The 144,179-nt window shown below is 37.4% G+C and overlaps 2 protein-coding genes across 2 annotated transcripts in view; both read right to left on the bottom strand.

Moving 5' to 3' along the window:
- Nucleotides 1–12,064, bottom strand: part of LOC308635083 (integrator complex subunit 10-like) — a gene marked incomplete at its 3' end in the record, with an annotated part of 12,855 nt that extends 791 nt beyond the window's left edge. The window contains exons 1-10 of the mRNA XM_081269338.1: nt 11,883–12,064; nt 11,313–11,380; nt 9,870–9,973; nt 9,046–9,185; nt 6,931–7,012; nt 6,305–6,445; nt 4,419–4,590; nt 2,662–2,831; nt 1,274–1,407; nt 56–87 (exon numbers count right to left, since the gene is read on the bottom strand). Of these exons, the coding sequence (XP_081125464.1) occupies nt 56–87; nt 1,274–1,407; nt 2,662–2,831; nt 4,419–4,590; nt 6,305–6,445; nt 6,931–7,012; nt 9,046–9,185; nt 9,870–9,973; nt 11,313–11,380; nt 11,883–12,011 (1,172 nt within the window). The 5' untranslated portion in view covers nt 12,012–12,064. The remainder of the gene's footprint in view (nt 1–55; nt 88–1,273; nt 1,408–2,661; nt 2,832–4,418; nt 4,591–6,304; nt 6,446–6,930; nt 7,013–9,045; nt 9,186–9,869; nt 9,974–11,312; nt 11,381–11,882) is intronic.
- A 63,969-nt stretch (nt 12,065–76,033) lies between these two features.
- Nucleotides 76,034–142,633, bottom strand: LOC308634938 (laforin-like). Its single transcript, XM_081269138.1, has 3 exons — nt 142,463–142,633; nt 85,906–86,147; nt 76,034–78,429 (listed from the first exon to the last, which is right to left on the bottom strand). The coding sequence occupies exons 1-3, from the start codon at nt 142,522–142,524 to the stop codon at nt 78,152–78,154; spliced, it is 582 nt and encodes a 193-aa protein (XP_081125264.1). The 5' UTR covers nt 142,525–142,633; the 3' UTR covers nt 76,034–78,151.
- Between the last annotated feature and the right edge of the window lie 1,546 nt (nt 142,634–144,179).

Raw genomic sequence — 144,179 nt, 5'->3', positions numbered from 1 at the left:
GGCATCTGAGAGAACCTGGTAAGAAGAGTTGTCAACTTGGGGCTCATGGTCAGACCTCAAATCATCTGCAGAACTGTTTGTGTATTTCTGAGAGGAAATATAACAAGGGTTATTAACCTATGAGAATTCAGAAGAGTTTTATGTCTTCCTGGCTCCAATCCACCCTTTTACTACAGAGCCTTTAGAGACTTTGAATTAATGGAACCTTAAGCACATTTCTCATCATACCCAGGATCCTCAGAAGCGCTACTCAAGGACTAAGAAATGTGAGTCAAGAAACTGAAAATATGGGAAGAGGAAGGAAAAAAATAGGTGAGGCTCCTGGTTCCCTTTGGGCATTTTGACGACAGCAGGGATTAATAAACTGCCATCTGTGAGACCAACCCTGTTTTGTAAATAAAGTTTTATTGGAACATAACCATGGTGGTTTTTCATGCATTGTCTGTCGATGTTTTTGCACTATAACAACAGAGCTGAAAATATTTATTACCTGACCACTGAGAGAAGTGTGCTGACTCCTGAACTAGGGCCTCTCCACTTTCCTGTACACACTGGCCTTCACTACTGACTGTATTGTAAGAAAGGAAATCGCTGTCCTGCACAGGCTTACCGCCTAGCTGGTTTAGAAGATAGAAAATTCACATTCTCTGGCCTCTTGTGTCTTTGTGCACATGGTCCCCTCTCAACAAAATCTACCTCCCAATTCCAGGTGACAAAATCCTACACCCTTACAGGCAGATTTCAATGCTGCTCCTCCATGAAAGCCTTCCTGCACTGCATCTGAGTTGTTCAGGTTACTCCTACACCTTGGCCCTTGCCCTTCTGAGGCCAGTACCCACTATAGCACCCTGCTCCATGTGCAATGTCATCTTGGCTTTGTTTCGCAAATTAAAATCACGCCATCCAGTCAAAATATAGACAAATAACTTATAACAGGGTTTCTTAACCTTGTCACTATTAATCTTTTGGATTGTCCTTTGAGCTAGAGGATGTTTGACACTATCCCTGGCCTCTACTTGCTAGATGATACCTAATTAACAACCCTTCCCCAACCAGAGCATAGCTGTGACAATTAAAAATGCCTCTAGATATTGCCAAATGTTTCTTGGAAATAAGATTGTCTCCAGTGAGACCCCCCATTTATACTATGATTATACTGTATAATTAAAAGAACAAATAAGCTTTATCAATTGAGTTCTGAAACTATATTTTACAAAATTCATGTCTAGCAAACCATAAACACATACTGTTAATTGTATCTGAAAGGATTTACCATGGGTTTTTCTCTTCCCTCAGCCAGTTTCCTCTTTTTATGTATGTGCTTATTGCGATCAATTTCTACATCACCATACACATTTGATACATCTTCAAGAAGAACCAGGGGAACTTGGCTTGGAGCATTGGGACCTATGGGTGGCGGAAAACACCAAATGTAAAAAACGTAGCAAGAAAAACGATACTTAATATTAGCTGAAGTGTGGCAATCATCACACAAAACAAAGCCCATTAGAATTTATCAGACATTATTACCCTATGTACATGCATGACTATATGATGGTGGGATTCTACATCATATAGTCATGCATGTACATATGTCATACTCCATTTATGTATGCCATATCATGGGCATTCTACTGTCATGTAAAACTAATTAGAACATATTTTAAAAAGTATCATTTCTTAAAATGAATAAACAAACAAAAAACAAAATAAAACTTGTTCACTGTGATCCTGAATAGGTGAACAAACAAGTATACATATGTAGGAAAAAACTAAATGGTTAATAAATGTTCTCTCTCACTGATGAAAGCAAGTGATCACTCCTCTTTGTATTTGTTTTGTTTCTTAACTTTTTTTTTTTTACAATAAGCATGAGTCATAAAATTACTATAAAAAGATAACAAAACTACACATATGGTTATAAACTCCAAACAAAATAAGAACATGAAAAACTATAAGGCAATACACAAAAGTACAATTATTGTGGGTGACTTTACCTTCTTATTTCTATTTTTCAAACTTTCTAGAACTAATTCACATTATTTAACATCTCACTTAAATCTTTGCCTATGGTAATGTCTTTGTAAATTTTTGTAAACTTTATTTTGTAAATTTAATCCACACCATTCAGTCAAAATATGGACAATTAACTTACACCAGGGTTTCTCAACCTTGTCACTATTAACCTTCTGGGCTGTCCTGTGACCTGGAGGATGTTTGGTACCATCCCTGGCCTCTACCTATTGGATGCTAATAGGTAACTGGATGCAACTCCTCCCTACTCAGATGTGGCAATAAATAATGTCTCTAGACATTCCCAAATATCCTCTGGAGGGTAACATTACTCCCAGGGAGATCCACTCTGTTTAAATTCTTTGCTACATCTGCTCTTTTTTCAAAATAGTGACATGTGATTTGTTATTTAGTTTCACAAGTACCACTATAACCCTTGACATAGGAATTTTAAATAAAACATTACATTAAAAACTACCAACTTAAGCCAAACTAAGTCAAAATAAATCACCAGCCACAAAGAGCACAAGTACTACTCTACAGTTTCTAGATCCAAAAACAAAGGTGAAATTAAACAGCTGTGTCCTCCTCACCATCCCTACTAAACAAGTATTTTAGAAAACTCTAAAAAAAAGATGGTAAACCAACCTTGGAAGAGAGATGGCTGTATGCTGTTGACATACTGGAATGCATTCTTGAAGAAGACTAACATAGTAGAATAAACCACTTGGTTTTTATATTTTGCATGTGCTTCATTATCAAAGTTGTTCATGTATCTGCAGAGATCCTTCATTCTATGCAATATGTCACTATAGCTTCTGAAAGACAGAGGATGATAAAATGTATCAGTTATCTGAACTCCTCAGCAAAAGGTCTAAAGAAAGGCTCTGATAGAATCTACATTTACCAAATGCAACTCTTTAAGTTATTTTTTTAATATACATATTTAAGGCATCTGCTATAGGTATATATCAATACATCTGTATAATCTGTCCTGATCAAAGCAGGATAATTTAGTTTCCAACTCCTTTATAACCAAGTGGGTTTGGAGCCTTTGTATTTCTCTCTTCTAGTTATTCATAAAATATATAAGAAGTTGTTGTGGGGATAGGGATAATACTGCTCAGCAGTAAGATACTTGCCCAGCACCCCACCCCACTCAAAAGAAAGAAAGAAAACCTTGCTGTTAACTACTGTGCTTCCACTATTCAGTAGAATACTTATTATTTCTATCTAACTGTGTTTGGGAAGCTGTGATCTAACCTCTTACTATCCTTTTCTTCTACCATTCCTACCTTCTAGTAATCACTGTTATACATTCTAATTGATTTTTCTCAACACCCACATGTGAGAGAATATGTGATATTTGTCTTTTTGTATCTGACTTATTTCACTTAGTCCTCCAATTCTATCCCTTGCCACGAGTGATATCATTCTTCTTTAAAGCTGAATAATCTTCTATGACATATAAATACCACATTTTCTTCATACAAATTTATCTGTTGAGCACCTAGTTAAATTCTACATTTTAGCTATTGTGAATAGTGAAGCAATGAACTTGGACATTGCAGTTGTCTCTGACATGGTCATTTCATTTTCTTAGGATAAAATATCCAGAAATGGAAGAGATGGATCAATGCAGCATTCCTACCTTCAGTCTTCCGGGAGAATCTCCACACTGTTCTCCATAGTGGCTACACTAATTTACATTCCCACCAACAGTGTATAAGACTCCTTTTTCCCCACGTCTTAATGAGAATTTGTTATTTTTTATCTTTTTCATAAGAGCCATTCTAACTGGGGTAATAGATCATTATGGTTTTGATTTGCATTTTCCTGCTGGCTAATGAAGTTCAGCATTTTTTCACAAATTTGTTGTCCATCTGAATTTCTTCTTTTAAGAAGTGTCTTATTCATATTAAAATTACTTTTTGTAGTCTGAAAATGTCTGCTTTTGAATTAGGGCAGCAATCAGACCAAGGTTTCATGACAGACACATGTCAAGTAACTTTTCTTTTCTCTGAACTATCATGGAAAGCTTCAAACTCAATATCTTTTTATGAGTCTATATTTCAACTAGGAGTCATTTAATAAAGTGAAAAACCACACTCTTTGCATAAATATTAAATATTACAAAATCTTCCCCCAAATAAGTATACCTATGCATTATATTAGTTTTAAAAAAGTATTTTTGTGGGCTAGGGCTGTAGCTCAATGGTAGAGTGCTTGCCTAGCATGCATGAAGCTCTGGGTTTGAGCCATGGTATGTGAGGCACTGGGTTCAATCCTCAGCACCACATTAAATAAATAAAGGAATTTAAAAAGAAAAGTAATTTTTTTTAACAAGGATCCCAAGATTACACAATCAAAAAATTTGATAGGCAATTTCAGAAATAAACTATTACCGTCTTCCTTTATCCATCTGCCATTCACATCTCATTCCAACAACATTCAAAATTTTAAACAGCCTCTCCCAAGGGTCCACAATCTGGGATGACTTTTCAGTGAGCCCTTCTATTACATACTTCTGAGAGCTACGTTTGCTAGGTGACATTAAATCAGACGTATCTTGGGCACCTGAGATGTGAGGAAAAAAATAGCCTACAATTAACATCACTACTTACTATTTATGTAATAAATAGTAACTTCATAAAGAAAGGTCTAACTCCTCATTCAAAAGAACAGAGTGCAGAACCCCAACACATCAGTCACCTAATGCATCTTAACGCTTTGGTCAATGATGGACTGCTCACACAACCACAGTCCCACAGGATTAAATGCAGCTGAAAAACTCCTATTACCTAGTGAACATGAGCTAAAGAAGACATAAGAAAAAAGGAAATTGCAAGAGAAGAACCCCCAATAAAATTCACAATGAAAGGTTTAGCAGCTTTTGTAGACCTCAACAAGTTCCCTAACAGGCTTGAAAACATGGGTTCCAATACCCAAAGGGTTTCATTAATGGAGAGAAAAGATCATGGTGTGATTTCTACTTAAAAGGAAATCTCATGGGGGAAAAAAATAAGCAAAGTACCATGGACGTATTTCTGAAAAGAGTGACAACTCCTCGAGAGCTTCCAGCAGGTCCCTCAGAAAGGACTCCAAAATAACACTGGCATCGCTAGTGTAGGAGCTGGCAGCTCCATGTATGCTACTGCCCTAGAAGACCTTCCTGTGGCTCAAGATGTGGACGTACAAAACAGTGATATGGATGATCCTGGCTCTGCTTAGCCATGGCTAGTATGTGTGTGCAGCATAGTAAAAAAAAATTGGGGAGGAGGTACCAGGTATTGGAATTCAGGGACACTCAACCACTAAGCCACACCCCCAGCCCTACTTTTTATTTTATTTAGAGACAGGGTCTCACCAAGTTGCTTAGTGCCTCACCATTGCTGAGGGTGCCTTTTCCTCCTGCCTTATCCTCCTGAGTTGCTAGGATTACAGGTGTGCACCACCTGGTGTAGCAAAATTTTTTTTAATTAATAGAAAAAAGTTTATAAAGATGAAAAACAGGGGTCTGGAACGTGGCTCAATAGTAGAGACCTTCTGGGTTTAATCCCCAGTACTACACACACACACACACACACACACACACACACATGAAAAAATCTTTAGTAAACTAACGTTAATTTATTACTTCAGTAATACATTTTTATAAATTTATAAATTTTTATAAGTTTAGTGTAGCCTAAGTGTTCAGTGTTATAAAGTCTACAGTAGCGTACAGTCCTGTCCCAGGACCTTCTCTACATTTAGATCTATTTAGACAAATATTTCCCATTGTGCTACACTGGCCTGCAGTATTCAGTGCGGTAACACAACGCACAGGGTTAGCACCCAGAAGCAACAGGCTCAACTCTACAGCCTAGATGTGTCACAGGCTGTGCCCGCCTAGGTTCATGCACATACACTCTCTGATGTCTGCATCATGAAATCTCCTAACAACACATTTCTCAGAAGGCATTCCCATCACTAAGCAATACATGACTGTGTATGTGAATCTCAACTGGCCTCTGGTCTAAGAAGAAAGTGAATTTTGAGCTGTGGTACCTATAAGAGTTAAGTGCATTAATGTTACAGGTCAGCAACTAGAATGTTTTGATCAAGGGATACAAATGGTTCTTGAAATAGCTCATCTCTAATGTAATACTTTGTTTTCTTGATAACATCCTTTAGAAAAACTGTCAAAACTATATGCATTCAGAGGACAGGAATCGAATTGATAAGGGATTTCTGAAGTTGCAATGTTACTAAATCTATCTAAATAAAATTGCAGGATAGTCCCACTTACCTTGATGCTGATTTTCTATTTGAGTAGACCTAGTGACATAGTTGATATAAAATTCAGCTGCTTTGTTCAAGTATTTATATAATAAATTGGCAGGCAACTGAACATCATGATTGTTAATTATTAGAGGAAGGACATCACAAACTGTGGAAGGGGAAAAATAAGAAAAATATGATCAAGTTGTCTACCCTAGGGTTCTGGCAATAACAAAAATCCACATTAGAGCTCATTTAATGTAGCATCTAAAACATACAGGAAAAACCCTTATGGCACACTTTTTTAAAAAATCGCCATGCAAAGGGATACTAGTGAAAGGACGCAGTGAAAAAATGCCCAAGCAGATCCAAAATTGTGGGAAAAGGTCCAACACTCACACTGGGTGGTGTGAGTGGACTCAGATAGCTATGATCTTGCTTCTCACTTACATGTAAGGCTGCACATATTCTTTCAGAAGTTCAAATATTACAAACTAAAAGTCTAAAAGTTGTTTAAAATGCTTTCTGGATTGAAAAAAAAAACTTAAGACTTAAATTTAATAATACAAAGAGTTCCTCTGCATTCCACAAATGACCTATCCCACCATACTCTACTCACCCCAAGGAAGTAACACAAAATACAATATTTCTTACCAAACAATTCTCTAAAGCAGTTAACAGGAGATTCTTGTTCTTCGATAGTTTCAGCTTCTAAAAGTACCTCCCCAAGGCCAAACTGTTTCAAAATAAAATTAACCATTTAAATGTGTGCAGTTTAAGATGTCAGAATTACATGAACAAATAGTATGGGGGTTGGGGATATAGCACAGTCAGAAGAGTGCTTTCCTCACATGCACAAGGCCCTGGATTCAATCCCCAGCACCACAAAGAAAAAAAAAAGTATGTATTTTATTACACAGTTTATATAGTTAAACTTCCTGATGCATTTGCAATACAACCCAGAAGGCCAAGTTAATCTGATTATTTCACCACTCTGGTCTCAGTTATTCCCCACTAAACTAGCAAAATTAAAATGTTAACAGAATGTTTAAAGAAACTTTAGGGAAGCATTGGAACTGGAGTTAGAATAATACAGATAGATTTTGTTTTTGCACTGGGAATTGAACACAAGAGTGCTCTACCACTGAATTACATCCCCACTCTTTTTTATTTTCAAGATGGTCTCATTAAGTTACTAAGGGTCTTGCTAAGTTGCCAATGTTGGCCTCAAACTTGGGATCCATCTGTCTCCATGCCTGGCTAGATGAACAGATTATCTAAGAAATGTGGAAACTAACTTTATTCTCTATATCCAAATACATGAGAAGGACAAAAATCATCATTTTCAAGAGTTTGGCGGAGCAGCCAGTCATTCAGAATGGGCAAGATTAGACAGAAATGTCTGAGTTTTAAGGCCATCTTTCCATCACCGCTGCACAAGTATAGTAGAGTCCTTTATCAAAATCCACCAAGATCTTTGCATTGTCTTTCTTGCAACCACACTGGAATGCTCTATGGTAGAAGTGGAATAATGCAAAATATTAAACTACACAGAAGGTTAAAAGTTAGAGTCATGATCAGGGAGTAGAATGGTTTGAATAGTATCCCCCAAACTCATATCCACCCGCAGCCTCAGAATATGACCTTATATAGTCAGGTATCACCTACTGATGGGATATGGCCTGAGAGGTGCATCATTAGGCAAATTCATCACTGTGTGAACATCACGGATTGTACTTATACAACTTAAGATGGCTATATAGTCACTAGGTGGTATAATCTTATGGACCACTGTTATATATGCAGTCCATTACTGATCAAAATATCATTATGGGGTGCATGGTTATATGTTTTACCTTTAAAGAAAATAGTGTCTTTTGTAATTATAATGAATTAAGATGTGGTCATACTGATCATATAGGCAAGAACTCCAGTGACTGGTGTTCTTATGAGAAAGACACAGAAGAGCAGGGAAAGCCCACATGACAATGGAGGCAGAAATGAGAGTGATGCAACTGCTAGCTGAGGCATAAGAAAGATCTCTGAAACCATCAGAAGTAAGGAATCTTCCCTGGAATCTTTAGGGCGAACATGACCCATTAACATCTTGCTTTTGGACTTCCAGGTTCCAGAATTGTGGGAGAATTTCTGAGTTTTAAGACACCCCACTTCTACTTTATAATGGCAGCCCTAGAAACAAATATAAGGAAGTATACAAAGGTTAACCAGCGGCAGAAACCAGAAAGATGGCATTGGAAGGACAAACCAATAGAGTTTGAATGACCAGAATGAAGGGTTTGAATCCTGATTACTCACAGGCTGTGGGAAGTTACTGAAATATTTAAGATTTGGTTTCTTCAGGAAATCCTAGCACTTAACCAATGCCTCCAATAGCACTCAATAATTATCACAGATGTGGCAAGAATAGGGCAGAAACACATGAAAAACATCTCCGTTAAGACCAGGAATTATGGCTCTCATTTAAATTCAAACACTGTAAATATTATAAGTAAATACTACTGTCAGAATGTGGTGTCTATTTCCTTACACTGATAAGACAACTCCTAAAAATGTGTAATTAATGTTTGCCAACAGTGATGGCCTTTTAGCTTTACTTACAAAGAAACTCTTGATTTAAGTCTACCTTATCCAGAGCTCCTGGGATTCTCTGCGTTAGTATAATACACAGGGTAGCTCCTAAATATACTGATTTATCTGTCAATAATCAGTTCTATTTTCTCTTAAGAAACAGGAAAGAATCAGTCTTACCCCATGTTGCACTACTGTTTCAGGGAAGCGCCTCAAAAGAAGGAGCAACATTTCTGATCGTTCCAACGTGTTGAAGCACTGTTCCGTAACCTTTAGTAACATTTCACACTGGACCCGACCAGGAAGGGTTTCAAATAAACCTGGGTACAACAAATTTACCTTTAAAATGTTTTCCAGAGAGAAAATACTGAGGCAAAATATGTTAAGTAAGGCAATTTCTTGTACTGAACAATAGCCAATCACTGTGGTCAGGTTTCACTTACAACCTGGTAGGCTTTGGAACTCCACAGTATTTAGAACAAGAGGTTTACTGAAATATGATAAAACATTTGGAGGCTTTACTGAATCTAGAGCACAAGAATGGTATGTATGGACAGTCACAACAGTGCTTGTTGCAGGTTGAGACAAAGAATATGCACTTGTTTCAGTTAAAATGACCTCAACACCTACTTTATATTTTATCTTGAATTTGAAATCTTTGATTGGCTATAGTAATACGGAATTTTTTTTTTTTTAATTTCAAGTTATGAAAAGTTCCTCTCTTGTTTTGCATAGGTCTACAAATACTTTCTGGTCACTGTAAAATGTGTTAAAAATATAAATTTCCTTGTCTCACTTATAGCTCCACATACTTTAGGAAAACTTAAAGGGATCTAAAAATATTCAAGGGACTGAGTGTCATTACAGACTTTAGTTGCCAAAAGTAAAACATATGTGTTTTATACCAATACCACAGATGTGACTTTCTAGTGAAATGCCTACATATGATTTGGTATTCCATAAATGATAACTTATACAATATTAAAATATTACTCCATTCTTACTTCTTAAAAATTGGGTTTGTTTATCCTGTGAATCATTCCTTAATGCTGATGTAATAATGCTGATTTCTCTCCATACCACCGGCTGGTCTGGGAAACTCACAAACCTGTTTTTAAAATATGTACATTAAATTAAAATGTCAGATTTTATACAGTATCCAAAAAATAAGTAAGAATATTAACTTTACATTTTTCTTTATTTGAAGTGAATACTTAGATATGGCAAAACAAACCAAAATAAAGACATAAAAATTAAAACTGGTTTAGAAAAATGAGAGTACTCACAAAAGTCTTTAGAAGTTTTTACAAATGAAAAGACAAGCACCTCTAACATATACAGAACTAAAAATATCAACAAGACTAAAACAAACTATCTAAAAAGGGAAAAAATAGGCAAGGACAAATCAGAGACTATAAATTGCAAAAAAAAAAAGAGCTGAAATAATACTCAACTTTACCAGTAATATGAGTAGCATAAGATTTTTTAAAAAATAGTACGACAGAATTCTTTCCTATCATACTAGCAAGAATGAAAAAGCAATTAATAAGTCAGGAGTGGTGACACATGACTATAATCCCAGCTACTCACAAGGCTAACACAGGAGAATCACTTGAGCCCAAGAGTTTGAGATCAGCTTGGACAACATAGTGAAACTCCATCTCAAAAAAAAAAAAAGAGGAAGAAGACAGAAAACAAGAGAGAAAGAAAGATTAATAATATCCACTGTTGGCAAGGATGTGGGAAAACTGGCACTTTTATACATCCGTGGAAATAAAAACTGGGATAGTCCTTTTGGAGAGCAATTTGGTAATGGATTAAAATTTTAAATATACATGCCTTCTAACTATGGAAATATGTCCTAGAATCCTCTTCCGATGAATACGAAATTACTGATATTCTGAACAAAATTTCAAATAACTTGAAACTATCTAAATGTCTAAGAAGAAAGGAGTGGTTATGAGATGCTCTACAGGCACAAAAAACAACAAAGAGAATCCTGACATACTGTCATAGAAAGGGCTCCATCCATAATGCAAGAAGAAAGCGAGCTGCAGAATTTGGATAGTTTAACCTCACTTTTGTAGCCTCTCCCTCCTCAAACATTTATATGTATTATGTCTAGGTGTATAGATACACATACAAAACTTAACTCTGGTTGAGTTTAGGAGAGACTTCACTTTTTATTCTCAATCACTTAAGTTTTGTTTGAACTTTTGCAATGAACATGTTTATTATATATTATTTATAATTTATCCCCAAAATAAATTAGTGGCTAAAAGTTTTTTAACACGAATAAAATGACTTCTCTGCAGAAGGCATGTCAGCAATAGGAAAAAACTCCTAAGTAAGCTCTGGGTACCAGCGATGCAGACGAACTTTTAAGATCTTCCCCAACTCCCACTTCACACACTGAAACAAAAGCTCAGTAAGTGATGCCCACTCACATTTCGTACAGCAGCCTCCCGGCGGTGGCAGTCCTCTCGGCATTCCGCTCGATCGTGTACATCTCATACTGCATCACACAGCAGGCCCCGTCACCACCCAGGGCCGGGGCAGGTTCTACATCACCTCCAGCCTCCCTGGTGGGCCTTCACGGAGTCCCCTCCGGGGCAAGGGAGGGCCCGAGAGCAAAGCATCACCTGGTGACACGGGACCACACTTGTGGCAGCCCTGCCCAGAGCTGAGCAGCGTGACCCTGCGCTCACTTCCACCCGTCCAGCTCCCAGGTCTCACTGGGATAACATTTCAAAAGTAAGGGACGCTGAGCAAATGGCTGCCGCTGGGATGAATGAATGGGAGAGTGGCCTTCCCCGGGCGAAACCGAACTGTGCAGCCTCAGAGCCACACCACGCCGCCCCGCGACCCAACCAGCGCGACCTCCAGTGGGCTCCGCCGCGGAGGGGTGTGGACGGAGCGGCGCGCTGAGCGGGAGGTGGGGAGGAGTGCGACGGGCGGGGCGGCCGGGCGCGGAGCTCACACCTCCACGCGAGCGGCCGCGCGGGCCCAGACCTCACCTGGATGTTAAAGTCGGCGGGGTAGAGGCTGCGGGCAGTGATCAGCCACGCCTTGGCGGCCCACAGGTCCTGCAGCACCAGCTCCCGAGCTCGCTGCACCAGGAACTCGCTGTCACTCTGGGCCGACATGACCCAGGAGCAAGCGAGCCGTCAGCCTAACACCGCCGACCTTCCGGCCCGGAGACTTGGCTACTGCCGCCGCCGCCGCCGCGGGGAGCCACTGCGCATGTCCGGAGACGCAGGGAGGCGCGCTGAGTGGAGCGGGAGAGGGAGCGTGTTCCGGGCTTTGCGAGCAGCCGCCTGAGGTCGGCTCTCCAGGACGGCCAGGTTTACTCTCCCATGAAACTGGAGGCTGGTCACCGACTCTGCAGGGTTACCTCCAAAATATGGAGAAGTGGATATCATTCTTGAGGATTCCAGCTTGACCCTGGTCCAGTCAGGGAGCATGCGCGGGAGCCAGGCCGCAACTTGGAGCTACTTGGCTCTGGGCTTCCTCCGCGTTTCTTCCGCGGTCATCGGCAGGAGTCGAGGGGACCAGCAGACAAGGGATGGGAGGTGACTAGTTGTCCTCTGAGGCCTAAAATCCGGGGATTAGACTGGGAAGAAGTCTGAGAGGAAACGCGGGGGGTGTTCGGAGAGGCGGGAAGGAGCGGGACTACGCGGGAGCTTCTCAGCCCAAGCCGGTGCTGCAGCCTCCCCGGATCCCGGAGCCGTGAGTTATTTTCCCGGCTTAGCCGTGCAGAAGTCTGGGGCTCGACTGGGTGGGGTGAGGAACGTTGGGAGCGTTTGGTCTGGTGCTTCTTTATCTTTCCTAAATCCATCCACGTTTTGAGACTTTTTTCACCGATTCACCCATGCATTTATTGAACAGCTGACATTTGGAAAGTGTTTTTTCTTGGGTGCTTGTGAGAGCTACGAAGATGATCAAGGGAAAAGTAGCGACACGGTTTAAATTATCTTCTCTAGCCGGAATTCCAACCAAGATTTACAGGTTGCTTTTACTAATTTAGAAAACAAAACAAGACCAAAAAACTCTTGACTTCACATGAGTCTGCAAATGTGAACATTTGTGTCTGTCTGCTTTACTTTTGAGTCACCATGGATTTCAGGAACTGCAGGTCGGGTCCATAAATGTCTTGTGGTGAGCTGAAATCACTCCCTGGCAACAGCAACTTCCTTATCACCTGCCTGATGGATCTTGAGATAGTGATCAATAGACGTTATTTAAACAGGGCTGCTGGAACTGGGTATTTCTGGTCCCTTTTGTCTGTGCAATCTGGAAGTTTATTTCCCTATCCCTGAAGATAGGGCTGGAAACAGCCCTTTGTCTTCCAAGTATAGCTGTACTGATTAAAGTTCCTTTCCTGTTTTCCACCATTACTTTTTCTGTTTGGTTTTTGGAGTGGCCTGACATGATTAGTTGGGAACCCAAGAGGCAGATTTCTGGCCTGTGACCCCTGGAACAAAATCAATGTCACTTTCACCAAACCTTTACATTTGAGAGAAGGAAAAATACTAATTTATGTGCTCTGATGAGAAAGCAGTATTCATTTGGTGAATAGGAAGAATGTGCCCAAAAAGTGAGTTCTGAATATTAGATTTTTGATCCAAGTTTCATGTGCAAAATTGCATCAACTTCTGTTGCCACTGACTGCCATGTAAAACCAAGAGATAAAGAATTCCAAACTGATTTAATAGAAAATGGAAATTGCAGTGTACTTACATGAAAAAAATAAATATTTTAAATAAATATGAATATATTACTATTTATTGTAATATGTAAAGTATCTATTTACTAATTCCAGTAATTTACAAATAAATAATTCTGTTTGTGGTGAATTAGTATATAGTTTTAGATATAAGTATCAAAAAGTGCAGACATAGAAGAGCATATATCATGTCTAAGCTCTTTAGTTTTGCTATTGTTTAAGACTTATGAATTGTTTTTTCTTTTTCTTTTTTTGGTACTGGGAATTGAACCCAGGAGTGCTCTACCACTGAGCTAGATCTCCGCAAACTCGACCCTTCTTTTTTTTTTTTTTTGGAGACAAGAGTCTCACTAAATTGCTGAGACTGGCCTCTAACTTGTGATCCTGCCTTAACCTCCCAAATTGTTGGGATTATAGGTGTGAGCCACCCAACCAGTGAAGTTATGGAAATTTCTAAGACTTCCCCCTTTATCATATTTTTTAAAAAACTTGATTCTGTTTCATTAGTATCCTCAATGATGGCAAAGTTTGGCTAAGTTTTCTGCATTAACCTCATCCTGTCACTATGAACCCATTGTAGTATTAGCACTCCAGGAAGCTTTGTGGTTCTAAGCATGCTGTTTATTTTCCCTCTTGATGCCAGGAACACCCTAAATGTGTGATTTGTAGGCCACTCAATGTGGATTTGATTCCACTCAACAATCAAATATTTTTGGCTTTGTAGAATGGGAGAAGGTAGAAAACTGAATTTAAACAGCAGTCAGGATATTTTTACTTTAGAAAGTGTAGGTCATACAAACAGATTGTAGCTTAAATATGTTTTCATTATTTCACTGGTTTTAATATATAAGGTATGTTATGCTTTGGATAGGAGATGTCCCCCCAAAGCTCCTGTGTTAATGCAGGAGGTGAAGTAATTAGATTGTGAGATCTGTAACCTAATCAATGAATTGAGCCATTTGAGGAGATTAATTATTTGAATACATTACTGGTGGGTAACTGTAGGAAGGTGAGGTGGGTCTGGAGAAAGTAGGTCACTAGAGGTGTACCCTTAGGATTTATGTTTTATCCTGGCTCATGGGTGTCCCCCTCACCTCCCATCCTGTCAGCAGTGAGGTGAACAGCCTTCTTCTGCAGGGCCCTGCTGCTATGATGTCCCACCTCACTTAGGCCCAGAGTGATGGAGTCAGCCAACTATGGACTGGACCTCTGAAACTGTGAGCCAAAATGAATTTCTTCTCTAAGTTGTTTTTGTGAGACAGTTTGGTCATGGTTATGAAAAGCCAACCAACAAAAAGTGTCACATCAGAATTTTCAAATGGCAGAAATGACTGATGTGGGTCATTGAACTTTCAGGTTTTCATCTTAAAATTGAAGAAACAAAAACAAAGCTGTACACTTGTTCCTGGATCTTCTATTAAATATACATTGTAAATGAACAATTTTAATTTAGGGGATAAATCAGGGAACTCTGGATGTATTTAGATTTTTTGCCAGAAAACAGTAAGATTTGTGGCTATTTTTTAGCCAGCTTCTTAATTTATTGTGGCCTCCAGCTAAACATTTCTCCTGAGTTCATGTTGGCATCTCACAGTACAGAAGGGTGGTCCCCCACACAGGAAGTCCACTTCTTCTGGCTTGTTCCGTTGTGTCTTGAAGCCTCCTGTCAGAATCTGGGCACCTAACTCAAGTTCTCTGTGAACTCTATGTTATGGTTTGGATCTGGAACGTACCCTAAAAGCTCACATGTTGAAGGTTTGGTTCCCAATGCAACAATGTTCAGAGATAGGGCTTGGGAAAAGTGATCGGATCATGAGGCTCTGACGTCATCAGTGGATTAATCCATTATGGATTTATAATTTGAATAGACTGTTGGGAGGTGGTAGAAACTATAGAAGATGGAACCTAGTGAAAGAAGTAGGTCCTTGGAAGTATCCCTTTGGAGACTATATCACATCCCCAGGCCCTTCCACTACTCCACCCCTAGCTTCCCAGTGACAACCAGGGAGCAGCTCTGCTTGCTGTATCGACTCTTCAAAATATCATTCTAGATCCTTCTTGGGTGTTGAGACTGGCTTGAAATTTCTGCTTTAATAAATACTTGTGGGGAGGTGAGTATAACATACATTGTACACACTGATGCTGTAAGAGATTCAAAATTTGAGTATCAATTTAGGCTTTCAACAACTATTCCAAGCCATTGTCATTGCTGAACCTGGAGCAGATGACCTTGGCTTTTACTAGAAAGGTTGAAGCTATCAAGCCTTAATTTTGGAGACTATTTTGTTAGATATTAGGTATTCCCAAAAAGCTCATGTATAAGAATGCAGGATTTTTCCAGAGGTGAGAAGATTAGATTATGATTTGTGATATAATCAGTGGGTTAATCCACTGATAGGAATTAATTCTAATTTTGAAGACAAAAAAAGATTCCTTTCATTCAAAGCCAAAATCCTCACCTGAGCTCAGAATCTCATACTCAAAGACTCTGCCTTATCTGTTGATCCCACATCTATAGCTTCAATCCATCTTCCTGGTTTCTTCTAATAGTTGATGTGTTTTATTGGGTTGCTGTAGTTTCCCATGGATTACAGTAGATGCTGTGTGCTACGGTTTGAATGTGCTCCCCCCAAATTATGCATTGGAGACCTAATCTCTAATGCAACTATTTGGGGCTGTAGGTATTTAGGTCATAAGCACTCTCATTAATGGATTCATGCTGATCTGGAGAGTATGACCTCCTACTGATGAGGGGGATAGACAGATGGAAGTGGTGGGGATGTGAGATTATAGGAATAATTCTATAAAATGGGCACACTGTGCTGACCCCCACATGCTTTCTTTTCCAAGAAGCAGTTTACCTGCAGCCCTGCCTGCCCTAAGTGGACAGGATATGTTACATTCCTCAGCAAACTATCTGTTATCTACAGAAGAAATGTAGGCCCAAAATAATGTCTATAAGAGGAACTCAAGTTTCCCTGAAGGGGGAGACTCTTCTGCCCCTTTTCATAGACCTGTGATAAGGATAATTCATACTAACAATAAAACCTCTAAGACTGAGTGGTTAAGAATCCAATTAGAATTGGTCAGCATGGGTCAAATATTAATATAATTCCAGAAGTAAATAAGACCTATCATTTTTTAATATTTATTTTTTAGTTGTAGTTGGACACAATATCTTTATTTTATTTATTTATTTTAGGTGGTGCTGAGGATCAAACCCAGCACCTTGCACGTGCTAGGCGAGTGCTCTACCACTGAGCCACAATCCTAGCCCCAAGACCTAACGTTTATGTCAGCACTTAGCATTCTATACCATAGGACCTTCGTTGAGTGATTTTGGGGCAATGAGAAAGGTTTCCGATTCCCTTATTATGTGTTTTACATTCAGTAGTTAATTCAGCCATTGCATTCAACAGGGCTTGTAATGCACACTGCTGTCCCGAAATGTAACTCCAGTCCATGGTGAGAATTAGGATTCAAACTGAGATAGGTGCTTTTAATCCATTTGGCAAATGATCCCTAGGCTGCTTTGGAATATGCAGATGAGCTGAGGAATTGAAAGAGGAGAAACAAAAGGTAATATTCCTAGAGGCAGATAAACGCATGGCCATTTGAAATCACCAGCATCAGTCAGGAAATACTTATTGGATATCAGGGGAGTTGGCCATTTGAAATCACCAGCATCAGTCAGGAAATACTTATTGGATATCAGGGGAGTTGAACATGGCACCCAGTCAAGGTGAAAAGCAGCGGACTAATGTTAGCTGTGCTCTCCGGACCTGCAGGAGTGTCCTCCTGCTTCAGGATCCCAGAAACTGACTTTCAGGGTGGACTGTGATGCTCTGCTTTGCCATTGTGGGCCTCTTTGCATTTGCATTTGGTTCAGCTAATGTTATTCAGAGGCCCAGTAAGAGGGGTTCCCAGGTGCCTGGGGAGAACTGAATCACTCAGTCTTACAGCACTGACCATGTTTTAGGATCTCTGCAGACATTGAGGAAGTGCCTCCTCTCCCTATTTTAAGAGTCCACTTAAGAGAGTAGACTGTATTAAGCATCCCAAAAGTCATATGTAACTCTTAACTGGGTGTCAGGCCTTTCTTCCATTAATTGCTAGTGGTTGCAAACATCAACAAGACAGATATTTAGGCTGGCACTTCCTCTGAAGGTGGCCTGCCTCCTCCCTTGAATGTATATTCCTTACTTTACCCCCCAAAACACCTCAATTACTATAGTATGCACCCTCCCTTGAATGGGTATCTGCTTTCTTCAATGAATATTAGTCTGAAAAAAAGAGTATATATCCCCAAGAATACTGTTAGAGAGTTTGAGTGACATGTGCAGACTAGTAAGGGGACAATTGAGACTCACACCTGGGTCTTTCTCACTCCGAGGGTGGTGCTTCCTGCTAGTCTGCCAGCTGAGAATAAAAGTGCCCCTAAGGAGATAAAGGGCTGCCAGGTCTGCTAGACACAACTGTTTCTTCTAAATAAGGGCTCATTATCACTCCTAGTTCAACTACCCTTAATGTAATTAACCATCAATTTGAATGTTTCAGTCTCTCTTTAAATTATCTTTATTTTTTTTATTGGTTGTTCAAAACCTTACAAAGCTCTTAACATATCATATTTCATGCATTAGCTACAAGTGAGTTATGAACTCCCATTTTTACCCCAAATACAGATTGCAGAATCACATAGGAAAGGTAGCAGAATACAACAGTTACTAGTATCGCATTATGTAAAAATGTGGATGTGTAAATTATCTTTATTACTTCTCCAAAAGTTGACTCTTAACTCATTGGCAGGGTGTCACAATTGCCCTTTAACTTCTCAGGGATCAGCGACATCATCCAGGCTCTCTGGTCAGTTTCTGGGGTGGGCTGGTGCGCCCCGCACCCAGGCAAGGTCACTGTCTAATTCCTCGAGGATCCCGATGTGCGCCCTCCTATTTACACACACTTATCTTGTATTTCTAGTGTTTTCCCCTTTCTTCTGAGTCATATTGATTTTTGTCTTCATTAATTCTTCCCATCACTGCCAATTTTTCCCTTTTGTGTTCAACATCTTTTTTTAAAGTACCCTTCGATAGGTTCATTCTAGATGTGTTGATTTCTCACTCTTAATTTATTTCTTGTTACTTTTCTTTTACTTACGAGCCTTATTGCATCCTGGGCAACGTGCCTTGCACCCACACTCCTGCGGTTGCATTGTTCCTTCTCGGGTGAGATTCTTCTTGCTCTTTTCTCAGCCTTTCATCTCCAGATCTCTTCCAGGCTGTTTGTGTATGGGGTTGGGGTGTGGACAGAGCCCAGGCCTGCACGGGCTCTGGGAACACCATCGGCATCGTTACCGGGGCGATTGCCAGATCATTCTCTTTCCACCTGTCCCAGCCTCCTGCCAGCACCAAGCAAGACATTTCCCTGGGCCTGCAAGTCAGCCGGGAAAGAGAGCACAGAGCCCCCAGCATCAGGGACCCCTGAGTGGCCCCGGCCCCCAGTGTTTCATCATGGAGTTACAGGTAGTTAGCGAGCTGTGGTGTTCATTGCTGGGCTGGGAACCAGGCATCCAAAGGCTGGTTCACCCCTGTACTCCCCCTTCCAGGTGAATACATCATCATCCATGCTGACAGCCAAGGAGAGTGCGCTCTGCGAGGTTAAGGATCTTGCACAGATCATAAGCATCAGTGGGATTCCACCCCTTGTCGGAGTGACTCCAAAACCTATTCTCTATCAAGTGAATTGGGTACTTGAGTATTTTTACATCTTTGTTTATTCAGTTGAACTGTCTCCTTCGGGTCTTAATTAGCGGGTGTCTTAGGTATTCCCTCCTGTCCTACCTTAATACTATTACATCATGCTCCCTAGAGTTACTCATTTTCCCCTCCTAGATTCTTGAACAACTCCAGTACTGGTTTCCTTTGTTCATTGTATTAAAATCCAGCAACTGGTGAATCCTGTTTCCCAGCTTCCTGCCACAGCAAAACAGGCTACATTAATTATACTGCTGGGCTCCAACAATCTAATAATATCAGAATCAAGGTTATTGATTATTTTTCTTCTAATGAATTAAGGTTGGGCTGCTTATAGAACTTTAGCACGGCCCCAGTTCTTTTCATTGTATCAAAACCAGATTTCTACTCTTAAACTCGTGACTTGTCTACACAAGATACTGTGCTGCTGCTTATGCCAGCATATTATTAATCCCCAGCTGCCCATGTTGGGATGAGACATTCATCCATTTGGATATGCCTTAATTTCATAAGGTACTGATAATTTTTCATCTGCAATACAACATTTTACATTAGATGTCAGAGTCACTTTGTGTTCTGTAATTCTGGTTTAGAACAAGTTCTGACTGGGTGAATATCAAAATATTGATATTTTGAGGAGTTGAGGGCTTTCTTATTTTATTTTATTTTATTTTATTTATTTATTTTTTTAGAGAAACAGGGAGAATTTTTTATATTTATTTTTTAGTTTTCGGCGGACACAACATCTTTGTTTGTATGTGGTGCTGAGGATCGAACCCAGGCCGCACGCATGCCAGGCAAGCGTGCTACCGCTTGAGCCACATCCCCAGCCCTTATTTTTATTTTTTTATTGGTTGTTCAAAACATTACAAAGCTCTTGACATATCATATTTCATACATTCGATTCAAGTGGGTTATGAACTCCCATTTTTACCCCAAATACAGATTGCAGAATCACATCGGTTACACATCCACATTTTCACATACTGCCATATTAGTGACTGTTGTATTCTGCTACCTTTCCTATCCTCTACTATCCCCCCTCCCCTCCCCTCCCATCTTCTCTTTCTACCCCATCTACTGTAATTCATTTCTCTCCTTGTTTTTTTTTTTTTCCCATTCCCCTCACAACCGAGTTGAGGGCTTTCTTTCAGTTTTATTTTTTTCTCATGAGGAAAGCAATTATTATTAATTATGGAAAATGTAGAAAATATAGAAATATATGAGGATTAAATAATAGTTACCTTCTTCTGGAATTATAGTGATATCTACCATTAGCTATTTTGGCATATTTCTTTAAATCTTGTCTGTGTGTCAGTGTGTGTGTGTGTGTGTGTATGTGTGTTTGTGTATGTGTGTGAGTGTGTTTTATATACCTGAGATTCTAACACGTTTAACAAAGATCATAATAAGTTCTTCATTATTAAAAAAACACTTCTTTGGGCTGGGGATGTGGCTCAAGCGGTAACCCACTCGCCTGGCATGCGCGGGGGTGCTGGGTTTGATCCTCAGCACCACATAAAAATAAAATAAAGATGTTGTGTCCACCGAAAACTAAAAAATAAATATTAAAAAATTCTCTCTCTCTCCCTCTCTCTCTCTCTCTCACTCTTTAAAAAATTCTTTATAAGCATAATTTTCATGGTATTTTAGTATTTTATAATATGCATATGCCATAACTTGCTAGTCATTTCTCAGCGTTAGGCTTTAAGTGGTTTTTAGCTCTATGAATAATGACTCCATGCACTTCTTAGTGTATATAAATATATGTATTTGTCCACATTAATGTTTGTTGTGTTTAGATTGATTCCTTGAAGTAAAATTACTAGGTCATAAAGTAAGACCACTTTGAAAGGTACTTGATATGTAATATGTGCCAAATTATTAGTGACTGAGCCAATTTCCATTTCAGCCAGCAATGGTTTGGAACCTGGGTTCAATACCCGCGAAAGCTTTTGCATGTTAACATGGCTCATTTGATCAGCAAAATCAAATACATTGCTCCAATTTGCAATATTACCAGTGAAGTTACATATTTTTAATATGTATTAAATTTTTTGTTGCTTTAAAAAAATTCTTTGACTTTTTTTATCTGTTGAAATTATGTATCTTTCTTTCAGCTTAAAAGGGATCTTAATATATTAAGGACGTTAACATTTTGTCTATTACATTTGTTGAAAGTATTTTTTCATTTTTTTTGTTTTTTTTAAGAGAGAGAAAGAGAGAATTTTTAAATATTTCTTTTTAGTTTTCGGTGGTCACAATATCTTTTATTTGTATGTGGTGCTGAGGATTGAACCCAGCACTCCGTGCATGCTAGGCGAGCACGCTACCGCTTGAGCCACATCCCCAGCCCTGTTTTTGTTTATTTAAGATTATTTTTTCATAGGTGATTGACTAAATTTTATTTAGAATTTTAATTTACTGTACAATCTACAGCTTATAATATATTACAAATGTTTACTACATTTCATATAGTATAAGTTTACAATATAAAAATCATTACTTAATTTATTTTTATTTTGAGAAGTCAATTACGTCTTGAGACTGTGTGTCTGTGATTCCTGCCATAGTTTAAAAAAGGTTTTCCTCATACAGAAAGAAATAATTTAATTAAGATAATTTAATCATATTATCTTCTAGCTCCTCCAATGGAATTTTTAAGCTCTAGGATTTACTTGGACTTTAATTTGGAGTATATTTTGTGAAGAAACCCCAATTTGGCTGTCCTCTTTAGATAATCGGTGACCCAGCCATCTTACAGAATCAGCCCCGTGTCTCCACAGACTTTTATCAATGTTCCTCACGTATTCATGTCTTAACATATCGTAGGGTCGGATTCTATGCTATTTTTTATTGTTTTTTTTGTTTACCTGAGAATGACACTCAATTATTATAGCTTTATCATATCTTTTGTCTGTTGGAGAGATCATGTTATGCCTTTGACAATTATTTCCCAGAATGTAGTTATTTTAATCTTTCTAATTTTCTTTATATAAATCAGAATTGTTTGCCAAATTCTTTATCCCCTATGTCCCCTGGCCTCCTTCTCCTGCCCTAGAACAAAACCAAAAATAAATAAATAAATAAATAAATGAATGAATGAATAAATAAATAAATAAATAAATAAAAAGGGATACAGACATCATTGGGATTTCTATTGGAATTCTGTAAATCCAATAAGATGATTTAGGCAGAATTAAACTTGATTTTAGTGCCTGTCTTTCAAGGCACTTTCCTTTTGAGCAGAAGCTTTTCGGTTTTCTGTATTTTAATACTTTTTATTTGGTTGGACGACCGGCATGCATTGCTTTTGGGGGCAGCAGGATTTGGCATGCAGAGCTGTGCAGATTACCACAGGCAGGACCCAGGTGGCCGTCAAATGTCCCTCAAGCTAAGAATGGTTTTTACAGTTTACATTTCATCTAAATAAACAGATGAGAAAGATGCGATGGAAACCTTACGCAGCCCACAGTGCCTAGCGTATTTAATCCTCTGGCCCTTTTCAGAAAAGGTTGGTGAGAGCACTGTGCCCTAAAGCTCTGGCACAGGTGCAAGGGCCTTTGCAGGTCACAGGTTAGTTAGGAAACATGGCTTTTCTTCCCTTTCTACACATTCTCTAGGAAGCTTTTGTTTGTTGAATGCATTTAAGGCCATGTTATGTGAGGATGTAAGTGAATACCTGCAGGTTGTGTTTCTTTCTACATTTGTTTTCTCCCGAATATTTCAAAATATGTTTTCATGTTTAAAAAAAGAGCCTCAAGTGTGTGTTGTACATGAAAAATGTAGATCATTTTGGAGGCTCATGTCCACTCCTATGAAGGTCTCACTTTGATGACCTGTCACATGCTGCAGGGCCAGTGTGGTCAGCAGTCGTCCAGGCAGAATTATTTGAAGGACTCCAAAAGTAGCCTCCTCCCACATCTACATGATGCTCCAAAAACAGACCAGTATTGTTCCTAGACATTTTCTTAACTAGACTGAGGCATTTCTCAACCTAATCTGGTTTATTATCTGACTAGCATCCTGTTTTCAAGGGAGGAAGCCCAGACTCCCAGGATGGGAGTCTGTAGGGTATGGGAATGTGAGGTGGAGAGGCTTCTGGGATCTTGAAGGAGCTTGAAGACTTCTGCAAGGGTTGGAAAAGAGAGAAGGTTCATAGGCCTCCATTACCGATGACACAGGTAGATTCCACATTTTGGGGACACAAGAGAGACGAGCCAGAAAGTAATTCTGCTCTGTGTTCCAACAGCCTGGGCCCTTACAGGGTGGGTCCAAACTCTAATGCATTTTGTGAGGTTTTCTGTGCTTTGGAAAATATGATTGCTCAGGTATCAAATCCAGTCTTTGGGGTAATCTGAGAGGAAAAAAAATAACCAAAGTTTAAACCTTGAGCTCATAAATTTACTTGCTGAAATATGGAAGGTGTTTGCTAGATGTTTCAGGATCTTTTTTTTCCCCCCTAAGTATAGAATTATTCAAGAGGAGTGAAAGGCCTTGCAGAGTTTGGTTAATAGAATTTACAGCAGGCAAGTCAGGCAAAGACCAAATTTCATGGGAAAACTTCTAAAGCAAAGTTGTTGGAAATTTAAATTGGATTTGAAGGTGACAGATCAACTACTGAGAAATGCTACAGTGTCTCGCTGTTAAATTCTGTGGGAATCTGCTTAGAACCGATATTGTTTTTCTGATGCAGTGGGATACTGATTTTGAATTTTGAGTTCAAGTATGTACATTTTTCAGATGTAATCATTTTACCCAAGTAAATGAAAATATGGCGGTGTAAGGGACTCAGAGCGATCACGTTGTGTCTGGGCCCAGTTTGATGTTCAGTCAAGAACATTCTATTAACTGAACTCCAAGGAGTCTTGGGAGAATTTCCTGCTTAGGAAAAGTATAGTTCCAGGAATCAAGGAGAAAACAATAAGATTAAAAATTTGGGAGATTGACATGTGTGGGATCATATGCTTTAAATTTCTTTAAAGACATTTTCCATCCACATGTATTATACATAAATGTCTGTATGCGTAAATATTTCATAAAGTAAGCTAGATATGTTAATGTTCCCTATTACACTTCGCCATAGCTGGCAGGGGCTATAGGATGAGAGGTGAGATGTTAATGCTGAGAAGCCATCTGTTCACTAAATATCACTGCTGGAAGTTAAAGACCTTGTGATTCTTGATCATTTCCACCCGCGGTGCATGGAACATGGGAAGCTCTCGTCAGGGGGTAGGATGATTTAGTGAGTCCTGTGCATGGGCAGAGTTAGACCTCAGGAGTGTCTAAGATGCATACTCTAATAAATACCTCAAGTCCTTGCCAGGCAGGATTTCATTCCTTCCCAAGTCACTAGAACATATTCCTGCATGTTTATGAAGAATTGTACCCGAACCCTCTCAGAAAGTGGTATCTAGATAATTTTCAAAGACCACTTAGGTCTCGGTGCCCTATGAGCTAATGTGATCTCTTGTCCATCCTTATGTATTTAGCTTTCAGCACTGTGCCTTGCACATTATGGAGACTCAGTAAACACTTGTGGAGGGAATGAATGGGCTGTACACTGAGCATTTTAAGATTGTGACCTTAGTTCCCAGATTTAGCCACAGTAAAATAATAAAAATAACAGGGACTGACATCCATTAATTGGTGTTAGTACAACGTACTAAATCAGAATACAAAAAGGGCTGGGGATGCGGCTCAGTGATTGAGTGCCCCTGATTGAGTTCAATCCCTGGTCCCCACCCACCCCTCCAAAAAAAGAACTTTTTTTCACACTTTCATTTAATCTTTTCCACATCATGTGAGTAACATGCTGGTCACCATATGCTGGCTTATACTGTGTTGCTATGGTCACCCCAGTGTTTGGGTGGCTTCACCCGGCAGAGCAAAGTCCACTGTAGTCAGGGCAAAGTGACTTGAGGTGCTACAAGCTTCTTTGGTCTCAGGATGACTCTTCCATCTCAACCCGAGGCTGCTAAGATAGAGGATGGAGCTTCACGCAAGGACAGTTTATTGCCCAGACCTGTAGGGAACACAATTTACACCTGCTTCTGCTTCATTGATCAGAACTAGACATATACCCCATGTCAGGTCCCTGAGAAGCACTGTCTTCAATGTGCTGGGGAGAGGGAAGGAAAACCAAAAATTAGTGGATAACAATAATGGCTGCTGTGGGTTCATTGTACAGTGACCCATTTTATAGATGATTGAACTGAGGCTCAGAGACAAAAGGTTCCTTATCCAAACTTACACAATGAATATATGGATAAGTAAGGTCCGGAACTTAGATTTGTCTGTTTCCAAAGCTCATGCTCTTCACAAAGCATGAAGATTTCTTAAGGAGATTGATTTCCTTCTTAAGAAAACTTGACCTTAAGGAGGGGGAGAATAATAAAAGTATTGGGTTGGGGTTTGGGAACCTGGTTTATAGAACCGATTCCATCCCTGGCTCACTTATACACGTAGCCGAGCTATATTTCAGGGCTTGTGTCCCCACGTGGGAATAATTACTATCATGGTGGTATAAAGTAATGCTTATAATGGCACTGCAAGAGGCCTCAAGTTCATATAAAAGATGACAGTGTTAATGCTGACATCGATTCTGAGTTGACCTTGTGCGGGTTTTTCACAGCGTCAAGATTCTTGTAAGAAAGTTTCCTCTCATATAATAAGTAGACCCCTTTAAATTATCTTGGCTCATTTTGCTGTTTTCCACGCAGGAGCCAGTGCTACACACATTGCCATTGAAAGCTTCCCTCTTCATTAGACTGCAGTGGCGTTAAGTCTCGAGTAGATTTATTAGCACTCACCTTCTGTTTTCCCTTCCCCTTGTGTTTCATCATATTAAAAGAAATATTCCTTAAAGTCAGCATCCCCAAGAGAATTTCTAGACAATCCAAGAAGATGTATCCCTGAAATTGAGGAAACTCTTTAACATTTTGCCATTTGCTTACAGTGACATGGAACAGGTCAGAGCGGTTGAATGCTGTCTGCAGCCTCATTAAGCAGAGCCGTCCTCATCCCCTGCAGATGGGGGAGAGAGGGAAGCCTTTCTGTCAAATGTGTTAAATCACCAGCCCCAGCTTCCTGTGTCTCAGCACTTGGTGTGAGACTGTACTTCTCAGGATTTTTTGAGCATCTCTAGAGCTCCATATTTTATGAGCACGTCTCTTCCCAGGTCTGGTCTAGCTGCCATCCTTCCTGCAGGAACCAGGGAACCGTGCCCGCTGGGGTGCCCTGATTTTGGGTTGGTTCTGTCTCCACATTGGTTCAAGTGCAATGTAACAGATTTTAACAATCCTTTGGCTTCTCCCTGGCAGCAGTTAATAGAGCAGTGAATGATAGGATCATGATCTTATGATCATTTCTTATGATCATTTCTAATGATAAGATTAGACAAGAATAAGCTTTTAAAAATAATTAAACAATAAAAAAGAATTTAAAACATCATTGGCATATCTTTCTCAGACCCCCGTCTCATAGACATGCTGATTCCTCATTGTTTAAGAACAACCCTTCTGAACCCAGGGCAAGCATGCTGTGTTCCCTCCTCCTGTCCCTTTTGGATATAAAGCCTGTTATTGTTGATTGTTCTGCAGTTGGGTCACTGGAAAAATGAATTTTCTAAAGTTTTGGCACAGAAAAATATAGTTATTTCCCTAAAATAACTATAGTATCTTATGGAGATATAAAAAAATTGTTTTATCTTCTAAATACCAGTGCTATGGCTTCATACAATTAATGTGACTGATGCAATTCAGAAAATGTTTTATTAAAAATATTCTGGGGACTGGGATTGTGGCTCAGCAGTAGAGCGCTCGCCTAGCACAGGCAGGACCTGGGTTTGATCCTCAGTACCACATCAAAAATAAATAAATAAAGGCATTGTGTTTAAAAAATTTTTTTAAATAAAAATTTAAAAATTCTGAATATTTTACTAAAAATATTTAATGAAGTCAACAGCTAATAGATTTCTTATTAAAGGCAAACTTACAAATAAATATATTTTTACTTTCCATTTTAATTTCTAATATAATAACTAAAATAAATACAATTTATATTAGTAAAAGACCTCAATGATTTTTAAGACTGAAAGAAGCTCTGAAACTAAAGCGTTTGATAACATCTGTAAAAAGTTCAACATCAGTTCAGGTCAAGTTTAGCTGCCAAGTGAATTCTAAAATCACTTTTGGTATTCAAAAGGTTTGGATGTAACAATTAAAGATGTGGGCTCTTTAGGCAAATTAATAGTAGGACATTGCCTAATATTTAGTTTAAAACAAAGTCATAACAAATCCCATCAGTACGTACAAATATAATGCACCAATTTTTTAAAAAATGGAAAAAAAAGTCCCAAACTTTGTAATCTTGTGTTTAGAGGGCTTTCATACATTGCAAATTTAAGTGCCTGCAGGGCAACACAGATAATTAATTTTGTGACACAGAGCAGGAAGGGACAGGTGAAACCATGTGAGGGGTGGGCCATTTTTTGAAACCTGACATTTAAGAGAAATTAGACACTAGATAGAGTGTTATGTAAAATCTCCTGATTACATTTAAAATGTAAATGAAAGGTGTTTTTACACAAACAAAGCACTTGGCGAATCTAATCAAATCTGTGGTTCTTGTCCATATCAAGACACAGAGAATCTAGGTATTGCCTGACCTTTCGAGTGTTGCCTAGATGCTCCACTCATCCCCTCTGCAGAGCTTGAAGAGGGAGAAGTGTTGGCTAGATTTCAGAAGCAAAGGTATGGGGTAGCTGTGCCATTGATGCTGCTAATAATGCCTGCTTAGCTCTAGAACCACACATTTAAAAACAGCTTAGCAAATATTTTTAGTTTCCCACAGATATCATTTTGAAGTAATCACTTTGAGTTTTATCTTCATTTATTAGTTATGGAAATATAAGAAAATCATTTTACTTTCCAACCATCAGTGCTATTGCTTCACACAATTGATTTTAGTTGATACAATTCAGAAACGGTTTTACTAAAAATATTCTGAAGACCACAGATCATAGATGGAAAAATCATTCATATATTATTGTTGTTCTTTTCTAGGTCCATGCTAGGTAGAGAAATACTAGCTTCTTTCTTCGTTATGTATAAGTATTCAGTAATAATTCAACTTACCAATCTATACATTTGCCATCTTGAAATTTGAAGTATTTATTATTGCATGTAGTATTATTTTTGTTTGTTAAAAATGCAGGTTGACTGTGGAAACTTTGGAAAGTATAAAAATATGATATAATAAAAATCATCAGGAATTTCCATTTGGAGATAACCAGGGTTAAAATTTAAACATAAGTAGAGTTTTATGTAAATAGTTATATGAAATGAATATTTGTGTTAGTATTCTTCAAATACATACAAAAATATACAAATAACAAAAGTACAGCAATATTTTAATTTTTATATGTCTCCTACAGTATTTTATTAATGGACATTTTCATATATTTGATTTTGAATGACATTTCTAATTTTATTGACATTCAGCACTGTGATAAAGCAAGGAGACACTGCAGCAGAGTCTGTCCTGGTAAGGACACACAAATGGTAGCTATTATTATAAATGACAGCTATGGGTCAGGCAAGCCCGAACAACTGACCCATGCTTTTTCATCACACTCCCTAACCACATATCTGCTCTCCTTTGTGTGGCTGTTAAGTTACTGAATACATGTGAACCACTTCCCAGCTCGAGCATTGTTTGAGAGGACAATGGTTACCATGAGACTAATTAAAGTCTGTATGCTAGACAGTGTCTTTAAGTTTCTCCATGCAGAAACCTGTTTGTCATTTAAATGTTACAAATTCTACTAGGGCCTAAAATTTTACAGTTCTGTGGGAGCTTTTGGTATTGCTAAGGTGAGATATTACAAATATAAAATAAAAGCAAATAACAGTATTGACTATCATAGATAGAGATATGATGAAAGAAGAAAAATAAACAAAAAATGTTTTTTTAAATTTTTTCATTGTGTACTTAAACAAACCTAACCCTCTTGAATCAGAGTTTAGGGTTAGGACATGCTTTAGATTCTTGCAAAAATGCCCTCCTATAATTCACCCTCACCAGAGTGAGCACAACACTCTGTAGTAACTAAATTAATAATTACATGTCAACATAAAAAAAAAACAACAGAAAAATGGGTGATACAGAAAAATAGCATATCCTAATCATCCCTTATTCAGTGTTGGTGAAAATCTGTATAGAAAGCTTCAGTACTGCTTAGGTGCTTCTTTTCCTTTCCATGGTTACATTCCTCAGCTCTAATCCATCAAACATCCCTTTAAAAAGATGGCTGGAAGTCAAATGGAAGAGCATGGAGCTGGAAGATCTTTAGTATGCACCAGCTAGAGGAATCATGTACTCTTGCATCTTTAATAAAATCCCTGTTACAGAACTCACATCACTTATTTTCAGCAGTATATCATTAGTGATAAATTTGAAATAATTGTCCTTTTTTTCCAAAACTAATTGTTGTTCAAAACCACAATTCCTTTTGATAACCAGAATGATTTCTAAAAGTCTCAGAAGGACCTCCTTAATATTCTTTATTGTTATATTATTGCCTGAATTTGTGATTTAGGCAAGGACTAAGGTGACAGGATGTCACTGATCATTAGCATTACATGTATCCATTTATACCTGGAAAGAAGCAGATACCATCTTAGAAATGGGATATGCCCATAAACTGCATATTCCTTGAAAATATTTTAACATTTGCCTTTAGATGCAATTAATCAATTTGAGAAATATCTAATAAACTTCATTTTTCCTTATTATATATAATTTTGTATGTTAGATTTATCCTTAATATCATACTGCTGCACAATTTTTATTCTTCCAAAATAAAACTAGATTGGTGCCAAATCAGCGTCATTTTATGCCCAAACCCCTTCTGTTGTTATTCTCCAGAATCATTTTTAAACTATGATTCAAAATTGTCAAACATTAAGAAATAGCATGACAAATTGACATCTTAAGTGATATTCTATATTTTGACTTTGAATTTAGATATAAGACCTGCGATGTTCCAGGACTGACACTCCAGTAAGCCAATACCGATAGATGTCTTTGGAGGCTATGAGAAGCCTCTCTCTTCTTGCAGGTCCCACTGCCTCTTTTTTTCACCACCTCTAAGCCAAGGTCCAAAATTGGAGGTAAGGGAATCTTTTAAGACACAAAATTTAGGTGCTCTCACTCTCAGTGTAACGTGAACACCTTCTTAAACTTTGCTCGCTTGCCTAGGCTTCATTCTGGTCCTCCTAGCAGTCCATCTGGAATAAAGCTGAGAAGGACCTTATTTATGTGCAAATATATTCTCTAACTGATATAATATAGGAAGTTGTTAGCATCCACTACATGAAACTAGCATAACAGGTTAGAACCAACCCCACAAAAAGAGTTTTTAGCAATGTGAACCCTGAAAAGGGGTTTTTAGCAATGAGGACACTGGACAGATAAGTTTTAAGGAATAGATGGATTTGAAAGAAATCTCAGTAGATAGAGTGGGGCAGAGGTGGGTGCAGTCCCAAGAAAGGAGAAAGTCAACCAATCTCTGAAAAATCACACAAATTCTGACCAAAGAGTTTTTACTGTGTAGATAGATAGATACACACACACACACACACACACACACACACACACACACACACACCTACTTTAATCTTTAGTAATTTAATATGTTCACTTACCAAATTAATGACTTCGGCATTCATTAAAATTTTGTTTTAGCAGTAGCTGAAAGCAACAACAATAGAAATTATTTTTATGATTTACAATTAATTATTTTCTTACCTTAGAGTTGTTTAAACCTGTGATCTTTCTTCTCTCTACTAAGAATTCTTTAATGAACTTAAGAAATGAAAATATATAAAAATGTATATATAATTGAACAGTAAATTAGGAGCATTTTATATATACTCATGTATAATATATAAACTATATAAATACATAATATATACATACACATACACATATACATAGATATGCATGGGTATATGTGTATATGTGCACATGCACATTAAAGGAAAAAAACCTTATAAAAAATAATACTTACAAAGTTTATTTGATCATTGAAATATTCATGAATCAGGGAGCCCCTGAACCAAAAATGGTTCAGAGAGCTCCAAACAGCAGCACAAGTAGAAAATTTTTATAGATTGAACCCAGAAGCCAAGTGAAGAAATCATCTCATTGGTGATAGTGAGGTGTTTGTTTAATTTGGGCATGGAGTGTGATAATGTATCTGCCTTTTGCAGAGCATGCATGGTCTGATCAATTGGCTGCCTGTAACTATTTGAAGTTGGGCATAACATGGTTATTCGTTACAAAACATAGAAAGCTAAGTGGGTTTCAGATTGTTAATTTACTCAGCTAGGTTGAAGTTTGTTACAAAGAAACTCCAAATATGGAGACAGCTCAGGATAAAAGCCTCCTATTTATTTCCTATTTATTTAATTTTATATATATGTAAATGCACACCCCCAAGCTGTGTGTGTGCGCCCATGCCCATGTGTGTGTGTTTGGAAGAGGTTTTGAGGGGACCTTAAAAGTTCTGTAGGAGACAAAAAAAAAATCTAACAAAAGAATCAGGGCCTCCATCCACTTGGGAGGTGGCCCAGCTAACCTTAGCTCTTGGAAGCTCATTTCTGTATTTGCACCCCTGCTCTCTACTATGGGCCTTAAGCAGCTTTCAGTCCTGTCCTCTGCCAGTGAGCACCTCTGTCTGGAGAGATGCTTATGCAGCACTGATGAAGGTGAAGCTTGCAGGTGACTTTGTTGTCTTTTTCCTTCTCTGTCTAGTCTGAATTTTGTCCCACAGCCTCACACATGCTTCATGGATTGTGTCCTCTTTCTCAGCTTAGCATCCTCAGACTGACAATCATTTCCATAGAATGCTCATTTATGGTCCCCAAAAGTAAGGCCCAGGGTTTTTGCGCTTACCTGCTGTTTGACTCTGCCTTCAATATGTCACATTCCCAGCACTCAGCACTAACAACTGGTGCTCCTGGCAGCATGACTTCCTGTGGTGTGCAGGTGCAAATGAGAGATCACAGCAGGGCACACTAGCAGCTGCCACCTCATCTGTCCTCACAGATGAGGTGGCTATTTATGAAGCAATGGGAAGGCAATCCCTTAGGTAAGAAAAAAACATGAACTAAACTTTAGATTCCAAGTAGAACTCTGGAAAACCATAATCTTAAAACCTGTGCCTGGTCCTCCACTCTCACCTCTCCAGTCTACCTACCAACCTCCTTGCCAAGCCTAGACCAAGAAGATGCACGGGGCTCTATACTTTGTTCTCTAACCTGGATAGAAGCCAGGACCCAAGAAGAAACGTACTAGGTGAGAATGAGAGCACCACTTTCCCTGGAAAGATCTGGACCCTCTGAGACTCACAAAGACCTGGAAGAAGGGTGGAATCACTGCGCTTTCCATCTTCCTGGCCTTTGAGGAGCAGTGGAAGAACAGGACAGTGAGCTGAGCCCTCTGTTAGCAAGGAGAGCAGCATTAATCGTGGCACCTAAGGAAACAAATCAGGAAGAGAGACAAGCCACAGGTCATTGCTGCTGAAGATATGAGCCCCTTCAAACATCCATGTGCCTGACAAGGAAATGTACTCACCTAAGGAAATGTCTGAGTCAGTGAACTCTATTTCCAGGTAAGAATAGAAGTTCCTTAAAGTGTTGAAAAACATGCATGAGTGAATGAATGAATGCATGCTATAGTAATTCCAAAACCTAAGGCTATCCTCTCTTAAGTGGATGAGTTTTACAAATATCTGCATCGTCCATCACCAAGAAACACACTAGTAGTGCAATACAAAAGATAATCATTAGAAATTGGGAGGCTCCAGTGTCAGTCCTAAATTTGCCTTAACTCAATCATATTAGGCAAACCTCTTCACATCTTTACCAATTTTCAAATTGAAAATTTTTGACTAAATAAGCTGTGAGCTTCTTCTGTTACTATCATCCTGTGACATTCCTTTCTGAAGAGTTATTTTGTTTAAAATTTAGAAAGCTGAGCACCTCTATATACAGCTTATTCAGATGCATCATTTTCACAAACCACATATTAGTTGGAAATTCCTTTAATACACTGCTCCCAGGCTGGTCTCTCATCCATATAATGCTCCTAACACTTTATTTAGGGTGAGAGAAAAAGTCACAATTGTCTACTGAGTAGTGATCCCTCTGAGGACTATGCCAACTTCTTTCCTGAGCATTAACCAGTGAAGTTTATTGAAGGTGAGATGTTTTCCTGTAGCACGAGATTAAGAGAACAAAAAAAAAAAAAAAAAAAAAAAGAATTACCAATACCCTAAAGATCAAAGAACATCTGAAAGGTACTGAAGGCCACTTTCAAAATGTTACTAAATCTTTGTTTTTAACAGGGGTCAAAAGAAATTTCTGAAGTTTTACTTTTTTAAAAGATAGGCTACCTGGCTACCTTGAGGTTTCCACTAAAGGATTTAGGCTGTTGCCTGGCAACAACCCCAAAGGCAAGAGTAGCTTATGGCCTAGAGAAATCCAGTAAATTAGGAAAGAAAATTGCCTGGTGCTTGTGTCACAGTCACTTCTGGTTTAGTAATTCTATAAAAGGACAGTGAAAATCCAATACACTGAGTGTATTTTCTTATTTAGAAATCACAAAATAAGTTGACTTTGGTAAAGGAGAAATATGCTTGGTAGTCTTCCCTAAAACCCATCATTCATGAGTTAACTACAATTGTGCAGCATTTGGTTTCCCAGTAATCAGGCAAAGAAAGGGCAGGATGCAGAACCTCAATGGCTCTTTCACAGTATCCCTTCCTTGCAAGTTCATTGAACACTGTGATGACCTCAGAGCTCACTCTCTCAGGGGATGGATGGATTTTATTTTTTTAACCATCCTATTTTTGAAGTTCTAGTAGAATGGTCTTCCTTAAGAACTTAAATTTTCTCTAGATAACTTTCAACACAGTTCCTCGCTCATTCATGCATTTTACCCTATCTTAACCGGTTAGCTAACACTCACATTGGCATAGACAAACCCCAAATTTTGTTTTAACAAAGTTTGGGTGCCCTAAACAACAAAGGTTTAGCTGTTGCTCAGGTGAAGTCCAGGGCAGGTTGAGCATCTTGGAATGACACCATCTGGAACCATGGCAAGATGGAAGAAACTTGGTGAGGCAGACTGGCTCTCATTGCCTCCATCCATGAGCAGCTCTAACATACCTGCTTCTAGCTCACTGGCAAGAACTAGCCACACAGTCCCAACTTAACTTCAGGGTATTCCAGAAAGTGTAGGGAAATGCATTGAATTTAGGGGATGCTGTGTCTGCCGTATCCTAAGCAAACACGCTGACTAAAGAATGGTACAAGTACTAAGATTTGATAGATCAGATTGATATTGAATACTGAAACCAGATCATGCGAAAGGACTAAGGAACTTCTCTGATTATGCAGAGGCCACTGGTCAGTCTCCCAGCATCTGCCATCTGGCCTTGCTCTGTCTCTGAGTAGTGCCCAAAATATGATGGGCAGCAGAGCACTTGTATACCCCTTATTATTCCTTATTTCTTTTTCCAGTACAAACTGAGTGTTTGATGGATCTATGGTACACAGTCCAGATATTATCCTTGTTGTTGACTAGAAGCATAGCATCTTTACATCTCCAAACTTAGAGATCAACAATTTGACAGCATGAAGGAAGGATGTCATGAAGTTAATGTCACTTATGTTAATGAAAATTGAGTTAATTAAAGGTGTTATTATAGCTCTAAAATAAGTATACCTGTTCCATATTTCAGATATTCCCAAGAGGCTCAGCGATACCTTGGAAATGGATGTCAGATTTCTCCAACAGACAAAAGATCTTGTTTTGTTAACCACATTTCAAATGGAAAACTGAGACACAGAAAGACTGATATGTGTTTGCCTGACTTGTCAATGGCAAAGCCAGAACAAGAACCCAGAATCTGAGGCTTCCAATCCAGGGCAAAGTGCATGGTGAAGAGAATGCCCAGTACCAGATCCCACTCTCCTCTGCACTCTTTTCAAATGTTAGCATGTCAACCTGACTCTGCAAGGAAGAAGAAGATAGGCAGCCACGCCTACTCTAACAAAGGCACCTGTGGTGTTACCACCAGGCAAATAATAGGCAAGGGCAAGGGCACATTTAAATCACACAGAAATTAGGGGTACGATGAGGACCATGAGGACCCACTGATGGAATAATTGCTCCCCTAAAAATGGTGTGCAAGTGGCTCTGATTTGCTGGTGCCCTGACTATGAATGAGTCAATACTGGAGGTGTCACTGCCACTAATATAGAAGGGAAGGAGGTGGCCCCAGAATGGCATTTTCAAAACCAAATAAGAGATGAATTATTGAAATGCTGTGCAGAGAAATTTACACCTCTTTAAAAGAGAAAGAAAAATTCAAAGTAGCACTAGAGCATGAACTCTTCCCTGAATTCTGCAAGGTGGGAGTAGTCCATGCACAGTTTTTGTAATAACAGACTAGACAAGTATTTTTTAAAGTCCTTGTTAAGGCACCATGATTTTTGCAAACGTTTTACTCTTTGGTACTTGAATCCCTCTTGCTAGCCTCTGGGCAGTCTATGTTGTGGAGTATCATCATTGAGGGACCAATGCATTCATGAGAGCACTTTCAAGGGACCTCACTGCCCCTGTCCCCAGTATACTATCCTGTGGCAGAATCAAACATCAAATTATGGAAAACTCTTGATGAAAATGGTAAATTCACAAGGCCTTATTGGGGATGGAAATGTTCTGTAGAAAAACACCAATGGCAATTGGACGGAGCTCTTTAGTCTCAAAATTTCAGGACCAGAAAGAAAAGCAGTCTCATTTATCCCAATTTGAAAGTATAATATTCAAATGCATTGTTTAAAAGCCCCCTTGGATTTACATTATCCATGTTTCTATGCAGAGTAATAACTGTTTATATTTGGTAGAGTTCTTACACTTATACAGCTGGTCCCTGGTTTATAATGGTTCAAAACTCAATTTTTCAACTTTACAATGGTGTGAAAGTCATTCAGTAGAAACCATACTTACAGTTTTGAATTTTTGTCTTTTCCCAGGCTAGTGGTATCTGGAATGTTTTTCAATGTCTGGCGGCAGCTCCCAGTCTACCAGGGGACCACAAAGGAAACAACCAAGAATCTACATACTCTACTGTATGGCTAAGTTTTGACCGTCCATCAATAGGTTAGGTGTATTCAAAACACTTTCAGCTTATGATATTTTCTATTTATGATGGCTTTATCGGGATGCAATCTAATCATAAATTTAGGAACACTTGAGATAGGAATGTCCTAAAATAGTCTTTCTTAGTCTTTATAAACTTTTCTCTCTTTGATAATCATAAAAGTTCAGAGCCTTCTTTTAAAGTTATTTTAAAAATCTAAGAAAAGTAATGATCATAACAAGAAAATAAATGAAAAGCAGGACATAGACCCACTTTATTTTTAAACCATAACCATCATCCGACATTACAAAGAATTTCATACACTCCTACTCCACCCCTCCCTCTCTCTTTCACCCTACAATTCCAGTTCAGGAAGATGGCCCAGGCTGGTTAAAACTACAATTCTAGAACTCTCCAAGCAATGCTGGATTCATCCTGATGATCAAGGATTTCTGGGAAATGCTGCCCTCTGCTGTTCTGCAATTCCTTTGTGTTTCCTTATCCAAATAACCGAAATCTGGGGTTGAGTCTGGGATCACATTTCAGGAGCTCACAATTTCCTCATCGGGACCTAACAGCAACTGGGACCAGTTTACTCTGATGTAAGTAATATTCCAAAATACAGATTTTACTGTTTGAAAACTAAGGAACAGGAATAAGTAACTCTAAAAAAAAACTCATTGAATTATAATTGACATATAATTAACAGCACACATTAAAAGTGGTCAGGGTAATAGGTTTTGATAATAGGTAAACTCCATGAAACCATCACCCCAATTGAGCTAGCAAATACATCCATTACCCCCACAAGCTTCCTCATTTCTCTTTATGCTCTCTCCCTCCTGCTCCTTGTCCCCAGCTTTAGGCAATAACTACTCTGATTTCCATTTGCATTTTCTAGAGTTTAATACAAATGGAATTCATCATGGATTACATACTTTGGAAGGGGTGTTTGGCTACATTCACTGAGCATGATTTTTCTAAGTTGTTAACCCATATTTTGTTCTATTGGTGAAGTAGAATTCCATTGTATGGATGTGCCATAGTTTATCCATTCACCTGTTGATGGACATTTGGATTATATCCAGTTTGATGCTATTTCTTTTCTTTTCTTTTTCTTTTTCTTTTTTTTTTTTGTAATTGTAGATGGAGAACATGGTGTATTGTATTTGTTTATTTTTGTGGTGCTAAGGATTGAACCCACTGCCTCACCGTGCTAGGCAAGTGCTCTACCACTGAGCTATAGCCCCAGCCCTTATTACTGAGTGTTGAGTTTTCTCTATGCATTTTAGGTAGAAGTTCTTTCTCACATACATCTTATCTTATTATGTGACTTGTCTTTTCATTCTCTTAATAGTGTGTTTCAAAGAGCATAGTTTTAAATTTTGATGAATTCTGACTTCTTTTTACGATGAATCATGCATTTAGTTTTGTATCTAAGCAATCAGTTTACATCAACATTACAAAGATTTTCTCCTATATTTTCTTCTAGGAATTTTATACTTTTAGGATTTACTCTTTGGTCTATTACTTATTTAAAGTTAATTCCTTGTATAGTGTAATATACAGATCATTGAAATTTTGTTTTTCCCTTTACCTAGAGATAGCCAATTGTTCCAGCACCACTTTTTGAAAAGATTAGATTTTCTCCACTGAATTTACATTTGTATCTTGTTGAAAATTGGTTGTCATTCTATGTCTAGGTCTATAGTCTCTCTAGATTCACTAGTCCAATTTTTCTATGTAGTCCAACACTACATTGTCTTGATAACTAACTTTAATAAACACTCATGTTGAGTTATCCTAGTTTTCCAAATTTGTTCTTGTTTTTCAAAACTATTCTGGCTCTTCTACACCTTTTGCATTTCCATATGAATTTTGGAACCACATTACCAATTTCTACAAACAAATAATAAATGATATGTTGAGATTTTTTAAAGAGAATAGCTTGAGTCTATAAACCAATATGAAGAAAGTTGATATTTTGATGATCTTGACATTTCTAGTCACAAAATTCAGTGTATCACTGCATTATTGTACTTTCTCCCAACAGTTTTATAATTTTCAGGTACAGGCTTTGTATGTGTCAGATATATTCATCATTATTTAATTTTTTGATGCTGTCAGTGAGATATTTTCTAATTTTAATTTTCAATTGTTCATTCTAGTGAAGACAAATATAATTTAGTTTTGTATATTGATTTTGTATTCTATAATCTTGCTATATTTACTTTGTTACTTCTTGAGGCACCTTTTGGTAGAAACCATCAGATAGTCCACAGAGATGACCATGTTGTCTACAAATATCAAACTTTTACTTCTTCCTTTCCAGTCTATATTTTCCTCAAGTGTTTTATTTTAAATATTTACTTTATTGCACTAAAACTTTCAGTACAATGATAATAAAAATGGTGAAAGTAGATATTCTTTTTTTGTTCCTAAGTACAAATGGAAGGCATTCCATTTTTCAGCAGAAGGTATGAAGGCCTAGGTTTTTGTAATTGCTCTATCTCAGATTGAGGAGTTCTTTTTCTATTCCAAATGTGCTGAGAGTTTTTATCATAAATGGATGTCAAATTTTGTTAAATACATATTCTTCATCATTGAAATAATCATATCAGTTTACTTTTTGTTTGCTAATATAAAATTACCTTGCCTTCTGAATGTTGAATGAAACTGGAATAAACCCTACCTGGTCATGATTTTTTATTTATTTTATATATTGTTTTATGCAATTTGTTAAAATTTTGATTAGAGATTTTGCATCTATGTTCATGAGGAATACTGGACTATAGTTTTATTTTTTCTTGTTTTGTGTCTGGTTTGTTATCCAGCATTTGGCAATGGTGGATTTTACAGAATGAGTTGAAAAGTATTCTTTCCTTTTTCTTTTGCAAAATATCCCAGGAATGAGAATTATTTCTTAAATTTTTTTGTAGAAAACAATGCTAAAGTCATCTGGTCCTGGAACTTTCTTCCTGGGAAAATTTTTACCTGTTAAAATTAACTTTGTTAATTGAGAACTCTTTAAATTCTTTTTGTATGAGCTTCGTTAGTCTGCTTCTTTTAAGTTCTCTCCATTTTATTTAGGTTGACAACTTTGTTGCCATAAGTTGTTCATATAGTTCTTTCTTATCTTTGTAAGGTGCGTAGAATTCCTAGCTGTGGCATTACTCTCATGCAAGCTCTGGATTATTTGTTTCTTCCTTTTATGTTGATTCCATTGATCTCTAAGAAACAATTTTGATTTCATTGATTTTTTGCTTTGAATTTCTGTTTTCTATTACATTGATTTCCACTTTGTTACAATTATTTCCTTTTTTTCTGTTCAATTGCCTCTTATTTTTCTATTTTCTCAGGGTGGAAGTAGAGGATATACATAAATATATCTGTATATCATATATATATATATATGTGTGTGTATATATATATATATATATATATGTATATATGTATTATATAATATCTGACATATGATAGATTTCCTCTTATATATATTTCGTTATATTTATACCTAAGTGTCTCAGTCCTTTGCATATTCATGGCATTGTATTTAAAATTCAAATTCTACCTGTGTATTATTGGAATATAGGAAAATGATTGACTTTTATATAGTAATCTTGTATTCTTCTACCTGACTATAATTGCTTATTGTTTCCATGAACTTTTGTTGATTTCTTCAGATTCTCTGCAAAGACAGTTGTTATCTGCAAGAAAGGCAGTTTTATTTTTTCTTTCCAATTGTTATATTTTTATATCCTTTTTTTATTTTATCTCCTTAGCTAGGAGATAAATCCCAAAGCAGTGGTGAGGAGAATAACCTTGCCTTGTTTCCGATCATAGTGGGAAAACTTCCAATTTTTCATCATTAAGTATGATGTTAGCTGTAGGTTTTTCTTTATTAAGTTGATGTTTCCTTCTATTTCTAGTTTACTGAGAGTTTTATCATAAAAAAGTGTCAGTTTGGGGGGGGGTTTGCATCTATTGATATAGTCATGTGATTTTTCTTCTTTAGTCAGTTAATAGTCTGTATTAATTGATTTTCAAATGTCAAATCATTTTTACATACTATATATGCCCGGGATATGTCTCATTTGGTCATGTTATATAATTCTTGTTATGCATTGTTAAATTTGATTTGCAAATATTTTTGAGGATTTTTGCGTCTATGTTCATGAGATAGCAAACAGTAGTTTTTTGTTTTTCTTGAAACATTTTTATCTGATTTGGATTTCAAGGTAATACTGGCCTCATAGAATAAGCTTAAAATCATCCCCTGAGACTCTATATTCTAAAAATATTGTACAGAAGTGGTATAATTCTATATGCATGCTTGGCATAATTCACCAGTTAATCTATGTGGGCCTCATGCCTTCTGTTTGAGGTTATTAATTATCTATTCCATTTCTTTAATAGACATAAGCTTAATCATATTGACAATTTCCTTTTTTGTGAGTTTTGACAGTTTGTGTCTTTCAAGAAATTTGTCCATTTCATCTAGGATAAACATTTTTGGGCTTAGAATTATACATAATATTCTTTTTTTATTCTTTTAATGTCTGTGAAATCATGATAATCTTTCATTTCTGATATTAGCATTTTTTGTCTTTGCCCCTTTTATTAATTAATCTAACTAGAGATGTCTCAATTTTATTTATTTCTTTTTTAATCTTTTGATTTTGTTGGTTTTTTCACATTGATTTATATTTTCCATTTATTAATTTATGCTATTATTATTATTATTTATTTCTTCTTTTAACTTTGAATTTCATGCTATTTTCTTTCTAGTTTCCTAATCTGTAAACTTAGACTGTTGACTTTTGATGTTACTTCTTTTCTAATAAATGTGTGCAATGTTTTAAATTTCCATAGAACCACTGCTTTTGCTACATCCCACACATTTCTGTAAGTTCTGTTTTCATTTTCATTTAGTTCAAAATATTTTTAAATTCCTCCTGCGATTTCCTTGTTGATTCATGTTATTTAGAAACATGTGTAGTCTCCAAGTATCTTTCTGATATTGATTTCTAGTTTCATTCCATTATAGTCTGACAATAATAGACTTATAACGATTCTTATTCTTTTAAATTTGCTAAGGCATACTTTATTGTCCAGAATGTAAACTGTCTTGGTGAATATTCCTTATGAGCTCAAGAATAATGTGTATACTGCTATTCTTGGATAAAATAGTCTATAGTTGTCAACTAAGTCCAATTAATTGGTGATGCTGTCGAGTTCAGCTCTGTCATAACTGATTTTCTGCCTACTGGATCCATCCATTTCTGATAGACAGAGGAGTGTTAAAGTCTCCAAATATAATACTGATTTATTTGTTTGTTTGCAATTCTATCAGCTTTGGCCTCATGTGTTTTGATGCTTTGTTTTTAACTGGGTATTAGTCAAGGTTTTCAAAGAGACAAACTGGAGATAGATGGATAGGAGGTGATTTATTGGGAGATTGGCCCATATTATTATAGAGGCTGAGGAGTCACACAGTAGGTTGTATCTGTAGGCTGAGGAAACAGGGAAGCTGATAGCACACCTCAGATTGCTTTATTTCTCTCTGCATTTCATTTTAGATTGTTCTATTGATACATATTCAAGTATATTCACATTCACTAGTCTTTTCTTTTGCATGTATAATCCCATTAATGGTATTTTTCATCTCACACATTATAATTTTCATCTCTAGAAGCCCAGCTTGAGTCTTTTTGTCTTCCTTCCCCCTATTTACATTTTTAAATAAGTGAAACACATCTATAATAAGCCTTTCAAAAGTTTTTGTTTCCTAAATTTAATATTAATGGGTCCTTTTTGGTTAGTTGGTTTTTCTACTCATCATGGGCTAGATTTTCCTGTTTCTTTGATAATATTCAGTTTCAAGATCTGATAGTTTTCAATTTTCTCCAAGATATTTTAAATTTTATCTTGTTGAGTGGTGATTTATTTTATATTTGGTATCTATGAGTATCTTTGAGTTTTGTTTTGGTACACAAAGTTTCTTGGAAGTAGTATGATGTTTTAATGTGCTGTGTTTAAATATATCAAGCAGGTTCAGAGCAGCCTTTAGTCTAATTTTGCCTTGCTGCTGATGCAAGGTCCTTCTATGTACTGACTCAATTTTCCATGAATTATTAGGTTTTCCAGTCTGATTAGTAGGAACAAGCTCTAATTCATGATTGGAAATTTTCACATCTAGTCTTTTAAGTCTCTGTGCAGCTGTTGCCCCTCCGGTCCTCCATTCCATAACCTCTAGTCACTTTGGCCAACCTCAGCTCCATCTCTCCAACCCTTCTGGGCTTCCCCTGGGTTCTGTTTCCTGGCCCACAGCCTGGAAACTCTGGGGCAATCACTAGGGCTCAAGTCATTTGTTTCTCATCACCCAGGGATCATTGTCCTCCACTGTCTTATTATAGTGTTTTGAAACCATTTTTTCATATATTTGTCTAGTGTTTTGCTTATGTAATACAGGAGGGTAAATCTTTCTCTTTATCTTCACAGTCCTATTTTTAAAATAATGTTAAAGTCCTTTATGATCATTACATCAGCAGCCTTATTTTTTCTATTTGTCTGAGATATGTTTTGGTGCTAAAATGTGGCCTTGCCCTCAGGAAGAGGCGAGTAAGAAGCATGCAGGTGTAACAGCAGGGTGCTGCCAATATCACAATATCCTTTAGAACTGCTTGGGCTTTGATGTCATATTGACTCCCTGCATCACTGAGTCCATAGCAGAGGTGTCTACATTTTGAGCACCATGAAGATGAAAGAAAGAACAGCAAATGCCACTATATTTGAAGGAAAAGTGATAAAGTAAGTTACACAAGATGCATACTTAAACTATGTTTTATTTAGAACTTTATATAACATGTAAGTATTTATGTCTGCCCCAGAAAGATCTTTCCTATTCAGTTAGTAGTAATAATTTCTGAGCACCCTCTGAAATCCTAACATTCTCCAAAAAGGTAACTTTGAAAATTAACATAATAGGTATTGTTCCAGATACTCCCAATCCAAAGAAATGCATACTGCTTACTGTACTCAAAACTACAAAGGAATTCTGTCGGTCCTTACTGCTAGTCTTCTTGCAGGAATAATGGATAATCAATCCTCATCTTCTATAGTGTAGTTCCTAACCAGATAGTAGTGCTACCAAAAACCTCCTGACTGCCAAATCTGATTACACTTATTGGTTCTTTTTTTGCTTGTTTGCTCAATTCCTTTTATGTATGACCTCTGTGAAGTATTTGAAATTCTTGAAAACTCTCGTCTTCTTGAAATGCTCTTATTCCAATTATTGCCTCTCTGGTTCACTCTTCTATCTCACCTAGACCACTGCAATAGCCAGGTAACTATGGAAGGCATGTGGCAACTGGTAATAGCATAATACAGCAGAACACAGACATGGGCAAATCAGAAATGACTCATTAGAGAGAAATATTCCTATCTTGATGTGTTGTTCTTATGATTAATGAGAAAAGTAAACCTGAACCATGTTCCCATTTTGTGCTCATTCTACTCAATAAAGAACTGTGTTGCACATTGCTCAGAATATATGAATTACTAATATGCCTTGAAGTGTTATTGCTCATTCAGGGAGAGGAAGAGTGATTGCCTGATGTTTACTTTCACACGCACACTTTATAATCCACAACAGAGGACAAAATATTGAGAAACAAGTTGCACAAGAGTGAAAAATATCCCAGGCCCAGACTGCTGTGTTTATTCTCCTGCTGTGATCCATTAGTAAACAGCTGTTCCTTGACTTCTGAAGATAAGAATTCTCTTAGTACAGCAAGTTGGAGAGAGAAGGGACTCATTTTTTTTTTTTCTGAACAGGTGAAGCTATAGCCAGAACATGATTTATGATTCCTTTCAATGTTTCACACAAATTTGACACCCAATTCGTGTATAATTTTCATTACTGAACAGAATTCTCACTTAATACAACTTTTTTTTTAATCAAACCCAGTAGGGGGAAAAAGTAAGAAGCTGAGTAAAAGGATCCTTTAGTGAGGTACAAAATATTTTAGATTACAAAATATTTAAAACTTTGAAGTACATACTACTTTTCTTTTATAAATCCATCCTATTCTCTAGAACACAATTTCTCAAGAGATTTGGAAATGAAAATTTCATGTTGGTGAAAATTTCGTCTTGGTAAAAATCTCATGAACAAAATGTCTGAATCGATATGTTGTACATGCAGCAAGTCAGAGGGCACTGTGCTCGGAAAACCACCCACAAGTCTAGCAGTTATGTATTGTCTTTCGATACTGAGGACATGCATATCAATTGTTGACAATGAATACCAAAACACTCGGTATAGTTTTCTTGATAAGCCATAATGAATTACACGGGTGACTGGGATGACTGGGATGCTTTATAATGTTTTTTCATTGCCAAAGACAATTTTTAGACCTAAATGAGTATGATATTGATATGTTTATCTTCTGGAAAAACTATAATCTCACAGTTTATTATTCTTTAATATTAGAAAGAACCTAATAGAATCCATGAGTATTGTGGGGAAATAAATTAGTTTTACTTTAGAGGACTATTTATTCTTCACTTAACAAGAATGGACAAATCATGCCATTCGTGGATTAATTACTTGGATAATAGAATTAAAAAGTCTTCATGTGGAACATGTTTAACTTGGAGAATTGAGGCATTATTTTCAGCAATGTCCTTCAGGAGACTTCATTCCAATTTTCATTGCTAATCCTAAAGTTAACTCCAAGTTGATTGAAATTTGAGAAAAGTGTTAAGGAGCATTGAAAAGTATGCACATTTCCAAAAAAGCACATTAATTAGCACTGATTGTTCTATGCTGTTTTTTGTTTGTTTTATACAGTCACAAACACTTCCATTTTTTCAATTTAAAAAAAATTATCATTCTTCACTCATTTGTTCAAACAATTTTTTTGCCAATTCAAAAAATATTTATAGATATATACTATGAGTTATCTTAGATTCCCTGTTGTAGTTCCAATAATTTTGGCATGTTTTACAAGTAATATATTGACAGTAATATTAAAAGGACAAATTTCTGTCTTTTCCTTCTTCAGTAAGTGAGAGCACATGTATTTTAATCACAGTGACTCGCCATTTAGCATATTCACCTGAGTGAGAAGAAAACAGTGTAATTATGTCTACTACTCATTAATTTCCAAGGACACTTGAGTGTTCCTTTACCTGTCTCAATGTATCAAGTAGGAGGAGAAGCATTGCTTGGAAAGATACAAAGATAGTAACTCCTCCTGAGAGGATTCTGCCCCTCTGCCTTCTTCCAGAACTCTGAACTCTCTTTTTTTATTTTTGTTATTTTTAGATATACATGACAGTAGAGTATATTTTGATATATTATACATACATGGAGTACAACTTATTCTAATTAGGATCCCATTCTTATGGTTGTACACGATGTGGAGTTTCACTAGTCGTGTATTCATATGTGAACACTGGAAAGTTATATCTGATCCATTCCACTGTCTTTCCTATTCCCATCCCCTCTTCCTTCTCTTCATTCCCCTTTGTCTAATCCAATGAACTTCTTTTCTTCTGTTTCTCCCCCAACACATACTTATTGTGTGTTAGCATCCACATATCCGAGAAAACATTCAGCCTTTTTTTTTTTTTTTTTAGGATTGGCTTGTTTCACTTAGCATGATAAACTCCAGTTCCATCTGTTTATCAGCAAATGCCATAATTTCATTCTTATATATGGCTGAGTAATATTCCATTGTGTATATATACTACATTTTCTTTATCCATTCATCTGTTGAAGGGCATCTAGGTTGGTTCCATAGCTTAGCTATTGTGAATTAAGCTGCTATATAAATATTGATGTGGCTGCATCAGTGTAATATACTGATTTTAAGTTCTTTGGGTATATGCTGAGGAGTGGGATAACTGGGTCAAATGGTTCCATCCCAAGTTTTCTGAGGAATCTCTTTACTTTTTTCCATAGTGGTTGCACCAATTTGTAGTCCCACCAGCAATGGATGAGTGTACCTTTTCTCCCACATCTTCACCAACATTTATTGTTATGTTTTTCTTGATACTTGCCATTCTGACTGGAGTGAGATGAAATCTCAGTGTAGTTTTAATTTGCATTTATCTAATTGCTAGAGATGTTGAACGTTATTTCACATATTTGTTGACCATTCATATTTCTTTATCTATGAAGTGATATTCAAACTATTTTTAGCTCTTTTTACATGCCAGTAATAGTGTAAGATATTAAAAATTAAATGATGACTACAATATAGCCTATGACTTAGACTTTGTAGTCTACAAGCTTCAGTTATCAATATAAAAGGGAAAAACAGAGATGAAGGAAGACTGAAGAAAAACATGCAGTGACAAAGGAATCATATCCATCAGGATACAGAATTTTTTTAATATTTATTTTTTAGTTTTCGGCGAACACAACATCTTTGTTTGTATGTGGTGCTGAGGATCGAACCTGGGCCGCACGCATGCCAGGCGAGCGCGCTACCGCTTGAGCCACATCCCCAGCCCCATGGATACAGAAATTTGACTCAGTGTTTCTATTTGCTATTAGTTAAGTACTAAAGGGATGGAACAGTATTCTAAGAGGCCCAGAATTGGCACAAGATCAAAAGAAGCTGGTATCTTTAGGCTGAAAAAAAAGCAGAAAATAAGAGAACTAATGACTAGAGAGACCCTATTCTTAACCAAGTCTGGGATCTAGACCTCCTCAAATAGATTTGTCTATGACAGACTTTGCCCTAAGGCTGTATCTATACATTTTAAATTTGACTTAAGGGTTTCTCCATTCTTAGCAAACTTTAACCTAACTCGATGCATAAACAGATTGTAACCTACTTTTGTACCAAGTAGCTGAGTCTCAGCCAGTCATGAGCAACCAAATGTTCAAACCATGATCAACAAAGAAGTCAAACTGAGCTGTAACCTACCCAGCTACCTCTGTTCCTGGCCTCACTTTTCTGTATGTCACTTCTGTTCCTCTGACTATAAAGTTCATGTGATGGAGGGGGGCATTCTGAATGATTGGAGGTCTGGACTGCCACCCAAGTCTAGAACTGCAAGTGAAGATAGTTAAGAGATGAGAAAGTAGGATGGTTATAATTTTGTCTTTAGCCATAGAAAAAGCCAAAGGTGCTGGATACCCGGGTAGTCTAGGGATGGTTCACAGAAGCAGGCAAAGGGGGTACATTGATTATAGCTACTTGGAAGTGGTTGCTGGTGAGGAAAGTATGACCTGGGGTACACCTGGACAGAGCATTTCATTATTTCACTTTTCCCTTACAAATGTGCTGATTCTTGTAAAACAATGGGGACATTATTTATAAAATACAAATTTTGTTAGAGAAATGGGAGCTGAGCACCTTTGCAAGGGAGATGTGCACAGTGCACAGGAGACAGTGAAGGGTGATCTGAAGTGGCAATTGGAGGACTTTATAAAAGATGTGTTTGATGGGGATTTACTAAGGACAAGACAATGCCCTTATAAATCTTAAATAAGGAATAAAAATAAAAGAAGGATGATGTAACAGGAATGATGGTACAAGTAGAATTGGATTGCATGCAAAAGCTAGGGAAGGGTCAGCATGCCACCTAATGATTGACCAAAAGAGGATCACCTGTGTGGATAAAATCACTAATATCTGGGTTACTCAGCACATACATGGTCACAACACATTTCAAATTTTGTTCCAGATATCCATGACCTGATCATCTTTCCTCTTCTACACCCTTCTGCCATGTTGTTCTGCCTCACCTCAGACCCAGAGCAATGAAACTGGCCCACCATGAACTAAACCTCTGACACTATGAGCCAAAGTAAAGTTCACTGTTAAATTAACAATTGAACAACTTATTTGTTCAAAATTATATTGTTCTTGTTGGGGATTTTGGTCACAGTGAGAAAAAGCTGACTAATATACATGCCTTCAGATTTCTTTATCCTTTTAGATTAAATTGCAAAATCATTTAATTAAGCCCTCAGAAAAGAGTTTTATATTGATTTCTTTTAAATTGGATTTCAATTTAGAGAGAATCAATGGCTTTAAATATGTACTCTTGACAGCCTACAGAAGAAGAAAAAATCTCTGCCAGCTACTCCTCCAACATAGAATTAATAGCCAGAATACATAAAAAGACTCAGAAAAGCTTAACACCAAAAAAAAAAAAACCTCCAAACAACCTAATCAATAAGTGGGAAAGCCAGCTGAATAGATGCTTCTCAAGAAGTACAAACGGTCAAGAATTATATGGAAAAAAAATGTTCAACATCTTTTACCAGCGGGGCAATGCAAATCAAAATTACACTGAGACTTACCTCATCCCAGTCAGAAAAGGTATCACCAAGATCACAAATAACAATAAATGCTGATGAAAGTGTGAAAAAAAAAAACATGACTTTTATACATTGTTGGTGGGAAAGTAAAGTAGTACAGCCACTATGGAAATCAGAATGTTTCCTCAAAAGACTGAAAATAGCTCTACCATATAATTCAGCATTCTCACTCCTATGTACATATACCAAGAAAGCAAAGGCAGCATACTATTGAGATACCTACACACCCATTATGGCCTAATTCACAATAGTCAAGTCATGGAATCAACATACGTACCTGTCAATAGATGAACAGATAAAGAAACTGCGGTATATTACAGAATGGAGTACGTTTTGGTCATAAAGAAGAATAAAACCACCACTTCGACAGGGTTCTAAAATAATGGTAATAAATACAAAATATCTCAAAGAGCTGCAAGGCACAGACTCAATTTGAGGAGATAATCTTGGGGAATAACACCAAAGACAACACAGGAGAGCAGAACAATGACACTGAAAGAATTTGAAGCCACTGTCATGTGCAGAAAAATATATGGTACTAGGGATAATAATATTAAGTGAAATTAGACCCAGAAAGACAAGTATCACGTTTTTTTCCCCTCATATGTGAAACCTAGGAGAAAATTAAAGACAGTATGAAATAACAGGAAAACTATTAGAGAAAAGGAAGGGGGCTTGAAAAGGGAGAGTAGAGACTAAATGAGGAAGATAGATATAATCAAAAATGTTATTTGCATGTACAAATCTGCCACAATGAAACCATTTAAATATCATTAAAATGCACTAATAAAAATACATTCTTTCTATATATTATGTCTCTTTATTTGTTCAAATATATAAAATGTAATATGTGCATCTTAGGTAATTTTATTTCACAGTTTTGTTGCTTTTTTAAAATAAGAAACATTTAAATTTTTACTTGCTAGTCACTTATTATTCTCAGTAGAAAATGAATCTATTTGTTTATTCATATTGATTTTAAAACCAATCACATTTCAATTCATTATTTTCCAGAGATTTGTTTAAACTAGTTATATTATGGGATATAAAAAATGATTTTTACAGAGGTTTTTATACCTTTTCTTCTTGTTTTCTTATCTTTAATGCCTGGACTAGCACTCCCAGAACAATGTGGCGATAACAGTTATAATCCTGTCCATCCTCCACAGCATTCTAAAGATCACACTTGTGAATAGCAACACTGGCTGCTGTTACCTGGTTTTTCCTGGGATAGTGTAAAACTGGACATTAACAAGAGAAAACTAACTCAAATAATAACAACACTGAAAACTGAAAATTACCAGACAACAAATAATTTTGTTTAAAAGTCAAAGAAATAATGTTCCCAGACTCTAAGTATCATATTGGTAAGAGATGTTGTGATTCATGAAATATGCTTATTAATGTTTATGAAATATGAATTTCACGAAACATATTCATGAAATATGTTTATTAATATATATTGACAAATAAGTTTTCTCCTTTGATAACTTTTTAATTATTAAATTTCCTGATAGCATATTCTGGCATGATTGGGGATTATGCAATTTGTGATTTAATAGCCCTTTTATATATTGCTAAATAAAATTTCCTGATCTTTTTTTAGAATCTGAATCTACATCCACAAGTAAAACAAAATTGGTCCACAGGATTTGCATATGTGTGTATGTGTGCCCACACTTTCCATTTTAGTATTATTGCTTTATAGAAAGCTTTCCAATTCTTTTTATAAAATAGTTCCAATGATGCAAAAATATCCATCTCTTCAAAGTTCCTAGAACTCCATGTAATGTAAGCCTATAGTGTATTTTTAAAAATGTGTGTGTTGGAGGATTAGTTTTAAACATATTTCTTTCTTTTCAAGGTCACTTTTTTCTTCACCAATTTTTTATAATTTCAATTTTACTAAGAAAATCATATTTCCTTAAAATTTTCAAATGTATTTGCATAATATGTGTACAATATTCTCACTTCTTAAAAAATTCTCTTCTTGCTCTGTGCCCTACATGTTCTGTTTATTTTTATAATTGTTTTTATTAGAGTAATATAACAATAGTTCTTTGCTTCAGGTAGTACTATTTCCTTTCAGAGAGCTTTAGCAAAAGTATAGGAGCATTTAGATTTCTCACAATGATCAGGAGGTACTATTAACATTAGATTTTCAGTCATTTGTTGTGCATGAATGTGTCTCATGAAAAGATGTATTACCACCCAATATGCCAATAGTGACCCTGTGGGGAAACACTGCACTACATGCAGTATACCGCAAACGCAACAACGACCTCCAAACCTCACCCATCACCTCTCCCACAAGCACTCACTCTCTACTGTTTTGGCCATTGCTTTTAAGACTTCTTTCCATATCCATATTTCTAAACAATATACACCTAATGCACAGTCAACAATGTTAGACTTCTTATTGATCATTCCCTTAGATTAAACTTCTTAAGATTTCCTTGTCCCATTTTCCTAATATTTATATAACAAGTTTTGTAATGTATTTGAATATTTGTGTTATTATAACTAGGTGGATATATTTATACTAAAGTATATATTACAATTTTATTTCCCTGCTAGTTCATCATTTGGTTCTTTTGCAGTTATACTGAAGACCCTCTTTCATTGCTTTCTTTTATTTAAATCTATGGATGGGACCCTATGCTCTCTAATTTTATAAAAGAACATCTCATAACATAATTTTCTAATCTGTCACACTGATAATTTATTAATTCTGTTGCTGATCAAGAGACACATACCCCCACCTCTCCTGTATCTGTCTGACCTCCTGATGCCATTTGTACTTGATTCTCTCTCTTCAACAAGCTGTCACCTCAGAGCTTCTCTTGGTTTCTTCTGTGTTGTGTCTCTGTTTCTGGAATCTATGTCTTCCTCATTCTTGGTTTATTCACCTGTTTCGATGAAGAACATTCTTCAATAGGTTCCCAAGAAATATTTCTCAAATTTACAGAGCCTGAAAATATCTTATTCTACACTTGCATTGATTATTAGTTTAGCTGGGCATAGAATTATTTTCCCAGTAGAAGACTGGCTGCCCATTGTTTTCCAGATTCCACTATTGATTTGAAGATATGATTCTTAGTTTAGAACCTTCGTACATGACCTGTTTATTTTGTTCTTTGATAGATTTTAAGTTCTCCTAAAATGTCAAAATATTAAGATATCATGATTAAATCTCAATATGGTTCTTTTTAATTTCTTATGCTGTATGCCCAGTAGATTTGTTTCAACCTAGAAATTTATCTCTCTCTGTTTGGGAGATTTTTCCCAGGACAATACCCCAGCATATGCCTTCTCAATAAGACCAGGCATCTTTCCATGGAAAGCTTCCCTTATCCCCAGGAGGTGGAGTACTCTGACAGAAGTCTATCAATACCACCTAGACCTTTGTGGCTGCATGCTTTCCAGTAGGCTCTGAATCTCATCCATGGCTGGGAGCAAGGATGATGGGATTTGTTCCTTTCTTGGATGCTGTGCCTCAGAGATAGAAGTAGGCGCTATTTTCTATGTTTGTTATTACTATATTCGTTAGAATTTTTTTATTCCTTATTGTAACTAATGCTTCTGTATATTGAACTTCCCCTGTTTGTATTGCTGCACAGGATTTCTGTCTTATGATTGACCTCTGATTAATTAAAGACGTGATATGACTTCATATCTCATATCTGTGAATCTATGTTGACTACATCTCTCAAATTATACTACACCTGTTTTTCTCCTTTTTATGTATGTATGTGTGTCTTTTTGGTCAGGTGTTCTGTGGGACTCTTCTAAATATATAAATAAGGTGACAGTGGTAATGGTAGTGCAGTGGGATTTTAATGTTCAAACAGAATTGAATGAATTCAATCAAGGAACAATATTGGGAATCCACTCCTATGGAAGAGCTAACATTATGTCTTAAAAGATGGCCAGATGATGTGAGTGAGTGAGTGAGTGAGTTTGTGGTGTGTGTGTGTGTGTGTGTGTGTGTGTGTGTGTGTGTATGAGTGAGAGAGAGAGAGAGAAAGCAAAATGCTTTAGAATACTTCCTGTTCCCCTGGCCTCCATTAATTGGCAATCTTTAAAGCATAATATCAACTTACGGGCACCCTTTTTAAGAAAAATAATACAACATTTAAAATAAAAAATAATTTACAAAAAAATTATTTAGAATGGGAAAAGAAATCACCATAAATTTCAAATTTGCAAAAAATTGACAAATTTCTAATAACACAAAGTCTAGAAAAATAACAATTTTTGGCTAAATGATTTCTATTTTTTGGTTAAATGATTTCTAGTCACATACATATAATGTTTTCTTTTCCACATGTTAGATGAATTCTCTTTGTTCGTGTGAACATAATTATTTTATAATATTTATTAGGAACATAAGAAGGTGTTTTAGTCTTAACACTAATAGAATTCATTAATATTTCTTATTTCTTTATAATAAGGATATGTAGATTATGTCATATCACCTAAAAATGTGCTTGCTATTTGTAGTTCTACTATAGATTTGTGCCTTCTTATGAAATAATATTAATAAATTCTAGTATAAAGTTTCCATTAAAATATAAAGATATTTGGTACATTGATAATTTTATATACCACATTATAAAATATGCACCTAACCAGGGAGAACTTTCCTTTTGGTTTGCTATCAATGACAACCAAATCACTTGTCTACAATATCACAGATGGATAACTGGAAGGATATAACCCAGAATAGTCTCTTCCTTTCAAAATACTTATTTCATTTGTAATTGTACATTTTATTTGATTAATTAATTGACATCTATTTCCCAAAAGACTAACAATCCTGTGTTCAAGAATTATGTCTATTTTAGTTACCAGTACTTACCACCTGGCAAGTAGTAGGTGCACAATAAATGTTATTTGAAGAAAAATAAAAGCATTTATTAAATGAATCATTTCTCTTTTATATTTTTATCTCATCATTATCATCATATTTAATACATTCTATTGAAATTTTCTGGGTATCCATCCATAAACCTTATTAGATCATAAGCTCCAAAAAGGCTGGCATTCTTTCTCAATTATCTGAATAATCAGCTAATGTTTGTTGAATTTATCTATAGCATGAACTTGGAATTGGTACATCTAACATGCATCTCAGATGGTTTACTTCACTTCTGTGAGTTTTTTGGTTTGGGGTTTTTTTTAATCTATCAAGTGAAAGATAACTAGAGATAACTTTGGTAAGGATACCTTCCAGGAAAAAAAAAAACATTGAAAGTTATGTGATTCTAAACACAAAATACATTTTCCTACCTCAAAACACTTAACACTATTTTCTACAGTTTAAATGGGAATGAGAACCTTCAGGGTAAATTTAAACATGTGGGGAGACATTTCATTAAAATACATAGGAAGGAAATTTGTTGACTATTTTATTTTTACCCAATAGAATTAGAAGCAATAAAATTGTCTATTCATGGAAGCCAAATTGGGTAACCATAAAAAGTTTATGCTCTTTTGGGGCCATAATAAAAATCCCAAAAATGCATGTGTGCATTTTAAAAAAAGTATTATGTTAAGAAATAAAATAGTCTGTATACCCTGGGAATTTGACATTGTTGTTATGCCTACTGAATAATATTACCCAATACAAAGATTTGGTGCCTTCCTGTAGAAATTTACTATCATACTGAAGAAAAATATTTTAGACAGTTGGGCACAATGGACCATTTAAGATTACTCATTTTGACCAACTTTGATTTCTGGTAAAGAATCTGTACATACTTGAATGATTCTGTCTTAACTTTCAGCTAACTCTTACAGATGTAAATTTTATATTGAATCTGCAAGATACAATTACCAGAAGCTCTAATCCAGACACAAGTGATTATCTTCAAATACTCTAATACAGTTTTTCCCATGAAGAAGCCTTCCCTCATTCGGTTGTATTGTAATTTTCAAATTAAATAATTAACAACTATAGTTCACTGAAAATTGTACAGCATTCAGTGCTCTAGAGCCCAAGAATAATTTTACAAGTCAAATAATTTATAAGGACATTTCAAAGGAACAGAAGAGAAAAAGAATGTAATTTGAGTAGATGTTATATTTCTCCTCATACCCTCATGCAAAAAAAACTGTCCCTTAGCTATTGAAGTTGTCAGAATCAACATTAAGTCTCTTGTGTCAAACCCTAACAAAAGTCAATTAAATTTGATGACTAAGTGATTCCAAAACAGACCTCTAATATCAATAGCAGAAATGACTACATATACATACATATATGTGCACATATACATATCTGATTAATATTTGTCATTAATTATCTCTTTAGACTTGGGCAAGATTTTCCATGCAGTTCAGTGTCAATACTTTGGAAATGATAATGGAACTCACTTTGCAGGGTTGTTGTGAGGTTTAAATAATCTATGAAGTACTTGCATAGTGCCTGGTACATTGTAAGAACTTTGTACATGCTGTTAAAATTTCAAATTGTGCACATATTTGACTGAAATATTTCTGTTGCTTAATTAAAAAAAAAGTCAATCAAGCCAGAGGAAAGAAGGAGAGACTCTCATGCGCAGGTGCCTACGATAAGAACTATTGCAAAGACACAAGGGCTGTAACCCAACCTTTTGCTGAGGACTTTTCAAACTGCAGCAGGCCATATGAGTCACAAGGACAGTGAGAAGAAGCACAAGGTCGCTTCCCTGATACACTGCCTCCACTAATGAACTGATATTGACTCCCTAAAACCAATGTCCTCTTTGTTTCAAAACAAATTACAGGTACTTCTCTCTCTTTTTTTTTCCCTTAATAGTCTCCCATGACCCCAGCCTTACTGGGTATGTCCTGAGTCCCCCAAGGCACTATGTCACACATTGAAATGCTTCTGCGTATTTCTGAATACACTCATTATCAGGAAAAATGATAACATCAGAGAACTCTGTTGTTATAGACATTGACATGTCAACATTATTTCTTTTTGGAAAAACAGAATAAAGTATATTACCTCTACCTCCTTACAATTTCATCTTCAGGGATACAGCAATTGTTAAACATAAGTACATAAATGGTTTGAGGAAAAGATCTAAGTTTGAAAAACACTAACGAGGAAAACTGGCATCTAAAGATCGACTCACCTGTACTAACGGAGGACTGAACATTTCTCCACTTGAAATTCATTCTTCAGAGCTTTTCTTGGTATGGAAGCAGTTCTCTCTTTTGGTTTCTAACTTTGGGGAGAGCACTAATAGAGCAAACTCTTATAATCCAATCCTGTTCCACCTAGAACTCACAATATGGTCAATTGTCCAATCATGAAAATAAGTCACAAGCAAGAAGAAACATCAGTTAGATTAAGAGGAGTGGACAGAGGATCTGTAACTTAGAAGAGCAGGCCTGAGGGTCTAAGGGTTAGTGGGTGGGAATTACCTCTTACATTCAGGTTTTGTTGGTTACCATCACTGGAGGTGGAGAGAGTACAGGAAAAAATAAAGAAGTATAATAGTTGCTAAATGGGACAGCAAGATAGTGGCACAAATTTAATTTATGATTTTGATAGAAAAAGATTGTATATTTTATGGTTTACTTATTTTAGAAAAGTTATTCCCAAAAGTCAGAAAATGGTTTTCAGTGCCAATTTGTACTTTACTTACTTCTGAGAAACAAACAGCTCAGAATGTCCACAAACAGCAGCAAAACATATGAATACATAATGTTCTGCTAAGTACTATATAAATGCATTCATTGATGAGTCCTCTCAAAATCTGTGAACTCTGAACACACACACACACACACACACACACACACACACACACCAAAAAAAAAAAAAAACCCTCAACAGAGTGCCCTGTACAGAATTCTTTGGTAAACTGATACAAACATGGATATGCTATCAAACAGAAACAGAGGGTTTTAAAGATGGCAGAATAGAAAAGTTCCCTTTCCTGGCTGCTACATGACATGAAACCAAGAAAGCGGACAGACAGCTTCTCAGCACAGTAGGTGAACAAAAAAAAGGGGGAAGACTTTACTGGAATTTAATACTGGACATTCAAAGCAGAAAGGGGACTTGGGAATTTGGATATAATAAAATAAGGAAGAAATCCCCAGCATCACAGATGCTTCTGCAGCCAGAAACACCAGAGTGGTCAGCTTCCACAAAAGTGGAGGGATAAGGGAATTTTAAAAAACCTGCATTTTTAGGAGGACTGAGGCATGTCTGGGTATGAAGAGTTTAGAGATCAAAGACACTGCCCTTCTAAACTGAAAGGTGTACTGTACAATATACTTTTGAAGGATGAGTCCCATCTTTCCTGGCTGCATGCAGAGGACAGAGGAAGGAACTATTTTGCAGTTGCAGTGGGGGTGGGGGGCAGCAGCTGAGGGAGCTAATTCCTGGAACACTTGAGATTAGCCTGAAATAAAGGCCTGAAAAACCTACACTGTACAACATAGAGTGTACCTAAGTGACCAGGAGAAAATAAAAAATGGAGAGAATTTTAGGTAGGGAACAACTAGTCATGGAAACCAACCTGGGTTTCTATCATCCAATCTGGCTGCTTGAAGGATCAGCTGGGAGAGAGGTATCTAGCTGGGAATTTGAAAGAGTGGAGGCAGGAGAGATTGAGTTTGGAGACTGAACCCGAGATCAGGAAATGTGGGGTCTGCAGATGATGTATGGGACTAAGAATTGGCTCCTCTACCAAGATTTATTGGGATAGAGGAAGGCTTAAACATATCAAAAAAAATGCAAAATATTTTCAATGAAATAATATCAGAAAATTTCCCAAAACTAAAAAATGAAATGGAAAATCAAATACAGGAGGCTTACAGGGCCTCAAATATACAAAATTAAAACAGACTCACACCCAAGGCACATTATGTAAAAGTGCTTAACATAAAGAACAAGGATAAAATTTTAAAGGCTGCCAGAGAAAAATGACAGGTAACATTAAGATAAAAAACTATCTAGATCTACACTGATTTCTCAATCCAGACCCTCAAAGCTAGAATGTCTTGAAATAATATATACCAATCTCTGAAATAAAATGGATGCCAGCCAAAAATACTGTGCCCAGCAAAATTAAGCTTCAGAATTGACAATGAAATAAAAACTTTCCATGATAAATAAAATAATTCACAACTAGATCAACAAAATATTTCATGGAGAATAAATGAAAAATAAAAATAAAAACCAGCAAAGAGAGGAACTATACTCAAAACATAGTCAATCAAAGGAGAAACTAATTCAAAATAAAAACCAGAAATAAATCAAAATGATAAGAAATAAAAATTATATCTCAATAACTAAATTAAATGTAAATGGCCTAAACTCATCAATCAAAAGACACAGACTGGAAATTTTTTTTTTTTTTTTTTTAAAAAGACCCCCCCAAAAAATGCTGTTTCCAAGAGTCTCGCCTCATAGGCAAAGACATCTACAGATTGAAGGCAAAGGATGGGGAAAAAAAAATCACTCACACGGAGCTCATAAATAAGTAAGGGTTTCTCTCCTCATATCAGATCAAGTGGACTTCAAGCCACAGTGAATCAGAAGTGACAAAAAAGGACACTTCATACTGCTTAAGGGAAACATACATCAACAAGATAATATAATCATAAATCTTTATGCCCAAAACAGTGGAGCATCTACGAACATCAAACAAACCCTCTTAATTTCAAGAATCAAATAGAACACAACACAATAATACTGGGTGATCTTAACATAACTCTGTCACCACTGGATAGATCCTCCAAAGAAAAATGAAAGAAAGTAGCTATAGAACTAAAAAGTACGATTAATAATTTAGATTTAACAGAAATTTATAGAATATTTCATCTATTGATGATTGAATATACACCTTCTTCTCAGCAGCACATGGATCCTTCTCTAAAATAGAAAATATTTTAGGCCACAAAGCAACTCTTAGTTAATACAAAAAATAGGGATAATACCTTGCATACTATCAGATCATAATTGAATGAAGTTAGAAATTAAAAAATAAAATGAAAGATAGAAATTACTCTAACACCTGGAGACTAAATGAATATGCTATTAAATGACCAATGAACAGCAGACAAAATCAGAGGCAAAAATTAGAAATTACTTAGAGGTAAAAGAGAATAGTGATAAAACAAATCAAAAATCTCTGGAACACTCTGAAGTCAGTTCTAAAAGGAAAGTTCATTGCATTGAGCTCATTCATTAAAAGAATAGAAAGTAAACAAATAAGTAACCTATATATCAAAACAATAGAAAAAGAAGAATAAAACAACACCAAAAGCAGTAGAAAATAGAAAATAATTAAAGTCAGAGCTGAAATCAATGAAATTGAAACAAAAAACTTTGAAAAAATTGATGAAATGAAAAAGTTAGTTCTTTGAAAATATATAGATAATTTATAAACCCTTAGCCAAGCTAATGAAGAGAAAGAGAGAAAAAAAACTCAAATTACTAGAATTTGCAATGAAAAAGCAAATGTCACAATGAAAACTTCTGAAATACAGACAATAATCAGAAACTATTTAAAAATTTATATTCTAGTGAAATAGAAAACCTTGAAGATATCAACAAGTTTGTAGACACATATGATGTACCCAAATTGAATCAGGAGGACATAAAAAATCTATACAGATCAATTTTAAATAATGAAATTGAAGACACCATCAAAACCTACCAACCAAGAAAAGCCCAGGACCAGAAGGATACACAGCTGAGTTCTGTAAGATCTTCAAAGAAGAAATAATACCAATACTCCTTAAATTATTCCATGAAATAGAAAAAGAGGGTATACTTCCAAACTCATTATATGAAGCTAGTATCACCATGACATCCAAACCAGACAAAGACGCATCAAGGAAAGAAAACTTCGGACAATATCAAACATAGATGCAAAAATTCTTAATAAAATGCTGGCAAATCACATACAAAAACATATTAAAAATATAGTGCACCACAATCAAGTGGGGTTCATCCTAGTGATGTAAGTTTGGTTCAACATATGGATATCAATAAATATAATTCATCACATCAATAGATTTAAAAATAAGAATTGCATGATTATCTTTATGGATGCAGAAAAAAAGCATTAGGCAAAATACAGTATCCATTCATGTTCAAAAAGAAAAAAAACTAGGGATAGTAGGAAGATACCTCAACATTGTAAAAGCTATATATGCTAAACCCAAGGCAAACATTATTCTAAATGGGAAAAAATTAAAAGCATTCCCTCTAAAGTCTGGAACAAGACAGAGATGCCCTCTTTCACCACTTCTAATCAACATAGTCAGGGAATCTCTAGCCAAATAAATTAGAAGAAAGAAATTAAAGGGATATGAATAGGAAAAGGAGAAATCAAACTATTCCTATTTGGCAATGACATAATTCTATATTTAGAAAACCAAAAAAGCTCCACCAGAAAACTTCAAGAACTCATAAATGAATTCAGCAAAGTATCAAGATATAAAATTAACACCCATAAATCAACTGCATTCTTATACATTAGTGATGAATTACCTGAAAGAGAAATTTTTTAAAAAATTAACCCATTCACAATAATATCAAAGAAAATAAAATATTTGGGAATCAATCTAACAAAAAAGGTGAAAAACTTCTATATTGAAAACTACAGAATACCGAAGAAAAAAAGTAAAGAAGACCTTAGAAATATCTCCTATGCTCTTGCAGAGACAGAATTAATATTGTCAAAATGGCCATATTACAAAAAGTGTTATGTTGTTTAAAGCAATTCCTATTAAAACTCTAATGATTTTCTTCATAGAAATAGATAAAGCAGTCATGAAATTCATTTGGAAAAATAAGAGGTCCAGAATAGCCAAAGCAATCCTAAGTGAGAAAAGTGAAGCCTGTGACATCACAATACCGGACCTTAAATTATACTACAGAGCTATAATTACAAAAAGCAGCATGGTATTGGCAACAAAACAGACAAGATCAATGGTACAGAATCAAAGACACAGAGACAAACCCACATAAACAGTTACTTTATACTAGACAAAGGCAATTATCAAGAATACAACTAACAATAAATGTTGGTGAGGATGTGGGGGAAAGATAGCCTCTTCAAAAATGGAGCTGGGAAAACTATAAATCCATATATACCAAAATGAAATTAAACTTCTCTCTCTCACCCTGCACAAAACTCAACTCAAAGTGGATTAAGAACCAAGGTATTAGGCCTTGCACCTACTAGAAGAAAAAGTAAGCCTAAATCTCCATCATGTCATCTTAGTAACCAAATTCCTCAATAAGACCTCTAAAGCACAAGAAGTAAAATCAAGAATAGTAAATTGGATGGTACCAAGATAAAAAAGTTTTTCTCAGCAAAGGAAACAATCAAGAATGTGAAGAGAGCCTACAGAATGGGAGAAAATATTTGCCATCTGCACTTCAAATAGAGCATTAATCTCCAGGACATATAAAGAACTTAACACCAAAAAAAAAACCCAATCAATAAATGGGCAAAGTAACTGAGGAGACACTTCATAGAAGAAGAAATACAATTGGTTACCAAATACATTTTTAAAAATTCAACATCTCTAGCAATTAGACAAATTCAAATTAAAACCACACTGAGATTTCATCTCACTCCAGTCAGAATGGCAATTATCAAGAATACAACTAACAATAAATGTTGGTGAAGATGTGGGGAAAAGGTACACTCATACATTGCTGGTGGGACTGCAAATTGGTACAACAGCTGTGGAAAGCAATATAGAGATTCCTCAGAAAACTGAGGATAGAACCACCATTTGACCCAGTTATCCCACTCCTCCCATATACCCAAAGGACTCAAAACCAGCATACTATAGTGACATGGCCACATCAATATTTATAGTGGCTCAATTCACAATAGCTAAGCTATGGAACAAACCTAGGTGCCCTTCAACAGATGAATGGATAAAGAAAATGTGGTACATATACACAATGTAATATTATTCAGCCATAAAAAAGAATGAAATTATTTCATTTGCCAGTAAAGGGGTGGAACTGGAGACTATCATGCTAAATAAAATAACAGTCCCCCAAAAAACAAAGGCCTAATGTTTTCTCTGACATGCAGATGCTAACACACAATGGAAGGGAGGAAGAATAGAAGTTCATTGGATTAGACAAAAGGAAATGAAGGGAAGGGAAGGGGTGGGAATAGGAAAGACAATAGAATGAATTGGACATAACTTTCCTATATTCATGTATATATGAATACATGACCAGTCATATACAACCACAGGAATGGGAAGTTATACTCCATGTATGTATAATATGTCAAAATACATCCTACTGTCATGTGTAACTAAAAAGAACAAATAAAAGTTTATTTAAATCCAAATAGGATATTTTGCTGGAATAGCGGTAGGAGCATCTGGGAATCCCATATGAACTCAGTTAAGTTCAGATCCCCTCTGGTTACCCCAGAAAGGCTTCATGAAAGAGCAAAAACTTTGATGGCAGTTTAATGACAGGAGTTTTGTTGATTAATTTTGTTAAAATCAACTAAAATGGCACCCATTCCTGGACAACCCCTGAGCAGCAAGCCAGTTAGCCTTAATCTGCTTGATTTATACACGTAAGTGAAGGTTAACTTGAACTAATTCTTGTAAATGCTGATGTTAGAGAAAAATGAAACCTAAGGGTAACAAACTGGAAGCCATCAACTAACCTGTAGTTACATAACTAGACACTTTCTAGCAACATAGACAAATAAGACAGTATATAACTATAACCAGATATCTTCTTTGTTTTACTTCTGGTTTTACCCTCACAATATCCTTCCCTTTGTGCTACCTCAATGGAGCCTATGAAGCTGTTGGTTTGGAGCTACCCAAATAAAATCCTAAAAAAATTATTATGCCTCAGTTTACCTTTCAGTGGCTTGAAAGAGAAATAAATCAAGGCTCATCGGGCTGTTTTCTTAAAGGCTTGACTGTGGACACAAGTGACCATCATTTGTATTTGGGACAGGTTTCTCTAACATGACTGAAGATCAAGAACAAAAAAGCAGAAACCAAGGACAGAGCTTAGGGCTTGTTCCTTCAGGCTCTGAGGTACAGGATGTGGCTCTCAGGACGTGGCTCTCATGAGACATTGCACAGCTTTGAGGGCAAATAATAATAAAGGCGCTGGGAAGAACTTTAAGGAGCAAATGGGTGGTGAAGTAAATAATATGGAGTCCAGTAAAACTGGGAGAGATATGAGGGGAAAAGAGGAAGTTCAGTGAAAAAAAATCCATGTATAGAATGAAGATTACAGAGGAGGTAAAAATGACACTCACTTGTGGTTTAAAGTGGCTGTCAGAAGATGACAGGGCAGCTCTGGTTGACAGGAGAGCAGGGCAGAGGACCTGGATCAGAGGCATACCACCGCTCCTCTCATCCTCAGTGCCCTGGGGTCTCCATCCCAGCTAGTTCTATAAACAGGGTTATGTCGTACACCGACCGGGAGAGCCTAAAAGGAACAGTACACTTGTACCTTGAAGCCCTGCTCTCAGGGGAGGTCAGCACTCACAGCACTGGCCCTCTGCTGCTCCCTTTTGTCCTTTATGTTTGGTCCCTCCTGATTGCCCAGAGGTGAGTCACCTGGACAGTTGTTTCTAAGTGCAGAGGGAGTCCATGCATAGGACTCAAACACAGTGTGTTGTGTACACACATTCAAGTACAGCATGGCATAAACACCTTCACAAGCTAGAAATTAAACTTCGTGAATTCTTTCCTTCAGGCCCTTTTCATATTTTGTTTTTGTAAAATAAACTTTTCTTTCTGCACTTCATTCGTTGTATGGAAAAGTTCTTACATCTGTTTTACACATATTATCTCAGAAACTGTTCAAGATCTTGATAAATGGGAAGAAATGTTCATATTTCCTTCTTCGTTCCCTCTTCTCAGCACAATCATATCAACACATCTTTACAAAACAGACAGTGAAAATAAGTGCTGCTTTGGGGGCCCATTTAAGTTTGATGTACTCTCAGAGAGTCATAAGGAGTACTGAGTAGACAGAATTGCAAGTGTGTAGTGTGGAAAATAATAAAGCAAAGAGTTAATCTCAGAATGAGCACCTAAGAGCAAGCTCCCAACATTGAATTTTGTGCATCCACTTTCGTACAAACAATAAATATGTAATTAACACAGATATCTAATTGCCATAATCTGACAGGCTCCAAATTACTTAAAAGGGAAGACGTTAAATATCAGTGGAAATGGGGAGAGAAATACTCAGGAGATCATTTGATAAATATGATCATAAGCACAAATGTGATTTTCTTTAATGTACTTGGTTAGGACATTATCTTAGCAAATGGTAAAAGGAATCAAATTTTTCCATGAGAGAGAGAGATTGTTAATTAGTAAAATCTTGGCACATCTAATAGGCTTGCCTTACCTACATAGTGCTCTGGATCAATTCATTTGATCTGATTCCATGCTTAGCTCAAAGTTAAAATAAAAAATAAACAAGGGAACAAATGGTAACTAGCCAATATACCCACTATAACTTGGTCCATAGAATTAAGTCAGCCAGTGAACCAGAATCAGTCTAGGAATGATCAAATTTAAATTTGTTTTATTATCACCAGATTGGATTTTCATCAGATTTGTTTTTTAAGGAATTATTTTCACATAGAATTCTGAATGAAAATGTTACATGGAAACCTCCTGAAGATAATGATTTGTACTCAATCAACACAGTTATGTCGACAGCAAATGGTTTTAGGGACTGATTATTGTGACTGTCTCTTGGGTTCTGTAGGTGGTGACCCTCTTTCTCTTAAAGTTCTTATTGGGCAAGATATGACTCGTTCCATTTGGCTCCAGATAAATTACTTCACGATTGCCTACACATGCAACGTGAACCCCTGCACAGATAGAGAAGGACTGCCCTATTCTGACTGTACATTTTCTTTATCTTCTCCAACATGATCAAGAGCCATCAGAGCATTCTGTTTTCTCTTAGAACACTGAAGACTTTTGTACTCTTTTTCAATGTGCCTAAGATGGGTTGGTAAATGCTAATACGTAGTTTTAATGTTCAGGCCAGTGAAGAGGGAGGAAGTTGATATTAATCAATAATTTTTAAAGTTGATATTAATCAATAACTAGAAGTATAGACGGTTAACTTTGGAAGAGATCTAGTAAGTCACGTGAAGAAATCTTTCATTCACTAATCGATCTTTAGTATATTTTCTGAAGAGAAAACTTTCAACTTCAGATTTAAATATATTTACTGGTAGGAATCTTTTTATATCACAAAGCAATGTATTTTATTATTTCCCATTTCTACCTAGAAAGTTCCTTTTTTAAAAAATAGTTTACAGCTACTAACTCATAGCCACAAATCTTAATTCTGTTCTCTGGTGCAAGGTAATTGCCTTACTTATATACCAGTCCATCAAAATATTTAAAGAATATTATTGCTTTCATAGTCTTATTTTCTCCATGCCATTCTATGTATTTTGATACTTGCACCCATTTAAAAAAGCCTATAGTGAGTACCTAGTAAAAGCCTTCCACAGTACATGGAAGGTACTAGGTATTTTCACAATTGGTCAGAAGATGAAATTACTAGGACAGAAAGAGCTCTGGGTTTTGATTTCTCTACCTATATTTCTGAAAACATCAGAAATATCTTTGGAGCACTAATTTAATATCAATATTCTCCTCAAACTTGTTGAACAGATTGAATGTGATTTATTGGATAGTACCCAGAACTGAAGTTTGTGCTGTATTTTTTGTGATCAAATTATGTGTGTAATAAATGAGTTTATCATTTTACTAGTCTTTTTAGCAGCAACAGCAAGTGGCTTGCTCATTTAAATGCCCTAGATTTTTCTCACTTGAGCTATTACTAAGCCCAGTTTCCTCCTTTTTTATTTTTTCAAAATATTTTATAACCTTTCTATAATGAGCTGTGAATGGGAAAATTGATTCATAATGAAAATGTAGATTTAGTTTATATATCCTCCATTGCTGTCCTTAAAAGCAATTGGTAATTGAAAATTATGTCATAAGTCAAAGAGTTCTCTTTGGTCTGAAAAAAACAGGCTACTGAGGGATAAAATATATTTTAGTGAGAACATTTATTTTTGTGAAAGTAATTGCTGGGGGAAAAATTGGCAAACACCTCAAAGTAAACTAAGACATTTGCTTATTAAGACTTTAAAATCATCATGCAAATAGACTTATTTTGATTCATGTCAGTTATTATTCTTCATGTAGATCCAAAGTATTTAAATACCTAAATAATTAAATAATTTTTCTTCACACAGCTCCAATAACTACTCGCCCTTGATTTTACACATGGATCTTTTACCCAGTTGCTTTGCATATATAATGACCTAACAACTTCCAAAGAGTGCCTCTTCCATTTTGTAATTGTTTAAATTAGCTTTTTCACTGTTGCAACTAAAAGAACTAACCAGCACAGTTGTAAAGGAGGAAGTTTGTTTGAGGGCTCTGTTTCAGAGGTCTTAGTCCCTAGAAGTCTAGCTCCATTCCTCGAGGCTTGAGTTGAGGCAGAACATCAGGGCGTATGAATGTGGCAGAGGGAAGCAGCTCACGTGATGATAAGAAAGCAGGGAGACAGCTCCACTTGCCAGTGCCACAATGCCACACCTCCTCCAGCCACACCCCACCTGCCTTCAGGTACCACTCTGTTAATCCCTATCAGGGGATTAATTCACTAATTGGGTTAAGGCTCTCACAACCCAATCATTTCTCCTTTGAACCTTCTTGTTTTGTCCCACAGTGAGCTTTTGGGGGAGGGGGGCACCTCACATGCAAACCATAACAGTAATCATCAACCTAATGTAGTAATAATACTCCAAAATTTCCTACATGTTCAGGAATAGAAATCTTTTCAAGTAATGAATTACCAAATTTCTTTACCTTGGAGGAAACAATATAATATTAAATCTTGGTGTTAACTTCAAGAAGGAGTTCTCCCAAGATAGTCCTAATTAATACTATCAAGTCTGCAATTTTCTCTGTTAGAAATAATTCCATTCTTCACACATCAAAAATGTGACTGGTCACTAGGTGTTCTGACTCTTTTGGCTGAGTTTTATTTATGACTTTCCAAAACCTGCCCATGTTTACGTATCACAACAGAATCAATCGAAGGAGATCAGGTGGGTCACATCTGGTTATTTGTTCTTTTGATTTTAAGATAAATTATGGAGAAAGTATGATGAGGTAAACTGAGTTAGTCAGAAGAAGAAAAGGGATACACATCCCTCTACCTGTAAAGTCTCTAGTCAGGATGAAACTTGGGACGGTGGCCTGAATTCTAGCTCTTCCTTGCTAATTGCATCTTTCAATCAAATCAACACACAGGTCTGAGGCCATTCTGCACCTCTGAAACAGGTTACTGATATTTGTGTCTATACAGCAAAGGATAAAGAACGATTCTATTTTTAGATCATCTGCATGAAAATATGGAATTTTATCCTAAAACATATACCGACGTCCCATGACATTCCACTTTCTCAACATTTATCCCAACAATATGTTATGTCAGCCTCTGTTGTACAAGTTCTTCAACACGGCAATATTTTAGGCACATAATTATTTATCTTTTTATTTCAAAAGGGATCAAATATAATATTTTATATCTAGTCATATGACAGAATGGAAATAAAATTTAAAATAAGTAAGAAATATGAGTTAAAGGAGTAAAATGAGTCAAAACATAAGGGAGAACAAGAAGTAAAGTCAGTTCAAGAAATATGTACTCAAAATCTTAATTATTATGAAGAGCAGGAAAACAATTATTTCTAAGCTTTATAATCACATAAAGTATTCCTTTATTGCTCAAGAATTACAGCTGTGCTTTATTCTTAGCCAAAAGGAAATATCATCCATGAAATCACTCACTGAGAGAATATTGTGTGATATAATATAATCCACAATATATTTATAACACATTGACCATTCTTTTCTAAAGGACATCAGTATTAGCCTGTGATGGCAAGCTAAAAAGGGATTAAGTAAACGCAATTTTCAGAAGAAGATCTGTTGAAAATGTAATGAAACAGTTTATAGGACCATGGTTATGTTGACATCTGATTCTTGCCATGAAAATATCATTAAATGCAGATTGTATATTCCAAAAGAAATAGTTATTAAAAGGCTTTAAACAAAAAGAGAATAAACAGAAGGGATTTGATAGTACTTCCATTGAATAAATTACTCCAAACATGGAAAAAACACCCACTAGGTCTGAGCACAGAATCAAAAAAAAAAAAAAAACGTACTTGGCAAACACCAGAGAATGTGCCAAAGTCTGTGTTTACTAAGCATTCTTAAAATTCCTTCCTATTGGGGTCACATGTAGTGTATCAGAGTGCAGCACCTTAAGATGGATCCTGTGAAAATGCCTGGAGGGATCAACTCTCCAGGTGAGTGTCATCATGAGGCATTGCCTGATAGACCAGGTCATAAAGTGCCTGCTATGTCCCATTAAGGACTTCTTACTTTTTGCTGAGAACAAGTAGGAGTCATTGAGGAGTACTGAGCAAGGAAGAGATAGTACCATGTTTGAAATTCAGGAGGGTTTCTCTGTAGCTGTATAACCAGTGGTCCAGAGAGGGAAAAAAGAGCAATAGGAAGATAAGTCAGGAAGCTTTTTCAAAATCTCTCTTTATTAAAGTGATATTTTACTTCCTGTATTTTCTCTCTGATTTCACTCCTTACATTGTACCTTCCCTTGCTGATCAGGTTAGCCATGAACATTCTAAACTCCTTCTCTGACATTTCTCCTACTGTGGTGTTTGTCAACGGATTCTGTTATTGGAGTATTGCCGCAGTCTGGCTGGGCACAATTCAGGAGCCACTTGTCAAAAGAAACTAACTTTATTTTTAGAACTACAAATGCCAAAACAAAACAACTCCTCAGGAAAAAACCCTCAGAGCCCAACTGCCACCACCGGCTTCCCACAAGCCTCTCACCCACACAAGCCTCACCACCTCCCACAATCCTCCTGCTCTTGAGGCCGATTGGCTGGGTCGCGTGGGCGGAGCCAAAGAAGTCCCCCAATGAGCAGCTCCATGGTCTGAAAGGGCAGGGAAACAGCCCAATGAACATCACCGCAGAGGAGCCAATCAGCTAGATGTTGCTGGGGCCGCTGTGAGCCAATCATCAGCCGGCAGCTGGAAGTTTGCTGGCAGCTGGAAGTTTGCTAGGGCCCCTTCAGCTGTGGCTCTCAACAGAGTATCCTGGTTTGTTTGGGGTGATTTGTTCCCTTGCTTTTTCATGTTGTTTGTGCGTCTACCCGTCTAACACTATGGATCTGAAGCAGCAGACTCTGTAGACTTATAGTGTCCCTGAAGGTGTCTAGCGCCTCACCAAATTTGGGGGAGACAAATAATAACAACCAATGCAAATAATATACAGCATTAAAACAAATAGTTCCTACTATGACGTCTACAATGTTAATTGTCACAATAAACAGAAATTATATGATCAATTGCCTATAATAAACAGGGTTTACTATTTCAAGTGAACAGGGAGAGAACAGAAATGATATAGGGTGAGATGATTATGAGGGAGGAGGAGGGAAGACAGAAGTAAAAACTTAAAGGAAGAATGAATGAGGGAACAGTAATGATTGGCTCTTAGTGGAAGAAAAGAGAGAAAGAGAATTAAGGGAAACAGATGAGAGAAAAATTTAGATATAAGTAAATATTTTAAAAATTAAAAATAAAAGAATAAAAAACAAAACTGAAATATACTATTCAAATATCCAATTCCCAAAAAAAACGGATCCATGAAAAAAACAACTGGCTTCCAAAATGTTAGAAATGACAAAAACAATCCCCACAAATACGAATATGTATAAGTGTCCATGAGCCATTAAGATCATAATTGAACAGAAATTAGAAAAAGAGAGAAAAAAAATCTCAATGAAAAGTAAGAGAATTGTTTCTATTGGAGGTCAAAAGATTCTCAGCTTCTCTTCTGAGCATTGCTGGGTGAGCTGTCTGGAGCGTGATGTTTGCTCCACTCTCAGGGTGGGGTTGCTGTAGGAGTGAGAGAGAGAATCCTGCAGGGAGAATGCCTGAGGTGGGGTTGAAGCATAGGTAGGCTCCAGGGAGTTCCCTGATCTGGAAATTTTAAATCAGCACCTCCAGGGCCCAGCAATTCCTGGTCCATGCTAGAAGACTGCACCCCAGCATCTCCCCTGGGTTCCACTCTTGTGAAGGAGAAACCAATTCTTAGTCCACTGTGTCACCTGCAGACCCCACATTTCCTGGTCTCAGGTTCAGTCTCCAAACTTAATCTCTCCTTCTCCCACCCTTTTGAACTCCCAGCCAGGTATCTCTCTCCCAGCAGGTCCTACCAGCGGCCAGATTGGAGGGGGAAGGGTAGAGCCAGGTGGGTTTCCAAAGCAAGTTCTCCCCTGTGTAAACATCTTTCTGTTTGATTTTCTCCTGGTCACTGAGGCACACTCTATGTCGTGCAGTGTGGGTTTGCCAAACCTGTATTTTGGGCCAGACTCAGCTTTACCAGGAATTAGCTCCCTCAGCTGCTGGCCCCCACACACTGGCTGCAAAATGGTTCCTTCCTCTGTCCTCTGCAAGCAGCAGGGAGAGATTCAGCTTCTTTCCTGCACAAGGATATTGTGCAATGTGCCTTTCGGTTTAGTAGGGCAGTGTCTTTGATTTCTAAACTCTCCATACCCAGACATGCCTCAGGCCTAGTCAGGAAACTTTAGTAGAGGAGAGACAACATAGGTAAGAGGTATTTAGGTGTAATTGAAAGGACTTACAGAGGAGTGAGGAGGATGATAAACACAAGGCAGGTGGCAAAAATAACATTCAAGTTTCATTCAGGTTTCCAACTGGGGCAACTAGGGAGGGAGAAAGGTTGCCACTGCGTGACCAACAGAAAAAGTGTGAGAGGTTTGACCAAAAGAAGAGAACTTTAGTTTGTTGGGTATTGAGGTTGGGAGATGGCCTGAGAGCTGTTCAGGGGAAAATTTTTTTTTTCTTTTGATATATGAGCCTGGCACTCAGAAAAGAAATTAGAATGAGGATTGAGATTTGGATGTCATTGGTATAGATGATGATTGAGAAAATTCTGGTTTAAAATGGCAACCACACCATTCCTCCTGACATATGAATAAAAATGATGATATAAAACTTGAAGATAGAAATTCACCTGCAATGATGAAGAGATGGTAAAGAAGGATTACCAGCAGAAAAGATATTTCAGCATGATTGTGTTTTTGGAAATAACATGATAGATGAACACTATCATATATGGCTCAGCATATCTCACGAGAGATACAGGACTGCAGGGGAGCTGGGCATTAATGCACTCACTGAAACCTTGAGAAATACCGGGTTAAATTTCTCAGTAATGATGGAAACTGGAAGTGAGAAACGAGGCAGGGTGGTAATTGTAGGTCCAGCAATGAAGATTTGGTCCCCACCAACATTTTCTTCACCTTCCCTAACAACTTAAGAAAAAAGATCCTGAGCTCAGTGGCGCACACCTGTGATCCCACTCATTCCAAAGGCTGAGGCAGGAGGATTACAAGCTCTAGGGCAGCCTGAGCTAAGAGCAACACCCTGTGTCAGAAATAAACAAAATAAAAAATGCTGGGGATGTAGCTCAGGGGCACAGTACCTGCCTAGCATGCACAAGACCCTCTGTTTGATCTCAAGTATCATTAAAAAAAATAGGATCACAAAAAGAAAAAGAGAAAATAAATGACAAATGTGAAAAACTAAGTCATAATTATAATTGCAATAATGTCAATATGAAGAAGGTGTAAAAGCCAGTGGACATACAGTCACTATTATTTTTGTTATGAGGGAGAAGCTATAATAATCACAAATAAAAGCAAGAAACCAAGAAATCAAAATAGTTTTTTCTAAATAAAAACTAAATAAATGCAAACAAGTTGAAATGTAACAGAAGTTACTTCTATGTTTTTGTAGTAGCCATCTATCACGTGAGGTGATCTATTACTGTGATTTTAATTTGCACTTCCTTGGTGATTAATGGTGTGGAGCATTTTCTTGTACACCTGTTGGCTATTCATACGTCTTTAGAGATGTCTTTACAGGTTGTTTGTCCATTTTTAATTGAGTTATTTGTCTTTTTGCTTCTGATTTGAGTTCCTTATATATTTTGGATATCAATCCCTTATTAGACATAGTCTTCACAAATATTTTTTTCTACTCTGCAAGTTGACTTTTTTTCTTTTAGCTGTGAAAAGGCTTTTTAGTTTGATGCTTGTTTCTGTCTGTGTTGTTTGTAATTTCAGTATCCAAAAAATCGTAACTGAAACCAGTGTCAGGGAGCTTTTTCTTTTGCTTTCTTCTCGTTTTATGGTTTCAGACTTTATGCTTCAGTCCTTAATCCACTTTGGTTTTCAAGGAAAGCAATATTTTTCACTGACCTAAGTCTTTCCTTTAATAATATTGGTATATTACCTAATATAATTACAGTACAGGAATTCATCTTCTTTTATTTGAACAGTTCCAATTTTCCATCTCTCTTTGACTACTTTTCAGTAGTACTCTTTTACAAAATAAACCTATGAAAATTGGAAATATCCCATTCTACTTGCTCCTTTATTTCAAATTACCACTCCTTCCAATCTGCCTGGTTTTCTTTCCCAGTGTCCATGACTTTAAGTAGTTTTCTATAACATATGTTGAAGTCATAACCTCATTACTTCAGAATGGGACCATGCTTGAACATAAGTCATTGCAGATGTAATCAATTAAGATGATGTCATATTGGAAAAGAGAAACATAATCAGGTGTGACTTGTCAGTATCATTATAAAAACCAGAAAAGGACACAGACTCCTACACAGGGAGAACTCTGAAGATGAAGACCACAGTGATGTTTCTGCAGATCAAGAAATGCCAAAGATGGCTGGAAATGAAAGAGGCAAGAAACAGGTCCCCTCCCACAGTTCTCAGAAGGACCCAGCCCTGCTGACACTGTGAACTTCTAGACTCTAGAACTTTCAGAGGATAAATTTCTGTTTTTAAGCCATTATGTCTGTAGTGCACTATTACTCCTGACCTAGAGAACTAATATATTTTAAATGCTCAGTGTTTATAAAAGTGGTTGATTAGAAACTTAAACCACCAAACCAGGAGTGAAACTGTCTTATTTGCCTGGGAGTAATTTCACATTCTCTCTATATCTCTAGTTTTCTTATCTATAAAATAAGAATAATAATATCTCACAACATTGTTGGAGGGGTTAAATAAGCTTACATATGTAAAATCATATATAAATGTATATATGATCACATATATACCCACATATGTATATAGATTGAGAGAAAGATGGAAAACAATACCTTTAACGTTGTATGTTCTCAGTAGCTATTAGCTATTCTTGTGCTTCACTCATTGAACTACATGCTATACACCAGGCTCTGCTATGGACACTACAGGTACATCACCAATCAAAACATAAATATCTCACTCTATGAGGTTTATTTTGTAGTGACAGGATGCAGACAATGAAATGAATAAGCAAAATATGTATTATGTTGGCCAATGTTAAGTCCTGTGAAGAGAAATAAAGCAGAGACTATGTATAGGAAGGAACAGACAGTTTTTAATAGGGTAAATTAGGGAAGTAGCATTGAGGGAGTAAGCTTTGGGCTTCCTGGAAAAAGAGCATTACAGGCTTTATCAACAAATTGCCTAACACAAGATACTTTATAAATAAAAGGGATTTAATTAGCTCTCAGTTTGGGAAGCTGAAAGTTCAAGATCAAACAGTTCCCCAGGTTTAGCCTCTGGTGAGGACACCTTTGACTATGTCACAACATGGTGGAAAAAGAGAAATGATTTTTTTCCCTAGAGGCCAAGTGCATGGGTTGGACCCACCTTAGAGCACACTTCCATGAAAACTAACCTGGGTCCCACAAGAGCTTCCTTAGTCCTTTCTGAAGAGATCTCTCAAGTTACTAACTTCCTCCTGCTAGGCCCCGCCTCTTCAAGTTCCACTCGACAACTTCATATCAGGGACCAGGCTTCCAACACATGAACAAAAGCACAGCACAGGCAGAAATAACTGCAAGCACAAGTGCCCTGAGATCAAAGCCTGCAATGTTCAAAGGACATCAAGAAGCCCTGCATGGGTGGAGAAGAATGGATGACATGGAAGGCAATAGATGAGTCCCAAAGGGTAATATGGTAGCAGACTGCATATGTCCTTGAAAGGCTTTGGCCTCTGCCCTGAGTGACATGGGAGGTCTCTGGAGGTTTTGAGCACAAGAGTGACATGGTCTGGGGTACATTTTTACAGGACCATCCCTGCCATTGTGTGGTTATAGATTTGATAGTAATAGGAACTAGAAGAGAAGGAAGAACAAGAACAGAAATCCTAGGTCGGAATCTACTTCTGGAATCCAGTTTTCTGATCATGATGACTCTAACTAGTTATTTGATACAGGAGGAAAAGCATAGAGACTATAGATATAACAGGCTCTCCTGATGGATTAAATGAGGTATTTGAAAGAAGGAGAGGAGTCATGGATGACTCCAAGGATTAAGACCTACTATGGTTTGAGTGTGTTCCACAAAAGTTCAAGTGTTGTGACCTTAATTCCTCAATGCATCAGAATTGGGGAGGGGGGCATGGTGGGATTTGGTAAGAGATGTTTGGGTCATCGGGATAAAGCCCTCATGGGTGGGGTAATGCCTCTTTTGTAGGAATTGGTTAAACTGTCATGGAAGTTTGGCCCCCTTCCCCCTCTTTCACATGTTCTGCTTGCCCTTCTGCTTTCTGCCATGCATTGAAGCAGCCTGAGGCCCTCACCAGAAGCCAATCCAATTCTAGAACCATAGTGTTAGACTTCCCAGTCTGTGCAATCATGAGACAAAATAAACTTCCTTTCTTTATGGATTACCAAGTCTAATCTCAAGTGTTCTGTTATAGCAACAACAAAAAGAAGAAGAATAGACTAAGACAATAACTGAGCAACTGGAAATACATTTTCATCAACTGAATTGGGGAAGACTTTTGGAATAATGGCTTAGGGAAGGAAACAACAAAGTTGTACTATTGTTGCTCCTCTTTCTTTTACTATATTATAGTCATTCTTGCTACAAGGAGAGGTAGCATCCTCAGTTGTTGTTTTTTTTTCCTTTATTCTTAGCTCTGTCACCCATCAGATTTTCTTTCATCTCCTGCAAAGTAATAAACCTCCATACACCCACACTCCATGGCCAACACTACATCTAGTTGGTCCTTCTTTCAAATACCCTCTTTCTCTGGAGTACAATTTTTTTGCTACAGAAAACTGAGTTAATATCTCTGGGCCTTCTGCTCTTCTGTAAAATAATTACATTATCCAGTGATGGTTTATAAATCTTTAAGATAATTTCAGTTTTAACTTCTAATCTGACTCCATGTTTAGCTATTCGGTGTTTTTCTTTTCACCTGTGGCAAGTTTTCACTTCTTTTCTAACACATTTGCAAATCTCTCCTTCCATTACCTCCTTATCATTTTCAAAATCCTAACCACATTTTTAAATCATTATTTCTTAGGCCCAACCAAGTGGTTTTCACCTACACCTTAATGTTGGCCAGAAGAGAATGTGTATTCTTTCAGATTTCTTTGTCTATAAAATAAAACAAGGATAATGTTAAAAGTCTGAAAGAAGACAACCCTACTTGGATATTTCTTTACCATAATACAATTTTCTTTGAGAAGTCTGTGATTGAAGTTTGCTGGCCTGGGGTGTAACTCAGTGGTAGGATGAGTGCTTAATATGTGGAAGGCCCTGGGTTCAATCCCCAGCACCCTCCCCCACAAAATTTAGTTAATGCCAATGACAAGCAGCTAAGGACACCATATGTGATATGATTTTTGTCAGACCCATTCTTACAAGTTTTCATCACTTCTTTGTGGTGGCCCTGCTGTTGACTTCCTCTATCAATTGCCAATTTTGCTAGGTTAATGACAGAATAAGGACAACAAAGAAAGAACAATTTAGCTCAGCTCACTGCCCCCTTTAAAAAATAAAAAAAAAAACCTAGTTGATTTCTCTAGATTCCAGACTAAGTTAATGACATTAAAACAATTCCAGAGACAAAGGTCTTTTTCTAATGCTTTTATTTAACCAAAAATCCTGGTGATTTCAAAATATATTAGACATTCCATTCACTGAGGACAAAAGAGGTTATTCTAAAACATTCTGTAATAGTCTTAAACTGGTTTTACCAGAGCAAAAAAAGGAAAAAAGGAAGAAATCTATCCCAAAAGGCCATTATAAATTAGAAATTATACAGCTGTATTTCTTAGGCATTAAGGAAATTTACTCACACACACACACACACCACTTATGTATATTAGTTAAAAATATTCCATTTTTAAGATTAAATTTTATATAACACATATGACTATAAATGGGTTCCTGGATACAATGACTATTTCTAACTATTTTTAGCAAGAGAACTGAACTTCCCACCATCCAGTGCTGGTTTATAAATTGAATTTTGTAAATCTGTCAGAAAAAAAAAAATGTTTCCTATCTAGCCTCCTCTGCCCAAAGCAAATATCAAAATGTCACCTCCCATGCAGTGTCATAAGACATCTCCCCCTCTTCTGAGCTCTACTGGAACTCACCCTGGGTCCTTCTTATCCCCTTTTATACCTCCTGAATGAGAATCTCTCTTATCTAACAATACATGTTTGTGGAAGAAAGAAGAAACAGAAAAATAAATAAGCATTATAGTTTAAGTTTTTAAAGCGTGAACTGTGAGTCAAACAAATCTAGTTTTGTCTCTCACTCCATTTACTCTGCATGTGGCAACTGACACTGATTTAACCTCTCTTAGCTTTTGCTTCTTCATTTAAATAATGGAGAAAATGAAGCCTCCCTCATGCTGTACTATGAAGGTGCAACTGAATAAAATGATAGACACACCACATACAGGCACTCAATTGAAAGGTGTTTCTCTTCCTGTATTCTTACCTCACGAGCACAACTCAATTTTGTATTATGGTTGGTTGAACACAGGTCAATGTCTAGGGTGTTGAACGCAGGTCTATTTCCAAGGTGTACACTTTTGAAGGCAAAATCTTGCTCATCTTTGTTTCCTGTAGAACTTAGTGGAATGAATTGTGTGTTCTGGAGGCACAGTAACTGTGTGTTGCACTAACCTGGTGGTTGAGCCAGGATCAGACTCAAGCTGTGAAACAATGACCTAAAGATTTTGGCTCTTCGGGCTTTTTTTTGGTAATACAGTTCCTCTCATATAGTTCTGTTTTGTGATACAGTTCCTGAGCTATGGCTTAAGTCTTGAGACAGCCCACTATGTCTTAAATTAGGTTGTACAAAATAGAAATACTTACCTAAATTCTTTAGTAATTGATTAGAACACTGTTGCATTTCTCCCTGTAGAAATTTCTGCAGGGGATCAACCTTATTCTGAGAGGAACAAAACTGAAGTCACTACTCTATGATGGAAAAAAAAATTGGATGGAAAATAGCACTGAGTCACATAAACATGAGCTACAAACTCCAGCTCCTCCCTGACTGGTTGTGAGACTTTAGGAAAATGCTTTAAAACTCAACTAAAACAAATAGAGAGCTTTGTCTACCTTGGTTATCACATGGGGTCTTCAGGTACATAGGGAAGGAGATGCCTAGGAATACACTATACCACTACAAAACAGGACACAAAAACCAAGAAAATCACTGCTTTCTGTCTATATGAGATCTTCTTTTGTCATAGTTCAGTTTCGACTCTTATTCCCTCCTTTGGTAAATGACCATAATGTTAGTTCAATTCAGTAGAAAAGCTGTGTGTGTGTATGCAGGTGTAAACACACGCATATAATAGTCTAGTGATGAGATCCACATAACCTTCGATCTTTAATTTTGCATGTCAAAGAATCACAATGCAAGGAGAAATTGCCCTTACAGATCTATGCTACAGCCCATGCAGTACCTGTGAAGCAAAGGGCCCTTCTGCCCTCAGGCAGCCAGGACTGCATGCATTCTTTTTGTGTCTGATGCTAGAACAACATTGCACAACCCAGCTGCTTTCTGCCTTTCTCTTGTGTCAATCACAGCTTCCTTTGTAAAGTACAGCCCAAGGCCTGATGGAAAGCCACTCCCAGCAGCCCAGTAGCAGCTTGGAGGAGGAGCACACACCACAGTCCTCCCAGTTCGAGTGGGGCTTTTGTTTCTAGGTCATTTTACTAACATCACTTCAGGAATCCTAAGAAAACTGGGAAGAAGGGGCAGCAGCTTGGCCAGCTACAGACTACACACCGAAGAATGAATCTTCCCAAATTTCTGGAAAAAGTCCTCTTGTGCCCCGGCCAAGGCGTCTTCATCAATGAACACCGCTGGCCTCTTGGCCATGACAAAGTACTGCACCTTCCTCAGATTCCAGCCCAGCACGTACTGGAGCCAGCCGCAGACCGCGGCGGTGGAGCGGCCCACCCCTGCGTTGCAGTGAACATACACGGTGTGTCCATTCTCCAGAAGTGCGTGCAGGAGACACACTGCCTGCGGTAGCATCTGCACTCGGCCTGATGGAGAGAGCACAGCACACACAAGTGAACATGAGACCTCTGTATGTCACTGTTACCTCCTCCAGCACACCACCACGTCACAGGGCCAGGCAGAGTGAGGCACGGCCATGAGCACTGGCTCTGCTTCGAAGGCAGAGGTGAGATGAGCTTAGAGGCCGATGACCAAGTGGAAAGAGCATTCCAGAGATACCTGGTGGGTCCCTTTGACCTTCACTGAATGTCACTGCTCCTCTGAGTGGCTTTACCATCAATGCAAATTTCCCTCCAAAGAAAAGTTAACTGTCATCCATGGTCAAAATAGATATTTACATCTCTTACCAGGGCTCACAGAGATTGGTCAGTGGTTTTGGAAGATTTCAAAGAAAACATGTTATATTCTGTCACCTGAATTTCATTTAACATAAAATGTTCTTCCATATAAATGTAAAACACAGAACTGGTCCACATTGGTTAAAGAATCAATCTTTTTCATTAATTAGACAGATGAAACCTGAACTAGAATTTCATGTTAATTTTCACTTGTCAAATGGAATGGCTAACTTATAATTGATATATGTGGAATAACCAATCATTTACTTCACCATGATGCAGTGAATACTAAAACTGATTCAATTTCTATGTTATTGGGCAATTATGATTATAGCTATTACCACTTTATGCTGGCTATTTCAATTATTAGGTTATCCAAATGTCTTCTCCTTCTGAGAGAAGATGTCCTATGCCCTGCTGAGTGCTGAGAGACTCCCTCCTCTTATCCTGCAGAGGCGCCCCCTAAAACCATCCAAGGAGTTACTGGATGCTTTCTGCTCACAGCTTCCCACTAGAGAGATTTTAATAGTGAGTTGAAGTTTTTTAGTAAATGAAATCGAGAAAAAACAAAGAAACTATACAGAGCCCAGATTATAGATGGATACTTATACCTCCGTGTTCTCTAGGTGCTCTCTGTCCTCCACAGAAGGACACAATGGCCCCAGAAGGATCCTCTCAGTATCACACCGAGGAACCCTGCCGCCTACATTTTTCCATCCCACTGAATGACTGAAGTTGCGGTAAGCCCCTCCCTCACCTGCTGATCTCACCTGCTGACCTACCCCAAGATCTAGAATCCCCAGGAAATGCAGTCAAGTGAATTTAGCCCTCCCTCTTTAGATGCCCTCTTGAAACACAAGTGCCCTGAAGGTGCTAACACAACACAATGGAATTGGACGGACACACACACACACACACACACACACACACACACACACACACCCCGCCCTCCCCTTGAAGGTCCTCTCAGTCACCTGTCTACCTCAGCTTCACACCCACCACACTGAGACAGGAGTGGGAGACTCTGCAGAGAAGCCAGGATAACAGTCTAGCCTAGCCACCATGTTCTGTGAGTCTCCCTAATGAAGAGATTCAAAGCTACAGGCACCAGCCAGCAGTTTAGAATGAGTCTGAAAGGAATATGTTGGTGCCTTAGGCCTCATCACTCTCTCCTTAGGGCCTGTTGCCCTGACATATGCTCTATCTTGATCCCAGTGTCTAAACTGAGCCATGGATTTTAACTCATGAAATGCTGCAGGCCTGGTTTCAGGTGTTCTGAGGTGGAGCTGGGCGGGGCTGCCATAGTTCCTTGTGGTCCCCTCCCAGAGGTACTAAATGTCCTGGAGATGCAGCAAGGTGTGGAGAGCATCTGATGAGCCAGTGAGGCGCCTCACTGCGGTCTTAGGGAAAGCACTGTGTGGTGGATTCACCATCTGAGTCAGGGGATCAGAGGTGGCAAAGCCTCCTAGGTTAGTTTGGTTGATCTTGCTGAGACGTGTGTCCTGCTTAACTGCAGGGCTTGTGTCCTACTCAGGGTTGGAAGGAGGTTTGCTCTAAGAAATTCTGGATGGGTGGGAATGGAGTCCCACTTGTAGTTCCTGCTCCCGATACCACTAGCATCAGGTGACAAGTTCTTTGCTAAGGCTGCTTCTCCAGACACTATGTTCTTTGGCAGGAAATAAAAAAGAATGTTGTTAGTTTTTGTTTTTGTTTTGTTTTGTCAATTGCCCAATCTATAAATAGACTACAGTGGCCATTTGCAGTAGAAGGTGCTGAACCCAGGAGTCCAGCCCCAGTGCTCAGCTTGCATGGCACCAGTGTGGCCAGCCTGCCAAACCAAGTCTTCAACAGACCCAGCCAGGATCTCTTCCCTCCGTCTGCTCAGAGGTTCCCCCAAGGACAGGTCTGCTCCAAAGAGCCCAATTGATGTAATACCGTCCCCTTCCTTTTTATCTGTAAAAGGTTTTATCAAGAAGCATGTGCTCTGTTCACAAGTTAAAAAGGGATACATGTTAGTTTGAGGCTCTCTCATGTCAGACACATCCTTCTGAGGGGTGTGTGTCAGCTGCCATGTGCACCAAAGGTGCCCAGCTTCACAGGGGCTTCACCAACATGGGGTAACAGTCACTGGAAGCCTTCTTCCAGAATCACTGAAAAATCCCACTTAAGATCTGTCAAATATTTAAGTAACAAATATAAGTCACTGGAAGCGGCTCAGAGAAGTAGCCAGTGCAGAGTGCTCTCCCATCCTAACCTGGCCTCAGCCAGAGCCCTACTTCAGTTTGACCTTTAGAGACTGCACCCTGCCCTGACTAATTATAGATAATACATACTGAGCCCTTTTTACCTGGCAAGCATTCTGCACTAAATATTCTGCATGATACTGCTCATTTATAACCACCTCTTACCAACTATGAGGCCACTTCCATTTCTATTCCTAATTTTTAAATGAAGGAACAGAGTCACAGAAGGTTGCCCTAAGTTATTCCCTAAGTGGCCACTCCAGCCAAGACAGTTCAGAGCCTCTGATCTTAACTGAGGTCCTTCTCTAACTGACCTGGTTTCTGATACTTTCCTCCCCCCCATCTTGTGAGTCTGAATTCCCACCCTACTTACCCAGTCATGATGCTGTTCTTATCCCATTGAAGAGCAGCATCCTCCATGGGATGTAGCACCTCTGCCCCACCCTAGAGAAACTCTCTGCACCCAAGCCCATCTCCCTGCTTGAAAACCCATCCAAGGGAGCCCAGAGTAATACAAAACCCACCATGGAACAAAAAGAAGATGGATAAGATCAGGGCTCACCATAATATACCCTAAACAATTTAGAGTTGATATCAGTCAGAGTCAATAAATTTTAAGTTTCCTATATATAATCTCCATGCAGAACTTAATCTGATAAGGAGTTTCCATTCTTAAAGACAGTAATACCTCATGATAAGGCAAAATTCCAGATCTTTTCATTTAAAATGTTTCATATTTTAAGTGTTGGCAACAAAGTTGAAAAACTGTAAACCCTATGTAGGTCAAACAAAACACACTACCATCTGTGTTTCTCACTTTGGAATTTAAAATGAGCCTTGGGTCTCAGTAGATGCTCAATAAACATTCATTAAACCATGAACAAAAATGAAACAACAGAAGAAGACAGAAGTACCTATTTGATCTGAGACAGAGCTAGACCCTTCTCTCCCAACTGTAACCTACACCTGCTCCAGACTAACCCAATCCTAAAATGATTAAAATAGCATCCTGAGAGCACCACTGAGTGAGGCAAGGTTGTGAGAATGAGAAGAGAGAGAGAATTTGGGCAGGTAATGTGGAGCAGCCTGGGGCATTAGGGTCTGAGATAAGGGAGGGTCTCAAACCCCAAAGGCATGCTTTACCTGAGGTTGACCTGAAGAGTTTATTCATGGCACACTGTTCAGCCTTCCTCAGTCACACAAACACACACATTTCCTTTCTTACTCCAGAGGCAGACACATAAAATGTCATTATTATATTGTGCACATCTTCTTTTCCACCTTTGGATTATAAGGTTCAGCTCGTCTAGAACATTCTTTGGTAGAAACTTACAACTAGGCACTAATCATATAATCCCAACTTGTTGACTTTCAAAGCCCTTTATTCTATTGTTACCCTCCAGTAAGGCAAAAATTACTATTCCCCTTTCCCAATGCAGGAACTAACCTGCCAGTATCACAAGCCACAAAGAGGTCTGGGGCTGGCGGCCAGATGTTCTGGCTCCAAAGTCAGCATCTTCCCACAACGGCAGAGCCGAATGCAGTCTGCTGAGTGAAAAGAACTCAGGCTGGAAGAAATAACAGGGGGGTTGCTGAGGACTCCGGGAGGCACGTTAACTCATCTGGGAGGCAAGGGAAGACCATTTGTCATACGCAGCACTGAAGGAACAGAGGTCAAGACTCAACCTGAATCCTTTCTATGTGAGGGACATTTTAATGAGTAAATTTGGTTTGTTTTGTACAAGTGGGTGCTGGATGCGGGGGGTGGGGGGAATTTTCATTTCTCAAGTGAAAGACAAAAACTACATTTTAAAAAATATGAAAAAGAGGGGCTGGGGATGTGGCTCGGGCGGTAGCGCGCTCGCCTCACATGCGTGCGGCCCGGGTTTGATCCTCAGCACCACATAAAAAAAAATTCTCTCTCTCTCTCTCTCTCCTCTCTCACTCTCTCTTTAAAAAAAATATGAAAAAGAAATCTAAACGACCCCTCCACATATGACAAAGTATACCAGAGTAAGATCAATAGCACCATTGATTGTAACAGGTCTGTGACAACCAGTAGTGACAGGACAGCCTAACAGCCTGTCTCCCTTCTCAGACTTTATCTGACAGCATTGTGCTGTGGTGCAAAATGCTTCCAAGTGGATCTTTTCTCTAGAGTTCTAAAAATATTCAGCTGGACTAATCTATACTTTCATTGTGCTAATATTGTGAAGCCACATAGATTAATCTACTGGTAAAACGTTTCCCGGTGCTCAGGAATGGTTGTTAACTCTTTGATTTACTCCTCCAGGTTTCAGGTTTAGTGAACCAAAGAAACTCTTTTTTTTTTTTAAGTCTTAGAGTTTCACCTGTTTCCAATGGGAGGTCTCATTTTGCTGCCACCCACTGCCTCTGTGTGAAAGATGGTCACGGCTGCACCAGATCTAGTGACCCAATGACCCCAAAAAAGATTTGAGTACAACAAAAATGTGTGCTTATGGATTGTTTTCCCTCAGGCTTCTGCAGACCTCCAAAATATCAAGCAAATTACCTCCTAGCAGCATGGCCTTCACATGATCAGTGCATAGGAGGGAATGGAGGCTCTGCATAGTGTTAGCTCAACTTTTCCCAGTCTGTCCCCCCACCGTGTTGCTCAGCAGGTAACAATATTATCAGGTCAGAATCAAAGAAACTTAAATTAAAATGCTCCATGGGAACTAGTCATACTACCCTAACAATTTTCTCTGCTTTGAAATCAGAGAAACAAATTGGGCAGGGCAAGGATCACCTATATTCAACCAACGCTCTTCTATGTAAATGAAGTTTCTTTTTTGATATGTTTTTCTTCCTTAAGAAAGGGCCAAACTTTCAAGACTAAATCAGGCTCCCTTGGATCAGATTACTAAGGGGAAAAAAACAAACTGTCAATAATGCTCCACACCTTCAGAAACAAAAATCACACTCCAACCTCAGTGATAGTTCAATTCAGACACAGACCCACAAGGAGGCCCAGTTTGGCCACGTGCACAACCTGAGGTCGATACAGGATCAAGGTGGCCAGGGAGATAGGTTTTCCCACCTTGCATACCATTGACATTGGGGGAGATAAGCTACCTTCCCTACAGGTCATGGCTGTGCATAACAACAGTTGGTCATGAGTGTCAGAGACTAAACTAGTTGGTCCATAGGATCTGCAAGAGTATTTGTGAGAACACAGAGAGAAGCTTTGTAGTCTGGTTTTTGGAGCAATGTTCTGAGTCAGGTTGCCAGCCTTGAAATCCAGGCTGTGCCTCTTTCTAGTTCTATGGCCTGACCAGGTTACTTAACTTTTTGTACCTGTCTCTTCCTCTGCAAAATGGAGATGACAACATCTAACCAGAGTCCTGTTAAAGCATTAAATGAGTTAATGTATGCAAATTTTTCAGTATTGTGTTTGATGCCTAATGTGCATTGTAGGGAAGAGGGCTGATGATGGAAACACTTCCTGGTTTCCTGTCTAGGCAGCCCTGCCTTTCTTCTTTCCTTCAGAACAATGGGTCCCTAAATTCCCTTAGCCCATGCCATCTCCACAGCTCTCTGCTGCCCCCTGCTGACAGGATGCTGATACTATCAGCTACTTTGTTCTCTCGGCTACAGGTGCCTGGGCTCCTTTGCAACAATTACTTCATTCTCCAACCAGGCTGAGAGATATAGATCATTCCTTTAAAATCCCTTGCTTATGAACCTTGCTGATCTCCCCTAGCCTGCCCTTTCTCCAGCCATACCTGCCTGTCTAGGTCATGCCTACTCCAAATGCCATGACATTCACAAAGCCTCCCTGTGCTCCTTCACAGAATGGGCTGCTGCAAAGCCATAGTCCTCCAGAGCATGTACCTCATTCCTCTCACATCCACCTCCGTCTGCACTACACTCTGAACTTGTCTTACTGCCTCTTGCCATTCAGTCCAAATCATGCCTTATTTGTCTCTGGTTCCTTGGCCGCACCCTAGCCACACACAATTCCTTTTTCACAAAGACCTGCTCAGCAAGCACCTGTGCAATCAATAAAGACTCCTATCAACACCCTGGCTCCGCTGTGTTATCTCTCACACTCTCTCCATTTCACTCACCCCCTCACAGACCCCCCAGCTTCACCTTCAGTCCATTCTCCCAACTATAATCAAAGAGCACTTCTGGAGAAAAAAAAATGAATCTTGGCATTTCCCAGCTTCCCAACCATTCATCTGCTTGTCACTGCTTTGGGACAGTATAAAGTCCTTACTGTGGCCCAAATCCTGGTAGAGGTCTTCCCTCCTTCTCACATTTGCAGCCCCATTAGTCTTCCAGTTCCCTCAACACTCCACGCCCTCTCCTGCCACAGGGATTCTAATTGGCCCCTCTGCCTGGGAGTCTCTCTGCCACTCACTCTTCCTCCAGTCTACCCTCAGACCTTAGCTCAGACATCACTTCCTGAGAAACCTTCCTGGATTATCTGTCGCTCTCACAGTATTATCTATGTATCTTCCTAACAAAGGAATTCATATTTTTAATTTTTTATTTTTACTTACTAATGTACAACATCCCTATAGGACTATAACCTTCACAAAGACAGGAGTTGTACCTGCCTTTCTTTCTATGTCATGTTCCCAGCAACCAGCATAATGTCACACACATAGTAGATACACAATGAATATATATTTAATAAATAAGCAAATTTAAAAAGCCAAGTTAAACAGAATCTTAGCCAAAGCACCAAAAGATACACATTAAATATATTAAATCTGAAACCTTATATTTATACATTTATACCATTATATTTATACATTTATACCATTATAAATATAAACCTTATATTTATACATTTATACCATTCATATTTAAGACATTCAATTATAGACACAAGGACAGACAGACTGAGACACATTCAACAAGAAGCTAGAGCAGCTCTTCTGATCCTTACCTTCAGTGCTCATGTCTGGTGTTGGCATCCAGATGTAGACCAAACCTTCTTCCTTATACAGTTTAATCATAGTGTCTGGACTCATGGGTTCGGGGTAGCGGTTACAGCCGGAGGAATTCTGGACAATATCCCATTCCGTCTGGAAATTCATGACAGCCGTGATCCCCAACTCATGCTTCAGTTTGATGGTTACGTGTTCCACTTGGCGGGGGCAACTACCCAGCCAGATATTTGGTAAAATTCTAATGAGAACATATGAGGTCAACTGTCACTATTGTTCTGATTTGAGTTCTAAGTAACTGCATAAAACACATACTATTAAAAAGCAATTAACCTCTTAATCTGGCACAAGAGAAACTGGATTTTTAAGGATTTGAGATAAATATTATTATTATTATTATAAGGTAAGGAGTACTGATATAACTGTAGGGAAAAAAACAAATAATTCAATTAACAAGAATGTCAGGAAATGGGCATTAGCAAACCAAATCTAACAATATATTAAAATAAGCTCATCAAGTCGTATTTATTCCATGAATGCATAAAGTGCACAAATCCATTAAAACATTTCAAATGACAGCAAATTAAAGGTGAAAATTTCTATAATTGCCTCAATAAATTCTGAAAAACATTTGCTAAAAGCATTCATTCCTGTTTAAATCCCAATATAAAATTCTTTCTCTTTATTTATTTTTTATTTATATATCACAGCAAAATGCATTACAGTTCTTATTACACATATAGATCATAATTTTTCATATCTCTAGTTGTATACAAAGTATATTCATACCAATTTGTGTCTCCACACATGTACTTTGGATAATAATGTCCTTCATATTCCACCATCATTTCTAACCCCGTGCCCTCTCCCTTCCTCTCCAACCCCTCTGCCCTATCTAGAGTTCATCTAACTTGAAATCCATATGTAACAAAATGAAATTAATCCCTATCACTCACCATGCACAAAACTCAACTCAAAATGGATCAAGGACTTAGGAATAAAACCAGAGACCCTGCATCTAATAGAATAAAAAGTAGACCCTAATCTCCATCATATGAGATTAGGCCCCAACTTCCTTAATAAGACTCCTTTGGTGCAAGAATTAAAATCAATAATCAATAAATGGGACAGACTCAAACTAAAAAGTTTCTTCGCAGCAAAGGAAACCACCTGTGAAGTGAATAGAGAGCCTGCATCTTGGGAGAAAATCTTTACCCCTCACACATCATATAGAGTGCTAATCTCTAGGGTATATAAAGAACTCAAAAGGCTAAACACCAAAAAAAACCCAAATAATCCAATCAATAAATGGGCCAAGGACCTGAACAGACACTTCTCAGAAGAGGATATACAATCAATCAACAAATATATGAAAAAATGTTCTGGGGATGTGGCTCAAGCGGTAGCGCGTTCTTCTGGCATGCACTCGGCGCTATGTTCAATCCTCAGCACCACATACAAACAAAGATGTTGTGTCCACCGAAAAATAAAAGATAAATATTAAAAAATTCTCTCTCTCTCTCTCTCTTTAAAAAAAAGTTCATCATTGGTAGCAATTAGAGAAATGCAAATCAAAATCAAAACCACTCTAAGATTTCATTTCACCCCAGTAAACCCCTATATAAAATTCTTATAGTTTAGGACATTTCAAATATGCTAAACACCAGAAACTAACAAAAGACAAATTTCTTTCAAATAAAATCAAAATTAACTCCATCAGCACCCAACATTGGACTATTTCATTAAATGCTGAGAAAAGGTAGTATTACCATGAGCAAAAACAAGAAGATAATATCATTTTTTTTTCAAGTATTATCCTATACCTGAAAATCCTTAAGCCTGGATGCCACACTCAGTTTCTGAATTGGTAGGTCTGATTTGAGACTCCAACAAGTTCCCAGGTGATGCTAACACTGCCAGTTCAGGAGCTACACCTGGAGAACCACCTCCCTAGGTGATCCAACTACAAAAGATATGTGAGGTATTTAACTTATTCAGGTTAAAACACCTGGGAGAGGGAAAATGTACAAAAATCAAGTAGCTTTTCTTCGTATGAAAAATAGCCAGGAAGAAATGGGGTAGGGGCAGTTCTGATTTAAAAATAATAACAATGCATTTAACCAAAAAGAACAATGAAATCTATTGGAGAACATTTAAAAAACACAAAATAGGGGCTGGGGTTGTGGCTCAGTGGTAGAGCACTCGCTTAGCATGTGTGAGGCCCTGGATTTGATCCTCAGCACCACATAAAAATAAATAAACAAAATAAAGGAACTGTGTACAACTAAAAAAATACATATTAAAAAATAAATAAATAAAAAATACAAAGTAGAGAATTACTACACTCTTTAATTGAAAGATTTAATATCATAAAGTTTAAAAATCACAAAAATGTATTTTAATAAATTAATTCATAAATTTAATGCATATCATTTATTGCATGTAATACATATCATCTTGTTTATTCATTGTTTCACATGTACACATTCTGTCCAGAACCAATGGTTAGGTCCTGTATATCAAATTTTACTTGAATCATGTTGTCAGGAACTCAAGGCAATCAGACAATAGTTATCAGATAACACGGGTACATATGATTGATGCTCACCAGTATTCCCAGACATTCCTTTTCAAGTATTGAGGACCAAACTTCCTCTCTGCCTCAAGTTACACACAAACATGTGACTTGCTCTTTTCAATAAACTATGAGCTGAAGTGATGTGCCACTTCCTGTGTAAGACAGTTGGGATGGTTCTCCACACTCTTTCACTGCTGTAATGATATGTGAGTGCGTGTGGACACTGAGCTATTGAAAGTCTGTAGCTACCTGGATCATCAAACTACTGCAGGAGGACAGCTTCCCTAGAGAGTTAATGGCATCTTGTGTTAAGCCATTTAACCTTGTTTGTTACACAGCATGATTTGTCTTGTTCTAACAAATACAATGCCTGAATAATTTATTTCTTGAAATTCTTAATATGCAGGAAAGAAATTGAGCAGAAGGATTATTCAGGTAGTTCCTTCATACTGACTTTAGAGTTGTGATTCTTGACTGGGGCAAAATTTTGCTCTATAAACATTTGGTGATAATTATGGAGACAGTTTGGATCATCACACTGGGTGATGTTATATGTACCTACTAGATTAAGACCTGGGATGTTGATAAAATCCTACAGTGTGTGGGTCAGGCCCCAACAATAACAAACTATCTAATTCAAAATGTCAGTAAACCAAAGTATGTAAACTTGATATGGGAAAATAAGATAGTGTGGAGCTCCCAACAATTTCTCAAGAGAGAAGGAATCTGACCTGAGAGTCTGTGACTCATCAGTTGTGCTGTTCTGACAGTAATATGACAGCTCAGGTCATATTTTAAAATATGTATACAATGTATACAAGAGAGGGTCTAGAGAGTAAAACAAAAGCCTAATATTAGATACTAAACAGCACTATAATGTTTTTATAAACACAGCCAGAAAACAGTTCCAATGCTGATTCTCACATGACATTTTCAATGGAAAACCTGTCTGATGTCAAGCCAAGGTATTTGTCATCTCTAAGATTTTGGTGTGCTCATCTTTAGAAAGAGTCTAAGAATAACTAATACCTAGGAGTTTTGTAAAGACTAAATATAGGGCTGGGGATGTGGCTCAAGCGGTAGCACGCTCGCCTGGCATGCGTGCGGCCCGGGTTCGATCCTCAGCACCACATACCAACAAAGATGTTGTGTCCGCCGAGAACTAAAAAAAATAAATATTAAAAAATTCTCTCTCTCTCTCTCTCTCTCCTCTCTCACTCTCTTTAAAAAAAGAAGAAATATAGTTATATATGCATATATAATTATAATATATAATATATTTGGATAGAACTGACCATCATGAATGCACAAGCAACACAATTGGAGTTTATGTGAGTTTACAATAATCTACTGGTTTGGGTCATTTACTTTGTATTGTATTATACTGACCCTTTGGGTAACTTTCCATTGTTGTCTATATTCTCCATTCGAAGGCTGCAAGGTATAGAACACTCCCTACTTTTTTAATGTATGGAATCTAACTTGTTTGGGTTTTTTTGCCCTTTTCCTTTGGGTTGTTGTTGTTGTTGATGATGTCAACATGAGAAGCCACCTGGCTAATCTTTGATTGTGCATATTACTCATCCTCAGGGAAATTATAAGATCTAGCACTACTTTCCAAAGCCTCATCCTTATTGTCCTACAGAAGACAATTTCCCGTTTTTTTTTTCTTTTTAAAATTTCCTTGTGAAAATCCTTATTGCAGATTACTGTGGTAAAAATAAAGGAATAAAAGAAAAAAGAAACGCAGGAAAGACGTAATGGTGTTAGAAAGAGGGCATGGGATCCCGAGGCCTTTTCACCTTATTACTGACCCCAAAGAATTCTCAGATACTCCTTTGGACTCAGTGAACTGAAAACCCACAAGCAAGAACATTTATAGAGTGTCCAAGATCTGTGACTGACCAGGATATTGTTATCTGAGTATTTAGTCTTCTCGGAGTAGAAACTTCGAGTGAAAACAGGACTTGCCTCTATCTATATGGTCCGTCTCTCCTTCCATTATCCCTTAAAGATTACTTCTCCAGGAATCTGCTGAATGCCAGTGGGGTGGGGATTTGGGGCTCCAGATGTATACTTTGAGGTTTAACTGAGCATACTAAAGTCTCCTATGCTGGAATAAAGAAAAATGGGCGCCTCAGTTAGCCAAGCAATATAACCTATTGAACAGTAATGGGTGTTTTGCTGGAAAAAATCTTAAAGGGAATTGGTAAGATGTTAAAAGTGAATGTTCATGACAGGCAAGCTCAATTCCAAATGTTATTCAAGGGTTCTCTTGAATGTTGTACTCTTGGAGTGGGTAGCCCTTAATATTTAACTAGTCAATGAATGTAAAAATAAAGTGGCAGGGTGATTTATCACATAAGATTTACATAAAAGCTAAAGAATAATTTATAAAGATACACAAAGGATAAATTGGGACAGCCGAGTCTTTAAAGTAAGAAACCATAATCCCGAATCAGAGTCAGCACATAGAATCAGTCACAAGTTGATGCTAAAAGAGGTATTATTCTGCCACCTTGTTCTACCCTGGTCTTGAAATGTTTTGTTTTGTTTTGTTTTGTTTTGTTTTTTTGCTTATTTGTTTGGTTGTTGTTTGTTTGTTTAATGATAGAGAAACTTAGAACAATTCAAACTTGGTGCCTTAACACATGAACTTCCCACATGCCGTTTCTGACGGAAATAGAGCCTTGGAATATACAACCACATATTCTCGTCACAAAAAGTCTCCAGTTTCTGTGTCAGGTCTTTCCAGATTTTTCGTAACATAGTTGACTTTTCCTCCACATTTACTAGAATTCAGACCATACTTAACAAATATAAAGTGATTTCCTAAAATAAAATGCAATGAACCTAGGAGACAGATAACTAAAGACAGACCCCAAAAAACACTCTATTCAAGAAAGGAGAGTTAAGTTAATAAAGGGAATTGTACTGAACTACTACACGGAACATGGAGATAACAACGGAGCTTGTGAGAAACTCACAAATCAGTGGATTCTGCTTAACAGACAGCTGAAGTGCCCTTTCTGTGCATCCTATTTAAGTTTGTTCTCTACTGGAAGGGACTATATTTCTAGTTGTATGATACGCTAGAGGTAACAGGATGTATGATGTACTTTCTAAACAGTAATTAATTTTTACTTATCCATTGAAAAGAGAATAATTTAACACCACTGAAAAACCATTTTTACTTATTTCATCTTCTTCTGGATGTCAGCAGTACTTTAAACAATTTTTAATATCAGGATTTTTAAGGTAAAAAAAGCTTGTTGAAATATGAGATTTAGGGAATAAAAATTCTGTTAAAGTAGTTTTAATGCAAGACACACCAAAATTCAAAGATGTAATAAAGGAATAAAAGTTATAGCTTACAATTTTATTGCAAATTATATTATAAAACCTCCAGAGAAGTATTTTATGGATAATTTGCCATAGATTATGAGTTATATCAGAGATTTCTGGCTGCTATACTATAGATTATTTGGAAAAGTCTGAGAACCACTGCACCAAATGGATAATGACACTGTCAATCCAGACACAAGTTTCCAAACCTGGCTTTACATTCAGGTCACACAAGGTACTTGTATAAAAGCATCTATTAACGGGATCCATCCAAGAGATATTGTTAAAGGAGCTCTGTAGTGAGGTCTGTGATTCTGTGGATTGTTTGTCTTTTAGGTTAATTTGTTTGTTTGTTGTTTTTAGAAATAAACCAGTTTACCTATAGAGACAGATTTCAGGACCATTAGCCTGGCAGGTCCCAAAAAGCCTGTCAGAGAAGCTTAGTATATGGACATCAGTACCTTTTAAAAGCAGTAAAGATCTGGAGATGAGAGGAAATGGACTTGCTTAGCTCTACACATGTGCATATGAAGTGAGGTCCACTCCTTTCTCCAAAAATAGTTTCAAGGCTGCAAATGATTCCTAGAGAGTAAGGAATGGGAACCTGTTTTGAGAAAGTTCTAAGAGAGAAAATGTGTATCCATGTGTTGAACTCATGTCTTCTAAAAAGTCAACACTAAATCTACCTGTGAACCATGAGAAATATTTAATGTAGTTACATGTATTCAGAATATACTTCTGGGGGGGCTGGAGTTTTATCTCAGTGGTAGAGCACTTGCCTGGCACACGTGAGGCACTGGATTTGATCCTAAGCACCACATAAAAATAAATAAATAAAATGAAGGTATTGTGTCCATCTACAAAAAAAAAATAATAAAGAATAAACTTTTGGCCATGCACAGTGGTGCACGCCTGTCATCCCAGCATCTTGGGAGGCTGAGGCAGAAGGATTGCGAGTTCAAAGCCAGCCTCTGCAAAAGTGAGGTGCTAAGCAACTTCAGTAAGACCCCAGCTTTAAATAAAATCCAAAATAAGGCTGGGGATGTGACTCAGTGGTAGAGTGTCCCTGAGTTCAATTCCCAGTACCATAACAAAGCATAAACTTTTGTAGAACAAATATATAAGCTTGAATTTTTACTATGTCTGCGGTGATTCAACCAATCTAGACTGAAGTAAAAATCCATCTTAGTAATATTAAAACTAAGCTAAGGACCAGGGGAAAGAAATGGATGGCTGACATTGTGGAACCTTACTTTCCTGAACTGCAAATCAAAATCAATTTAATTCATTTGAGTGAATCCTGATTTGTGGTTGCAGGTAGTCACATCACAATACTACACCGTTTGCCTCACCTGTCAGGCAGAGGCCTGTGGTACCACAGCTACTGAAGCATATGAATCAGAGCTGCTTGCTCCACCTCAGCCATCAGTCAAAGGAGGACTCACTGGCAATAATGAGGACATCAGACAGAATGAGCAACCAAGCACTTGGCAAAAAACACTGCAGGGTATTGACAGGAGGAGCTGGTGTGGAAACGGCAAGAGATACCAGGAGACAAGTCCATTACATGGACTCTGCTTCAGAGGTGCCATCACTAATGACCATGAGAAGTGGCAGAATAACCTTTTCCTAAAGGTGAAAATTAGCATTCTCGTGTGTCCATAGGAGACAGGACTGATGAAACCAATGCACGAACATAGGCTTTTGTTTACTTATCACACCAAGGGACCACGGTTTTTTAAAACGGATAAATTTAAAGCACAGTTCCTAATTTGGATCATTGTGCTACATTTACCTTACTTAATATTTTATTATGAGCAATTAAATATAAAATTAAAATGTGAACTGGCTGTTAAATAATGAATAAAGAAAAAGTCTATCAGTCCTATAATTTAGATCCCATTAGTAGGAAAGCAAAAGAAAAATTAAAATCAACCTCTAGTAAACTCCAAGCTTCATTAGCACACATTAGATAGCGCCTTCTGCTAAAAATGTGTCCTCTTAACATCAAGGGTTAAGTTGTTAATGTTAAATGGTTTTACCCCAAAAGGGTGCTTCTACCAGGCTATGGTTAAGGCTGATTAACTGCTCCAAGACAAATTCCAATTTAGAGAGTTATACTAATTAGCTTCTTTTTTTTAAAGAGAGAGAGAATTTTTTAATATTTATTTTTCAGTTTTTGGTGGACCCAACATCTTTATTTTATTTTTTATGTGGTGCGAAGGATCGAACCCAGCACCCATGCCAGGAGAGCGTGTTACTGCTTGAACCACATCCCCAGCCCAACTAATTAGCTTCTTTATTAAAACATAGCTCTATTATAGTGGTAGACTACGGTGTATATAAAGCACACACTAATTTCTATAAATGCAGTTACTTTATATCATTTTTAGATATGCTATGTAGTTTGTAGCCAAATGAAATAAACAATTTTTGACATACTGTTCTTTTATTTTCTATATTATTAAATATCATGTAATTAAATTAATCATGAAGCCCTCTTATGGTTTGCATCTCCCAAAATTCATGCGTTGAAAACTGACTCCCGGCTCTGCAGGGTATAGACTTATTTAAAGGTAGGGTCTCTATGGAAGTAATCAAGTCAAACTGAGGTCATCAGGACATCCTAAGATGAAAGTTGTCCATTTGGATAAAGACACTGAGGGAGGATAATGTGAAGACATCAGGGAGAAGACAACTGCAAGGAGAGGGGCCTGGAACAGATTCTTCTCTCACAGCCTCAGAAACCTCAGCTCTGCAGAAACCTGGGTCCCAGAATCCAGAAATGTGAAACAAAATATTTCTACCATGTGGGCCAACCATTTAGCCACTCTGTTATGACAGTCCAAGCAGACTAGTAGGTTTAAACATCCAGGCTTTAAAAAGCACCCAACCAGACTCTTTTGGGATGAGTAGATCAGGTGTACTGGAAGCATTCTAACAGATATTCTTCACCATTTTTGTTGATGCCTGTAATTCTACAAATACCATTACCATTTGATTGTGGTGCCCCAACTGTTCTCTTAGTCACAATGGTACCCTCCTTCTATCCTTCATTCATGTCCTTCAACCTGTCCCCGATCACCTCCCATGTGGTTGAAGCCCTAACCCATTCAGGCTTCCTTCTTGATCTCATGACTCAATTCTCAAGTCCCCTGGTTTTCAGTTTTAATAAATGGACTATAGTGTAGACTGAGCCCCTTACATGGGATTTCAGAGAATGGGCCTCAATTGAGACATCATCTGAAATGTAAATAAAAGGAATTTCCCATCCCAAATTCATAGCTGAGAGTTAGGCTCCTAACTTTGTAAGCCTCTTGAGTCCAAAGAGGTCTTCTTATTTTCAAGTAGTTGTTGCCCTGGAATTTTATTTATATGTCACACTAAGAAGTTATGGTGGTAAAGAGGACCACTAGCACACTTTGTTTGCTTAAGGTCAACTACAGGTGATACAAATATTGAGACAAATAACTAGGCCTGCAGCCTCAACTGGTAACCTTGATGTTTTTTGATCCCATTAACATATCCTTTTGGTATGTTATTTTGTTTCTAGAACTGAGCATTCCTTAAAAGAGTAAAATGCCATCTTTTAAAATTTTTTCACATAATGAACTTGGAAGGGTTCATTTAAAATCAATCACTTGCATAATGAATTTGGAACCACAAGAGATCCAAGAAGTAATAAAAGATTCAACTTATGAATTTTCATATTTGTCCTAAAGTCATCCTGCCCGTTCAACAAACATGGAGCGATGCCTGCTTCTTGCCAGGTGCTCAGCCATTGGTGGCGAGCAAGACAATCCTCCCCCAAGCCCACATCATTTGAGGAGGATGAGGAAAAATACACAAAATGTACAAAATCTATAGAGTTCATTGGTAACATGTTAGGGTCTGTAAACAAGTCAAGATGGCACCTGGCATTTTGCCAGAGGGAGTGGTTTGTGAAGTAATGCCAGCAAGCCATTAAGTGTGGAGATTCCTTATTGGTTGACTGCTGTATCTAGTTTATGTTAATTAAGATAAGCTGTGTGGAATGTATATATACCGCTCCCGCCCTAAAATAAATGGCTCCCACTCTTGCTGTATCAATCTAAACAAGTTGCTCATCACCCCCCACCCCCCATCCCCACCCCCCATCCCCACCCCCCATCCCCACCCCCCCCACCCCCCCAACCCCTATGCCCCCCCCCCCCCCCCCCCCGGTATTTTGCTGCAGCCGGACTGTGGCAGATATTTTGCTGCAGCTGGACTGCGGCAGTAACATGCTCTTGAGGGCAACAGCAGAAGGGTAAAGAAGAGAACCAGGTGGAGGCAATATTTCAATTAGAAAGGTCCTCTCTGAAAAGGTGACATTATAACTGAGTTTGGACATAGGAAAAGGAGCAAGATAGGCAAAGTCCTTATGGTGAGAGAATCAGGAATACTTCAGGAACTGAAAAAAAAACAAACCTAGAGACATGGAGCAAGACAAATGATGAAGAATGTGGGATCAGACAGATTAAAATGTCTACCACCTTAGGGACATGCTAGGAAATCCGCATACTAATATAAAATCGCTGAAAAAATTTTAAGAAGACAGTGACATGGACTTTAAAATTTAGAGTTTTAAAAGGAGACTCCAGTATTATGTGGAAAATGGATTAGGCAGGAGATGCAGTAGAAATTACAGAGAAAGAGGTACAGGTTTGGAGGGGATGAATACAGTGAGGGTGCAATGCAAATAGAGAGGAGTGGACACTTTCAAGGTGGACACCATGGGTAGTGTCCACTCCTCTCTATTTGCACCCTCACTATATTCATCCCCTCCAAACCTTGTACCTGCACGTTAACTGTGCAATGTCCAAGGGAGAGGGAAAAGTCAAAAGCAATTCCGCATCTACTGATGTGACACTATAATATACATTTTCCAGCCAGGTTCACATTCAAGAAAGCCAATATCTGTTTCTCTACTACGTATCTTTACAAAATTTAGACTCATTCTACATTGTATTTACTGGGCATCTTGCTAATGGCATCCATATGCCCCAAAGCAGGATGATATCAAGGTATTTTAAACTTCCTTTCCTTTCCATCAGTCTTTATTTCTATTAGTGAAATATTAATAAGGTGGAATTTTATTAATGTAAGAGCTTTGTATGTGGGATGTGTAGCTCATCAATTAAATTTAACTCATATCAAGGAAATACCTACTATAGACAAAATGGTACACAATTAAAGAGATTTATTTACTTAATCAAGTCACTAAAGAGACATTTTAAAAATTAATTCTTTAGATCTATGGATCTTTAAATCAACTGTAGAACAAAAATGAATTTAGAAACTGAAACAGTTGGAAAATGGAAAAAAAAATCACGATTTTTCTTCTCTGTAAAAAATGCTAATGTCTTCTTCATTGCAGCTAATTATCTGATTCAGTGAAATATAAAAAATGCCTGGTGTAAAGATTCTATTAAATATTTTGAGCAACAGACTTTTTCATTATAATTTTCTAGAAATAAATATGATTATTGTTCATTTAGACCACTGCTTCTCAAATATTAATGTGCAGACAAATTGGGGAACACATTACCATGCAGATACTGATTCGGCAAACCTAAGTGGAAGCCTGAGATTCTGCATTTTCACAAGTTTCTATGTAATAGAAGTGCTGCTGGCCTGTGAACCACACTTTGAAGAGCAACAACTATTCTAATAATTTACTCTAGATTAGGCTATTAATATGTGTCATAGTGGTTTGATACCATTCAAAATGCTCAGGTACAGTGGGGAAGTCAATGAAACGGGATCCTGCTTCTACAGCAAACAAAGAGACAAGCATCACATCTCCATTGTTGATACTAATATTACAGGTCTAATATTAATCATGCAGAAGCTGTTTTTAAAAATTCTACAATTGCAGGAAAATTTTTAAATTCTTTAGTCCTCTTTCTTGATTCCTTAGTGAAGAATCTGCTAGAAACAAAATGGTTGTGTTTATATAATGACTTTCCTTGGTTGTAAAATATTTCTCTTTTCTCCTTATTTATGGTACACACTGGCATTTTGATATGGACCTAAAATTCCCTTTTGTGTTGTATAAAATATTCAGTTTAAGATTTTTTTATAAGTGGATGTTGAAAATTGGGGAAACTACACATAATGCTTGAAATTTATGGGGCACCAAGGAATGTATATGGTTGGGAACTCTGATGCAATTAGTGGTGCTGTGGTCAGGGACGTCAGAAAGTGGGTAAGTTTCCAGAAAAACAAACAATAATGTGTCCTCCCCCCTATGAAATGTGAATAGTTATGATGGCAGAAACAGAGGAGAGATAACTAAGAATACTATAATCCTGGGACTGACAAAGTCCCCCAGGGAGCTTTGCTTCTGCCATTCAGCCTGGAGTCAGGGTACACAGGGTACCTCCATGGTGTCCAGAGAGAAGTCACAGTGTGACTACGGCTTTCAAGGACGTACAAAATCAAAAGGTTATCCAGCAAGCTAAGGGTCCACAAATAAGGCAAAAAAGATCAAGCTATCAGTGAAACTTGATTTATGTTATTCCTAACAAGAAAAGGTCTTTAAGAAGCAGTTAAACATAGAGTCTAATAAAATTCCCTTTGGAAAATTAAGCACTAACCATACCCAAACTAAAAATCATCATTTTTAAATTGGTAAGCCTCAAATAACCCTACTTACCCTGAGGGTGCATTCAGTTACATGGTGCTCCTATCAGCAGTTAATTCATCCTAGCAAGAACTTCAGGATAGTTTTATTTAAGATCATATATTCTGCTGAGCACACTTAGTTTCTGTTCAGTGAAGTGCTTAATTGATAAAAAGTAGCCTCAAATTTTTGTCAACTAAAATCATCTGGGACATTGTCATTTTCACCTCATTTTATCCAAGTGCTTGTTTTCAAGATTTTTGAGGAAATTCATTCTGCATTCACAACTGGATTCAAATGTGTAAAGATAACATGTAAGTTAGAAGAGTTTGGATCTCAAATTTTGAAATACATCTGATATCTAAATCTGTCCACTGAACCATATAAACTATTTTAGGTCCCTATTAAGAAATTTCTCAGCAAGACATGGTGGCTCACGCCTGTAATTCCAAGTACTTGGAAGGCTGAGGCAGGAGGATTGTGTGTTCAAGGGTGGCCTCAGCAACAAAGAGAGACCTTGTCTCAAAATTAAATAAAAAGCGCTGAGGATGTAGCTCAGTGGAAGATTGCTTGTCCTACATGTTCAGAGCTGTAGGTTCAATTCCCAGCATCACCAGAAAAAAAAAAAAAAAAAAAAGGAAAAGAAAAGAATGAACGAAAATCAGAACATACCAGCCAGAGACCCATCACCTTACCAAGTCCCTCCTGGCATGATTGCCATTTCACAGGGACAGTTTAATGCACACTTTCTTTCTATTTCTATTCCAAATTACATTAGGAGGTGGTTTATATACATCCTATTACCATTTCTATTTCCCCCTGCATACTCCTAGTTTATTTTTACTTTCATAAACTCTGTGTTCCTCTATGCCTTCTAAGTGTGAGTGTTCCTCAGAGTTCCAAGCTCTCTTTCTTTACATATCACTAGATGATCACTGATGTACATGGCTTTAGCTGCCATCTACATGTTGGTGAGTTCCAAATCTATTGCCTTCTGCTCAGATCTCAACTGTATGGGAATTCTTCACTGCATGTCCCATAAGGATCAACTGAATTCATCTCACCACCTTCCACTCTTTGCTCCCTACCCACAAATGGAATTCTCCTCTATTGTTCCTGATCTCCATGAATTGTGCCACCAGCAACCCAGGCACCAGAGCCAGGAAACTTGACTTGGCTCCTCCCTCCTCCCTCCTCCCTCCCCATAGTCATGAACCTAGTCAAACAAGCCAATCTCCAAACTAGTTGTAGGCTCTTTCCTACAGTGATCTTTCTAAAACATAAATCATGGGATTCCACTACATAAATACTGAAGTGATTTTTCCCATTTTTCGACCTAACCCTTGGACCCTTTGGAATCTCTAACTCCACATTACCAAATAAACCCCACCATTCAGTTTAGGGGGGGATATTTTTAATTTTCCAAAAGTTCTACACACTCTGTTTTCCCACTTCTTCTGCTTCTGACTCTTGGCATGCATTTGCACTGCTTATGTATCCGATTAAGTCTGTGATCTTTCCTGATCCCCCAGTGGCTCCTTCTTTGTTTTCCCATGGCATCTCATATCAACTGCACCTATCTTTGTTAAACTTAGCAAGTTTAAACTTAGCACCTACCTTTGACAAAAGTATGTTCAAACAATCATACATCTTTAGTTCAGGCTCCTGCCTCTGCTCTGAACTGCTGGTTTTCCTGAGCATTTCTGCCTTTAAAGTGCTCCCTGAAAAGAAGAGCCCCTTATTCACCACCATCTCCCCAGAACTTAACATTGTACCAACTATAGAGTTAAAAGCAAATAAGTGATTAAAGGAATAAAAGAATGAGTGATCCACTGCAGAAATGGCTTTACTAGCTCATAATATTTTAGCTCATCCATTCAACTACCATCCACTAACTGCACTTCTATGACTTCAGCAAATTTTGGTGAAGACAATTTCAACTGTGTTATCTCAAGGATAATTGCGTTAAATTATTGGTTGAGTTTAGCTTTAAAAAAAATAACAATTTTATCTGCAGACAAATGTGAAAGCTGTTTTTAAACTCAACATGTTTCCTTTTTTGCCTTAACTGCCAGAAAACTTACAGATGAATCTAGTGTGCAATACTAGTAATTAGACTGTCTCAAGTCCCTGGTAATTTTTATTCTATTTTTTCTCATAGGTAGATGATCTCTTTCTATCCTAAGTTATTCTACACATGATTGCTTTTCCAAAGTCTTCTATTTTAAATAATTATATATTTGTAAGTAGGTGGAGAATGGTGGCAAACCTAATTCTTCAAAATACTTGTTTCTTCCATCTTCATCCCTCCCAGCATGACGGCTACATAAAAGGAAAAAAACCACCTCTATCTGAGCCATACAGATTCATAGAATCCTGGACTCTTGGTCAGTTTGGTTCTGCAGCTCTGCAGGTCAATCCAAAGGTCTCACTCATGTGAAACTGATTGAATATTATAGCTGTTAGTACAGTTCGTCTGCAATTATCAAGTTCTGTTCGTAGTTGAAATGTGGCCACATCTTTATTGATTATATCCTGTGTATCATAAACATCAGTTAGGTTTCCTGCCAGGTGTATTTTAAATCTGAGCTGTTAATGCAGGTAGACACTCTAGGCAGACAAAATCAAATGACATTGCAAAGGAGTGCTTCACAGCCCTGGCCACACAGTAGGATCTTGGAGTTTCCTTTTGAAATCTTCTACCAGATCCTCAATGAATGAGAATTTCTCAGATAGTGGGGTGGTGGCAGCATCACTTATTCTAAGTACATTGAGGCTTAAGAATTACTGATTTAGAGCCTGGGAAAAAGGTCAGAGCTGAAGATAGAAAGGCAGCTTGATAGGGGATTGCCTAACAGAATGTTAAAATTCTACCTTTTAAAAATCAAACTCTATATTTGTTCCATTAAAATGAAATTGGTTATAGAAATATACATTTAAAAGGAGAAATTAGAGGTGATTATTCATTTTTAAAAGAATTTTATGTGGGCTGGGGATGTGGCTCAAGCGGTAGCGCGCTCGCCTGGCATGCATGCAGCCCGGGTTCGATCCTCAGCACCACATACAAAGATGTTGTGTCCGCCCAAAAACTAAAAAAAATAAATAATAAATATTTTTAAAAATCCTTTCTCTCTCTCTCTCTCAAAAAAAAAAAAAAAGAATTTTATGTGTTTCTGAAGGATAAATTGAAGCATTTCATTAAGTCCTCGGTAGCGGCAGTGATTAAGTAATCTATAGAATAATCTCAGTTGTCAATGATGCCCATTACCTTAGCAAAGTCACTTGAGCCTCCTGGGTTCTTATTTCGAATGTGCATACAGAGATAACTGGACTGAAATAGTAACCTTCCCAGCTCTTGCAGAATGACATGCAGATGGTATGTGGAGGTGGGAGGTGGCTGAGAGCAACAACTTGGAGCCAGGATGCCTAAATTGGAATCCCAGCTCCACTGGCTCTGTCACCTTGGGCAGGCTACTTAACCTCTCAGTGCCCAGGATTCCTCTACTAGAAATGGAATCAGTATGTTGTGTGCCTCAGAGGGTTGAAAAAGTATGTCACCTTCGAGGCCTATTTTATGAATGGGCTTTTCTATTTCATCTAGTTAGTTGCCTGAAGGAAGAAAGGGAACAATCACTAAATACAGGGTGCAAAGAGCAAGACACTGTCGGGGTGGGGGGCTCTTGATGATTCAGGACCAACAGTGAGCACTGCAGAAGAGCCACTGGTGGGGAAGAAATAGAGATCAACAAGAGAAACAGCTGAGCTGAAGGTCTTAACCCTGGTTAAAAGATGTTTTCATGTGAGGGGAATAATCTATGCACCCTCTCAAAAACATTCACTTTCCTTTATGATTACTATTATTAATCAAGCACGATCCTTGAAAATGTTCTTGCTAAGCTATTTGATCCTTATAGGATTGGTGTTCTCCTAATTTTATAGAGGAATAAACCAAGGCATGCAGAGTTTAAGCATGTTCCCCATATCTATTCAGTGTTTGCACTTGTAATCAAACCTCAATTTATCAGTCTCAGACGTACCACTGTGCCTCAACTGAAATTATCCAATTCTAGAATTCCTCCCAAATTCTAAATACAGAGAAGAATTACATAAAATTCTGTTGATGAGGATTTCATAGGCTGGACAGTGGTTTATCATCAGGCAAATCTTTACTATTTCTACCCATACTAATCATCTATTGCTCTCTGCAAGTCTAGCTCTTGGGTGGGGTGGGGGGAATGCAGGAAGGAGAGGCAAGGTGAAGTAAGGAATCGGCCAGCATCCTGCAAAGACAGCAGCCCTATGAAATTTATCTCACCAAGAAAGATAAAGTAGGGGATTCATTCAATGTGAATAGAAACACAGGAAGCTATTGAAGAATAGACAGAAATGCACTATTTGAAAATGGCAGCTGCAAACCTTATCTCTTATATTCCAATGCTAGTCAGCTTTTCTTAGCCAAATGTAAATTAGAAGAAATATAATTTAGTGTTTGGAAAATATGCCTAATTTACCACCAAAGCTATACAATTTGTCTTGAAGTAAGGAATTCTACATCAGCTCTTTAAAATGATGGTGATTAAGTAGACTACAATGTACTCCCAGTGTTCCTTTCCTTTCATTATTTGTGGCACCCTGATGAAAAGTAATTATGCTGTGGCAAATTTTCCTTAGATGTAATTTGGACCACTTATCTGAGATTCTCAGAAGGGAGCTGACTTGACGACTGAAAGAGAACACCTGCTTCGATCAATGTAAAGGAAGCTCTTCCTGAGAGCCTCTTCCTCTGCAGGCAGTGCACAGCATTTCTGTAACCTGAAATACTGAATGAGCTACCAGTGAACTGCCTTCTCTAGCCAGCATTTTCATGCAATAGAAATCTGGAGTTAAATGGTGTATTTCTTTATATTTGCAAAAGGAAAGTAGAAAAAAATATGTCAGGAATATGAAATGGCCAAAAAAGAATACTGAGATATACTGATATCCAGCCCTAGTGACCAACACATCTTCAATATAAAGGCCCCTCAGCAACTTGGGTACTTAAAAAAACAACTTCATTAATTTGGGACTTGGCTCTTTTGTTAAATAGTTGGTCAAAGTGGATCTGCAGGACATGTTGTATATTTTATTGTTTCCAATACCTGTTTATGTATGTGAAACTCTATCTATCCTTTTCTTCTTGATATTAAAAGTAGGCAAGTGGATGATCTGTAAAGAGAGGGAAGTCCCAATGCCTCATTAAAACACTAAATGATTCCGTCTTCTGACTGGGACCTGGGAAGCTGCACTTTTAAGACATTATTTGTTCCTTTTATGATCTATAAAGAGGCAGTACAACCATTATGTGACTTTTCCTTCAAGTTTTTACAAATATCAAAAAGCACTTTCACAAATATAACCTTTCCACCTCACTACAGTCCTGAGATAAGCATTAGCATCAAAGTTCTAAAATACAATTTAGATGGATGTACTGAAAATCAGTTAATGCACCTCCAAAAAGCTTGTCTTTCTTTTGCCTATCTTTGCCACCTTTTCTGTTTGCCTTTAATGGGAATCTAATTTTCTCATGGAAACTAGTGAAGGGAACTGCTAGCAACAAGTTGTTTTTGATTATTTATTCTTAGGACACAGCAAGACTTTAGCATCCTACTGAAAAAAAAATATATTAATATTTAAAACACTGACTATATGCACTTTCAAAACACACTTTATTGAAATGTAATGTCCAGCTACTCTAAGATTTCATCTCATTCCAGTCAGAATGTCAATTATCAAGAATAGAAGCAATAATAAATGTTGGCAAGGATTTGGGGGGAAAAAGTACACTCATACATTGCTGGTAACCATTATGGAAAGCAGTATGAAGATTCCTCAGAAAACTTGGAATGGAACCACCATTTGACCCTGCTATCCCACTGCTCTATTTATACCCAAAGGACTTAAAATCAGCATACTACAGTGACACAGCCACATCAATGTTTATAGCAGCTCAACTCACAGTAGCTAAACTGTGGAACCAACCTCCATGTTCTTCAACAGGTGAATGGATAAAGAAAATGTGGTATATATACACAATGGAATATTATTCAGCTTTAAAGAAGAAAGAAATTATGGCATTTGCCAGTAAATGGATGGAGCTGGGAGAATGTGCTAAATGAAATAAGTCAATCCCAAAAAACCAAAGGCCTAATGTTTTCTCTGATATGTGGATGCTAATTCACAATGAGGGGGAGGGGCTAGGGTAGACTAGAGTTACTTTGGACTAGGTAGACGGAAGTGAAGAGAGGGAAGGAGGCATAGGAGTAGGAAGGCTAGTAGAATGAATCTGACATTATTACCCTATGTACCTGTATGCCCCTTTCTCATTATTTCGGATTACCACTATCCTGGCTTACAATGGCACAGATTAGCTTTGCCCAGTTTCCTAGGCACAGGAAATTCTATTATCTTGATTAATCAACAAGTAGAAATGGAGGCATGGAGAAATGGGAAAAGCCATGTAATGTCATGCACCTCCTGAAGAGCAAAGTCTAGACTTTCCATCTAGTGTGCTTCCACGGGATGTCTGCGGCCTCGAAGTGCCTTTCTAATAACCAGTGGAGATGGGAATCTGTATGACAAGGCGACCTCTTTTGCATTCAAGTTCCTTCTGACTGCTTTAATCATAAGGATTAAAAGATCTTCTCCTTCAAAGTCATTATTCATACCAGACCTTTGATATTGTTCCCACTGACCTCTAGCAGCTCGCCATTTAGGAAAGAAGATTAAGCACAGGAAAAGAAAGTAAGAGGAGAGATATATGATAATCACGTCATTAGCCAATGTTCTCTGCTTAGGCCATCACACTCAGCTGCCATTGGCTCTGTGTTAATCAGCTTTCTCCAGAGAAAAAGAATTAATAGTGTGTGTGTGTGTGTGTGTGTGTGTGTGTGTGTGTGTTAGGAAAAGAGACATTGGCTCATTGATTAGAGACTGGCAAGTCCAAATCTGCAGGGTAGACCAGCTGGCTAAAGACTCAGGGAGGAGCTGACGATGCAGTCAGGTCCAAAGGCAGTTAGAGGGCAGAATTCCCTCTTATTCCAGAGAAGTCAGTCTTTTCTCTTCAGGTCTACACAAATTACAGAGGGCAATCTGCTTGACTCAAAAGTCAACTGATTTAAATATTAATATTATCTAAAATTTACTGCTGTACTTTGGGTATGGTTTGTCTCCCACAGGTCCATGTGTTGGAGGCTTGGTTCCTAGTGATGCAGTGTGGAAGCTGATGGAAATTTTAAGAAGTGGGGCTATCCAGGAACAGTGGCACATACCCATAATCCCAGCAGCTCGGAAGGCTGAGACAGAAGGATGGTGAGTTCAAAGCCAGACTCAGCAAAAGTGAGGCACTAAGCAACTCAGTGAGAGCCTGTCTCTAAATAAAACACAAAATTGGGCTGAGGATGTGGTTCAGCGGTCAAGTGCCCCTGAGTTCAATCCCTGGTGTGAAGAAGAAGGAGAAGAAGAAGTAGTAGTAAGAGTAGTAGTAGTAGTAGTAGTAGTAGTAATAGTAGTAGTGATGGGGCTTTTGGGGAGGTGTTTAGGTCACTGGGGGCACTGGTCTTGGAAAATATTAATATAGTCCCCTTGGCCTCAGTAGTTCTTTTAAGAGAGTTGTTATAAAAGTCTGATTCTGGCCCATGCAGCCTCTCTCTGACTTTTCAAATGGAGATGAGAACCTGCCCACCTCCTATACGCATTCCCACCATTGCTATTCACCTCAGGTAACAGTCAAGTGGGGGGCCCTTCCAGAACTTGTGGCTCTTTGGGCTTCCACTTCTCAAACTATGTGCTAAATCTACTTCTCTTCTCCCTATAGTTAGCTTATCTCAGGTCTTTCATTATGGTAGTAAAAAAAACTAACTAATACAAATGTCTTCACAAAAATATCTAGAAAAACATTGACCAGATATTTGAGCATCGTGGCTAAGCTAAGTTGATACATAAAATTAACCATCACAAGTATGTATCTCAGGCAGTCTTTCAGGTGCTATTCTGATCTCGTCTTGGCTTGTTTAGTTTATACATTGCTACTAAAATTACCAGGCATTGATGCCTTATTATTCCCAATGGACAGTAGAGCAGAAATATTTTCTTGAAATTTCATAAACCTCCACTGTTCTAATCTCTGATCTCATTATAAATATTTGTCAACATGGTGATATTTTTATAGTGTCAGTTTTACCATTCTCTGCATAACATATGTAATCCTAATACTGTGTGAAAGACAGGCAAGCAGAAAATCTTTTAGGACCAGGAAGTAGTAACCAAAAGAACAAAAATAATTTAAACTTCTCTGTTACTAAAAGTTTTCTTGATTCTAAGAAATATAAAAACTGTTTTGATCTGCCATACTGAATACAACAGAAATTCCAAGTTGACTACAGAGGTCTACTAAGTCTGTCACTACACCTGACCTAGGGCCTAACTCATTTCTTCATTTCTGCAGCAACAGTGGGCATAAGTAATCTCTTATTGACATCACTCCCTGTTAATGTGAAATAAAGCAGAAGATTCGACTGATAAAAGTCAGTAATTGGCAGCTGAGATGCTAGTTTTAACTTAAAACCAATTCTATTTAGTCTGAATCTTATATTTCAACAAAATTGATGTTTTGGCTAATAGTCCCATGTTTCCAGGGTTCCTGTGTGTATATGCATGTATGTGTGTGAGTATGTATGTGTGTGTATGTATGTGTGTGTATGTGCATGTGCACAAGTAAATAAGCATCACACTAACACTGGAGCAAATTTGAACTTTTGGAAGTTTCAGGAACCTGATATTTCAAAGAGCAATTTTTTTGTGAAATGAAAACAGGTTGGTTTCCCAATGATCTCTTATCGTTATCTTCTATCATTTCTACTTAAATGCCTAATTACCTATTGTTGTATATCTGGAGTACTGTCCAAGGAGCTAAAGAAGTGCAAAGTCACTCATGTGAAAGTTACTCATGAATAACTTCTGTGACTAAAACAAAAACAAAAAAAATCAATCCAAAGAAATGTTCAGAAACAATGTAGAATGTACTCTGCACCCAGACATTGAAATAAGTTGCAAGGATACAAAGGTAAAGAAAATACAGTTCCTAACTCTGAAAATCTCCCCAGTGATATTAGTCCTCCAAAATAATATTTGAGATTTAGAAATCATAATTTATTTTCAAATTTACAAAGCAAAATGACTTCAAAATATTTAAAGATTTAATGTTGAAAAGACCCAAAGTCATGAGGAATATAGTACTTGATAGGGATCTTGCTTGTTGGCTTTAGACTTCCCTAAAACTTTAAAAAATAAGTTCTTTAGAGATTGACATAAAAATCTTTTGGTTGGTGTTTCTGCTGAAATAGTCCTTATGAAACAAAAGTAGGTACTGGGGGAAAAAAGGAAAAAAAAGTACTAGAATTTTCTGATTAAAAAAGTATTATTTTTTTAAGTTAAGGTACACATACATAAATGTATGACCCAAACATTAACAGTATCAAAGCAGGATATAATCTTGCTTCTTAGTGATGAATATGTTTCTAAATATTGCTATTACTGAATATCTTTAAATGTTTGACACAAAAATACAATCTGAGCATTCAGCTAAGACCTATTTTTCCTACATGATTTAAAATGGAAATGTTCAGAGCAAACCCAGAAGTCTAATAATATGTAAGAGTGTAGAAAAGGTAAGTTAAAGCTTTAGTTTCCAAAAGTCCATAATGAGAACAAAAATGAAACCACAGAAAACAAATTCTGCTGGAAAAGTATCTAACAATTTGGCCATATTTATGCAATCAAAAAATTATATTCAGTAAATAAGAGTCTTCTCCCCTGACCCCTTGTTTTAATTTTTGAAAATTGGTGTTTATTTTTATCACATTTTGATGAGATAGTATGTTACATAGACAAACATCCTTAAAATCAAGCAGTCCTAGGTTTGAATTCCAATCCTGCAACTTACTAGTTAAATAAGCATGGTTAGTAACTTTCACTTATCTGTGTATTAGTTTCTTCATCATTAAAAAGGGGGGACTAATGCCTATATTATAAAGTGTTGAAAGAATTAAATGTAATACTTTTAAATGTAATGCAAGAAATTAGAGGTAATACTTATAGGCTCAGCACTTAGAAGTTAAAAGATGCTCAATGAAATTTAATCTCCTTTCTTACTAATGAAGTAGGTGTTTTCTACTGCTCTGCTACTTGTGAACTCAGAAAAAAATGAATATCAGCATCTTGTAGTTCTATTTATAATAATTTTTAACATCTTAAGATAAATTTACTTATAGGAAAAATGACAGTATAGACAGAGGCTTGAAACAATCTTCCTCTCCAAACTAGACACAAAGTCAAAATAGTCAACAATATATCACCAAGTCTGCAAATAATAATGTTACACTACTAATTTCAAGAAATGGTCAAAATGTAAAACCATTTGAGCCAAACTAAAAGAATCAGCACAATACTTCTGATCCTGAAGGTGTCCATTTCATAGGATCAAAGCCGGGTGCACTAAATTCTATAAATACTTATTGATTGACCACTAACCCAGATTGGTCAGACGGGGATGGGACCTGTATATAGCATAGAGGAGGGAGGACAAACATTAATTAAAAACAGAAAGCATATCCTGGAAAAAATTAAGCGAACTTTCAAGATTTTAGGAGAAATTATTAAGTCACCTATTAAGGACAAAATAACAGTCAGCCTGACCATAGCAATAATTAAACAGGAGCTAAAAAAGCAATAGCTAAAGATACTTGAAGTCAATTCAAAAAATCAGTATCAAACCAAATTGTCATTCCTGTATAAAGATAATATAAAGGCATATTAAATATGTGGAAAATTTAGAAAATATTACCTCACGAATCCTTCTTTAAAAATTCTTATTTAGCTAATTAATCCAGTCAAACTAATAAGGGGGCTAAGATAGGTAGTGTCATTGTATGAAATAAACATGACTAGCAAGCAACTTAGTTAAAACATGATTAAGTCCAAATAATTGGTTAATATTATAAAACAATTCATTGCCTATAAAACTATATAGTAAAAAAATAAAAATAAGAAACAGAGGAAAATCCCAGCTAATAATAAAATTAGTATTGCCAAAAAGGCTAGGAGTTATGTTATAATATCTATGGTCTTTGAAGCAATAACATGCTATCACCTAAAAGAGGACCTTTAGTAGAACAAGAAGCATTCTTTTTTTTTAATATATATTTTTTTTTAGTTATCAGCGGACACAACATCTTTGTTTGTATGTGGTGCTGAGGATCGAACCCGGGCCGCACGCATGCCAGGCGAGTGCTCTACCGCTTGAGCCACATCCCCAGCCCAAGAAGCATTCTATATACCTTATCAGAAAGATAATCATATATAAAAGAAAAAGAAAAGGAAATAATTTAAACTGGATGGCAGTGGCAAACACCTGTAACCCCAGGAGACTGAGTCAGGAGGATCCCAAATTCATAAGCCAGCCTCAGCTACTTAGTGAGGCCCTAAGCAACTCAGCAAGACCCTGTCTCAAATAGGGGCTGGGGTTGTGGCTCAGTGGTAGAGTGCTCACCTACCATGTGTGAGGCACTGGGTTTGATCCTCAGCACCACATAAAAAATAAATAAATAAACAAAATAAAGGTACTGTGTCCATCTACAACTAAAAAAAATCTTTTAATGAAAAAATATATAAATATATAAAAATAAAAAGGGCTGGGGATGTGGCTCATTGGCTAAGCACACCTGGGTTCAATCCCTGGTACCAAAACAAACAAACAAACAAACAAAAAGGAAACACTTTAAAAGCACTAAAAATAGGAAAGTTAAATGGTATAATTTAGACCAAGAAATTTATAACATTAAATATCAATGGATTTGCCCAAACAACAACAATAAATTAAAAATAACTAATTTCTCGGTGATTCAAAGAACAAAACAAACTACATGTTAAGTATAAAAGGCATACTATAAGCAAAGTAATTGACCTGGAAATTTCAAAATGTGTAAAACAAGTGGCTACATAAAAATTTATCATTAATTTATTTACCTTTAAATTATTTATAAAATAAATCAAAGCTTAATATTTTAATACAACATAAATAATAATGAATTAAAAGAAAAAATATTTTATTTTAAATAAAATTGAAACTTAGACTATTCCACAATAGTGATTCTTCTGAGAAGAAAATGAAGATTTCATTTTACAACTGAGTATACAGATTTTATTATTTAGCCATTCAGATTTTCATCCTCAGGGAGAAAACCTCCCTGCTAAGTTCTGAAAGATAAAATAATAAAAAATTATTGTTGCTTATTTATAAAACCTATTATGATAATAATCAAACATGTTTCAGGTACTTCATAAGTGTGATAATGTTTTATTCATTTAATCCTAGCATCAAGCTCATAAGGTAAGTTTTATTGTTATTATCCAACAAATGATAGACAGCAATTAACTATTTTACCCAAAATCTTACTGCTAGAGGTGGCAAAGCTGTGATTCAAACCCTGGCAATCCAACTCAGAGCACAGAATTTTTAGAAAACTACATTATACAATCAGAAATTTGTGGGAAAAAAATTCACTCATTGAGAATAGGCACACAGATACTCTGGATTCACATGGCCTGACCAGATATGGGGCTAGAGTAAAATAGTTACCTACAGCCCCATTCCCTGGTGGTGATGAGCTTTTTGAGCCTGTCTATCCTGGTCAGAATTGACTTTGGACATTAGCTGGACTGGATCCTACAAAGTGAATGTGCCAAGGTTCCCCAAGACTACCCCCGCTTCTATGGTCTGAATGCTTGTGTCCCCCTAAAAAATTCATATGACATTGTAGCCTTCAGGGTTTCTTACAAGACTTGGAATGGAATCACCAATGATCTAGCTATACCACTCCTTAGTATTTATCCTAAAGAATTAAATTCAGCATACTTTACAATACATGCATACCCATGTTTATAGCAGCACAATTCATAATAGCCAAACTATGGTACCAGACTAGGTGTCCTTCAATGGATGGATGGATAAAGAAAATGTGAAATATCACAACAGAGTTTTATTCAGCCATAAAGAAGAATGAAATTATGTAACTTGCAGAAAACTGGATGGAACTTGAGAGCATTATGTTGGACTAAATAAGCCAAACTCAGAAAGTCAAGGGTTGTATTTTTCTCTCATATGAAGAAGTGACAGGGAAAAACGGGGAGAGGAGATATCTGAAAATAGAAGGGAAACCAGTAGTATGGAAGGGGACTAGGGGAAGAAAGGAGGAGATGGAATGGGGAAGAACTGGGGGAAGAAATGGACCAAATTATATTATATATTGTGCACATGTATTGTGAACATGTGACAACAAATCTCACTACTATATATAACTATAGTATATAATAGGATATATAGTATAGTATATATAGTATACCAATTAAAAATTCGAAGAAAAGAAATCCTAACTTGCAAGGTGGTAGTGTTAAGAGGGAAGGATTTCGGAAGTTGTCTCGAACTGAGAAATAAATTTCTGTTGTTCACAAACTTCAGTATTTATGGTATTTCATTGTAGCATCCCAAATGGATTGACAGTCAGGTTCTGCAATTTGCTAGATCTCACTGGGCCCAGCATAATGTTGTACTCACAACAAAGATTTATTACAAAGAAAAGATACACAGCAAAATCAGCAAAGGAGAAAAGGACACAGGGAAAGGTCTGGAGGAAACCTGGTGCAAGGTTCCTGGAGTCCCATCCCAGGGGAACTTCCCAAAGCACTTTCAACTCCTCCAAGTGTGGCAACACGGGGTAAATGCGTCTACCAGAGAAGCTCCCTGGAGGCTCTCTGCCAATGGTTTTCGCTGGTGGCAAGTAGGGAGGCACCCTCTACTAGCATTTGCCAAAGTTCTAGACTCCTGAAAGGCAGGCAGGTGTTAGACACCAACACATTCTTTGCACAGGTTAGGTACACAGAGCCACCCTTGTCATTTAGGGAATGTGCTTTGTTTTGTGTAGGGAGCTATTTACCAGTCAAATACCAGGGACCAGAAAAAGGCCTCCGTTGTATGCAGGCCTTTCTAATAGGCAGTTTCAGGCCTGCTCTTTTCTTCAGAGTGAACATGAAGCACTCAACCACTTTCATCTCTGAGTTTACCTTATGATCTGAGATTGATTGACTATAAGAGTCTATAATTCTATGTTTCTCATTTTCTTTTAATTTAGATTTCTTGCTCTTCTCCATTCCCTACTGTCCAATTATCCACAAAAAATTGTACTGTTCATAATTAGTTACACCTGGAAACATCACTGCCTTTGAGTTTCCAACAATATGTAGTAGATTCTGACAGCCCAGAGACTCAAAAGGGAAGAGGGCATTGTGCCTGATGGTGGCCAGACTACAATTCTGTAGCAATTCAGTTGTCATCTCTTCCACTCCACCCTGTGACACCACACAAGACCTACTGATGAGTTTCAAAAGCTCTGAATAAATTCCAGGATGGCAAAGAATAATAAAACATTAAACTTCACAAAGTTCACCACTCTATCTACACACGTAAGCATTTTTTATATACAAATAGCATGCTAAAAGCAGTAAACAGATATGAAGCTAAATTCAGATGTATATCCTTCCCTGTAGCAGTAGATACTCTTTTTTTTAAGGGAAAATTAAGATGTATCACTGAACTTTAAAATCAAGTAAGCAATACTGTACCGAGGCTGGGAATTTAAGTCAATGAAACGGGAAAGGTCTCTACCCTCACTCCCAGAAAAGGACTCACAGAGATGATGGCATTAGAGATGGAGCTGGTCAATATCAGAACAGAGCAACATGGTGACGTGATAGCAACAGGTAAGAATAGGGGACAAGGTTCTAAGGTCAAAGGATCTATATGCAGCTGGATAGGGTGGTTCCCCAATCCAATGTGTCTATTTATGCTATTAAAGTCATAATGCCATGCACAGTATTTGAGGTTTAAAAAAATCTCTGAACTACATGACTCTTTTAAAGTTGTTTGATAGTCTGGCAGCATGGAATTTACCCAGCCTTATAAATAAAAATAGGCAGAACTCAATATTGCACTGCTCAAGGTAAAACATTCTCTTTATTCTTATTTATGTTTATTAACTTATTTTTAGGAAAAGCTAGGGTTTTTTTTTCCTTTTTGCCTACTAATAAAATAAGACAGGATTTCTTGTACAGAATTTCAATAATAAGTTTATAATCAACAAAAAAATTTGAAGATAAATCACAATAAACAAGAGAATGTACCCATGGAGGTATACACACCTCTCTCTCTCTCTCTCTCTCTCTCTCTCTCTCTCTCTCTCTCTCTCTCTCTCTTTAGGATTTTGAGAATTTAATCCTTCTGATTTCTTCTCTTTCCAGAAAGGACTTGTAAAGTTTTTTACAGATGCCCTCCTTCCTATGAAATGGACAGGACTTATTCTCACCATTAGGGTGTATTTAGCTTTTCTTGGGGGCTCTAGCCTTTTTTTCATTTATACTCTTCTCTATTCCTGTTCTTTAATTTGATCCTTTTTCTTCTATACTCTCTCTCTCTCTCTCTTAAAAATTTGATCCATGTTAATGGATCTGACTTTTACTCTAAGCAGCATTTTTGTAACAACCTGTTTGGTCAATTGGGATCTGAGGCTATCACAGGCCAGATTTTTACTAGAATTTTAGGAGCAGAGTGCAGCCTTTAAAGATTTTCAAGTTCACCCTAAGGATCAATTTCTTTCTCTAATCAGAAGACTGTCATTTAGCTCTTAAAACAGTAGAAGATTTATAATCTCTGTCCCCAGAGTCTGCAAGACTCAGGCATCCAGCACTCAGGTGATACAACTCTTTGGACTGCCCTTCAACTTTGTCCTAAACTAAGAAGACTGAATTCCCATCAGCTTAGTACATCATAATACGTGTTCACTTCCTACATGTCTGGAATAAAACTTCTTTATTTTCTCTGAGTTACACTAGGTATGTTTATGTGCACTCCATATTTACCATTTTGATTTTTAAAAACCTATTTACATTAGCCAGAAAGCAGTCAGACAAATATCTTTAAATAAGTTGAAGAAATTAGTTAAGTCAATGAGATAAAATACATGATGCCCAAGCTGGAGAGCAAATACGGTCTGCATCTATCCAAGCATGCAGTCATATTTTACCCTCTCTTTATTTTGCATTTTAATTATAGATATGTTCCATTAAATGACTGACCTGTTCTGAACTCTATAACATTTTTAAAATTTATGGGCTTCTTATTTTTAATGAGGATCTGTAGTTTAGATTCACCATTTACAACACAATAGCTGACTTTTGCTCCTAAACTCATTATTTCTCCTTCTCATTACTATTACTACAACTTTGAGATGATTTGAGCCTGAAAGTTAGTTATTATTGCTTTTTATTTCTAGAAGCAAAAATCCCAGCAGATGTCCTTCCTATTCTTTTCATTTAAAATACTACCAAAAAGCCTTTATTTCAGTTTTATTTTGTAATGGCATATGTACTGAATTCCAGATGAACATTAAGTTGTTTTCATTAAAATTCAATTCATAATTAAGCAATTTTAAAAAAACTAGTTTGCATGCACATGCAATAGTTTTCTGATTTCATAATTCAAAAGTGGCTTTGATTTTAACTGAATTAGTTAACTGTTATTTTAAATTATTATTTTAATTGTGGTAGTTTACAGAGTGCAGTGTGTCAATTCAATATGTGTATATAATTAATTATAGAACGTAGTTAACATTTCCATCTCCTTAGCTTTTTAATAACATATAACAGCTGTTCCTATTTTGGGGGGGTTCAGTGTGATATTCCATCACATGTACAAAACACGAACTGAGCAAGTTGCATTTCCATGTCCTTCCCATTGCTTTTTGTTTGGAGCCCCTAAGCTGCTCTCTTGAGGTTATTCATAAAATATATTCTAATTCAATATGAACCATAGCCCTCCATTCTTCTGCAGAACACAAAAATTTACTATAAGAACTTCTACCCATTTGCCCCCATTATCTAACCTCCCAGTATTCCTCCTCCCCACCCTTCCTAGCCTCTAATAGTCACTATTACACAATCTGATCATCTTTTTCTTAAAACACCCACATATGAAGGAGAACATGTGGAATTTGTCTTTCTGCATCCAACTTATTTCATTTAACATGATGTCCTCTGTTTCTCTACATTTTGCTGCATCTGACAGGACATCATTACTTTTACAGCTAAATAAACTCCTTTATGAGAAAACACACTCCCTGTGAGGCTCAGACTCCCAGCCTTGGCCTCACCTGCACATGCATTGCTGAATGACACATGATCATGCCACTGGAATATGCAATGTCACCTATTGATCTTGCCAATGGATTAGGTGCCTTCACATAAATGCCTGTATTTGACCTCTATTTTCCTGTAGTGTTCAGAATTATTTGTTTCTGAGCTTCCTTTTCCCTATATAAATTCCAGAAAGATTTCCCAAATCATAAAGTTGGATATCTTTGAAAATTAAATAACATAAGAGACCTTTTTACTAACTTGAACACTTCCAATGGAGATGTGATAGAATATCAGCCACTTGACTTACAAACCTAAAAAGATTAATACAAGTAATTTCTTAGGAACTATTACTATGTCTTGGGTCAAAAAAGTCTACTACAAAATTTTTAAGGCTATATTGATCCAAAGATCATAATGCCCATCAATTAGGTTTCTGTATGGTACCTGAGATTATTATCCAACCAGCATTCCGACACACAGCAGGACAGGCTTTTCACTGCACAGAGGATGGGGTGGGCAGGGGAGGGTTCAAGTAAACCTCCACACAAATCATGCTCTGGTGTCATGCAAGGTAACACTCCTACACTTTTCAACAATCAGTGAGATTTTATGTTTTCTTTAATAATAACGAAATTCTAAAACACAATTTTCAGATAGTGTTATTCTTTACCTGGAAACCTTTTTCTGTACTTCAATAGAATAATTATGGAAAAGATTTTATTAGGATGAAAAAATAAGAAGGTGAGATAAATAAAACTTTTATTAACTTCCTTGTGGGGAGCCATTCTGACACGTGATTGGGTGACTCCCGTTAAGGGCCTGAGGCACTCTGGCTGTGTCGGAGTTATCCCGACCCTTTCCTGATGAGAGAGCCCATCCGTGTGGGGGTGTGCGTAACCACTGACCCTGGAGACCCAATCACTGACCCTGACCTTGGAGTACAGCCCCCCCTCAACCTTCATTGGATGGAATTCTCCCCTGAATCTCTTGTTTCCCCCAAATAAAAGGCTGATCCCCGGCGTGTTCGCTCTCTCTCTCTCCTGCTAGCCCAGAGTAATCCTCGCTGCCCTGCTGAGCGGCTGGAGGCAGGGAAACAGGGAGACCGAGCCGTCTCGGACCTAGCATTAAAATAAGGTACTGTCTGTGTGTTTTATTTTGATCTCTTCTAACTAACTGAATGCCAGAACCTCATTAATGAAACCACTGCGCAGGCCGCGTGGTAGAATTGGCGCCCAACGTGGGGCATTCTGAATTAGTTAGATTGAGTGGGAGCGCGCGCTAAAAAGATTAAGGGAAAGAAATAAAGAGAAAAATAAGGAAGAGGTGACATTTGGGTCACAAAAGTAATAAAGAGAATAAAGAAAATAAGAGATAAGAGAAAGAAAAAAGTGACATTTGAGTCACAAAAGTACCAGGAACTATTGAAGGAAAGAGACGTTAATTTACTTAAAATGGGAAATTCTACTTCTTCGGATAAGGAAATGTATCTAACTATTTTAGACAGTATAATTAATCAGAAAGGAAAACAGATAAAGAAAACTCAGTTATTGCAATTCTTAAAGATTGTAGGTGAACATTGTCCTTGGTTTTGTGACCAAGAGTCTCCAAATTTACTTACTTGGGAGAAATTAGGAAGAAAGTTACAGAGAGTTTGTCTTTCTACTGAAATACCTAGAGGCATAGAGAATATACAGAAAACTTGGACGGCCCTAGAAATTTGTCTCTTTGAATACATGGACCAGAGTCCGTGGCCACCAGAAGAGCTTCTGAGAGGTATTCAAAGAGCCATTAGGTCTATTCAAATGGAAAATCAGCCTGAGGCTAAGTTAATTTCCTTTCCTTTGAGCCGTTTTAAAACAAAAGCGCTAGGAGCTAAAACAAAGGTTAGAAATGTGCAAGCTAGCCCGCAGACAGATTATACAGAACAGCATGATAAAGAAGAAGCATCTCTAATCTTGGAGAGCCCTCCAGAAGTGGTAACCAATCTTCCTGGAGAGGAAAATACAAAGGAAACTCCTAGCGGGGCTCAGGTTTCTTCTCAGCCACGTGAGTTAGAAACCCAAATTCCAAATGGCGATAGTACAGAGTCTGATAGCAGCTCGCAGTCTGAGGAAGAAGAATTAGACATAGAAACTCAGGACTTAGAGAGAAATTTTAATAGATTACATTTAGCACCACCTGCCCAAGCCCTAAAAATTCAGCCGATACCTGCTAGAAGAACCAAATTTAACAGGTGTGCTGAATTAAAGATGACTTTTCTTACCCCAGTTCAGCAAGGTATTAAGAAGGCTCAAGAAATGGGGGAGGATACTACTGGTTTTCACCTCTTTCCAGTTTTTGAGCAAACTGATGAGCAAAATCAGAGAGTTAGAATTCATGCTGTAATTCCATTTAAAACTATCAAGGAATTAAAAAATGCATGTGAAACGTACGGCCCAAATTCGCCTTTTGTTCAGAGTCTGATAGAAAATATCTGCTCACAACCCCTTCCTCCTAGTGACTGGGTTTTTTTAGCCAGATCTTGTTTGAGCGGGGGAGATTACTTACTTTGGAAAACTTACTGGACTGATTTTTGTAATGAACAGGCAGAAAGAAACAGAAGACAGGGCATAGAAACGCCAGTAACGATGTTTCTAGGGACTGAAGATTTTGCTGATTTAGAAAGACAGTTAAATTATGATTTTGTAGTGTACAATCAAATAACTGATTGTGCAAAACGTGCCTGGAGGCAAATTGTCCCCAAGGACCAGTCCAATTTAGTTCTTACCAAAATCAGACAAGGTGCCAGTGAGACTTATTCAGATTTCGTAGCCCGACTATATCAGGCTGCGAACAGGTCCATCGGAGACCCAGGAGCTAGCGAATTTATTGTTAGACAATTGGCTTTTGAGAACGCAAACAAAATTTGCCAAGATGTTCTCCGCCCCCATCGTAAGAAAGGAACAATTTCTGAGTATATTCGCTTGTGTTCTGACTTAGATTCCACTCAGTTGCAAACGGTAGCCTTAGCAACAGTATTAAAGGAAACTTTGGGGCCACAAAATTCAGTTCAGAAGTCCCGCAGCAAGTGTTACGTTTGCGGAAAACCCGGTCATTTCGCCTACGAATGTCGCCAACGCAAATTTAGGTTTAGGGCTCCATCTACTGGCGATAATAGATATTGCAGGACTCGGCGCCACGTGGTTGATTCGGGTGGCGCGGATGAGCCCGCCTTCTCGCCACAAGTATTTCCTCCTAGCGAGGGGACAAAAAACTTCCGTTCGGCCCCTCCCCGGGCCCAGAAACAATATGGGGAGACGTCGCACAGTGTGACGTCACTAGCGGCGCCGACCAGGACAGTCCGCGATTTTTACCGGAGCAGAGACATGGATCACAGACAGTTTTCTTAGGACCTTCAGAGACAGTTGAATTAGATCCTGAAACGGGACCAACACAAATCCCTACTGGGATTTTCGGGCCGCTTCCTGAAAATACTGTAGGTTTAATTTTGGGGCGTAATAATTTAAAGGGAGCTATTGAAGTAATACCTGGTGTGATAGATTCAGAATTTAAAGGGCAATTATATGTTACTGTAAGATCCAATTATGCCCTAAGACTCACCCCAAAGGATATTTTTGCTCAATTAATATTATTGCCTTGTGTCTCAGAAAGGCACCTGCCGGCAGATTCAGTTTCTAAACCGCCAGACAGAGTATATTGGTCCCAGTTAATGCGACAAGAACGCCCTTTATTAAAACTTAGAATTAATAATAAAAATTTCCTAGGAATAATTGACACAGGGGCTGATAGTTCAATATTGTCCAGCCGATTTTGGCCCAGGACATGGCCTCTACATACAGCCTCAGCTAATCTAGAAGGAATAGGAAAAATTTCACAGCCTGCTCAAAGTGCCAACTATCTCCGTTGGGAAGATTCTGATGGGAACAGTGGAATATTTAAGCCTTATGTGTTAGAGTCTTTACCAGCTAATCTATGGGGAAGAGATATACTAGCCAAAATGGGACTGCTACTAGTCACCCCAAATTCTATAAGGTCAGTTGAAGAAATTAATCAGAGGTATTTTCCTGGAGATGATAGGGAAAACTTTCAGGAAGAATATCTGTTTACAAGCCAGTCTACACGGCAAGGATTAGTAAATACTTCAGGACAAAATTTTTATTAGGGGCACTGAGTACTTCCCCGATCCTTAAGACAGCTGAAAAAATTACGTGGCTCACAGAAGAGCCTATTTGGATTTCTCAGTGGCCCATCTCAGGGGAAAAGCTTAAAATAATTCATAGATTAGTTGAGGAACAACTTCAAGCTGGTCATATTGAACCAACACTTAGCCCTTGGAATACACCTATTTTTGTTATTAAGAAAAAGTCAGGAAATTGGAGATTATTACAGGATTTAAGGGCAATAAACCAGGCAATTCGGCCTATGGGATCATTACAGCCAGGACTTCCCTCCCCCACAGCCATTCCTTTAGATTACAGCTTGATGGTAATAGATTTAAAAGACTGTTTTTTCTCTATAAAGTTACATCCTGAAGATTGTGAAAAATTTGCTTTCACTGTCCCAGCAGTTAATTTTAAGGAACCTGTTAAAAGATACTGCTGGAAAGTCCTCCCTCAGGGAATGCGTAATAGCCCTACCCTGTGTCAAAAATATGTTGATCAGGCAATAGATCCCATTAGAAATAGCTTCCCTGATGCATACATTATTCATTTTATGGATGATATATTATTGGCCCATGCTAATTCAGAAGTACTTTCAGAAATTTTTACTCAGTTAGAGACCTCACTTACAACATTGGGTTTAAGTATAGCTCCTCAAAAAATTCAAAAGGTATCTCCTTTTCAATATCTAGGTCAGATAATTCAAGGGAGTACAATCCGTCCTCAAAATCTTCAGATAAGAGTTAAGGAGTTACGTACCCTTAATGATTTTCAAAAACTATTAGGAGATATTAACTGGCTAAGACCATCCTTAAAGTTGACTACTTCTGAGTTAAGTCCTTTATTTCAGATATTACAAGGAAATCCTTCTCCAACCTCTCCACGTCAACTAACTTTGGAGGCCAAAGCAGCCTTAAGGAAAGTGGAAATTGCAATTAAAAATGCACAGCTTACTAGAATAGATCCTACAGAAATACTGTATTTATTAATATTTCCAACTGAACATACCCCAACAGGAGCCATATGGCAAAAATTAGGAGTTATTGAATGGATTTACTTATCTCATTCCCCTCAAAAGACATTAACACTTTTTCATGATTCTACAGCTCAATTAGTGATTAAGGGTAGAACTAGGATTTTACAATTAATTGGATCTGAGCCTGATATCATAATTATTCCATTTTCTGTTCAACAGACTAATTGGCTTTTTCAAACTTCTAGTTCATGGCAGATAGCTTTTGCAGATTTCCCTGGCCAGATAGATAGCCATTATCCTCGTGATAAGATTGTACAATTTGCATCATTAACATCACTTATTTTTCCAAAGATTGTACTTTCCCATCCAATAGAGGGAGCTTTATCGGTGTTCACAGATGGTTCCAGCTCTGGTAAGGCAGGTTTCTTCAGCCGTGTTCACACAGAGGTAATACAAACTTCTTATACTTCAGCTCAAAGGGCAGAACTTCAAGCCCTGATTTTGGCCTTAGATTATTTTTCAAATGAGCCTATTAATATCTATTCTGACAGCTTATATACAGTCAGAGTTACCAAAAATATTGAAACCTCAGTTATTGGGTTTACTTCATCACAGGAGTTATTTAAATTATTTCATAATTTACAAAAGACAGTGCTAATGAGAAAGTACCCATATTTTATTGGACATATCCGAGCACATTCTAGCCTCCCTGGACCTTTGGTTGCAGGTAATGATAATATTGATAAATTAGTAGCTTTTTGTCAACAGATGTCTTCATATGACTGTGCCCTAGCTTCCCATTCCTTGCATCATCAAAATGCTTCTAGCTTACGTAAAAAATTTAGTATTACCAGAGAACAGGCTCGTCAGATTGTAAGCCAATGCCCTAAGTGTGTTATTTACACTCCATCTCTGCCATCAGGGGTAAATCCCCGTGGTTTAAAACCAAATCAAATATGGCAAATGGATGTAACTCATATTCCTCAATTTGGTAAGCAATGTTATGTGCATGTCATAGTGGACACTTATTCTAGATTTATTTTTGCCACAGCACGTACTAAGGAAAATACTCAACATGTAATTTCTCATTGCTTAGCAGCTTTTTCTGTTTTAGGGTGTCCTATGCAGATTAAAACAGATAATGCTCCAGCTTATGTAAGCTCTGCTTTTCAACAATTTTGCCAAGAGTTTCAAATTAATCATAAAACAGAAATTCCTTATAACCCCCAAGGTCAAGCCATTGTAGAACGAGCTCATTTATCTATTAAACTTCAATTACAAAAATTAAAAAGGGGGAATAAGATAATGACTCCCCAAAATAGCCTTAATCATGCCTTATTTGTTTTAAATTTTTTAAACTGTGACACAGAAGGTCACACAGCTGCTGAGAGACAAATGTCTCCCTCGGTGACAGGCCCTTTAGGCAGAGTTCTGTGGAAAGATTTACAGACTGGTCAGTGGAAGGGCCCAGATCCGGTAATATCATGGGGCCGAGGGCATGCTTGTATTTTTCCAGAAGGTGCTTTTCGTCCTATCTGGGTGCCTGAACGTGCTATCAGACATGGAGGAAATAGAACCCAGACTCAAGCGACTGAGGATAGACACGGAGGAGCCACAACCCAGAAGGAGGAGATATCGGAAAAAGATGAAGAAAGACCAGATTGAACCAGCCGAGAAGCTGATTTCGTGGAAAGATGTGAAGAAATTGACAACCCAGGCTTCCCAAATACTTCGACGCCTAGGAAAGAACAGGACCCCAGTCTTGATGGTAGCGACAGTAATTGCCCTACTGGGCTGTCAGGTAAAAGGGAATCAAGTAGACACTTATTGGACATATTTCCCAGATCCACCCCTGGTACACCCAGCTGTGTGGACTGGAGAATCTATTCCAGTATTTACTAATGACTCATTCATGATGGGAGGATTTACAGATGCTCATATTACTCCCAATCATGTGACTAGATTTAATTATTCTGGCTACAGTGCCCAATTACCTTTATGTTGGTCACATGATAAACATGCTGGCTGTCTGAAAGTATCATTTGAAGAAAAGACAGCGATTGGTAAACCTAGACTGACAAATAATTCTATTTATGGAGACTTAAAACCTAATACTAGATCAATAATTAAGATGGGACTTTCCCATAACAAGCCAGTCATTTCTGCAAAACCTCCACCAGTACCCCACTGTCCAAATAGTTCTATAATTGAAATTGGCACCTTTCCTAAATGGATAAATTGTGTAAATACCTTTCCTGTACTACATAAGGTGTCTAAAGCTAGTGGGTATATTTTAGACTGGTCTCCAAAAATTGATAAGAGACAATTACGAAGAAATTCTGCTATGACACCTACAGGATTTGTTAGTAATATTTTGACTTATAGTGAAGGAGGCATTCAAAGAGATATTTGGCGTTTAATTGCTGCCTCAGAATATTTACATTTTACAGATAAACCTTTACCAAAATTTGTTGGCAAGAACTGTAAAGAGGGATCTTGCTATGGCCTAAGAGCCTGTGTCCAATCTCCTTATGTTTTAATTATTGGAAATGTAAAAGTTAGATGGATAGGTGATAGATATTTTGTTACTTGTAATAAGTGCAACCTAACCAATTGTATTTCTAGGTATAATGGAGGAAAAGGAGTGCTGATACTTCATCAGCCCTCTTTTGTTTTATTACCTGCTAATATTTCAGAGCCATGGTATGCTGATGCTGGTTTACAAGTTTTACAGCAAATTCATGCCCAGCTAACAAGACCTAAACGTGCTATTGGAGTCATAATTGTTGGTGTCTTAGCACTGGTCTCATTTATTGCCTCAACCGTCTCTGCATCTCTGACATTGTCTCAGAATATTCAGCATGCAAAATTTCTTAATAATTTAGCTCAAAATACTTCCAAGGCTCTGCGTAATCAAGTAAATATTGATGAAAGGATTGAAACTAAATTAAACGCCTTAGAGGCGACTGTTATTAACATTGGTAATGAACTTTCAGCCTTAAAATTTAAGGAAAGGCTTAAATGCCATGCTAATTATAAGTATGTATGTGTTACAGCTGCCAAGTACAATGCTTCTCTCTGGGATTGGGAGAAGGTTAAAACCCATTTATTAGGTATTTGGCAAAATAGTAATAATAGCTTGGATATTCTGGAACTTCATCACCATATCCAAGACATTCAAAATAATAGAGCTGATTTTTCAGATCCTTCTTCTTTGGCTAACCAAATATTGAAGGAGTTAAATGGATTCAACCCTGGAAATATTCTTAAACACTCCGCTTGGTACATTATTGGATTATTCTCTTTGCTGTTAATTCTCTTTTGTATTGTAACTATAGGATGGCGAGTCCTCCAATCAAGAATCCGGGGACTCCAGAGAGTGAACCGCCGCCTCATTGTTAAGAATAAAAAGGGGGAATATGTGGGGAGCCATTCTGACACGTGATTGGGTGACTCCCGTTAAGGGCCTGAGGCACTCTGGCTGTGTCGGAGTTATCCCGACCCTTTCCTGATGAGAGAGCCCATCCGTGTGGGGGTGTGCGTAACCACTGACCCTGGAGACCCAATCACTGACCCTGACCTTGGAGTACAGCCCCCCCTCAACCTTCATTGGATGGAATTCTCCCCTGAATCTCTTGTTTCCCCCAAATAAAAGGCTGATCCCCGGCGTGTTCGCTCTCTCTCTCTCCTGCTAGCCCAGAGTAATCCTCGCTGCCCTGCTGAGCGGCTGGAGGCAGGGAAACAGGGAGACCGAGCCGTCTCGGACCTAGCATTAAAATAAGGTACTGTCTGTGTGTTTTATTTTGATCTCTTCTAACTAACTGAATGCCAGAACCTCATTAATGAAACCACTGCGCAGGCCGCGTGGTAGACTTCCTATTTCATGAAATTTTTAAGTACCATGATCTTCTATTCCTTAAATAAAGTTGTTTCTGGCAATTAAATATTCACTAAATTTTTAAAAGCCAAGTCATATTTTAAATGTAGTGAGATTTAAACAAGAATGCAAGAACTTGATTAATTCAAGACCACTTATTTTTAAAAAGTTGGAAAATCACAAAGTTTTTTTTTTTAGTTGCGTTTACAGGTAACTTAACTGCATTAAGATTTCCATAGTAATGCTTATTTTATTTTCTTCTACCACAGGACTGTTAGTTTCTGAAAGCGACTAGGTCTTGCTTAATTCTGAACCCCTCCTATCTAGCTCCTGGCAGAAAACAGGCAATAGGCACTCCAAACATATTTGATGAATGAACGAAGGAATGGAATAAAACCAGGTCAGTCACCTCATTACCATATTAAGAAGAGAAAGTACAAAATGTTTCACATGTTTTAGATAAGTACTTCAATGCTATATTGAATCCAGTTAACAAAGTATTAAGAAGACAATGAGAAAAAAAAGGGGGGGGGGAAGAGTCATACAATAGAGAAAAAGGGACAGGAAGAAATGGAGGGAGTTATCAGAGATAGGGAGACAGGGCACAGACACAGAGGGAGAAGGAAAGCTGGAGTGGGGGCCAGAGAGAGAGTAGACTAGAAGTACAGAAAATGGCAAAGAAATAGAAGAATAAGGTTGGTATCACGTATGCACAAATTAGATGGATAGGAGTGCATTGGTAGGTAGAGTTGTTATATGAGCCACCCAACAATCTACGGTTCACAGGCTGTTTAAACTTCTTATTATTCACTGTTTTGAGATTGTTTCTTTCTCCTACCCTTTATTTTTCTAAGTCATAGCAGCAATGACCAGCAGGGACCAAAAACATTCCTCAGGTATCACTCATTCAGGGGAGAGAGATCCTGTCCTGCGGCTCCTTCCTGACTGTGTCTACTTGCCCAAAGGGGAGGGAGTCCTTTCACAAACTGAAGAATGCCTTTGTGATATAAATAAATACCTTACTACTGCCTCATTATGTAAGTTGAAAATTTTGAACAATACTTAACACAATACTGGGCACATGATATATAATCAAAATATCACTTCCAAGTTTTCTTTTTTTCAGTAGGAAATACTATTAAACAATCTCATGAAATTTTGAAAGGACATTTTGAAATGTGATGCTGTAATGTTCACATCTATTTCTATAATCAATTGACTACACAACACTTGATTTTATGACACCATTTGTATCCTCCCTTTTCCTCCTCCATGATTTAATTTAAAATATTTGATTTGATTATCTTGAATTATAAGACAGCTCTGGAAACCTCATCAACTATAAACAGCGATTATTCTGGCCGAAGACCACTGATGGATGAATGTAATCACTGACCTCTATCAAAATGGTTCTTTCACATTCGCTGCATCCTGGGCTTTGTTTTCTTTGGAAACATACGAAGTAATAAAAACTCATTGCTATGGTTATAAACAATGAGACACACAAAAGGTCATACTTTCAAACTTCTGCTTACATAAGAAACCACAGATTATTCAGAGGGAACTTTTAAGGAACAAAGCATACTTCAGAAGGAAATGGGTTTTTAAAAATTGTCCATTCTACTTTCACAAAAGAGTTACTAAAAAGCAGCCACATCCAGACAAGAAGTCTCTTCCTTCCTTCTGCAGCATGTTTCTTTCTTCTGTCCTTGGTCCTTTTTACTTCCTAAAAATCAACTGTAAATATACAAGTCACTTTATAGGTAAAAATGTGCTTTGCTTAGTCCAAAAATGATTTCTGATCATTTGTATAAACCTATTTTTTTGCAACAAATCATCGTGTTTTCAATCAATTTATCATTTATGAGCTGCTTAATTTTCTTTACTGATTTTAGCATGAGGTTTCTCTTCATTCCTAAAATTAGACCAAAGAATAGTCTAAAAATTGTTAAAGAAAAACAAGCCATTCAATATTTTTTTTGAATACAGTAAGGAAACATTACTGAGGACCATTGTAACAGGTATAGGGATCACAGCAATGAGACCTTGCAGTGGGGTACAGAGATTGGGCTCAACTCCAAACACAGCATGGGCAAAAGGGGATTTATAGCCAAGAAGCAGATAAAGGGTGAGTGGAAGGAAAATTGACGAAAAAGGAAATTTCAGGGGTCAGGGGATTCTGGTGAACTGACCTAACAGGATTCTTGCTAAAGACAGGCCAGGGTGATCAGACATTACCTGGAGGTGAAGAAGGACAAGGAACCTGATCATATCTGGTGATCAATTAACTAGGGTGAGAGGTTTTTGCTAAATTGATTTAGGGTTCTTTGTTACAACTGGATTTTATAAGGATAACCACAGATGGGCCTAATCCTTAGTGCGGTCACTATTTAAATAAACTCTCCTATTAGAGCAAATACATCTCTGAACTTTGAACTACATGAGCTTTAAAATTGACTAGTGAAAGTAACCAGAATTTTTATGTCAGTTATTTATAGTCAGATTTGTATTTTGAACAGAAGTTGATGGTTAAATGCTCTAGAAGAAAATGGAGGTCAAGAGTTAAGAGACGAGGAATCTAGAAAGCGTAGCTCTGCCGCTTCTCAGCTTTTCTGACCTCAGAGCAAATCCTCTGCACTCTTGGTCTCCACTTTGCCCATCCGTATATGGAGGGGATGCTGAGCAATGTTCTCTGTCTCCAAGAGGGAGAACTAGTCAAAGGTTCTAACACACTACTATGACTTTACTTCCCTGATATAATTCTTATATAAAATCTAATCTACTCCCTGCTTTCAAGACTCTGGATCCTAGGGTCCTTCCTCAGCATCCTGTAACACGTATCATGTTACCAGGGGTAGAAAAAAACTATTTCATGATGGAATGCAGAGCCTGTGCAAGTAGTGTATGTGTGCGTGTGTGTGTGTGTGTTTTGATACACTTGATATTTTTTCAGGGTGATATTCACAAATGCTAATCAATTAAGCTAACATGTCATCACTATTGATTCACTTTTCAAGAACAAGAAGTCTGTGTGACATTCAAAAATAAAAATAAAAAGGATTTAGGAAAAGAAGAATGTAAAAGGCATTTTAAAACTTATCAAAACACAAAAATAAAGATCTTCCATTAAAAAAAAACAGATTGTGAACAGAAAAGTAATAAGGCCTTATGATACAGAAATAGCCAAGTTCAAAACTGATTCTCACATATAGGAAGTAACATACACATTTTGAGTAATTTATAAAATTGATCCTTCCTCCCTAAGTTTGATGATCCTTGTACTATGTTCAAAGAGGAGACTGTAATCTAAGAAACTAGTAATTTTAAGACAATTTAAATAGCTATAATCAATAACTAGCAATGTTTCCTAATTATACCAACCCTCAGAAAATAAGATAAAAGCATCCTCTGATGTGTTCATGGACTCTTAACACAAAAAAGACAGATAGGGCTTCCTGAAGCAGACCTTCCATAATATATTTAATTCTAGCTACAAAAAAATAGGATACAAAATCCCAACCTTTCATAATTCCATTTTAGCATGTTACTTAGACTTCGTAATGATCTGACTACAGTGACATACAAAACTCTAGATAAAGGCTATGTGAGTTTACCATACCAAAAAAACAAAGAAACAGACAACACCAACAACAACAAAAAAAACCCTGTCCACCTTCTGTATTCATTTCATGTGAGAAAATAACTTTTTTGGTTGTCATGGCAACTATAATATTATAATATTGTAATAAATATTGGAATTGGGACAATCTTATAAAAATTGAAATTCATGATCAATACATTTCCATTCCATTAGTCACCCTATCTAGACCTCTCATTCAAACCTAAAACTCTCTTCTCACTCTCCTTGAGACCTTTCTTCCTACTTCACAGAAACAATCACAAAATGAACTTCCATGTGCTCTCACTACCACAGGGACCTAGTACATCCCCACCTGGCTTCTCCTCAACCCTCCCATGCCCAGGGGAGAATCTGCTTGTTCTCCTGGATTCGGTTCACTGTTAAATTTTGCACATATAGTTCTCCATTTTCTCCTCTTAATCACTATTTTTTCCCATTCTATGTCCACAATAGCACTCTTTTTATAAATGACTTTTCCCTATCTTACATACCCTCATTTCTCTGCTTGGTTCTCTTTTGTAGTAAAATTCCATATTTTATAGTAATCTTTTTACCTACATAATGACTTATGAATCTAATTGCCTTAATTTAGTGATAAAATAGTCCTTCTTCTTGCTATCAAGCCTATAGGCACACCTGAGGTCTGACAATCAGACTCTCCCATCTCCCTCTTATTCACCAGTGATCAAGACATTTCAATCACAATTTAAATAACAATGCTGCTGAAAATACAGGAGGCAGCACAGAATCCAGCTGCTTCGTTTATAATTGTACTGGTTCCATAACAGCACTATTAGCAAAACCAATGTCTTCTTATGCTTTAGCAAAGAGGTCCTAAGAAACAAGAATGAGACTATGTTTACATTAGGCCATGTTGTCATTTGAATACTAATATCTATCACTAACATTTTTCTTAGAATTTATTGTTGAAAATAAATCATCCCTAATAATTATATGCATAATATATTTACTTAAAATATTTAAATGTTTTATATAAAATATATTTTTAAAGAATAAGAAGAAAATCTACCAACTAAATTGACCTTATAAAATATGGACAGCATTCTTTAGGTAGGGAAAAGAAACTCTCACACACCAGTTAATATTCAATAAAAAATAAATGTGGCCTCATCAGAGAAACTCAACAAGAAAGAGGAGCATGCCGTTTACCTCCCCTGCTAGAAAGGACAATTACAATCTTGGTTTTAAGGTTTAAAAGAATTTCAAATCATTCTGTCAGATGCAAATACCAATCAAAACTACATTTCTCCCTTGTATACATGTAGACTACATTACCGGTGTGACACTGCACAGAGAAATAAGTTGTGTTCCATTTGTGTACAATCTGTCAAAATGCATTCTACTGTCATGTATAACTAATTAGAACAAGTTTAAAATTTTTTTTAAATGTAAAAACTTTCTTTCTCCTTTGATCAATAATATCCTAATTTTGAACTATAGAATTAGGAAAATATAAAATTATATTATATAAAATTAGTAAATAGGTTCTGTTTCGAATTTTGTGGCTATTTTCTATGTAGCCCCAAAAGGAATTCTTGTCAAAGTTTGATTATAAATGTAATGTAAAAATCATAAATAGAATGTTAAAAAAGTCATTATATAAGAAGCTTATACAATCTTATTAAAGATTATTGTATACTGACTTAAAAATATATGTATTTCTAAATATAATATCCCATAGAATTGGACTGACAATAAAACTGAAGGAAATCAGCACATAGAAGCAGCACTAAGCATTTGGTCCCTGGATCTGAAACCAGAGAAGCTGACACAGAGTGTAGTCATTTTTAGGTCAATATGACATGTTGGCAAATGTCACATAAGCCTAAGCTTTCGAAATTAGCATTAACCTTTAATCGTTTCCAGAACTGCCTTCAGTAGTCATCTAGCTCAACCAGCTCACTTTGCAAATTAGGGACTAAACTTCCAGCACTATTAACAGGTTTGTCCCAAGGTTACCCAGGAGGAAATAAGAGAACTGGGGCTAGAACCCAAGTTCCTTATTCTGTCTCCAAAGCAATTAATTTCATTCACTTCAGAAGATGTGCCAGATAAAACAGTATTTTAAAATGTGCAAAACTACTGTTCTGCAGAGTTCAAGGTGATTTTGAATTTAAAAAATCACTGTACATCTTTTCATTATCAGCTACAGGGGCTATGAAATATAAGCAAGCTTTTACAATTCATTTTCTAAATTGTAACATTTTTGAAGAATCTAAAATGCAATGTTCATTAAGTCTAATTTATGTCTCTTGAAGTTGTTCAATAGGTAATAAACCTTTTCAAGAAATAGAAATTGCAGTCCTTTACCACTAATGTCTCATTAAACTTAGTTATCTGTGTCTTTAATGAAAATTCATTTTTTAGTATGACAAAAGTTCTGTTGATGAAAGAAGTCTAGTTTGGTACTATGCATAGCCTGAATATGGAAGTGTACATTGATTGTCAAAATCCCTGAATCTGAACATTGAGGGGTAGTGAAATGTTCTCTTGTAAATGACACGTTTTCTGGCAGCCCTGGTGTGCTTAGAATATTTCAATGGTACACCTGTTGTCCAGGCCAAGTACTGTGCCACAGTCTGGCTGGGCACAAAATCACGAGCCACTCAAGCAGGAACAAACTTTATTTTTTGAAACTGCCGCCAACGCCCGGTACGCGCCCGGGAAGATCACATGCGGCATTCTCCCCCCCCCCCAGTTCTCCCGGAACCCCAGAGCAAGTTCCTCCCGTGGAATTCCCTCCTACTGCACTTCCCCAACCAATGGGAACTCTCCAGGAGTCCCGCAGCAGGCCAAGGTGAACAGCAGGAGTCCAATATCCATATGAATATAAATCTTAACATAATCATATCATCTCAATGGCTAGCTGGCGTCACCTTTCAACCAAAAATGGCATGCATCATATTACTGGCTGTGGCTCTTAGCAGTACTGAAAATACCTGTTTACTCTCAAAAGTATCTTGTTTGACAAAATCGCTTGATCACCCTAATGATGCTCTTTCACACCTCTGTACATTCACACTTGATAGTCTGACCTTGATTTCTCATTCCCAAATGTTCTCCCGGGGAAAAAAAAAAAATCATTCACATTTGCATTCAAGTTCAATTTCCTCATAAAGATTTCCTTGTACTAATGACTTCTGTCTTTCATTACACTGCATATAAAATTCCATTACAGCCATTATTTCACTGTATTACAGTGTATATGCCTGTCTTCCAAGAGGGCATGGGTCCCTTGTGAGCAGAGATTAGTGTCTCTCTCTCTTTGTCCAGCACTCAACACAGGCCACAGAGAATCATGCACACAATTCACACTGAATGAATGAATTTATCATATACTCTATCATATAAAATTTAAGTGTTAGATATTTGTATTCTTGAAAGGCTTGGCATGTTGAAGGATGATTCAATTCTGGTATGATTTATATCATAAAAGATATAACCATAAAAGAATTCTAGGTATAATTCCCTGCCTAAATGTATACAAAAAAAGTGCTAGTTTGCATTTATAAATTCTTAGGTGAGCTTTAGCAACTATTATTACATATGCTCAAACATGTGTATATCAGTAGCTAAGATAAATTCACACAGATGAACATGGCAGGGAGCTAGCAATTAGGTGTTTTCAATTTAATAGTAAAATGCATGAATGTCTTCTCAGTTGTTGTCTTTTAAACTGAATGAACAGTTTTATTTTGTGCAGTTTCAACTGAGGGTGAACTGTGGCTGGAATATTTAAGGGGAGATAGAATAAAATGACTGATGGGGAGGCTGGGGTTGTGGCTCAGCAGTACAGCGCTTGCCTAGCACGTGCAGGATGCTGGGTTCATTTCTCAGCACCACATTAAAAAAAAAAAAAGGTATTGTGTCTAACTACAACTGAAAAACAACATATATTTTTTAAATGACTGATGGTACATACAAATATTCCTTTTCCATTTTAAACCACTGTCTTTATTGGACTAATTACACTGTCCTCAAACATTTGTGTACATAAGAATTACGATATGTTGAAAATTAAGATTCCCAAGACTTGGTGGGACCCAAAATTCTATCTTTAAAAATCATACCACCCGACCCGGAACAGTCCCAGCGACCCACCGGCGTGTTAGTCACGTCACCCCAATTGGAGTAGGGGCAGGGCAGAGCTGCCGCCCGCGCCCGCAAGGTAGGCAGACCTGTGACCGACCGGCGGAACAGGCCCAGCGGCCTGCCGGCATGGTAGACACGTCACCCCAATTGGAGTAGGGGCAGAGCAGAGCCGCCGCCCGCGCCCGGAACAGGCCCAGCGACCCACCGGCGTGGTAGTCACATCACCCTAATTGGAGTAGGGGCAGAGCAGAGCCGCCGCCCGCGTCCGGAACAGGCCCAGCGACCCGCCGGCGTGGTAGTCACGTCACCCCAATTGGAGTAGGGGCAGAGCAGAGCCGCCGCCTGCGCCCACAAGGTAGGCAGACCTGCGACCGACCAGAGGAACAGGCCCAGCGGCCTGCCGGCATGGTACACACATCACCCCAATTGGAGTAGGGGCAGAGCAGAGCCGCCGCCCGTGCCCGGAACAGGCCCAGCGACCCGCCGGCATGGTAGTCACGTCACCCCAAATGGAGTAGGGGCAGAGCAGAGCCACCGCCCGCGCCCGGAACAGGCCCAGCGACCCGCCGGCGTGGTAGTCACGTCACCCCAATTGGAGTAGGGGCAGAGCAGAGCCGCCGCCTGCGCCCGGAACAGGCCCAGCGACCTGCCTGCGTGGTAGTCACGTCACCCCAATTGGAGTAGGGGCAGAGCAGAGCCGCCGCCTGCGCCCGCAAGGTGGGCAGACCTGCGACCGACTGGCGGGACAGGCCCAGCGGCCTGCCGGCATGGTAGTCACGTCACCCCAATTGGAGTAGGGGCAGAGCAGAGCCGCCGCCCGCTCCTGCAAGGTAGGCAGACCTGCGACTGACCGGCAGAACAGGCCCAGCGACCCATCAGCGTGGTAGACAGATCACCCCAATTGGAGGAGGAGCACAGCCACCACTTGCCCCTGCAAGGGAGACTTTTCAACTATACAAGAGCAATATAAATATATAGGGGGAAAATTCAATAACACAACAGTTTCACCAAGCAGAAAGAAATGCGAGCAGTGTGAAAAAACAAGGAAAGAAAGGACCACAAGCAATGCAGGTCAACTCAACTTTAGAAGAGGTAATAGCTGCAGCAGATGGAATGTCAGATAAAGAATTCAGGATATACATGCTTCAGATGATCTGGAGTCTCAAGGAAGACATGAGACAGCAAAATCAGACAATGAAAGATCTCTTCAACAATGAATTACATAAACAAATCCAGGAAGCAAAAGATCAAATATACAGGGAGATAGAGGTTATAAAAAACAAACAAACAGAAATCCTAGAAATGCAGGAAGCAATAAACCAACTTAAAAACACAATTGAGAATACTACCAGCAGAGTAGAACACTTAGAAGATAGAACATCAGACAATGAAGACAAAGTATTTCAACTTGAAAAGAACATAGACAGCTCAGCAAGACTGTTAAGAAACCATGAGCAGAACATCCAAGAAATATGGGATAACATAAAGAGACCAAACTTAAGAGTCATTGGGATACAGGAAGGTATAGAAGTCCAAACCAAAGGAATGAGCAATCTATTCAATGAAATAATACAAGAAAACTTCCCAGACTTGAAGAATGAGACAGAATCCCAAATCCTAGAAGCCTACAGGATGCCGAATGTGCAAAATCATAAGAGATCCACACCTAGACACATTATAATGAAGATGCCCAATACACAGAATAAGGAGAGAATTTTAAAAGCTACAAGAGAAAGGAAGCAGATTACATTTAGGGGTAAACGAATCAGGATAACAGCTGATCTTTCAACACAGACTCTGAAAGCTAGAAGATCCTGGAATAACATATTTCAAACACTGAAAGAAAATGGGTTCCAATTGTGTATCCAGCGAAATTAAGCTTCAGGATGGAAGATGAAATTAAAACCTTCCATGATAAACAAAAGTTAAAAGAATTTGCAGCTGGAAAACCATCTCTTCAAAACATCCTCGGCAAAATATTACACAAAGAGGAAATGGAAAATAACAATGAAAACCAACAGCGGGAGGTAGTACAGTAAAGGGGGGAAAAATAATCAAAGAGGAAAACAAATCATGTTTAGTAACATAAATAAACAAATATGGCTGGAAGAACAACCTATATCTCAATAATAACCCTAAATGTTAATGGCTTAAACTCACAAATTAAGAGACACAGGCTAGTAGAATGGATCACAAAACAAGACCCAACAATATGCTGCCTACAGGAGACGCATTTGCTAGGAAAAGACATACATAGACTGAAGGTGAAAGGTTGGGAAAAATCATATCACTCATATGGACTTCGGAAACAAGCAGGAGTGTCCATACTCATATCAAATAAAATAGATTTCAAGCCAAAGTTAATCAAAAGGGATAAAGAGGGACACTACATACTGCTCAAGGGAACCATACACCAACAAGACATAACAATCATAAATATATATGCCCCAAACAATGGAGCACCTATGTTCATCAAGCAAACTCTTCTCAAATTCAAGAGTCTAATAGACCACCATACAATAATCATGGGAGACTTCAACACACCTCTCTCACCACTGGACAGACCTTCCAAACAAAAGTTGAATAAGGAAACTATAGAACTCAATAACACAAATAATAACCTAGACTTAATTGACATATATAGAATATACCACCCAACATCAAGCAGTTACACTTTTTTCTCAGCAGCACATGGATTCTTCTCAAAAATAGATCATATATTATGTCACAGGGCAACTCTTAGACAATATAAAGGAATAGAGATAATACCATGCATCTTATCTGATCATAGTGGAATGAAACTGAAAATCAACGATAAAAGAAGTAAGGAAAAATCATGCATCACTTGGAGAATGAACAATAGGTTACTGAATGATCAATGGGTTATAGAAGACATCAAGGAGGAAATTAAAAAATTCTTAGAGATAAATGAAAACACAGACACAACATATCGGAATCTATAGGACTCATTGAAAGCAGTTCTAAGAGGAAAATTCATTGCTTGGAGTTCATTCCTTAAAAAAAAGAAAAAAACCAACAAATAAACGATATTATACTTCATCTCAAAATCCTAGAAAAAGAAGAGCAAAACAACAGCAAAAGAAGTAGAAGGCAAGAAATAATTAAAACCAGAGCTGAAATTAATGAAATCGAAACAAAAGAAACAATTGAAAAAATTGACAAAACTAAAAGTTGGTTCTTTGAAAAAATAAATGAAATCGACAGACCCTTAGCCATGCTAACGAAGAGAAGAAGAGAGAGAACTCAAATTACTAGCATATGGGATGAAAAAGGCAATATCCCAACAGACACTTCAGAAATACAAAAGATAATCAGAAATTATTTTGAATCCTTATACTTCAATAAAATAGAAGATAGTGAAGGCATCGATAAATTTCTTAAGTCATATGATCTGCCCAGATTGAGTCAGGAGGATATAGACAACCTAAACAGACCAATATCAATTGAGGAAATAGAAGAAATCATCAAAAGATTACCAACTAAGAAAAGCCCAGGACCGGATGGGTATACAGCAGAGTTTTACAAAACCTTTAAAGAGGAACTAATACCAATACTTTTCAAGCTATTTCAGGAAATAGAAAAAGAGGGAGAACTTCCAAATTCATTCTACGAGGCCAACATCACCCTGATTCCTAAACCAGACAAAGACACTTCAAAGAAAGAAAACTACAGACCAATATCTCTAATGAACCTAGATGCAAAAATCCTCAATAAAATTCTGGCGAATCGGATACAAAAACATATCAAAAAAATTGTGCACCATGATCAAGTAGGATTCATCCCTGGGATACAAGGCTGGTTCAATATACGGAAATCAATAAATGTTATTCACCACATCAATAGACTTAAAAATAAGAACCATATGATCATCTCGATAAATGCAGAAAAAGCATTCGACAAATTACAGCATCCCTTTATGTTCAAAACTCAGAAAAACTAGGGATAACAGGAACATACCTCAATATTGTAAAAGCAATCTATGCTAAGCCTCAGGCTAGCATCATTCTGAATGGAGAAAATTTGAAGGCATTCCCTCTAAAATCTGGAACAAGACAGGGATGCCCTCTCTCACCACTTCTGTTCAACATAGTTCTTGAAACACTGGCCAGAGCAATTAGACAGACGAAAGAAATTAAAGGCATAAAAATAGGAAAAGAAGAAAATAGGAAAATTATCACTATTTGCAGATGACATGATTCTATACCTAGCAGACCCAAAAGGATCTACAAAGAAACTATTAGAGCTAATAAATGAATTCAGCAAAGTGGCAGGATAGAAAATCAACACGCATAAATCAAAGGCATTCCTGTATATCAGCAACAAATCCTCTGAAATGGAAATGAGGACAACCACTCCATTCACAATATCCTCAAAAAAAAAATAATAAAGTACTTGGGAATCAACCTAACAAAAGAGGTGACAGACTTATACAATGAAAACTACAGAACCCTAAAGAGAGAAATAGAAGAAGGCCTTAGAAGATGGAAAAATATACCCTGTTCATGGATAGGCAGAACTAACATCATCAAAATGGCGATATTACCAAAAGTTCTCTATAGGTTTAATGCAATGCCAATCAAAATCCCAATGGCATTTCTTGTAGAAATAGAGAAAGCAATCATGAAATTCATATGGAAAAATAAAAGACCCAGAATAGCAAAAACAATGCTAAGCAGGAAGTGTGAATCAGGCGGTATAGCGATACCAGACTTCAAACCATACTACAGAGCAATAGTAACAAAAACAGCATGGTACTGGTACCAAAACAGGTGGGTGGACCAATGGAACAGAATAGAGGACACAGAAAGCAATCCACAAAACTACAACTATCTTATATTTGATAAAGGGGCTAAAAGCATGCAATGGAAGAAGGATAGCATCTTCAACAAATGGTGCTGGGAAAACAGGAAATCCATATGCAACAAAATGAAACTGAATCCCTTTCTATCGCCATGCACAAAAGTTAACTCAAAATGGATCAAGGAGCTTGATATCAAATCAGAGACACGGCGTCTGATAGAAGAAAAAGTTGGCTACGATCTACATACTATGGGGTCGGGCTCCAAATTCCTCAATAGGACACCCATAGCACAAGAGTTAACAACTAGAATCAACAAATGGGACTTACTCAAACTAAAAAGTTTTTTTCTCAGAAAAGAAACAATAAGAGAGGTAAATAGGGAACCTACATCCTGGGAACAAATCTTTACTCCTCACACTTCAGATAGAGCCCTAATATCCAGAGTATACAAAGAACTCAAAAAATTAGACAATAAGATAACAAATAACCCAGTCAACAAATGGGCCAAGGACCTGAACTGACACTTCTCAGAGGAGGACATACAATCAATCAACAAGTACATGAAAAAATGCTCACCATCTCTAGCAGTCAGAGAAATGCAAATCAAAACCATCTCATTCCAGTAAGATTGGCAGCCATTAGGAAGTCAAACAACAACAAGTGCTGGTGAGGATGTGGGGAAAAGGGTACACTTGTACATTGCTGGTGGGACTGCAAATTGGTGCCGCCAATTTGGAAAGCAGTATGGAGATTTCTTGGAAAGCTGGGAATGGAACCACCATTTGACCCAGCTATTCCCCTTCTCGGTCTAATCCCTAAAGACCTAAAAAGAGCATACTACAGGGACACTGCTACGTCGATGTTCATAGCAGCACAATTCACAATAGCAAGACTGTGGAACCAACCTAGATGCCCTTCAATAGATGAATGGATAAAAAAAAATGTGGCATTTATACACAATGGAGTATTACTCTGCATTAAAAAATGACAAAATCATAGAATTTGGAGGGAAATGGATGGCATTAGAGCAGATTATGCTAAGTGAAGATAGCCAATCCCTAAAAAACAAATGCCAAATGTCTTCTTTGATATAAGGAGAGTAACTAAGAATAGAATAGGGACGAAGAGCATGAGAAGAAGATTAACATTAAACAGGGATGAGAGGTGGGAGGGAAAGGGAGAGAGAAGGGAAATTGCATGGAAATGGAAGGAGACCCTCAGGGGTATACAAAATTACATACAAGAGGAAGTGAGGGGAAAGGGGAAAAATACAAGGGGGAGAAATGAATTACAGTAGAGGGGGTAGAGAGAGAAGAGGGGAGGGGAGGGGAGGGGAGGGGGGATAGTAGAGGATAAGAAAGGCAGCAGAATACAACAGACACTAGTATGGCAGTATGTAAATCAATGGATGTGTAACCGATGTGATTCTGCAATCTATATACGGGGTAAAAATGGGAGTTTATAACCCACTTGAATCAAAGTGTGAAATATGATATATCAAGAACTATGTAATGTTTTGAACAACCAACAATAAAAATTTAAAAAATAAAAAATTAAAAAATTAAAAGTGCTAATGCTGAATTGTTTTGAAAATATTTGATGATATTTAACTTTTATAGTCATTTAATTTCATCTAAAGTTGTGAGATATTATTCTATGGAAATACTGAATAAAAGGAGATTATGAACAACAACAACAAAAAAATCATACCACCCAATTGATTTCTATATATATGATTTCAAGATTGAACTGCGAGACACTGAAATGTGATGGGACTCCTTAAAAGTAAAGACATGGCACAGGTCCACTATAAAGAATCGTTATTCAATTACCAAGTTCCTGGTTGTTTCCACTACAGAGCTAAATAGAGGAACAAAGAATATTTGTGAGATCTAAAACTGTTAAGTTTGATATCTTGTCCATTCATATGTACATAGGCATGTGTGTATAAGATGTATTACATATACATTAAACTCCAGATATAAATACTTATATACCAATCCCTCCATATCTGTGAATGAACCATTCCAGGACCTCAATTAGATATCAAAATCTGCAGATGCTCAAGTTTCTTATGTACAGTATTTGCACATAACATCCTCTGCAATCCTCCAGATTACTTACTCTATTAAAACAGGTGTTATATTATTTAGGGGAAAATGGCAAAAAAAAGCCTGTAAATATTTAGTACTAACCCAATTTTTTCCAAACATTTTTGATGCACAGTTGTTTGGATCCATAGATGTGGATACTACATATATGGAGGATTGACAGCATATATATTATATATTATGTATTACACATAATTTGTTACAAATTATGAATACATTTTACATGTTTTAATGTAAAACAACAGGTTGAATTATCTGAGAAGTCAGTAGGATAGAGACTTGGATGTAAAACCAAGTTGCTTTAAAGAAAGTAATGAACGCAAACTTTCTTTCATAAACTAGTATGAACTACGATTCTTTCTAACCTCACATATAGCTTTCATACTATCCATGGAAGCTGAAAAAAAATCTCCTTTAAAAGTTGAAATATCTATTTGAAGGGGCACACTCTACAATGGATCCTCTTTGTCCTTTCATTCAGGGTGGAAGGAGGAGTGACCAGGCAGACTGCCTGGAACTAGGTGTTATGGAAGACAAGATCTGCTCCTACACCACCACTTGCAGGCACTACTCTCAGAGGCAGAGAAACCAACAATAGTAGAGAAACTCACAGCAGCCACCTGTAATAATCCACTTATCTTTTCATACAATAAATATGAACAACTAAGAATTACCAGCTATTTATAAACTAAGGACACAAAAGAAAAAGCTTAAAATAAAGAAAAACTGATTCAGGAGGGAACAAGATTGCTCCAGTGAGAGAAGAGATCTTTAGCTAGTGGCACATTCCTGTCATCTTGGCCTCTTGGGAAGCTGAGACAGGAGGATGGCAAGTTCAAACCCAGCCTCAGCCACTTAGCAAGGCCCTACGCAACTTAGTGAGACCCTGTCTCAAAATTAAAGAGAAAGAGAGAGAGAGAGAGAGAGAGAGAGAGAGAGAGAGAGAGAGAGAGAGAAAGAAAAAGAGATCTTTAATTCTTGTAAGTATTCTAAGAAAGATGCAAGAATATATCCATTCATAAACAGGAACATACCAACATTCCAAAAGGGAATGACACTAAGTAAGAGTCCATGAAAATTAAGAAATAATTACCAAAATGAAGAAAAATATTCTGTATTTTCCAGTTGGGGAAAAAATGAAGAAATCCCCCAAAATGTAAAGTAATAAAATAATATTCTTCAATATAAAAGTTGAAGAATAAAAAATAAATCCAACAGGTCCAATAACAAACTAAGAAACATCAGTAATAACAAAGAACAAAGAGAATGAAAGGACAAAAAATAATCATATAGTAGAAGTTTCTAGAGTCTAAGACATGTCTCTCCCAGATAAAAGGATTCAGTGAATGCATTCAGGAAAAATGAAAAACATCCTGTACACACATGCTCATTAATGCCAGTGTGTCTTAACAGGTGCTCCTCATTCTTCTCTTGGACCCTCTGCTTCTGCTTGACTCCTACACTGTATGGACCCAGAGCTCAGTACTTTCACTGCTTCTCTTTACCTCTTCTATATTTCCCTCTTTTGATCTCATGTAGACTTTTAATATTATCTATATAGTGAAAATTTTGTGTTTTTTATCTCCATTTCCAACTTCTCCCTCAAATTCCTGATATCAAACTGATTTTCTTTCTGTCATCTAACAGACTAAAATATATGACTAAAATAGAATTTTTATACCAGTGTCTATCCCAAATCTCTACCATAAAGTCTTCCACATCTCAGTAGGCAGCAACACCATTAATTCTGTTCCTTACCCCATAAAACCACAGTCACCTTTAACTCCTCTCTTACTCATACTATGCAAGGTTAGCATCAAATATGAATTTGTAGGAAAGTTGTGTTCAAGAAGAATAGGAACGCCTTAATACTATGATGAAGTTGCATTTTCTCTCTCTACCTATTATGTTCTGTATTGATTATATCTCTCGTTCAAAGCAAAACATTTTTTAAGAATGAGAATTCATTTCCTTGCTGAAGGTATAGACATTGCATATTCTATTGTAAATAAACTTACATAATGTTTTAAATTTTGGATATTGATTTTATGTTTCAAATCATCAAAGTATAAAAGACATCTCTATTTGCTAAATTAAATGTACAGTCTATTAATTTTAAAAACATGAAAGTAAATAAAGCAGGAGTTAGCTGAAAGTAGAGATAAAAACAATCTAGGATGAAAAAGAAATCTCTGCAATTAAAAAGTAGAAAATCACAAGGCACAGTCAAAAATTGATGGGTCACAAAATAGAAATTTTATGAAGGTATGTAACAATGGAATTATTTTATTATGTCTATAGAAATTAGAGTGAGAAGGGAGGGTAAATCATAAAAGACAGAAACTTCTCACATGTAATAAAGGGAAATCAATAGCTATTTTAAATTAATATATGAAAATAAAGTATATGAATCTTATTTAAGATACCAGAACAATCATAAAGAGGTTAAAAATAATCACTTCTGATGAGTAGGGAGAGAGGAAACTGCAATGAGCCTTACTTTTCATTTAGCATCCTCTTTAGTGTTTGAATTTTTACTATGGTATATATTTCCATTATTATGAACAATTCATAAATATTAATAAATAATAAAGCAAATAATCACATCCAATCTAGTTTTTATGTCTTGCTTACCACAAACACTCACTTGAATACACTTTTATGAGACAGCAATTTGTATTTCACTGTTAGTCAACGGCATAAACGATACAAGTACTGATCTGGGCTATTTTAGTGTCGTTTTCCTTTTTTTCCTCACTATCTCAGAGCAGAAATTGGCTAACTACTATATTATACTAGCATATATATCTAGTAAAATAATAGTATAAAAACTCATTTACATCTAGAATAAAAAGAGCTCACACACTGATTCACTGTAACTCCCGAAGGCACCGCAGGCCTATAGACCCCTTCAAAGACACTGCAGTTTCAGGACAGCAAATATCCCCATAGTCCTAGTGCCACCTCTTGCCCTACTTTCACGATTACAAACATGGCAGTATTTTTACCTTGAATAATGCATAGCTTGGTGGCCTGCAATATTAAAATAGAAGTCTGTGGTATGCTTCATCTCATTGGTGTGTCCAGTGGCCTCAATCCAGTGTCCTATGGGGAGACAATAAACACCATCCACCAAGTTGTTTTCATTGTAAGTACAGCAACGGTCATGGTGAGGCCCATTGCCTAGAATAAGAACAAATGACAAATGGACCAATTAAATCAGTGTTTTGCTTAAACAACCTCCAAGTGGCTGATGCAAGATTAATAGAAAGGTGAAAATAAACACAAAGCTGCAAATAGAGTGGACTAAAAGAGCAACTGGAATTTGTAAAGAGTTACTTATGAAAATCACAGGATTTTAAGCTTCCTTTGAGTAAATAAGTTTAAACAAATAATACATATTAACTCTTTCAGAACTTCATGGTACCTTTCAGTGCCCTAAGAGTCCAACTGTCAATTATTTTGCAGCCTGGTAACCTGCTGAAAAGGGTTTTTAAATCCATTTATGCTCCCATGTTATATAATTTTGTCTTCATGGTAAACAAATTTATGACTAAAATCATAATAAAGTTCAAATAATAAATGGATAAATATAAATAAATACATTTAAAATGAAGTTTTAAATGAGCACATCCAATCTAATTTGCAGGTAAAATAGGGGTTGATGAGGAAACTAAGTCTCACAGAAATTAACAAGCTTGCCCAAAGTCATGGAACTACCAGTAGAAGAGTGAGTAGCAACCTGATTCCCCTAATACTCTCCGTGAAGGCAATTTATACCATCGTGTATTCTCTACCCATATCATACACACAGATGCACCATCTTCCTTCTAAGGCCATGAACCATAGGAGATAGAGACAGAAGAACATGTCTCTGACAACATCATTTGCCTGCTTCACAATGCTGTCCCATGTCAACTACACTAGATGCCGTTGTCTGAAGGTTTTGAATTCCTCCCAAATCCATGTTGAAATCAGAACCTCTAAGGTGAAAATATTAGGATCTGGGCCCTTTATGAGAAGACTAGGTCATAAGGACAGAGCCCTCATGAATTGTTAGTGCCCTTATAAAGAGGCCCAGAAAAATTCCTCACTCCTTCTACCATATGAGAACACAGGAAGTAGGTACCATCTGTGAACCCCACAGTGACTCCTCAACAGACACTGAACCTGTTGGTGCCTTGATCTTAGACTTTCCACATCCAGAATTATGAGAAATAAATTTCTGTTGTTTTTAAGCCCTTTATTTGTGGTATTTTGTTATAGCATCCCAAATGATCTATATAGCCTTAATTACTATGAAAATTCCAAAATTTATACATTGTTTGTTAAATCTTATGTGACCATCCCATATCCAATCATTCCTTTCTTCATTACTGCCATAGATTATAATAAGAACTTATAAACAGAATAAATGTCTGAGTGGTTTATAGGAACAAAATCACATTTTCTATGAATATAAAAATTTAATTGATTTGCTACTTTGTTCCATCTTACAAAATACTTAATCTCAACTTTCTGGAACACAAAATCTAAGAAAAATCCTTTAAGTGACTGGGCAATTCTCTGAAATATAACTCTTTTTCATCAGCTAAAGTCATAACATGACTCCCTTAATAAATAATTACTGATCTTCCTAGATCTGAATCCTCTTTTTTTTCTTAATGTTTTTTTTCTCTTACTAGCTACAAGGCACTACAACACTTCTCCATTAACCCTGATATT

The sequence above is a fragment of the Spermophilus citellus genome (genome assembly GCF_964194105.1).
Source record: "Spermophilus citellus genome assembly, chromosome: 16".
In the NCBI taxonomy this organism is placed as follows: Eukaryota; Metazoa; Chordata; class Mammalia; order Rodentia; family Sciuridae; genus Spermophilus; species Spermophilus citellus.
This window is presented reverse-complemented; position numbering and strand designations above follow the sequence as displayed.

Excerpts from the sequence above, each read along its gene's own strand:
- LOC308634938 (XM_081269138.1), bottom strand. The coding sequence starts at position 142,524 with ATGAAGCATACCACAGACTTCTATTTTAATATTGCAGGCCACCAAGCT. Across the intron at positions 86,148-142,462 it reads CAAGCTATGCATTATTCAAG|AATTTTACCAAATATCTGGC; the intron begins GTAAAAATACTG and ends TGTTCTCATTAG. Across the intron at positions 78,430-85,905 it reads ACCAGACATGAGCACTGAAG|GCCGAGTGCAGATGCTACCG; the intron begins GTAAGGATCAGA and ends TCTCTCCATCAG.